Consider the following 140,278-nt stretch of genomic DNA (forward strand, 5'->3'; position numbering starts at 1 on the left):
AAAGAGTTGAGGAAATACTATATATAACTCTGACTTTGATAAAAAAAGACCAAGATTAGTTAGAGAGAAACTAAAACAAAACGTAAAGCCTAATTGAGGCATGCAGTATTCATGATTCCGATCTCATGTCCAGTATGAATTTCGCCGATCCAAACCAACCAGGCCCATTGCAATGTTAAGCAAATTGTTAAACAAGTATATAAATTAGTACACATAATTTGTTTTGGAAATGATTGATTAATAGTGACATTTGATATTGTTGCCTAGTTGGTAGTGTTGGTATAACGTAATGATAATTTGATAAAAACACTAATTGTTAATTGGCAGGCAACGATTTGGTAATTAAATTTTGAATTTCAGTTGGATGGTATACTTGTATTACTTGAAGGAAAATGAGGCAATTATTTTCAAACAATATGTTTTGAATGTCTGAATAATGTCTTATATATATGGAAATAATATTAATAATTAAAAAAAAAATTACATTACATTTGAGGTATACTAATTTCTCAAGGTAAAGTTACAAAAACAGTTGTATATGACATGAATAAGGGAAACGAAACTCAACTAGAGGCAATACATACACAAAAGTACATGTATAAAACATAGGAGTGTCCACAATCAATGGTTCCTAAGTTGCCGAAGGTTCATGGGAGAGATGTAATTGGTGCCTCCATCAAGTAGTTGTTTAGCTAACAATACATTAGCCGCCTCGCTTGGGTGGTAAGGATCCCAAAACACATGCTTATCGCGGTCAGTACACAAACTTGAGGTCGGTCCACATGGAATTATCCCCGCGAATTGCCCTCCATTTCCACAACATGCTCTGCTTGCTGTGCTAAACCCTATACGTACAATAATCAAGAAAAGAGTACATAGTTATTAACTAGACTTGTTACGAAAAATACTAAGACCTTGTTCTCTTTATCAAATTTTAATTAGACCAAGTTTGTTATAACGGACTACTAATAAGTGTGACACATACCATATTTCTTGTAATTAGTGATAAGTTCCAAGACAAGATCATAGACATTCGCGTAAACAAAGGTGGATCCAGGAAGAGTTTCTCCCAACTGAACAAGAAGATCCTTTAATTTGGCATTGTATTGGCGTGCTAGCTTATCCGCCAAATCCACACATTCGTTTTCGTTCAACTGATTAATTGTCTTCTGGTAAGGAATACACCCAATCGGTCCAACATTCGCCACCACAAATTTCCTAGCATCCAACCGATATAACCTCTGCCATATAGTAATCAAATGCATCATCAGCTTGTTTAATTAAGATTCCGCGATAATTACAAGAGATTAACTATGTATTAAAGAAGTACAACTCACTGTAAGCTGGTCTCTTAGATGATTAATCATGTCATCAGTAAATGAGTCAGCAGTTTGAGAAATTCTGGCTCCAATAGAAATAACTGGAAGTAAGTAATTATTAAGGAAATCATTAGATCCAACTGTAACTGAGAATATTGATTTTTTCTGTATGTAATCTCTTGCACTGGATGCTCCCAACAATTGGTCAATTTGTTTTCTTGTAATGTTGAAGTAGTCAACTTGAACATCCATTCCAAGCCTATTTACCTGCAATTCCAAGATAACCAAATGTTTCATTAAAATCTTACGTAAAAAGTAGCACATTTCGTGTCAAAAACTTAAAATAGGTGATAACTCGGACTTTAGATTAGATTGAAGCACTATATTGGCAAGCGTTAAATGCCAACCACTATAAAATCGTCCACACGTTAATTGTATTCCGTATTAGATTATTTTTTAAAAATTCGGATTTTAGATTAGATAAAAGGATTCGGTGAGCTTACAAAAATTCTTCCAGTAGCATTCAAAATTCCACCACCACCTGAGGCATAGTTAACTCCAGATAGTATGGCTTTTCCGGTAGCATTTGGGGCCAAAAAGGGAGTAGCATAAGTTGGGATGCCCATCATTTCTCCTGTTAGGCCCAAAAAGAAATTTCACATAAACTATATTGGGCCTAAAACTCAGACCAAGCCCAGTAAATACAAGCGGGGCTTGAAAATGTACAAAATTGATTAAAAATGAGAGGCAAATTTGTCAAAAAAAATCTTTTAAAAGCATCCTTTTGCGAAAAAAAACCTTTTAAAAGCTTTTTGGTTTAAAAAAACCACCAAATTTATTTTTTTTTTTGCGAGAGGAAACCTATTTCCTTAATTATCCTCTTATTAACTTAATAAAACTCTAATTTTCTCCCATTTCTTCTAATTAACCACTAACCCACCCCAAATCAATTGCAAATAAGATGCACAAATAAAAAAAAAACCCCCCAAATCAATTTTCTAGGGTTTTCAAAATCAAGAGATGGTTGTTGTGATTAGGGGAAAAGGGAGGGTCGTCTGGCGGTAGAGGAGGTCGCCGAAGTTGGGGGGATCCGGGCAGCGGGTCCGGTGGGGAGGGGTTGACTCCATGGGAGGAGGAAGGAGTAAGGGGATGGAGGAAGGAAGAAGGAAGGAGGGGGTGGTGTTTTTTTTGTATATATTAATTAAATCTAATTATTTAGTAATTTAGTGGGTTAGAGGTTAATTAGAAGAATTTAGAAATTAATTAAGTTAATTAGAGGGTGATTAGGGGAATAGGTTTCCTCTCGCAAAAAAAATCAATGTGGTGGTTTTTTTTAACCAAAAAGCTTTTAAAAGGTTTTTTTTCGCAAAATAGTGCTTTTAAAAGGTTTTTTTTGATAAATTTGCCAAAATGAGAAGAAAATTTACCTACTATATCTCCAATAGTTCTACCATTAGTAAAACGTCCGGTTGGAGTACCACCAGAAGCCTTAAAATCAATACCATTTGGAGGCGAATTAGCTTTAGACAATGTGCTTAAGTAGTTATTATTCCCTGCATCAACCAAAGAGTCTCCAAATATAAAGGAAGCTCCTAGCGCTTTGTCATTATCATCCGCGTTACCAATTGGAATTAAGCATAACAAACTCGTTACCATCATCAAAGTCGTAATGAAATTCATTCTTCGACGATTAACACCAAAATAAGAATACGAAAATGCCATTTCGAGCTTGCTTAAACTTAAACAAAAGCTCTCGGCTATCTCGTTTAGAGAGCAAGCTGAGAGAGAAATGATAATTAGTTTGATGTATGTGTATTTATGTGAGGGTATTAAGAAAACTTGTAACGTTGAGCAAATTGATAAATTTGGTTTGACCCAAGTTTATAATAGTAAAATGGATGGTTTGAGAAGAATATGGAATGGTGTATATGATATTCATATATATGAATAAATTCAAGGAGGTAGTTTAGCAACAATTGGTGTATCAATGGACTAATTTGAACATGCGTATAATAGTAACTAACCTAAATATAAGTTTTACTCTTGGAAAAAGTGAGAGCGTTGCATGTAAGTAGAGAAATGGTTTTATTGGTGAAGCTTAGGTGTTGTTAGGTTGACGGTTTATAATTGCTTGTTCTAATTTGGTCTTACGCATGGAGGACTTTATTGTTAGAATGGAAAGTGATTTAAGTTAATTAATTACAATACTTTTAGTTGAGATGGGGAACGAAACTTTAGAAGGTGCCCAAGATGTGGTGCTACAATTGTACGTGTTTTAGGAGATGGAAGAGTTCTTGTTCATTGGGAATCAATTAACTTTGTATTTTTGTAATTCCAATTGAATGTTGATAACACAAATTGTTGAGTCATTTTGTTGTGTGTTTTTAAATTAATATAAGTATTGTGTGTTATAAGTTTGATGCATGTGTATATAAGTAAAGGTACGAAGAAAACACTGTACAAATACAATAATAACAATCCGAGACATCGTACGGATCACACACTAGTTTTAGTATTATATAATAATAAAAATCTTCCAACTAAGTCCATTACAATAAGCATTCGTATCTTTACCATCAAAGAGAAATGGAAACAAAATCACTAAAACAAATTTGCACAGATACAAACTAAAATTTAGTTAAACCCAACATTAACGGATACAAACTAAAATATAATTAGTTAAACCCAACATTAGTAAAATCAATAGTTGTATGATTGTATCATACGTCTCTAAGGGCCTGTTCACATTTACTGAACTAAGTTGAACTAAACTGAACTGAACTGATTGGAGCTGAAATGAATATTTTATGAGAGAGGGAAATTAGGAGCTGAACTGAACTGAACTGAACTGATTAGAGCTGAACTGAACTGAACTGAACTGATTGGTGCTGAACTGAACTGATTGGAGCTGAACTGAAATTAAGTAAATATGAACAGACCCTAAATCATTGCCAATTTAAGAAATGCATCAATGCCAATTAACCTTATGCATATATCATTATCTAATAATTTAGCTTTCTTGGTATGAATTTTCCCTCGTAAAATCTTTTTTGATGCATATAATGTACTGAATCACTATTTTATCTTATTACAAAATCAAATTGCAAATTAGAAATAAAACAATTTCTTACCCCATATTTATTACTCCGTATAATAAATTTAATAACCTTCCATGTATGTTAGGAATATCAAATATACCAATCAACAATAATTCACTCATAATCGTAATCATTCTCTTACCCTACATGGCTACATCATTGTCCATATTAGGATACAAATTGTTTACAAAATACAATCACATTTCCATCACAATTGGGCCATATATGTATCCATTATCCATTTAAGCCCATTTTATTATAGTACAAAATTACCTTCAATGAAATACGAGTACATAAAATAATCACTGTTCAAAAAATATTCAACCTCATTCTTGAGTTCTAAAAACCCCTCTCTTTCCCCCCTTCGACCGTTGGGGTTTATCTCCTGTTACCAACAATGGCGATTACACGGAGGTCCGCCGTTGCCAAACACCAACTTCAGGCAACTCCTTCACCTCTTCCGCCAGTTCCTCCGCTGCATCCTGTTGCTGAAATCACTCCCAAATCAAACAACATCAACAACGAACAACCCCAGCAACAGCAGCAACACGAACAACCCCAGAAAGAACAGCGACCTGCTGTTGTCGCTGTTGCTGATTCAGTTTCGAATTATGAGCAAACGAGGGAGCAACGGATTAAAGAGAACCGAGAACGTTTACAGAAACTTGGCATTGTCGATCTCTCTCTTCAACTTAAGTCCATTGTTGCTACTAAACGAACACCGAGAAGAACTCAGTTTGACCGAAATACCCCTCTCAAGTCTCCGTCTTCGGTCCCCTCTGAACGCCGCCGTTCTTCCAGGTCTATTGCCTTCTTCATTCTATTTGATTTTGCCTTGATTTCACAATTAATTTTCTGGGATTTCTTATATTGGTATTTTTTTTTTTAACTGGGTTTTTGAGATTTGATCAGATGCTGTTAATAATTTAAAGTAGGTTTTTTTAATAGATATTGTATTGTGAATTTTTTTGTGGGTTGTCACAAATTTTAAGAAGTTGTTCAGGGTTTGCTACTAAATTTGTTAATTGTGATGTTCAAATGTGTTGCATGAATTATTTAATCGGTTATGCTAGCAATTTATGTTTTTATATTATTAGTTTAGTGGGATTGTGAATCTAATGTCGTTTTGATGGGGTTTAGGCTGCAAAATGCGCCACCAGTAACCTACACTGAGCCAAAGGAGGAGAAACCAAAAAGAGGGAGGGACATTGTGTTGGAAGAGGGGGCAAAGCCTGAGATTTATACTGAAGAGCATGAGAAACTGTTGGGGAGTACGGAGATGCCCTGGACATTTTTCGTCGATGGGTATAGAGCGGATGGAACTCGGATTTATGACCCGGTCAGTGGGAAGACTTGCCATCAGTGCCGGTGAGGGTTTTGTTGTCATTTGCTATCCCATTATGCATTTTGTGTGCGTGTATGTGTATGTTTATGCGTGTGGAGGTGTGTGTATCGAGAACTTGTTGATAGATATGGGTGGAAGTTTATTTTACATCCGACAAACGGAAGTGCCTTAATGTTTAACTTTAACCTTTTGGTTAAGCATTGTTGTTTATAGTTTTTATAGAAGTTAAAAGGTCCTTTGAGCCGGAATAACCGGTTGCACGAATTCATTTGGAAATTTTATATTATCCTGTGATGTGAAGCAATTTAATTAACTCTTTTATATTGTCAAAGCTAAACGATGGATTTTGTAGTGCCTATCTGATTTGGTAATTTCTGTTGCAGGATATTATACTTTGTTTTGGCTGGCCATTTGCTTGCCTAATGGGATCAACTTCTTATTTTGAGCTACCAAGTTTCTTTGTCTTGAATGTGGGATTTTTTGTTGTCATTGTTGAAAGTAGAACTTAGGACTTTAGGAGAGATCAAAGTCTTAGGCATTTGTATTGGCATTCACTGTAATCAATATGCATTTGGAAATCTCTTCTTCTATGTGCGTAATAGCAAGCTGTCAAGCCTTTTGTCAGAATTTGAGGGTGACATTAGAGTACAAGTCTTAATACTAAGGGTTTAAGAGATAATTTTGTCATTGCAGTGAGAAATCCTTTCCTTGTATGTTTGGATCCGAAGTGACATCTTGTATGTATTCCTCTTCATGGTTTCTGCCTTGTTCTGATATTTGTACATAAAAGCATGGATCTACACTTCTAACTTTCTAAGAATGGCCTAACTTACCTATTTAACTTCCTTAAAAAGTTCATTTTTGCTAAATATCTGACTAGTCAACAGGTATTGAGAACTAGTGATACTTAGGGTATCTCTATATGGTGGATTGTAGACCAAGATACCGCCAGAATCATTTGAGTAGTTTCCATAAAACTTCCATCTGAGCTGACAGATTATGCTGGTATTAAATCTAGTTTTTATTTATTTTATTTTTAGTTAAATGTGTGTGTGTGTGTGTGTGTGTTTTTTCCTTCCCTAATCATCGAATAAGAAAGTTATTCATAGGAAGTAGCCTTCATGTGGAGCTGGAGGTATAGTTATCGTGTAATATGGAGCTTAGATTAGCTACTTCTAAATTAATCTATCATACTTTATGACATCACTCTTTTGACATCACTCTTTTGCAGATGGAATCTCTCCCATATCAGGACAAAGCAAAGAAACTTTACAACTTAATTTTTAGAATTAACATAAATTTTTTGTGTAGTGGAGCAAATGTTATACTTTTCCCAAGTTCTGAGTATGTTATGATTCACAGTCTCTTATATTATATCTGATGCAGTGGCTTGTATGTTTTCATGGACCTTGTGTCTTTTGAATTTCGACTCTTAGATATCTACTAAAATGCATCTGTTTCACAGGCAGAAGACTCTTGGACAGCGCACTCGCTGCAGCCAATGCAATCTTGTCCAAGGACAGTTTTGTGGGGATTGTCTTATGATGAGGTATGCATGATATTCTTTTTCCTCGTCCATATTATTCAGATAAACTGGAGTTTACTGAAAGAAAGTGAAAAAATCATCTACTGTATGAATCAAGGTAGTTCTTTAGGGGAAGCCAATAGAAAAAAAAAAAAGTGTGTTATGAATCATGCTCACATCATTACTCAGCATGTCTCCCCCCCCCCCCAGACATCTTAGTCCCCTCTCGAGTTAGAAAATTCTAAAGGCGCTAGACTCATACGTCAAGGATAATTCACTCAAGTGGCTGAGAACCTTTTAAACAAACAACTATGAAAAGGCTTTAACTTTGTTGTTGGACCTAAGATTCCAAATTTGCGGCCATAGGAAAAGCTGATATGTGTGGAAATTTATGATACATGATCTAGCAAAGTTATAGTACATAGACTACATTCTACATCTTACCACACCCTCTTATTTTGGAAATCAAAGAAAGCTGAGGACTCCAGCTCAATCTACAAATTTGTTGAAGTGCACGAAAAATCCAAGCTAAATCTCTTTTTGAGTAATTACTCAGGGTTTTCTGCTTCTGGTAGTAATCTTTCTTTTGATCAGTGTTACCATATTCTCTGTCTAATTTGGTATGGGAATATAATTCCGTACCTAAATTGTTAAATTACTTAAATAAGGCCAAATATGCACAACTTACAGATATTAATTTGCCTTTTTTTGGATTGCACTCACTGCAGTTCGCAAGGGGGTTTGGTAACACTGGTTTGATCCTTTGAAGTCATGGAGTAAATTTCAACATATCTTTATATATTTTTATGCTCCTTATCTCTGTACTTTGGTCAACAACTTCATACTTTCAACTTAATAAAACGAAGTGAGTCTTTGGGCACATAAGGTTCACACTTGTCCCCTCAATTGTTGCAATTGTATGTCTTCTCTAATCACTTGAAACCAGGTGAGAAAATAAGTGTAAACTACTGCACCTTGCACCAGCAATGTACTTGTATGTTATACTTTGTATAATTCTATTAGTTAATTGAACTGAGATGGGGTTTGTCCGACTATGACCACTGCAGATCTGATTATTTGTATAACAATCTTTATTCTTCACCATCAATTCTGATACTATAGTTTCTGTAATGGTTGTCAATGACAGATATGGGGAGCATGTTGTAGAAGCCAATCAAAACCCAGATTGGATTTGCCCTCCTTGTCGTGGGATTTGCAACTGCAGTTTGTGTCGCCAAGCTAGAGGATGGTGTCCAACTGGGGCTCTGTACAAAAGGGTAGATTTTCTTGGTCATGTAACTAAGTAGTTTTTGCAGAGTTTTGGATCTTGTATATTGTATTAGTTTATTTTCCTTTCCTTCTCCAGATCAGCAACTTGGGATACAAATCAGTGGCACATTATCTTATTACAACAAAACGTGCTCCTCCAGATGCAGAGAATAGCTCTGATGCTCCACAACCTGTGAAAAGGTCTCTTCCTTTTGAGGGTATGGAGCTACCCAATGATACTGGTTCTGATGACAAAGCAGTTGTTGAGAGTACTGAACTCAACCCACAATCTGAAAATAAGGCTGCGACTCTTGGTGAATCAGATCCAAAGTCAAAGGGTGTTGGGAGACCAAGGAAAAAATCTAAGAAAGAAAATACCGATGCTGGCAAGGAATTAGTGACAGTAAGTGAAGACTCAGTAAATACGCCTGTTCCTAACATGAACGGTCCAAAATCTTCAACTCCCTCTGTTGATGAGTTGAATTCAAAACTCTCTGTCAGGAGATCAGGGAGGAGGTCCATTCAAGAAAATGTTGGCGTTGGTGAAATGTCTGTGGAAACAAATGAAATTCCAGGGGAAGAACCTGTTTCTGCTATGAAAAATCCAAACAATTCCGAAACCAAGGTTGATAGCATTGCTCGAAGGCTAAGGTCGAGGAACAAAACTTGAATTGCTGCAGTACTGCAGTTTGCTCATTGGTTTAGGTACCTAATTGTAGGGTATAATCTATCTTTTGGGAATCATGAAACATATCTACTGTATTGTGATAGCAAGCTCATTGGTTTAGGTACCATTTTGTGGGTAGTATGGTGTATCTTTTGGGATAGCAAGTTCATTGGTTTGGGTACCTGATTGTATAATCTATCTTTTGGGAACATATCAAACTTATTAAGCAGAAGGGTTTTGCTCTTTTTGGAAGGATCAATTATGATTCATCCTTGTAATTGTACTAAATTATGCAGGTTGTAGATCTAATAGAAGGGTAACTAATTGTTATTGTTCTTGGAAAAGTATTTTGCATATGCCTCTATCGCCATATTGAGAATTGGCTATAAGTATCTTAGAGCCCAGCATTTCTGTAGATGGTGCATGCATACTATGCTCTTATACAAGGGTGCCTCATCCACAAGGTGTTACCTAGGGGTGTTCAAATCCGGGTACCCGGGATTTCGGGTACCCGAAAATGCGGGTACCCGGTTTCTCGGGTAGTTAAAAAGTCGGCCCATGTCCCGACCCGAATAACTCGGGTACCCGGTTGTCGGGTACCCGTTTTCTCGGGTCGGGTCTTAGGGTACCCGAATTTAAAACCTGAAAAAAAATAAATCAAAAAACTTCACTGAGTTATTTTTTTTATATTAACCTATTTCCCATACATCGATTGAAGCTATACCAAGTCCAAATACATAAGAGTAATTTTCCACAACATAAACAATTTAAATACAGAAGCAATTATAATTTCCATTAGTATAAAATACTTGAGCAATAGAAGTTTAGAACAAAAGATGCTTGAAAGCATTTGACAAGTATAATATAAATGGTATACAAAAGAAAGATGATGACTTAGAGTTTGCAAATCAGCTTAGCAGCAACCTTGGGAGCTCCGTCTACGAGTAATAATGATTGTAAATCGATGGATATGGCCTGCTTGGATGAGTCTTTTTGCTTATCAAGAAGGTTACTCCATTTATTTTGTTTCAAATTTTGTCTCATAGTCATAGAATAAGCATGAGACAAGGAGGAAAGAGAAAATTATTAGGATGAAGATGGATTTAAGATATTTCAAAACAAGAAAAAAGAAAATAAAAAGTGTCTGAAGTGAGAGTGGCTGCGGCAAGCATGAAGGAGTATTTAAATGAAGAGCTAAAATTGAAACCCTAACATTTAGGGCCTAAACTATGGAATAGTTGTACAGAAGCCCATAATATTTCAGAATTTTTTTAAAGTTTCAGGTACTAGCGGGTAGTCGGGTACCCGTTTGAGTTAACAAGCGGCCCATGTCTCGACCCGTGACCCGAGAATTTTAGCGGGTCGGGTACCCGGCCCAGAAAATTGGATAAAAAAACTCTAATTACCCGTCGGGTATTTTGCGGGTCGTCGGGTCATCGGGACGGGACAAGCGGGTCGGGTTTTTTTGAACACCCCTAGTGTTACCTGTGAGTCAAGTTTCTGTTTTATGCTATGTACACAAAAAATATTTTTGGACATTAGACATTGAGACCTAGTATAAAGACAGCTATTTTGAGTTTTCGACTCAGAGTGATACCCGTAGTTGAACTATTGGTTGAATTTAGAAGTGGCAATTCGGGTCAGCGGGTCGGGTTTGGGTCAGATTTCGGGTTGTGCTTAGAAACTATCAAAAATAGTTTAAACTTAATATTATAACAAATTAACAATAGATAAAATTTTGGTCAAATAGGGTCGAATTCGGGTTGTTCGGGTTTCTCTAAGTAACTTCGGGTCGAGTCAGAGATTGCCAGCCCTAGTTGAACTCCCTATAGTTTCACTACTCTGATTTTGCTAGCAAATTACTCTGTTTATAGCCATATAATATGAGCACCTTTGATTATTCCCTTGTTTATATATCAATATATGGAGTACTCCAAAGCTAAGGTTCCGTTGTATTTACTTTTAGAAGAGAAACAAAGTAGTCAAGTGATGAGAATCGATACCAAGATCTTTAGAATTAGAGATTGTGGATTCTATTCTTGGAGAACATTTCTCCTTTTTTTTTTTTATTTAATATTAAATGATAAGTGGAGGTGACATGGCGTAGTAAAGAGGGTTTACATAACACGTGATGTTCTTAGGAACGCGTAAATATCTTTTACCCCAAATTGCATAAACCCTTCCAAAACCCTTCATTTAACCATGAACCTCAAAACAAAATCAAACTCCCAATTTCAGCATTTTCACTCTCAATGAAACAATTTCTTCAAACATCTCTTCTCACCCATCATCTTCAACCTTCGAAACAAACCTCTCTGTACTCATTTCTCCGACATGCTCACCGGAAATCCCAGAAAAAACAGCCCCCAAAACCACCGCCTCCACCAACACCACCTAAACCGCCGAAAAAGGCGGAGAAGATGACGGCGCCACATGGCGAAACATGGGAGGATAACTACAGTTGGATGTCGAAGCTTGACGACAAGGTGGCTATGCGACACATGGATGTTTACATGGAACAAGAAGAGAAGTACACTGAAGCTGTCTTGTCTGAAACACAACAACTTCAGAACAAACTTCAGTCTGAGATTGCTTCTCGTTTGCCTTATGATCTTTCCTCTCCCCCATTTCGTTGGGGTCCCTGGTCTCTTTCTCTCTCCTTCCTTATTAATTTTTGGGAATTATTGTTAAATTTTAATGATGGGTTGGTTTTTATTTGATGAAATTATAATGGGTTTTGATGGAATTTATGTTTCTGTTGTTAAATTTGATGTCTTTTTGAATTCAATTGATCATATTGTTTGGTTTAATTGGGAGTATAAGATTGTAGGAATATAAATTGTGTTATAGAATATAGAAACACTTTTCTTGGCCATTGTGAAGGTGACTTACAGAAGAACTTCAATACTTAAATCCATCTTATGATTGATTTATATGATTGTCAGTAATTAATTTTATGAAAAGAAGTCACTGAGTTCTGTTGATTGGCATTGTACATAGTATTTATTGGAATTGGGGGGAGAAATGTGTTGCAGGAATCTGAACCTGACTAATTATTTGTTTCAACTTAATTAAGGGCACATACAGGCTGTATTACAGAAGGGTTGAAGAAGGAAAGCAATTTCCAGTGTTATGTCGTCGATTGGCAAGTTTGAATGAAGAGTTTATTTCCAATAAGTCTCCATTTTCCGGGTTTGATTTCATTTCTGGTAAAAGGATTGAACAGAAGTTGATTGATTACAATCAGGAAGCTGAAAGATTTGGAGGTTTCTATATTTTGATTTTATGTTTTATACTTTATCTAATTACTTGGCATTTTGTTTTTGACATGTAGCTTTCTCATTGTAGGTTATGCTTTTGAGGAACTGTGTGAGGTGTCACCTGATCACCGCCATATTGCCTATACTATGTATGACAAAGACAATGATTTTTTCAAGTTATCTGTGAGGGACTTGATTACTGGTGCTTTGTGTGATAAGCCACAGGCTGATTGGGTTTCGAACGTGGCATGGACCAAGAATGGGCAGTCACTGTTTTACATTGTCACCGATCACTATAAACGCCCTTGCAAGTTCGTACTTCTTGCTTACATCTGAAGTGTATTTGTGCTGCTGTACTTGTATGGCTTAACATAGTCCATAATCTTTTTGTTTCTTTGCTGTTAGGTTGTATTGTAGCATTCTTGGATCAAATGATGATGATGTCTTGCTTCTTGAAGAACCAAAGGAGAATGTCTATGTTAGCATTCGACACACTAAAGATTTTCAGTTTGTGACTGTATATATATTCTCAACTACGGCTTCAAAGGTAACACTTTCAGACTTTCAGCTCATGTAGCCATCTTCCAGGATTATTTTTATTATCGATTTGGTCTGAAGCAATATTACCCATTGGCCTCCAGGTGTTTTTGATAGATTCTGCCAGCCCTTTGTCAGGGATGACATTAGTTTGGGAAGGTGAGCCATTTGTCCATTGTGTTGTTGAGCATCATCGAGAATACCTATATTTGTTCACAGATGCCGCAAGGGAAGGACAGCCAGTTGATAATCATTATCTTCTCCGCTCACCTGTTGATGTTGCTCCTGATAATAGAGTGTGGGAGGTATGTGAGGTTTCTGATTGATGCTAACTTTATGTTTTCTGCCTCCACACTTCCACAGGCATCATGTGTCTCTTTGTTAATTCCATCTCTTTGTCCTCCAGTTTTTAAACCAAAAAAAAAAATTCTCCAGTTTAATTTGACAGCATTGAGTTAAATTTTCTCAAATATCAAGGGCTATTATCTCACACTCCATCTTTTAACTTTTACTATACCTTATTGTGGCCTCTTTTGTGTGGTTAGATTTTTTTTTTTTTTGAAACATTGTGTGGTTAGATTTTAGTCATTCAGCTACATGTGCCTCTTTTTAGGTACTTATTCTAAGGCTCTAATTCTAAATTCAATCAAATAGAAGTCTCTTGCATTGGCTGGAAGATAATGCGGCGTTTGGTCTTAATGGATATCATGTTTTATTGTTACTAATAATGATATATGTTAAGAATAATGTTGATATTCTGTTCTCAAAAGTAAAAACTTATGATTGACAGCCTTGTTATTGACCATTTAATGCAGAGTGTATTTGTTGATGACCCTAATATGGTCATCATGGATGTTGATTTCAATGACACACACTTGGTACTTATTTTGAGGGAAGGTCAGACTTTAAGGCTATGTACGGTTCCTCTACCTTTGCCTACTCATAAGGTAAGCTTGAGTTCAGCAATTCATTCATATAGTGTCTTTTTGTCGATGAATTATTTTTACCTAAGAAACAGGTAGAAAATTAAAATTGTATTTTAGCTTTTAAGAGGGGTTAACTGTTATCTGTGCCATGATAGAAGGCATATAACAACCTTGTCCAGTACTTAAATAAAGGGAAGTGGAGCTTCAATTCCTCCACATCTTGTATCTTTTTTATAACAAACTATAGCGTTTTTCTATCTTCACTTGAGGTAATTTTGGTGTACGCTTATGGTGGCTTTTAAACTTTCCAGTTCTCTCACAATTCATATTGACATTTCATTGCTGCTTTGTTTAGCAATTACTCAGGTATCTTTGGCTATTTTTCAATGTTTTTTTATTTCTTTATATTTTGCTCCTCTTTAATCTTTTAGGCAGCAGTTCGTTTGGTGGAGCATAGTCCACGTTTCCTTCCTTTGCCGAAGCATATTTGTGAAATTTTACCCGGATCAAATTATGATTTCAATTCAGCCACAGTTCGCTTTACAGTTTCATCTCCACTGGTATGTAATTGTCTAATCCATGCATGGTATGATGGGACTTTTTTTTCTTCTTAAATTCTGGGACTTGCCTGTCTTGCATGCCATGCAATTAGTTTCCATGTAGGCTGATAGGCATACCAGTATAGCACTTGTGTCCATTTCCAGTCTAATACAATATATTTTGACTTTTGGATTATAGTGAACTGAATTATAAGTCTTAGCTTCCCCTTTGTTTGTTATTATTTTTTTTCTTTTATTTTTTTTTCATAATATCTCTGCCCATGTTGATATTGCATAGGCGTAGAGCACTTTTTTTTAGGAATCTTAGGATCTTTTCAACTGTATTACAATTTTGTGTCCTCTCTTCTCCCTGTGCTTGCTATTTGCTTATTCTCAGTTGTAAAGTTTTAATACTTCTTTACCTTTGTGCGAAGTACTTACTTGCAAGCTAGCTATTTCTAATAACCTTTGGCAACCTCTTCTATCACGCAGATGCCTGATGCGGTGGTTGATTATGATCTTATGAGTGACAAATGGAACATTATTCAGCAACAAAATCTGCTTCATGAGAGGACAAGAATTCTATATGGAAAATCCTCTACTTCACTAAATGATAGATCACCAAGTTCTCTTCGTTTTGATCCTGAGGAAAATAAGCATAAGGATGAGGAAAATCTTTGGAATGACCTTTCTGAGTTTTATGCTTGTGAACAACATAATGTTTGCTCACATGACGGGGTCATGGTACCATTGACTGTCGTTTATTCACCCAGAAACAAGAAAGGAAATCAGAACCCTGCATTACTTCATGGGCATGGAGCTTATGGTGAACTGTTAGACAAACGCTGGCGCAGTGAACTAAAAAGTCTTCTTGATCGTGGCTGGCTTATTGCATATGCAAATGTCAGGTATTTTGAGACTTGTTAAACAGCTTAAATTCTTCCTTTATTTTTTATTTTACTGACTGCTTACTGTAATCGTAAATTTTGCTCTTTTAAGAGGTGGAGGTGGCAGAGGTAAGAAGTGGCACCATGATGGGAGACGCACTATGAAATTAAATTCCATTCAGGACTTTCTTTGTTGTGGCAAATTCCTGGTTGAGGAAAAATTTGTGGATGAAAACAAGCTTGCTGCCTGGGGTTATAGTGCTGGAGGGCTATTAGTTGCTTCAGCTATTAACGCTTGTCCAGAGTTATTCCGTGCTGCTGTGTTGAAGGTCATTTTTGTTCTTTTATTTCGAATTCTTCCCCCTCTCGTCTCTTTTATCCTGCTGTGTTGGTTTATTTAGGGGGTGGGAAAATGAAGAATGTATGCATTCCAGCATTTGTGCTTGTAGAGGTCAAATAGGTGAATGTGACTACTGACTAGAATAACGTAAGCTGGCATCTTACTATCCTCCTGCTAGGACCTTGATCAGTTTCATTTCTTATTTATCGTAATAGTTTATGCTTTGTGGAGCAAACTGCAGTATGGAAGGGGTCACCTTTGCCAAACACCATGTTGCTTACTGTTTATTATCTAATTCTCTTCAGGTTCCGTTCTTGGATCCAACAACCACCCTTCTGCATCCTATATTACCTTTGACTCCTGTTGATTATGAGGAATTTGGGTATCCATTTGATATTGAAGACTTTCAAGTAATGCAGAAGTACTCTCCTTACAATAATATTAGAGATGACGCAGTTTATCCAGCTGTCTTGATTACCTCATGTTTCAGCACAAGGTAATTTCTTTCCCGCCATTATTTTTGTTCATTTTCTGTCTGTCTGTCTGTATAAAAATTGATTCAGTTCGGCAAGCACAACTACACGAGTTTTTGGACAATGCTTAGTGTTCTGATGTTTTGTTCCATAAATTTTAATTAATTTAAATGAAGGTATATCTAGCCTAGAGAACTAAGTGCTGTCCACTTATATACATTATGGGGTAGAATTATGTTTGTGAATCAGTCAATCAGATGCATAATATTATACAATAACCCCTTACATGTTATGCCTCCAAAATCAGATTTGGTGTATGGGAAGCCGCAAAATGGGCTTCACGTGTCCGAGAACGTACAATATATGACCCAGCTCGGCCTATTCTGCTTAACTTAACAACTGAGATAGTTGAAGAGAACAGGTACATGAGAAGCAAAGAGTTGGCCTTGGAGACTGCATTTCTTATGAAGATGATGGAGTCCTAGCTGTCCATCATGCTTCAGCAGATTATTATTATAATTGGTATAGAGGCAAGCCAAACAAAGACGGTTTTCCTTAACCTGGTCCTGTTTTCTGGAAGATTGGTCGATGTCTGAACTACTGAAGTGTCACAGGATTTCCTGCACTATTTAGCTCGCTTGGTTTTTTCACGTCTTGTTTCACTGTACATATTTAAGTCCCAGTCGATCCCTAAGATTGGATTAAAAAATCCAAATCGCAGGTGTTCTAGTTACAAAACCACTCTCTTATACAAGTATATAGCTACGGAAAATTCAAACTGCCCCGTGTATGCAAGACATCAGAACAATTACTCCGGAATTGGACTAAGATCAAAACAGTCTGATCCCTGGAAGTGTTTTATCACTGCTCGGCCAAAATTATGCATACAAAGGGAAGATCGCGCACTCGTGGTCCCATTCTTTGGTCAAGTATTTATTATTGATGACTTGTGTGATTGACGTATAAGAGAGCTTTTGTAGTTCCATGTTTTGTAATTGATTGGACCAACAAAGTTTTGTAGCAACATAAGAAGTCTTTTTGGAAAGATATCATCAATCATTACAATACTCTTATATTATGTATCATGTTCAATTTATGAAAAGATGATCTTGTTGGTGGATTCGCTTTTTTATACATTTTTTGCAACTTTTAAAAAGAAGTGGGTCTTGTTGTTCATAATTGAAGTCCTTAATAGCAGTGGGATCCTTATCATTTTGCCTATTTCAGGAAGAATAATACCCTCTAAAAGCTCTTATTTAAGAGTTCACATTGTGCAAAAGGGTTAAGTACCATAAATATAATCATACCCTACATTTTTATTACAATCTCCATGGCAAACATTACTATGTGGGTGTATGGCCCTCGAATATTAATTCACTTTCATGATGTAATAGTCTCTTCAAAGTCCAAGATTTTTTTGTCCTTTCATTCGCAGTGTTATATACGTATCAAACTATTATCATTTATTTTTAAAGTTGGGAATTGAAAAAAGATTACTAATCTCAATCAATGTACAGGTATAATTATTCAAACTTATATAACCTGAATTTAAATGTAACATTTTTTAAGATAAAGTGATTACATTGAACCTTTTATCAATCCGGCATTTGAAGCTTTGAAAAATGTATATGGAGTAAAAAAAAAATTACTTTTTCTTTGCAACAAATGACAATATAGTATTTATTATTATTATTTTTTTCTAAACTTAGACTATTTTGTCAATGGGAGATATTTTTTAAACTTAATCTTGTGGATGAAGGTTATATTTTGAAACATCCAAAAAATGAATACGAAGTATATATGAATCCATCAATCTACAACCCTTGAAGTAACAAGCAAACAATGATTGCAGACAAGATTGACTTTAACAATCCATTCACTTATTTGAAGTTTCCAGCTTCCCTTTTATTGTCAAATAAGTAAGAAAAAGGGAAATTCATCTTTAATTAGTGTTTCAAATTTTAAAAGTAAATATTTTAACATGCTAATGATGATTTTGCTTATCAATTATCAGAACTCATATGGCTAATATAGGACAATTAGAACTGTGCCTACTTTAAAACTACATTTACTTGTTTTATTATTGATATGCTTTTAGCTTTTGTTCATTTAAATTATAAAAACCAAATAATTTAACATAACTAGGACGATTTTCCAAATTGTTACTTGGACGATCATTTTGAGACCGTGTAGAAAATTAGCAAACAATAGAAAAACTAATGAAAATAGATACACACAAAATATATACACTGACCTCAATACAAGTTAAATACGTAGTATATTTCAGTTTAAAATAGAAGCATAATTAAAATGTTTCTAGATGTGGTGTGTTTGTAGTGCATATAAGAGGGTATCACGTGACACACACAGCGATAACTAACATATGATAATAAACAATCAATAATATACTATATCGATAATTAAAAAACCTATGGTCAAGCAACCAACATAAACTACCAATACACTATATCAACTACTTCGTATTAGTTTTATATGTTTCATTGAACAAATTATTTGTAATAAATATTTGGATATATTTACTACAATTTATGCATTACAACAAATGAAGCTGAGATATCGCTCAAGTCACGAAGCCAATCACAAGTTCTTAAACAAAAACATGTCAACGACATAAACTTCGCACTTAGCTTTGTTTTGTGAATATCGATTATTTGTGCATGATTCCAAATTTCCAATTTCCATGCAAGAGTTACACCTTACTGTACTAAGTAGATAATTATATATCATTGACATAATACAAATATTAATTATAAAATATTAGCACTAGCTTAGTAGTTAGTAATGCTAGAAAATCAAGCTTAATTGCATTTGTATATTACTTAGGTCGAGACAAATTCACCTGTCAGCACTATTTCTGGTCAACCACGATCAATTTAGCGGATCTCATAATATATAAAATTAAATAAATGTTTACTCAATGTATAGCTAATAATTAATTAATAATATATATCGTGCAAATTAATTCATGCATAAATAATTGGACACCCTAATTTATTGATAAAAATACAATATTAGTCTGTAAATTTTGTAGCGAGGAATTGCATAAGTTTTAGCTAGAATAGATAATATAGCAGACAAACATGGTAAAAATTCTATAGATATTTAAAAAAAATTTGCTAGCAATTTGGAAAGAGCAAAATGTTAAAACATTTTTTATATGGTTATGTGCTTCTTTTTTGGCCTCTACAATGGCGACATTATCCTTGTTCCCCATATAATGTTGGCTGTTGCACTCTACAAGTTTTAAAATTTACTCCACTGTTGGCACTGTATTATTATTACGTTACGGACAAATTGTATTAGGATACCCTTCTCACAAGAGGACAACCTAACGAGTCACCGTGAAAAATAGTACTCTGTACTGCTAAACTTACAAGTTGTTAGCGTTATTGATTAGCATGATAAAATGAATAAGTTAAATGAATCAATGATAGACCTGGCAGGCCGGCATGGTTCCAAACTCGAATCCTTATGACAATCGTTCATTGATTATATATAGGTCTGTCACATGCTACGTTTATAGGTCTGTCACATACTACGTATATATAAATTCCAAAAATAAAGTGATTGATTAGTATTGTTGAGATCATGGATTGACCTAAAATTATTCAGACATCTTGACTAGCTATCTACCAGGCCAAGAATTCAAAATCTTGCAATTAGAAGACTTTCTTGTAGTTAGGAATCAATTAGGGTTTAGGACCATCCTTAGTCCTTACAATGCATTGATGCACGTGATTTGGACATTGAAATGCTGCATGTAAGAAAAATTGATAGTCAACATATTTTTTAGGCTTAGTTGGCGATTTTGCAAAGGGTGAGACACTAAGATTGTGATTAATATTGTTATTAACCTATAAAATTCAGTAACTAATAATTAATTAATCAGGACAAACCAGCTAATATTGATTACTCCTATACATGGTCGTTTAATTTTTTGACTTTATTATAGTATGATAACTTTTTTTTAATAGACCAAACACATAAAATGGCATCATCGAAAGGAAGATTTTTAGTAGTAGGGTCTAATTTAACTGATTTATAATATGCTCATATTATAGTTGACCTTTGGTTTGTGTGTGTTTTTAGATCCTTTTCTTGTTGACATTGCTAATTTAACAATCAACTTGTGACTTTACTTTATTAAAAATTTAAAACAACAATTTGTGTTGCTCTTTTCCTTCTGTTGTTATCTATAAGGACTAAAACCATTAGTAGTTGTAATAACACTTAAGCAACCTAATTGACTTCATGCCCGATTGACGTATATTTTCAAAAAAACATTTATTTAGTTTCAATAATTAAAGAGTCGCAGTTCTGACTTTTTGTCTCTATATATATATTCTCTCCTTTTATTAAACATCCTTATTTGCTTTAACTAAAAAGAAATATTTTCTAATTAAATAAAAGCATTAAATAAAAAGAGATAAAATCTAGATTTTTTTTTTTTTTTTTTATATATATGTGTTATTATTGTACTTGCAACGACGAGTATGAACTATGAAGCTATCCATTCTACGTGGTACATGCATCTTATCATGAAAACACATATACACATTATGTACAATTATATTATTAATCTGTATTAATTCATATTTCATGATAAAACTAGAAGTAGTCAAAGTTCAAAAGTTAAAGATAATTTATTAATTTGAATTCTTGAAAGTGAGGGAATTTTATACTCGTATGAAATTAGGATTGTCTTTTTAGCAACTTCCTTTATTTTTGTACACTTGGAATAGGTGTTTCCTGCAATAATGCAACAATCTTTCCACCATCAGCAGTAATCAGGTTATTCTGGTAATTAGTAAACATAAACAGGTTGAAAAGTTTCCAGAAGTGTTTTATAGCTCCCCGACTTTAGTCCAGATGGTACTTTTAAAGTATTTTAAAATTTTAAATAAGCTTTTCAATTAATTATTGCTTTTAAATTTTAACTTATTTAATTAAAGAAAAAAAATACTTTATTGTCACACCCATTAGGATAAATTATGCCAGAGAAAAAGAGAATATAAGTGTTATGCAATGATTTATAACCAATTACATAACCTTGAATAATGAAATTTAATTTTCTAACTATTTCACTTCAGTTCAGTTCAATTCACAACTCTTAATTTCCTTCTCTCATAAACAATTCATTTTAGTTCTATTTAGTTCAGTTCAGCTCCATTTTAGTTCTATTTAGTTCAGTTCAGCTCCAATCAGTTGATCAGTTCAGTAAAACAAAAAATGCCCTAACTACTGGATACGTCCGTTTCATGCGCATGCTACATTCTGATGAGGTGTACGTTTACCTGATTTGGACAAAACATGTCACTTAAGTTGCATCCAGATCACCATGTGACAACGTGTCTTCTTTAAGTGCGTTAGGTGTAATTTTCTTTTTACACTTATAAATTTGATTAAAAACTTTCTTTCTTGAAGATATTACAAACTAAACGAACATTGGTATATTGGAATTAATTTTGTGCGAGTGAGTAAAAATATGGAAATTGCTAAATTTTTGGGAATTTTGATGATTATAAATCATAAATGTGAAGTTGGGTTAGTTGAAGATCTTGGTTGTAAAATAAGGAGGCGTTGGAAGAAGTGGAAAGTTTGCAATTACTGAGATAGGATACGTTATGATGTGGTTGTCTCTGCGTATATATTGCATTGCATGCTGTCAGTATCAACTTTATTACTAGTATTGGTTTATTACTTTATTTTATTTTGCATGAATATGATATTCATAATATAAATACTCCTTCCGTTTTTAAATACTTGTTTCATTTCTTCATGCGCGGAATTTCTCCATGCGCGGAGTTTTAGGAGAAATTGGAAAAAGTAATAAAGTATGGAGGTAGTGGAGTCGGTAGAAGAATAAAAAATTGTAAAAAAACCAAAAGTAATGAAGAGAATTGAAGGAGAGAGAATATGTAATTAATATTGTTGGGTCCATTTGGTGAGAGAAATTAATTAAATATTGTAAAATCTTTCTAAATAAGGAAATAGAGCAAGTATTTGAAAACGGCCAGAAAAGGAAAGTGGAGCAAGTATTTAAAAACGAAGGGAGTATTTTAATATTAAAATGTAAAATTATTTGGGTGTTTTTTTTACCAGTAATAATAAATTAATTAAAACTATGAAAACAAATTTGTGTCCCCTCCACTCCCCTGTTTTTCTCTGTTTTTCCTTTGCAAAAGTAATATTAGACGAGAATGATGATTGACAAGAATTTGCTTTAAGAATTAACTTTTGATTTCTCTTCTTTTCAGAACACTCATATATGAAATTATTTACTTGACTTTGCATGCTTTGTTTTCTAGTTTAATTAGATTTTCCTCTATATACAACTATTCCAATTTTAATTCCACTATTTTTTGTCATTTACTACATGATTCAGTTTGTGACAATTACGTGTAATTTTACTCTGTATGTAGTTAGGAAACTAATAGAAGGCGATAATCTAGTATTCTTTTATCTATTCTTGTTCCTTAATCAAAAGTTTAGCTTATTAAGATACAAATGACATACTTTGTATTTGGTAAGTTTACTTATGTAATAAGACAAATAGTAGTAATCTAACTTGTTTGATAAATAATTTTTCTTCAACTACAAGTCATATCAAGTAGATAAGTCCCTTAATAAAACTTGTTACATGTATAATGTTAGGATTTCTTTTTATGTATGTTATGGTTTATATTCTTTATATTCTTTATGTTCTTTGTTTTTACTTTCTTTAATAAAGACATTTTAATGTATGATGGGTTTAGAGTTTGGTTGGAGAAATTTCCTCCTGCTCTTGCTGAGTATGTAATGACAGATTTATGCCCACCTTCTACTTCGTATTTAATAAAGTTTCGAGCTTCTCGTCAAAAAAAAAAATAAAAAAAATAAAAAAAAAATAATAATAAAGACATTTTAAGAATTTAGTTGGATGCAAATTGGCATTTCAAGGAAATATTGATGTTGTATTAAATGGTAAGAAATTAACGTGTAAAAATCACACATCATAAAGTTTGAAGTAGATTTCCTATCATTGTTATCATTTGATTAAACATATCTAGTTAAATCAAACATATCTCACTTTGACAAAGTTGTTTATTTTTCACTAATTATTTGATTAATTACTACTTCTTCAACTTCTAATAGTTTCCCCATTTGAATGACACAAGTCAAAATATAGGAAGTATGTCTGGAGACTAAGGGAGTAATTAATATACATTACGCATTTATATATTGAAATTCATACTATGTATTATAAAATTACAACCTAACGATTGGACATTGCTCAAACCATACACTAATATTGAAAGTAACAATCCTCGATAACACTCACTTTATTTCAAAATCAATGTCTTGGTTTGACTTATCATGTATGTAGATGCAAGCTTTGATTAGTAATATTTTAAATTATCAATAATCATACATAAGACGATATTAACAAGTAATTACGAAATATTTTTATATATGTATAAATCATTAATATTGATCGGACTAGATTATATAAATAACGTAAAAAATCAATATGGAAAACAGAGGGGGTACAAATGTACAATATTGTACTGTATGTATTACCCGAGTTTGTCAGTTACAACGATAAATAATTAAAAAAAACAGTAGTCCGTAATAATCTGAGATTTAGATTAACCGGATGCGTAACAGTCCATCAACGTCAAACTAGGAGAGAGAGTGAGAGACAGAGAGGTCAAACAATTAAACAAAAACAATAATTATAATAATTTAAATAATTAAAATTAAAAGGAAAATCAGTGAGTAGAAAATTAAAAAAGGAAGTTAGGTAAAACTTAAAAGTCATTGAATGAAACCCCACTTTCACCTCCTCTGCTCTTTGTTGACCTCAAACCTTCCTTATTTTTTTCCCTTTCTTCTTCTTCTTCTTCCTCTCACTCTCTCTTCCAACTTCCCCCAGATTTTCAATTTTTATAACCCTAATTTATATACAAACAACAAATCCTAGCTAATTTAATTTTTATTTATTTTCCATGAAGTTCTTCACTTAAAAAGTCAAAATGGGGAGTTCACTTTTTTCTTCCCAGTTTCTCTATTAAATTTCCCATGTTAGGGTTTCTGTGTTCTTCTTTTTTCTGTCATTTTGGGATCTCGGTTTTTGAATTTAGACTCTTTTGAGTAGTGGGTTTAGTTTAATTTAGCTTAATTTTATTTATTTATTTATTTTTCTTTTGTGTTTTATTTTTTTTTCTCCAAAAGTCAAATGCAAACACCCTTTTTTTTAGGGCCAAGATTGGTGTTTGAATTTGCCCCCTTCAAATTGTTAGTGTTAATAATTTGAATTCTTAATTACTACCAATTTCTGGGTTTGATCTTATTTAGAGATCAATTGGGGAATCCTTCTGTAGTGGTCCAATTTAGACTTTCCTTTTTATTTTATTTTTAATCAATTTTTGAATTATCTGGGCCTTTAATTCACCTTTGAATCTCTAAGATTCTCTGTGTTTTTTGAATGCTTTGCTAAAGCAGACTCTTTGATTTTGGAGAAAGCAATTTGGGTGGTTGATTCCCTCTTTGTAAGTTTGAATTTGAACTAAGCTTTCCCCTTTTTTTTTTTTTCTGGGTTTGTGTTCTTTGTTACAAGTGGAGGAAGTTGAAACCAGTTTGGGCTAAATTAAAATTAAAATTTGGGGGTTAGGTTTTTGTTCATAGTTCTGATGCATCTCTCACTATGGAAGCCTATTTCTCATTGTGTTCATTTGATAATTGATAAGAAGGGTAGAAGAAAAGATGGGTCTGAATTTGGGGAAGATAGTAAGAAAAACCCTTCAATATTGAGGAAATTGCAGGAGAGCAAGCTCAGAGAAGCTCTTGAAGAAGCATCTGAAGATGGGTCTTTACTGAAATCCACCTTAGACACTGATGCTGAGGCTAATTCCAACAAAGATGAGGGCCTCGGCCGGTCGAGATCCCTTGCAAGGCTTCAAGCTCTCAAGGAATTCCTCAGAGCTACTGCGTTGGCTGCGGAGCGTACATTCGAATCCGAAGACTCGATTCCTGCTCTTAATGAGGCGTTTTCCAAGTTCCTTACAATGTATCCCAAGTATCAGTCTTCTGAGAGGATTGATCAGCTGAGATTAGATGAGTATGGGCACCTCACTGGGCCAGCTGCTAAGGTATGTCTTGATTACTGTGGATTTGGGCTGTTTTCTCATCTTCAGACTCTTTATTATTGGGACACTTCAAGTTTTAGTTTGTCTGAGATGACTGCTAATTTGAGTAATCATGTCTTGTATGGTGGTGCTGAGAGAGGGACTGTTGAACATGATATTAAAACTAGAATTATGGATTATTTGAACATTCCTGAGAATGAATATGGGATTGTCTTTACTGTAAGTAGAGGTTCTGCTTTTAAATTGTTGGCTGAAGCATACCCTTTTCATACAAACAAGAAATTGTTAACCATGTTTGATCATGAGAGCCAATCTGTGAATTGGATGGCCCAAGCCGCGAAGGAGAAAGGGGCGAAAAGTTATAGTGCTTGGTTTAAGTGGCCTACTCTTAAACCGTGCTCTGCTGATCTTAGGAAGCAGATTTTGAATAAGAAGAAGAGGAAGAAGGATTCTGCAGTTGGCCTTTTTGCCTTTCCTGTTCAGTCCAGGGTGACGGGATCCAAGTACTCGTACCAATGGATGGCTCTGGCGCAACAAAACAATTGGCATGTTTTGCTAGATGCTGGTGCTTTGGGGCCGAAGGATATGGATTCACTAGGTTTGTCATTATTTCGTCCTGACTTCATAATCACATCATTTTACAGGGTGTTTGGGTTTGATCCCAGTGGGTTTGGATGTCTTCTCATCAAAAAATCTGTGCTAGGATGCCTACAAAACCAATCTGGAGTGACTGGAACTGGAATGGTGAAGATTACTCCGGTTTTTCCACAGTATCTGGGCGATTCGATGGATGGTCTTGATGGGCTTATTGGGGTTGAGGATGATGAAGTTGATGAGAATGGTGAATTCAAAGGTGACACCCAGAAGGGTTCCCAGATGCCTGCCTTTTCTGGTGCTTTTACTCATGCTCAGGTTAAGGATGTATTTGACACTGAGATGGAGCATGAAAACAGCTCTGACAGAGACGGTGCTAGCACGATCTTTGAAGAGACTGAGAGTATTTCTGTAGGGGAGGTGATGAAGAGTCCTATCTTTAGCGAGGATGAATCATCTGACAACTCATTCTGGATTGACTTAGGTCAAAGCCCCTTGAATTCCGAACATGCGGGACACCTTGAAAGACAGAGATCCACTCCTTCACCGCCTCTATGGTTTACTGGGAGGAAGGATGCAAAGAGGGTCCCCCCAAAGCCAGCAGCGAACAAGTCTAGGAGCCCAACATATGACGGGGGACATATGCTATCATTCGATGCTGCAGTTCAATCAGTTTCCCGAGGTGTCGATAATGTCCATGAGATCAATGAGGAGATACACACTGTTCATGAGATAGAGGAGGAGTATGAACATGAGATGGCAAACAACAAAGCATCCCTGCATTCTTCGTTAAATGGAGACCATTACAATGGTCATACTTCAACATCTCGTGGTATCACCTCTGAACTTTGTGCAGAGTCGAAAGAAAGTGCTATCAGAAGAGAAACAGAAGGTGAATTTAGGCTGTTGGGAAGGAGGGATGGCAATAAATTTGCTGGTGGCAGGGTTGTATGCTTTGAAGAAGATGATATTACTAGCAAAGGTAGGAGGGTATCTTTCAGTACAGAGGACAATCACAGAGGGCACTCTAGTCATACCTTGGAGGCAGGTGAGACATCTGCAAGAGACCTTGAAGACTATGACTATGCAAGTGATGGGGACTACGGTGATGACCCAGAATCTGATAGGAGAGAACCAGAGATAATTTGCCGGCATCTTGATCACATAAACATGTTGGGCCTCAATAAAACAACATCAAGATTACGATTCTTGATAAATTGGCTTGTCACCTCACTTTTGCAATTGAGATTCCCTGGTCCAGATGAAAAAAATGATGTGCCGTTAGTCCAAATATACGGCCCTAAAATTAAATATGAAAGAGGTGCAGCTGTTGCTTTCAATGTGAGAAACTGCAACCGGGGGCTAATAAATCCAGAGGTTGTCCAAAAGCTTGCTGAAGCACATGGCATTGGGCTTGGTGTTGGCATCCTTAGCCATATGAGAATCATGGATGGTCCCGGGAATTCAAATGGGGAATTGAACATTACAGATACAACATTGTGCAAGCCAATGGCAAATGGCCGTTTTGATGGGAAAAGCGGCTTCTTCAGGGTGGAGGTTGTGACAGCATCACTTAGCTTTCTGACTAACTTTGACGATGTGTACAAGCTGTGGGCTTTTGTTGCGAAGTTTCTTAATCCTGCCTTTACTAGAGAGATTGGACTTCCAACTGTTGAAGAAGAGTCAGAAACATGACATTGTGCCCCTCAAGCTCAAGCTACCTCTTTGTTCCATTCAAGCGCCAACAGATCATAGTGAAGATTTGGGATGTAATTTCATCCTGACATACTGAAGATTGTGAAGAATACATGCGGGCAGGATCATTTTCATATCTTCGGATTCCCCAACACCTTCGGTTACTTTCACTGCCCGTGGTAAATTTGTTTATTCATGTTTGCCCTCGGGCATTTTTTGTTTACAAATCTTCTGGGTGCTTGTTACTTTTGCTTGTCTTACTGCCCACCAGTGTTTTGGTATGTTCTCAAATGATTGGTTGCACAAAATGTTAACCATTTGGGTGTTATTCTTTTATCCCTGAAGTATGGTTCTCGAGTTTGTGTATAATATTTATGTCATTTTCATGCTAACCTTGATAGTTCAGTCATTTGACATCTTAAGGGAAAACAATACATTAAATTCGGGAGCTGGGTTCAGTGAAATTTGAGCATTGTCTTTTAAGATTCACATTTGCCTTATTCCTTTTTTTTTTGGTATGTTTAAATGCTGAATCACAGGATTTGATTTTTGCTGGTCAGTGATGTCTTTGATGTCAAAAGATGAACTGTATTATATTGTAGTCAATTTTTTTACAAGATTGTTGTTATTTTCAAATTTTCTTCTTTTTTTGAATTCTCTGTTAGATTAAATCTTTTGGTCATGAAATTAAATACTGTTAGTAGATGCTGTACTTGCTGAGATTATGAATCGTGATAGACATAATATACCTATTTCTGAGCTCATTCATTGTGCATCAAGCCTTCAATCTTTTTTCTGTTTGAGAACACTGAGTCCACTTGCAAGTTGAATCTGCATGTTTGAAGTTCAAAGTTGAGATGAACCGAAAATTGGTGTACTTTAGTTGTGTTTCACCAATGAACATGACAAGTGCCGTTGGTTAAACTCTTATTGAGGCTGGAACAGAGCTCTAGATTATAACAGTGCCTTATTTTTTGCTGCATGGTTTTCTGGCTGGTTTTTGGGTATTTAAAGCTTGTCACAATTCAAGCAAAGAATTGTTATGCCTGACTTGTGTAATAGAAGTGCCATACATTTTTTTGCTGTTATATTTCAAAAAGGAAAATAAACAATGCAATGTAGTATCTATAATTATTGCTGTAACACCTTAAATATATTACAGCAAGGGTTATATTGATGTCCCAGGACTATTTCCTTTATTATTTCTCTTTTTTCAGCTGGTGGCAGGTGTAATCAATTTGGTCACAGATTCTCAGATTGCTGTACTTTCTATAATGTTTTAATTTTCTTGTCTTGAAGCATTTTGTACAGGAGTTGAGAATTTGGAATCCTATTAGACTATTATGGAGTGAAGGGTATTCAGGGTATTTACTTTCAAGTAATATGATAAAAATCCAATGTAGATTTGATGGGGTTTACCCATTTCATATGTGATCTGTCTATGGATTGTTGTCACATAGTCTTAAAACTTGATGTATGGCTGTAGTTTTGTTGGTAAGAGTCTTAGTTCTTCTACGCCGAGCAATCTCTTTAGCTGCCAAAATCTCATTTTCTGTCGTCCTTGTTTGCTAGCCCTATGTGTTCATGCCTCTATGGTGGCCGTTGATAGCCCCGCTAACAGGCATTCAATAGTACGATTCATATCTCCTTCTCATCCCTTCATGTTCTCTTTCAATTACCATCCTCAATTTTGTAGTAGGGATAAGAACTAAGCGTGGTCTTGTTTGTGGAATAATAATGTAACAGCTACACATATAAGTTTTGTCTTTGTTTGGCTGTCCTCTACTCCAGCAGTCCTCCAACGGCTAGATTAAACTCTTTATTTTAGGGTGGGCACAGTATGCTGGATTCTCTCTGTGCCCCCCTGTTTTTTTTCCGGGAAATTCCGAAATTTCGACAATTACTTTTGATTACCCCTAAGAGTAGAGATGTCAAAATCTTACGTGATTGACACAATTTGACTTGAATATATCCAACTCAGATTTCGACTCACGTGGACACAAGCATGACTACCCGATATGACCTTATTGAGCCCTACCTGAGTATTTAAATTGACACCTTATCCTAAAAGTCTCTAAAGTCTATCAATGCCTTAGAGTTAAAATGCAACTGGTGTCTAGCTATAGTGAGTTTCGATTTCGGTCTCCTATGCACGCATAATTATGAATTTGCTCTCTTATGGACTCCTTCTTCCATTGATCAGCCTCTAGATTGAACTGTTTGCTCTTCTCTACCATATAATTTCAGTATTTAACATTAACTATGAGCCGAATAGAGATAAAAAATGAATAATACCATTGTTCTTATTGCTAATAAGTATAACTGACTACAAATTGCAAACCATGGTTTACATATTCTCTATCTATATCCTTCTATGTTTTTATTTTTGTTCAGACTACATTAAGTTAGATAAATTGTACAAATACACCAGGTAAATAGTTATAGATTTCCTCCATAAAAACAAGACTAAACACTTGTATCTAGATGCTGAAGGGTATATCAATGTCCAATTCCTCTGGAATCCAACCTTGCCTAGGGTTAACTGGTAACAGAGAAGCTATGAAGATGGCAGTCTCGAGGTACGAATCGTACTTGGCTGTTAGATTTTTATCATTAATATTTTTGCTTGTATCGGTATCTTTCACCACCTTAGCTCTTAGCTTCAAATCTTGCATGAAACTAGCTAATTTCACCTCATCTACAATGTTGTTTCTTGCATTATTAAGGATTTTGTCGAACGCCTTATTGTTGTAGGTCCAATCCCCATTTCTCCAGTTAAAATGGTATAATGTAAGAAATTGGTGTCCATAAGTTGCCACAAATTCCACTGCATCCAATACAAACTTAAATTCTTCTTTTGACATGTAATATGGGAAGCTAACTCTTGTCCATGCTGGTTTAACTCCCTCATAACCCTGTCAAGCAATAGATTTCATCAATTTTTCTTGTTTTAATATATGATTGACAATGATTTTGGAGCTCAATAATGTAACATACATTTGTTTGTTAGCCATTGTAATGGACAAGATTCTTAAAGGTTGTTCCTAGTTGTCGCGTTACCTTTGTGACGTAGTTGTATAGAGACTAATGATGGAAGGATGCATATACTAAGAAAGAATGTTCTAAATTGAGACTTTACCTGTTGGATTGATGCTCTTAAAGCCAAAGAGTAGTCTTTATCAACATTGAGCAAGTAGTGACCATATGGTCCTGCACAAGCACACCCTCCTCTAGCTTGGATACCAAACAAGTCATTTAGCAGTTTCGCGACAAAACGACCGTGCAGTGGCTTACGTTGTCCTGGGTCCTGCTTTTGAGTGGCTGGATATACAAGGAAGGATAAGATAGCCAGTCTCTTCACGCTAGTGTTTCCGAGAATTACAATGTTCTTGATGTTGCCTAGTTTGGCCACAGCTCTTGCCATATAGTTATGCTCTTGCTCTTCAATTGTTTTGACACCAATGTATTCTTTAACCCAGAATGCTAATGCTGCTCGAATCGTCTGGGTTATGGGAGGAGTCCCTGCATTTTCCCTTTCTTCAACATTGTTTGAGTACAAAGTGTCCTGTTTCATTCATCTAATTAGTCTGTAATTCTTCATATTGATTAAAATTGATTAATAATAATACCTGTTCACTGAAGCCATTGACATAGGAAACAGTTCCTCCTCCACAGGTTGAAGGTGTGGAAGAAGTGAGCAGATAAAGCTTCTTGCTCATAAGGAGGATTCCAGGGCTTCCTGCCCCACCAATAAACTTGTGTGGACTAACATAAACAGCATCATATCCATCTATTTCGCCCGCTTTCATGTTGATTTCGACATAAGGACCACTGTAAATAAGAAGAAAGCAACACATATTCGGTTAATATATACCACTGAAATTTACCACGGACAATACTTATGTCATGCATAGAATTGGTTATTATCGGACAAAGTTCCTAATAGGTGACGAGTCAATATATTATTATTGGGCTTTTATGCGCGTAAAATGCACATAAAAGCCCATCATACATCCTAAGATACAAGACACAACACTCTAAAGTTGAAAAAAATGTCACGTAACTAAGAGATGAGAATTGAGACGTACCTAGCAGCAAAATCAAAGCAAGCAAAAGCACCATATTGATGAAGCAACCTAGCAATGGCTCGAGTATCCGAGACAATGCCAGTGACATTGCTACAAGCAGAAAACGAACCCAACATAGGCCGGTTAGTAGACTCGTAATGCTCTAGCTTAACTCTTAGGGCTTCCATATCAATTGAGCCACCATCCTTTGTTAACGCGATTTCAACAACTTCTACAAGGCTGTTTCGCCAAGATAGGAGATTCGAGTGATGCTCGTAAGGCCCCAAGAAAACAACCCATCGCTCTCCTTTCCTTAGAGTCTCTAAAACTCTGCTCCTTAGAGTTGATGCAATAGCAACTCCCATAACTTCTTGAAGCCTTTTAATAGCAGCCGTAGTGCCTGAACCACAGAATAAAATGGCATCCTCTTCTCCACCACCTAAACATCTTTTGATATATCTTGCTGCTTCTTCCATTGTCTTTGTAGTTCGTTGCCCCACGTAGCTATCGGTCGTGTGAGTGTTTCCTAAACATTATTAGCACACACCAAATCAACAAACTACGTTTTCATGATAGAGTATAAAACATATGATTGAGATGATCCTTTAACATTTCATTTACAATGATATTTAGTAAGTTCATTAAGTAAAAAGTGTACTTGATCCATATCAAATTGTAGTAGTTACATATATATGAAGTATTTTTTTAGTATACTATACTATGATTATGTATTATTGTCAGGAGGCTCAGAGTTCAGACCATCATCAAACAAGTGTTTTTTCCCTAGTTTTTTTTATTCAACAGTGACATAACATCTTAAAATATTGTGAATTAAATTTTAAATGGATAATATTGAAAAAATTAAACTATTTAAAATGTCATGATTTATAAATTTTCCATAGACCCCGTACTGAAATTATCCAATCCAATTATAAACTACAATACGTAACTGTGAAATGTGTGATTATGTGCTCTTGTTAGAACGAAAATAGAGTTATAACGGAGTGAGTCATGTTTGACATTTTTTTTTAAAATACTTGTATTAATTTGGCGATATTGGTACTCCACAAAATAAAATATAACTAAAATGATGTGTACATTAGTACATATAATACTATAAAACAAAATGATGAGGATATCTAGTGTGAAATGGAGATTGGAATGAAGAAAGAACACGGAATACATCTTCCTAGCATAATGTCTACACAACTTATCAACAACCTCAATAGAGAAAGAAAAAGAGATAAATACTTGAAAATTAACGAACTAAAGTTGTAATCAAGCAAATAAGACGATAAATTAAAGATATAAAATTACCATAAAAAGGAAGAACATTAGTAACGATATAATCTTCAATAAAGTGAAGAGAACGGGCAGTTGCCGTAGTATCGGCATAGGTGATTCCACGTTTGCCAAACGGGGATTCGAATTCTGCACCACCACGACCACCACCACCGTCGCCTCCAATTATCTGTGATCTAACCCAACTCAGCTTATCACTCTTTTGTTTAGGGCAACCCTCCATTTTAATCATCTTCTTAATTACTTTCTTAGCTCGCTCTCCTATATGTCTAAGCTTTCTCGTTTAACTTGAAAAGATATTACTACAACGTACGTATATTTATAGTGTAATTAGTGCTACACTATTACTAAAATTTTTGCTAAGTATGGATTAATGTTGCACGGAAAAGAATATTTCAACAGAATGTTATTAAGAAATTAAAATTTTAGCGTAGGAAAAGCGTATATATAAGAAATTAAATAAAGTTTATACGAAATAGCGTAGGTGCCCGAATTTTCAAAGTCAAATAATTTGCATTTATTAATTTGATAATATTGTCATTTATTTATGATATAGTCTGTCTGCTAACGCAGCAGCCAGCCAGCCAATAGTGTTGGGCGATTATGCCTAGTCAGCTCATATACAAAGAATTAATTATATGTAGGCAGTAGGCTCCTCTTGTGGTGATTCATGAGTAGTGCAGCTCAATTATTATTATTACTTGGTATTACTTCTATTATTTAATGTATTATTCCCAACTTGATTTTTTAATAAGTAAGCTTATATTCTCTTACCAACTTGTACATTCATGTATCACTTTAAAATGCTACCAAAAAAAAAAAAACAATGTATTTTGTTAATTTGTTATGTATCTGAATATCGAATATTTGATATACTGTCAAAGGAAACAAAATGAACCGCGTTAAGAAAGCCCAAGCTTATACGCATTAAAAAATATCTATTATTGCCAACACTAATTTAGTATGTTACGAGGAGGATTGTAACATAATATATATGCATGAAACTTCAATTAGAATGAGTTTCGAGTGAATTTCCACAATAATAATCTTATCAAGACAAGCAAGCTAAAAATGACATTATAGCTAGATAAAAGTTTGTACTGTATTAGTTTTGAAAAGAAGCATATAAGGAGTTAAAAAAAAAAAAAAAAAGTGAACGATGAACAGATTTATTGTTTTATTTATTTAGTGTATAAATTTTTATGTTTTGATGTTAAGCAGTGGCGGAACCGGAAAAATTATATTAGGGAGGCCAAGTTTGATATTACTCCATAATTTTTTTCACAAAGGCCAAATTATTTTGGGTATAGAGGGCCAAGTTTGAAAATATTTTTTTTAATCTTTTTCTTATTACACTGCACAAAGAAGTTTCAAAGCTTTATGCTAAGAAAAATGAAAATTCATTTATAAATCTTATAGCCCATAAGCCCAATAAGTAAATTCTCTGGTGATTAATACATGTGGTCATGTGAAATGATTTGAGTTTAATTTGAGTAGTTAAATTAGCAATACAAGAAAGAAAAAAAATATACTAGAAAAAGTTAGTAGCAAGATTCGAACACCAATCTATAGTACTACCTCCGTTACAGGTTATGTGCAACGATTAGACATTTTCCCTCTCTGCTTTATGTCAAATTGTTGCACATAACCTGTAACGGAGGTAGTAATTGCAAGCTTCTCTTATCACCAAAAACCAACTGGGCTACAAAGAATAATTTATAATGATTTGCAAATTTGTATAAAAATTAAGCCAAGGGGGAGGCCATGGCCTACCCCAGCCCCCCCTTGGCTCCGCCCATGATGTTAAGGGAAAGATTAATTTGTCAATAATGTTTTGTACTTGGTATTAATTGAGAATTTATTTTGTCAATAATACATATGACAACAAAGAAAACAACTAATCCTAAATAGCAACATACAGGATATGAGGATAGCATAGTGATTTATTGAGCGCTCAGAATTAAATCGGCCATTGGGAATTCAAGAGGTAGAAGACAAGTGTTGCCCTAATTCCTCTTTCGTTCATGTTTGTATGTCCCAATCATAATCTTAAATTTGAGAATCAAACCTTCTTTAACAACCTTTCGTATGTAAGTGCAATTTCCCTAATTAATCTTTTTTGATAAGAACACATCCACCAACTTCCCTATTATTAAAATGAACTACAGTATTATTATAGGCAAAGGCAAGCATGTCCTACTACAATTTCACGTGACCCTTGTATGCAATTTAATGCACGTCTGCCGAAGACGAATTTGATGAATATCGTGAATATGCTGATATCAATTATTCATCCATACTGTTCTACAATTACTAATAACCGATACATATCTGATCTTCCGAATCTTCTCCATTTCCACATAAGCATGACTCTCTTCAATTCAAATTTATTGATATATATAATTATATATCCATTTCCACATAAGCATGACTATAGTTTTTAATAATGTACTCGTATTAAAAATAAAATAATATTATAAAACATGTTACATAGGTATTCAACTATTCATATACTTGTATATAACTATAAATCAATATAAAGTCATAAAATCAAATTTAATATTTAAGGTTTAATTAGTCCACTCGAATGTGTATTAAATTTATTCTGTGTTAATTATTTTGAGATAATGAATATATGATTTTAAGTTTCTAATCTACTTTCTGTATCATTGAAACAAATCGAAACTCAAATTATGACTATGATCCAATGTTTGTATATAGCAATGAAAATTATTGATCAATTAAAATTTTCAAAATTTGACTATCAAATTATCAATATAGAACCGAAAAGTAAATTATGAGGCGAAATAACGGATGGAGTAATGCGTACGGATATATACTCATTGATATGCCAACGAAAACGGTTGGCCAAAATTATGGCTAAAATCAAAAGGAGGTCACCGTTTAAGCGTTAATTTCATTTCCTCAACTACGCACCAACACCGCGGTCCATAGGCAATTAGGCACCACATACAGCACACAAGCATGATTAACTTTTTCATCTTTTCTCACATCATCGTTGACTTAATATAGCCTACTGTACTTGACAAGTTGACAGTTTTGAATAAGCTAGCTAAGAACTACGTACTCGTGTTAGATTTGATATCAATTTTCAATTTAAAATTTCATCTTAAAAAAAGCATATGAGTTGATATATTCATTCTCAATTTAATCCATCAAGAAATCGAACGAAGAAGAATGATTCAAAGAGATGATAGTTTGTATAACGATACTTATTTAGTGATCCGACAGTGATGTATATGGTTTTTCAAGGAAAAATGATGTATATCGTTTGGTACACAATATTTAGTATTTTGCAAATACGTGACATCCTTTATCTTATTATATACGGAGTAGTATGCAAAAATTATATTTGTATTATTATAAGATGTATTGACAAACGTCAAATAATGAAAAGTGTTGCTAATAAAAAGAAATAGAGCTGAGAGTGTACATTGTTGTATAACTCCTAGCTTCTATACATATACATATATATATATATATATATATATACATATATATATATATATATATATATATAAATAAATTATCATCATTATTATTTTTCCTTGGAAATAATTGGTGAAAATCTATTACATCTGTTTCAAATATTTTACGATTAGACATTTTCAACTCACATTATATGTCAAATCGTTGCAAATAATTTAAAATAGATGTAGTATGAATCAATAATTGACATTTTTTTAAAAATATTATTATTATTTATTATAGTATTTACTACGTATGCAAGAAATTCCCCTAAACATAAATATAAACGTAATACTTGTTTTAAATTTGTCATCAATACGACAATCATTTTCAAATTCCATCTTCAAAGAAAAAGTACGAGAATTAATTGATGCTTAATTTAAATCATCAAGAAACACGGTAAATGAATTATTCAAAATTAAAAAATGTAGTACTCGTAGTATTTAAAACAAAAACTTATTTCAACTACTTGTTTTGTTTTTGTTCATATTATTACATACGTCTACTTATAAAATTTATCACTGTTAAGGAGGGAGTCAAACAGAGAAACCAAACTCATAAGTTTGACTGTTTATTGCGCGTAGTTGACTGTTTACTCAATTTGGTGATCTTTGTTTACTCAATTTGGTAATCGTTGTTTACTCAATTTGGTAATCGATGTTCACTCAAGTACGTTACACGCTTGCACTGCACGGCCGTTCAAATTAGACTGATTGTAAAGTTATATTCCGCAACAATTTTTTCAAATGATTACATATATACCCTTTGAACGTCTTTTTTTCAAACCCATTTATACACTATACTAAAATAATTGATTGATGTTTCTAAGTAATTATTCCTTTCTTTTTCTTTTGGCAATTGAAAAATGTATACACCATTGATGATGTTTTGAAATGGAAATTATACAAGTCTCTCCATCCAAGCATATCAATCAATCAATCAATCAATAACTATATACTAAAAGACACACCAGCAATGATACGTGTCAATTTCTGGTGTGTCCTTAGTATTTTTTTTTATTTTTTTTAAAAAAACAATCCTTTTATAAAACTTTTATATTTAAGGAAATTATTATATTCAATAATAATTGTCATAATTAACAATATAAAGTAATTAAAGATCTTTTACATTCTATAGATGGGTTCACAACTATCATAGGTATGCGTTTTGGCAACATTACCATATAATTATTTTGAAAATGCAATCTTAGCTTTGTGAATTTTTTTTAGGAATATATAATCTTAAGAATATACTGGACAAGAATAATTACTAAATTAGGAAGAAAAAAAAACCTATATAATTTATACATACTTCTTTGATTAATTGTAAAAAAATAAAAAGGATACATCAATTTTGTCTTTGAAAAATTAAAATGACGGGCATCAAATTAGTCGATAAAATGAATGTTAGCAAATGATTATAAAAACGGTCGCTAATTACCGACCGTTTTTAAAATCAGTCATTCAACATATTTTTAATATACTCATTCGACTAAAGTAGTAAACAACTCTTTAACGTGGTATTAATACAAGTATTTAAATATTTTTTGTAAAGACATGATATAAGAAGAAAATAACTATTTTTTTGGTAAAAAATTGCTCACAATAATTTTAGAAATTTTTTAATTAAAAATAATGTTATTTAATGATGAAAATTACGATATACCGTGCATATAGTATATCAAGCCTTTGGGCACATTATGAGTATCAAATTTAAAATCTGTCAATTTTATGAGTTTCTTAAGACTTTGACCGAGCGAACATCATATGTTCCTAACACATCTAAAGAGTTGTATGGAGTATTTCTCAACCTTTGATTTATTAGAGTTTTCAATGTATTACGTACTTTGACTATCAAGATTTTAAATTATGCACTGATAAAAAGTATGACGAAAAATATATTGTTACGGTCCTTACGAAGAATTATGCACTGATATAGATTTAATAAAAATATCTCATACGGTATGATTGTGTGTTGTATCATGAACTCTGTATAAAGGTTTATTTTTTTATATTTATTAATATGTGACACTTGCATGTGTTACATAGTACTTCGTATTATATATACAAGCTTCAATGGTAAAGTGCATCTTAATTACTCAATTATACTTATATATACACTCTATCTATACTCTATTTTAATACAAATAAATATTCTATATAGAGTACCTAATTTAGTAATTATTAACAATTGTATGAAATGTTGAAGTATACGAGTCTATATATATATATCTTAAATCTAGACTGCGTTTCAATGCAAGACTCAATTATTTTCCCCCCTCTCACTCCCTTCAATTCCCTCGCAATAAAAACAACAGTAAAACAACCAGCTAACTTTCTTGCTTCTGTTAAATAAATGGAGGAAATAAACACAAATAACATACCAAGATGGACCCCAAGCCCAAGCCCAACAAGGCCCTTATCATCTAAAACTGTTTCTGAAGAAAAGAAAACAGGAAATAATAATGATGTTGAGAGTTTAAGGAGAAACTCTAGTAGCTTAAGGAGGTACTTCCCCTTTAGCTTAACTGGTAGTATTAGTGTTATTACTAACACAAACACTAATATGAATTCGTCGTCTTCTTTACCTCATCCTCCTCCTACTACTATATCATTACACGATCGTGATGTCAATGATCATGTGTCTTTGACATGGAAAGATTTGTGGGTGACAGTAAGTTATGGTAAAGAAGATGGCGGCGGCGGCGGTGTTGGTGGGCAAAGACGGCCTATCTTAGAAGGTGTATCGGGTTATGCTGAGCCTGGACAGGTCTTGGCTGTTATGGGTCCTTCTGGTTGTGGCAAGTCCACTCTTCTGGATGCTTTGGCTGGTATGTTTTACTATTGTTAATTAACTTTATTTATTTATGTATTTCTTTGTTCATTTGGTCATTTATTTTATTTCTTTGAAAGCCACCACAATGTATACTGTATATTGTTTTGATTGAAAATGAGGTGTGATTGTTTGGAATAAAATAAAATAAAATCATGAAGTTTATTTTAATAAATTAATCATGTTGTGAATCTGTGATAATTTAGTGAACCATTATGTGCTATCTAAGCTATGACGTTATTGACGTATTGATAAAAAAGACATGATTAGTCATAAAATGATATACCAAGTACTAAAAGTAAGACCTGCACATGAAGATTATGATTTAATCCGCCAATAATGTAACTATAATCGAATAAATATCTGGTGATCACATCCTATTTCTTGCAAGCAAACAACGATTAGGCTGTATAAATGATTTGGTATAAATAGAAACAATCCTTGTACTAATTAAATATTGTGCAACTTACCTAACTCCTTATTCTATTAACTATAACTTTTGTGTGTGGCTGCCCACGCCCTCATACCATGTAGCCAGGTAACACACGAGTAACCCCTGACCAGGTAACCGTTGACCAACCAAGTAACCCCTGACCAATTCAAGTAGTCCATCCTTGACTGACTAAGTGAGTAACCCTAACTGACCGAGTAACTCCTGATCAAGTAACCCAGCCTGACCATTCTTTCAAAAAAAAAAAATAATAAATATGTGGCTGTTATGAGACCTACTTACAAGTTACAAATTAAACTTACAACCTCCCAGGCATCCATATACTTTATGTAGGTTTTTTTTTCCATTATTTGTTATCAATATTGATCCGCAATATCTGATCTTCACACGTACAATAATGTTTACTTGTATACAATAATACAAGTAGAATTTAATAATAAAAAAATCAAGTAGTAGAGGATTTTTGTAAGGCATTCTGAATAGCTGCCAATCCGCCACATAAAAAGAATTATGGGAGATTTTTACCGTGTTATAATAAATCAACCCTAATTGAAAAGAGACATTGAATTTTTTTTTTTTTTTGAAACCACATAGAAAAAATTGGCTTAAAGTAATGATACGAAATACTTTGTATAATACTCCCTCCGTCCCTTAATACAATTTCTCTTTCTCTTTATTATGTGAGGAATAAATGCTCAAAAGAGGCATTGTATTAAGGGACGAAGGGAGTACTATTGTTCAATCTTGAGTTTAACTTTAACGTAGTTTTCCTTCAATTTATGCACCTTAATCTCTAGCTAGTACATTCAAACTAAAAAAAGTTTTGACACAAAATTTTAGGCCTTAATACTCATCGTGTTAGAGTTGTACACCACAGTACCATATGCTACCAACTGATTTAAAATTTTTTATTCAAGGGAAAAAAAAGGTCTTATTCCCTCCGTCTCCTTTTGATAGTCCCTTATGGACAATTTTCATGGGAATTAATAAACACAAATAGCAATAGTAAAAGTACATTGAAAAAGTAAATTGACATTGGGTATGCAAAAAAATAGAGAGAGAAAGTAATAAAAGTACATGGGAAAACAAAATTTACATGGAAAATTTAAATTTGCACAAATATTGTTGCAAATTTGAGAGAATTTTGGTAAAAAATTAATATTAATGGTTGTTGAAAAAGCAAATAGAATAAACATTTTGGGACCAAAATTTACTCATAAGGGCCTATCAAAAGAAGACGGAGGGAGTATTATTTTTCATGATGCCGCCAAATGCTTTTATTTTACCAAAATTGTCAAATATCTTTCCTTTTATTCAAGACGATTATCTTTTCTTGTCTACGAGTAAATTCGTCCTTTCTTTGTCTTTTTACTAATCTACAATTAGTTTTACTTGACAGTTGACACTTGTTTCAAGCAATTATTTTAACAACAATTACTTAGGCCCTATTTGATTCACCTTAATTTTGCTGAACTGAAATTATTTTTACTGAACTGAACTTATTTTTTACTGAACTGAACTGAAATTATTTTTACTGAAATTAAATTATTTTTACTGAATTGAAATTAATTTTACTGATTTTCTATTATAGTTCTTCTTTAAGAAAACTGAATTTTACTGAACTGAACTTATTTTTACTGAACTGAAATTATTTTTACTTAATATTGTTTTTTTAAGGTGAAAAGAACAGGACCTTAGTATGACAAGACATTTAATTTGGTTAAACAGCCCAAAAATCCTTCTTTTCATTTTTTATATACCACTTGTATGTTACACATTCTGATTGATCAAATTTAATTTAATTTTAAAATAAATTGTAGGGCATGGTGGCCCGTATTAAGAATATACAAACCACTAAAATAAAACGAGTCAAAAGATCAAAAGAAAAAGTCCCTATAATTTAATATTACGGTGTTAATTAATTAATTAAATAATTCTTAAGTGCATAAGTTTAAATCGGGGAATGACGCGTGCAAGATGATGGTGCTTCCGAAGGAGAAACCTTTATTTTGGTCGAAGAAATTTTTAGTACTATAAAACTACATTCTATCTCCTAATTTTGAAATAAGCCAAATGCAATATTCTCAATTAGCTACTCCATATCTTTTTACCATCAAAAATACAACCCCATCCCTCTAATTTGCCCTTACGCCTTATTTCTTCCTACGTGCACAACTAGTTCGTGTTAGATCAAAGCTTGTATTGATCAAGAGAAGAAAATGGGAGATACAAGGTTAATAGTACGCGATCATGATAATGTTATCATTAATGATAATGAACATAGAATTAGCAAAGGTCATGTATCGTTGACATGGAAAGATTTATGATAACAGTCACGGGTGGTGATGGTGGGCGACGACCTATCTTAGAAAGTGTTTCTGGTTATGCTCAACCTGGTCAAGTTTTAGCTGTTATGGGTCCTTTTGGTTGTGGCAAGTCTACTCTTTTGGATGCTTTGGCTGGTAAGATCATTAGAAATTTAATAATTACTATGTACATATATTGCACATTTCTTGCACATTTCTTGTCTTAGACTCTTAGTTGCTTTGGTTTAACTTAATTACATACATACTTAGCATTATCCTCCTTTTATCTTATACACAAATTACAAATTACTGATGTTAAGAATAGTACATTGTAAATCGAAGGTAGCTTAATCAATCAATCATTTTTACAAACCTTCTACATTTGAGTCCATTTGCTCAATAAATACTAATGTTTAATATATATGTTGGTATAGAGTTGTAACAGTTGTTGGTTTGCAATATTAATTAAGTATGTCTTAACATTTTAAAAATACAATTGTTATGGAAAGAGGAGACGTGCCACGTCTATTATTAGAGTTAGACACTACCCGGCACTATGCATGCATTGAGAACTCTAACTAAAATAATTTAATTAGTTACCAAAACAAAAAAGTTGATGTAGCTAATAAACAATTTGGGAATTGGGAGTTAATGTAACATACTAAACAAGTAACTTGTAATAATATCTTAATCAACCATAACATTAATTAATGGCCTGGCAACTGCTTGGCTGCTTGCTTTATATTCTCCAATTATGTATTAAAATATACTGACGCGATTTTTTAATGTAAATGTGATGTATAGCTGTGCTTAAAACATTATAGTGTCCTAATCGGTACATATATAATTTTTATAACCATTGTAAAGTTACTCATTTCGTTCTTCAAACATTATAAACGATTAAGACATTGAGAGTTGACTTCTGAATTTACTTTTGTTGACCCTTTTCCATGCACAGGCAGGTTAGGTTCAAACACAAGACAAACAGGGGAGATTTTGATTAATGGTCGTAAACAAACTCTTGCTTTTGGTACTTCGGTAAGATGATTTACTTGCACCTAAGCATAGCATGTAATTTGTATACACTTAATTAAACTTCATTAAATTCTAACTGAACTATCTAACTTGGCATAATGCATTATTATTAGGCATATGTGACTCAAGATGACACATTAATGACAACGCTAACTGTAAAAGAAGCCGTACACTACTCAGCTCAGCTTCAATTACCTGATTCAATGACGAAATCTGAGAAGATTGAACGAGCTAATGACGCGATTAGAGACATGGGATTGCAAGGTTGTGTTGACACAAGAATAGGAGGTTGGAGTGTAAAAGGTCTTAGTGGTGGACAAAAGAGAAGAGTCAGTATTTGCATTGAAATCTTGACTCGGCCAAGACTCCTATTCTTAGACGAGCCTACTAGTGGTCTTGATAGCGCGGCTTCTTACCATGTCATGAGCCGAATCATCAAGCTTGCGAAACAGGATCAAAGGACAGTTATTGCTTCTATTCATCAACCTAGTAGTGAAGTCTTTGAGCTCTTCCATAATCTATGTCTACTCTCTAGTGGAAAGGTTGTCTACTTTGGTTCGGCTTCAGCTGCTAATGAGGTAACGTTTAATAGTCTAAACCAAGTTTTGTGTAACCTACTCAAAGTCTTTTATCAAAGAAAAAACATCATAATTTTCGAGTTTTAAGTGAATTTTTGTATACACTCTTCATGCATTCAGATCAATTTTCATTCGGTTTTTTCTTAGTCAAGTCAAATTTTATGAGATTATTTTCTAACACAATTATTTTTCTAAGCAGTTTTTCACTTTAAGTGGATTTCCCTGCCCAACCATGCGAAACCCTTCTGATCACTACCTAAGAACCATCAACAAGGACTTTGAAACAGCTGTAAGTACTCCTCGAAATCTTTCTTTAATATGTACTGTATGTTATGGACTAGCTAGAAAAAAAATGCATATGTATGATTTATTTAAGTTGTAAGACTTGGTGCTCTCGTTTTAGGACATCGAACAAGGATTAAATGGGAAGCAGAGCACTGAAGAAGTTATAAACACTCTTGTGGATTCATACAAAACATCACAAATTTACCAAGAAGTTCAACAGCACATATCAGTCATATGCCAACAGGTAATAAGCTCAAATTTGGTTTAATTCACCTGATTAATAATGCTAATTATGCTTCATTATGATGTTTATATTGTAGAACTCTAAAAGATCGATATTATTGCAGGAGGGAAGTTCCACTGAATCGAAAAGGAAACATGCTAGTTTTATAACTCAGTCGATTGTTCTTACCAAGAGGTCTTTTGTGAACATGTACCGAGACTTGGGATACTATTGGCTTCGACTTGGAATCTACATTGCTCTTTGTTTATGTGTGGGGACTATATTTTATGATATTGGCCTCTCTTATGGCTCAATTCAGGTGATTATATCCGAAAACTCACATATGTTCATCTAAAATGAACCAAATCATCCATGTGAAAATAACACAGAATGTTGTGTAATTTACAGGCTAGAGGAGCAATGCTCATGTTTGTTGCAGCTTTCCTGACTTTTATGGCAATTGGAGGATTTCCTTCATTCGTCGAGGACATGAAGGTTAGAACATTGCTTGTACTCATATCTTGTACTGTTACATATATATGACAAACTTTTTTATTATAGAGTTTATTGAAAATGCTAATACCTTCATCTGTGTTTGTTGCTAGATATTCGAAAGAGAAAGACTCAACGGACACTACAGCGTTGCTGCCTACACAGTAGGGAACACAATATCATCCATCCCTTACTTGATTATCATATCTCTAATCCCGGGAGCAATAGCTTACTATCTAGTACACCTTCAAAGAGGATTTGGCCACTTTGTATACTTTGCATTAGTACTATTTATGTGCATGATGTTAGTCGAAAGCCTAATGATGATAGTTGCAAGCTTAGTCCCAGACTTTCTAATGGGTATAATAACCGGGGCAGGAATTCAAGGTGTGATGATGCTAAACGGAGGGTTTTTCCGACTGCCTAATGATCTCCCTAACCCCTTCTGGAAGTACCCCATGTACTACATTGCGTTCCACAAGTACGCGAATCAAGGGTTCTACAAGAATGAGTTTAAAGGACTGACATTCCCGAATGCTTTAGTTGGCGGTACAGCAACCATTACAGGAGAAGAGGTGCTGAAAAACTCATGGCAAGTTGAAATGGGATACTCAAAATGGGTAGACCTTGCAATCTTGTTTGGTATGGTTGTGGTTTACAGGCTAATGTTTTTGGGAATTATTAAGGCTACTGAAAAGTTGAAGCCCATGATTAGAGCTTTGATGTCAGGTCCTCCTCAATATTCCAAACAAATCCAGCAAAATTCTTAGCTTGATTCTAAGCATTTTTTTTTTTTGGTTGGTTTTTTTTTTGAATTTATTTATTTATTACCATATGTTTGATGTTTCCCTTTCAATACGATGCTATTATATTTGTTAGATATGTGAGTTTATTATTTTATTTTTTATGAATTTTGTGTATAACTATTCAATTTGGAATGGAAATAAAGTTTGAATTTTATTATTGTGCATGGATATACCGTATACGTATATCAGATATCTAGACGTGGTTCTCTGAATATACATAACCTAAGAACACTAATAATATTAATCGAAAAAGATGCACCAAATAAGTCAAAGCACTACCAAGGATTTAGGGAAGTTGACTTATAAAAAAAAATGGAGCAATTTATAGAGGCAATTCCAGACCTTTTACCTCGATTAGTTCTCGAATTGTTTGACAATTAACCAGAATTATTTAACCGACGTAGAACTATTTAAAAGAAGTAAAGAACCAACAAAGATTATTTATGCATGAACCTTTCTAGTGAGGAGATATGACAAACGTAAATATATCCAACTAGTTTGATAAAACTTTAATAGAGAAATTAGTAATGCAGTTCCTATGACACTCCAATCCAGGATCAAAACTTCCTGATTAACTGAAGGTATGTGGGAACTGAAATCAAGTGAAAGTAGGACAGGAAATACGTCTATCACAATTCACAAGTATTCAATTCGAAAGTATGTCATACATCTGAAGGGACTGGAAGGTGCACATAAGCAACAGTAACTAAATGTTTCTTCTATTAGTAAAAACTTAGTAGTACACAATGAATCCTACCATGCAGAACTGCAGATAGAGTTTCTTCTAGTAATACGGCATGTATCGGGTTGGTCTTCTGTATCTAGGAGCCTTCCTGCAGTATATCACAGCGAAGAATCGATCAGTAACAGTATAGTCAATAATTTATCACAAAACTAACAGAGCAACTTTTTTACAGCAACCATTTTAAAAAGTGATCAGTGTGCATGCAACATACAGACATGAATAAGCTCTACTGAGTTGGAAAGTATAACTCCATTCACAATAACAAGCCACTATTATACAGATGATAGAACAATACTACAATGTACTACAAAGAGCACAAGTAAACAAGGAATGTATTTCAAAATCCTTATTTTTATTAATGAATTCTATTCTTGCTTATATTCATTTCCCACAAATATCTGTGAGATGAACTTTAGACAACAAGCAGCTTAAAAAGCTATAGCAAAATCCTTGAACAACTATCAGCTTAAAAAGCTATAGCAAAATGCCCAGTCAGACTACAGCATTTTATAAGTAAAAAATAATGTGTTGTACCACCCCAAAAAGAATTTGTTACGTACCCATAGCCGCCGTAAGGGTTAAAGAAATAAGGCGGAGGAAACGGTCTTCGGGAACGGAAGGGCATATAAGGATTAAAACGTCTTCCTCTAAATTGTTTCATGCCTGGAACATTTGTTCTCTTGGGCAACACCTGCAAATAATTAAATAGACACACGGAAGTGATTAGCTAATAACAATGATACCTACCTTCCCAACCCCCCACCAGCAATGCATCAAATCCAGAAGTGACATACACAAAACACCTTTTTAAATTTACCTTCAATTGACGACCATGTAGTTCAGATTCATTTAACTGTAGCGCCTGTTGAACACCATCCTGTTCAACAAATTCCACATATGCAAAACCCTTAGGCTGACCAAACTTGTCTGTAAGAATGGTCACTCTATTCACTGTCCCGCAAGATTGGAAATGTTGCTGAACTTCTTCAGGGGTGCATGCATAATCAACCTGAGAAATATAACACAGACCAAATTGATCATCAGAGAATTAGTAAAATAGAGACGATTATACAATAAACAGAGAGAAAAACAGAGCTGTGGATTTAACATGCATCAAGAAAGTTATGTGATATGGTTCATCATGGGATATTCACTGTCCTCTTGGGCAGTAACCTAGGACATAAAGGGTAGGGACTCTAGGGAGGGGAGCCAAGGTAACCAAATTCAAGCATATTTCCTAGTAGACTAATTGAAAATTTGTCTTCAGGAAACAGGGTTCTGATAAATCACAAGACAAGGTGACAAAGAAGTAGCCTAAGATTCAAAAATGAGGTTAGAATTGAGAAGCAGCCAGAGAAAAAGACTTTAAAGCTTAACTAGCAACAGCAGAATTCTTCAAGGCAATACAATCAAAGTTCAAGGGCCATCATCAGTGACTCGGAATTTACCCGCGTGCCTTTAATCATAGATGTGTACCACCATACCTACATGACCACATGCCTTCCCATTATTCTCTCCCCCTTTAGATTTTGCAGCAGAGGTAAGCGCTGCAATCATATAAACTTGATAATCTACCCTTAACCAGACTCTTTACCCACAACCAGCACCATTAGAAATAGCATACATAGTTCTCACGTATGCCTATAAAATTCAAGCTCCAACTACCATAACAGAAATAACCCTCACGTAAACTACAGAGACTTTTCTTCTCCGAGATAAACACAGATAATTTTTTGTGAACTCTTGACTTGTGAAAGAGTTTTACTGTATCCCCTACACGTCAACAATAATAAACCAAGCAGTAAAAACTATACAGCGTTTCACCGTTTGCCCCTTTCTTTTTCTTTCAACAGAAAACCTAGACTTTTTTTCCACACTTAGTAGGTTACATAGCAACCCTTGCAACAATAAAGGACAAAAACAATTGAGAACTGCATGGCCAAAGGCACATGTTTTACAGCATCCATCATCACACCTGCAAGTGACGTTTTGATTTGGGAGCAACGCTCGCTACTGGGCACTTTCCCCACGCCTAGCTCCAGTTGAAGTGGCGCGCCTCTGCATTTCAAAGCAGGAGTCTTGCACGAATGGCTTTGACTAGAAGAATTTATATTGGACCACCACCAGATTCATTCCAGTTTACAATTATCCAACTTCAATTTCTCTACTCTACTTGGAAAGAAAAATGAAAAAAAAAAAAAAAAAGAGAGGAAAGATATTTGATCACCAAATGATTATTCAAGTTACTTTTGTAATCCCCTTCTGTTCTTTTTATAATAAGATTTTCTTTTCCTTCTTTCTGGGGGACTTAAATATATTAAACTTTTTCCACTTCTTTTTTTTTTCTTTTGCTATATTTCTTCTTCATTTTCTCTTTTTTTTTTCTTTTTTTCTTTTTTCTTCTCTTTTTTTTTTTTTAAACTTTCTTTTCCCTTTTTTCATCTTTATCCAACATATTAAATCACAGAACAAACAAATGACTTTCAATGCCCAACATAAATCTATTTCGAAAACTATGCCAACCAAGCTCCAATACCAAGTCCAGCATTAAGACACAATCACACAAGGAACTTGATGAAGAAGAAAAATCCTGCGATCATAGTGAGACATTTATGTCAAACCACGACATACTCAAAGCAAAATATGATGCTGTATATGACGGCTAACAGTACTGTGGACAGTACATAAAGAAAAAAAATGATGTAAGTTAAATACGCATTGAGATAGCCAGCAGAACAGAGGGAGGGGCAAAATAGCTTTAAGTCGATACAAGAATCCATAAAGGAGTATATTAGGGTACATGGAAGATTCATGGAACCACAAACAGCAAATGCATACAGCACACAAATGATAGGCTGGAAATATGCTATTAGAACAAACTGATTCAGGATTTGAGGAAACCTAACCCTATTTAATCATAACTTTTAGAGAAAATGGTTCTTAAGTCCTGCAGGTAAGCTCTTGTCATTGTTTTGTGAGATTTCCCAAAGGAATTTAACTAGAGCCAGACTCATCATAAGTACAACCATCTTTTTTCTAAGTACAGAAACTTGATATCAGTGATTAAAAGGATATAACACAGATTAACTGACACAACCAGCAAAGAAATAGAAAGTAAACATTTCCCATATAACACAAGGAAGTCAATATCACATCCAAAGCAACAAGAGTATGCTAGACTTCAACCCTATTGGGTAGAGTACTGAAGTAGTGGACTAGTGTAGGAATTACCTCAAGATTGAACAAGGGACCTCAGTTTTAATTAATATATAACATTGCAGTCAAGGAAGCTACCATGGTTTCCAAACGTAAATTCATCAAACATGGGCAGCCAGGGACTAATAGGTACAATATCCCAGTAAGCTGAAAAGATATCACTAAGATCTCCACTAACTTCTTTCAATATAAAATAGATTGAAATTTGGCATTTCATTATCTACTTCATAACCTAGACAACATTTGACTTTTATGGTCAATACTCAACAGCTGTCGAACTTAGATGCAAAGTATTTTATTAATTTATTTGATCGCTATTTTTTAACTCACTGTTAAGAATTTAAGATCATTAAGTGACTTTAACAAAATTATCTTTTAAAATAAACCTAGTTATTTCAACTATAATTCAATGCATATAGCAGACAAATCCTTTATCATGGTTACCAAACTTTGATTAACAAAGTTAAATATAGGCCAATATTTGGACAAAGACTTTTACAGAAAGGTCAAGTTATCAAGGATAAGAAGACGAGAAATCAACCGCAGAGGTTTAGCTCATCCAACACCAACAACAGAGGCACTTTGATAAAAGGGTGAAAAGGGATATGAAACAATTGTGTAAACAGGATCATATTGCATTGGATAAGAGTGGGAAGAGAAAGATCCATATGAACAGCTCATGAGGATTACATCTTTGCTCGTGTAGCCAATCCAATATTGTTCTTATTGTTGACAAAAAGAGTGATGAGAGCAGATACAAGAATTACTATAAGCCATAACATTAAAGCTTTGCAGAAGATACTGGTTCTTACATTGCCAACAAAAACAGACCGTCCATCCACCTCCTCCTTGTTTGCCAGTTCAGCAGCAGTAGCAGGATCTGTAGATAAGATGAGCACTGTCAGAGGAACTAATAGACGTAAAATTTTGGAAAGTAGAAAAGTTACATTAATCATAAATAAAGAGCAATCTATATTCAAAATCTTTTACTAGCAATAAAAATTACATCCTTATGTTCTCAGCTTGTTTATTACTGAAGTAATTACTTTGGAGACTGTTAACCATTAAATCAATGCAATTTCATACATCTAGCAATCAAAAACCCCCAAAATGTATATGATGGCATAATAAACAAGAAAAGGAAACTTTTTAGTAGATCAGGAGGGGAAGATAAGTTCATAACTCAGCTAACCACCTGAATAGCAACTTCCTACTCTTTGTGAAATTGTGAGCTCAAAAACATAAAGTTGGCTAAAAAAAGGAATGACCAAGAAGAGAGTGTTATACTCGACATTATCGATTTACATTTAAGATATAGTATCCTTAAAGCTATTATTCCAGATTATAAATTTGAACAAGATTATAGTAAAGCTTTAAAGATGACGAAATTTCATCCAACAAAGACGGGCCTCATATGCACCACACTCTAAATTCACAAGGCAAATATTGCCAGACACGAAATTCAGCGTATTCATTCATTTAGAACGCAATATATCCATTCATATTGAAGTTAAAAAAGCTGATCATTCCAATCACAAATTAGTCCATCAAATAATTTGGAAGAAACGTATTTTCTGAAATCAACTAATATATCAATCATATAATATAATAACTAATTCCAATACAAAATTTAATAAAGCTAAACGTAAATTAAAACGTATAATAAAAAATTGAAATAAAGTGATAAATCCAAACCTTGAGCAGAACCCATCTCCTTCTCAACTTTAGCTTGCATCTCACGAAGAGCAGCAGCTTCCTCCTCCATCTCCTTTAATCTCTTCTTCATCTCATCAAGCTCCTAAAACACAACATCAAACACCACAACAATAAGATTATACATCAATCGATTTCTAATCCTAGGGTTTCCGAAAACACTCAATAATCCAAAAACAAATTGATCAACAGAAATCACCAGAAACCATGAATAATAAGAACAAATTACACAGAAAATTGAAAAAATCAAAAAGAGAAGGAAAAGAAAACCTTGACGGCGGCGTCATCGTCGCCGGTGGACATGTCGACGTCGGCGTTGGCAGCATCCAAATCTCCCTCCAAATCTCCTTCGACAGGAATGTCTCCTCCGTAAACCTCATGCTCTTCTTCATCCATGGATTTTCTCTCTCTAGCTTTTGCTTTCTCTCTCCTCTGCTCGTGAAGGTGTCGCTGACGTTTGGGAGAGAAGTTGATGAATGAATGGATGGATGGGTTGAAAATTGCGGAATTTAATTGCCTCACAACATTACAAGTGTTTTAAAGAGTCCTTAACTCTTTATTACGGACTACGACTATTTCAGTGGGAATCATGGGCTTGGTACTTTCAAGTTTCGATGGGCTGTTTGACAAAACATGATCCGGGGTCAACCCGGGATGTCTATTATAAACTCGGATGTAAAAGTACGTTATGAGTTAGAATGTTCTTCTCACACGTGCTCGATGCTCATAAATTATGAATCAAATTTTATATTTTGACAATGTTTTGTGTTTAAACTTAATTTGCTTTTATATACATGGAAAAAAAACTCAATAAAATGTTCCAATTTATAACAATGAATTAATACGAACTATACACATATGTTCCCATCTATGTATTACTAGTATACGGAAACACAAGTACAGGGTACAAAAAAGGTATTGATGTATTTATGTTGCTCTCCATACATTGCTTTTTGCAATCCTTTAATCATTTTGTACTAATCATCTACTAATTTTGTATCAGTCAACCAATTCTAACTAACATCATTACATCATACCACGAAGCTATGAGGTAGTAAAAGTAAATATTAAATAATCAAATTCAACTACCTTTCACCTAGCTTTGCAATATTTAACCACCTAAAATGTATTAACTAATTTTACCTCTAAAAAACAATTTTAAATATATTTACCTAAGCACCATTGTTTCTCATAAGTGTTAGTCTAAACAATCTTTTAAACTCGACATTTCAACTTTTAAGTATAATACACGAAATCGGAGCGATTTAGGAGGTGTCGGGAGCTGATGTTGGAATTTCACTAACACTACGGGATGAATCCTGGGATCATATAATATTGTGTGGACCCATATGTGACTATTATCCGGAAACGTAAAGGTTCCGTGAGAGCTTATAGCCAATACAAGAGGCATGTACGAAAATGGGTAAAATGACCATTTAAAGGCAAATTGGATGGTTCCACCCACCCAATTAAACTCTCGGAGGGTATTAAGGGCCATGGTATAAATCACGACAATTATTTATTTTCGGACAAAAAAAGGTTAAAAATTACAAAATTGAGACTATATGATCCATTTAGGAATTTTTAAGGTTTCGGGGCTCGATGGCGAAAAGTATTGAGACCCTAAAGCTGTCAAAAACTGACCCGACCCGAGTACTGGACTTTAACCGACAATGATCCGAACCCAGCCTGTACTCGAACAATGGGGTGGATTATAGCCTTCAATTTTGCCACTTTTCGCCACCGGGCCCCAAAACCTAAAAATTTCCTTTAAAAGCGTGGATTACAACCTTCAATTTTGTAATTTTTGACATTTTTTCGCCCAGAATTAAAAATTGCCAAGATGTTAACTACGGTCTCTAATACCCTCCGGGAGTCCAATTAGGTCGGTGGAACCATCCAATATGCCCTTAAACGGTCATTTTACCCGTTCACAACTTGAAGTGATTTTGTTAAATCAAGATTACCACGGACATTTATGACAACATATAATAATCATATATGGTTTCAAATGACATTATAAGACCCCGAGATGTATCCCTTAGGTTTTCAAGGTTTTTCGCTTCCAGACTCCAGAACCTCAAATTTTCCTCAAAAAGCGTGGATTATAGCCTTCAATTTTGTAATTTTTTGACCTTTTTTCGCCCGTAAATAAAAATTGACGAGATGTTAACTATGGTCTCTGATACCCTCCAGGAGTCCAATTGGGTCGGTGGAACCATCCAATATGCCCTAAATCGATCATTTTACCCGTTCACAACTGGAAGTGATTTCGTAAACTGAAGCCTACCACGGACGTTTATGACAACATATAATTATCATATGTGGTTTCAAACGGAATTATATGACCCCGAGATGTATCGCTTAAGGCCTCAAGGCTTTTCGCCACCGGGCTCCGAAACCTCAAAATTCTTAAAAAAACGTGGACCATAGCCTTCAATTTTGTAATTTTTTTACTTTTTCGCCTAGAAATAAAAATTGCCGAGATTTTTACCATGGTCCTTAATATCCTCCGGGAGTCAAATTGGGTCGGTGGAACCATCCAATATGCCCTTAAACGGTCATTTTACCCGTTCACAATTTGCAGTGAATTCGTAAACTCAAACCTACCGCGGACGTTTATGACAACATATAATGATCATATATGGTTTCAAACGGAATTATATGACCCCGAGATGTATCCCTTAGAGTTTCAAGATTTTTCGCCACCGGGCCCCGAAATCTCAAATTTTCCTCAAAAAGCGTGGATTATATAGCCTTTAATTTTGTAATTTTTTGACCTTTTTTTGCCCGGAAATAAAAATTGCCGAGATGTTTACCATTGTCCCTAATATCCTCCGGGAATCCAATTGGGTCGGTGGAACCATCCAATATGCCCTTAAACGGTCATTTTACCCGTTCACAATTTGCAGTGAATTCGTAAACTCAAACCTACCACGGACGTTTATGACAACATATAATGATCATATATGGTTTCAAACGGAATTATATGACCCCGAGATGTATCCCTTAGAGTTTCAAGGTTTTTCGCCACCGGGCCCCGAAATCTCAAATTTTCCTCAAAAAGCGTGGATTATAGCCTTTAATTTTGTAATTTTTTGACCTTTTTTTGCCCGGAAATAAAAATTGCCGAGATGTTTACCATTGTCCCTAATATCCTCCGGGAATCCAATTGGGTCGGTGGAACCATCCAATATGCCCTTAAACAGTCATTTACCCGTTCGCAACTTGCACCGATTTCGTAAACTCAAGCCTTCCATGGACGTTTATGAAAATATATAATGATCATATATGGTTTCAAACGGCGTTATATAACCCTGATATGTATCTCTCAAGGTTTCTAGGCTTTTCGCCACCAGGCCCCGAAACCTCAAAATTTTCTAAAAAAACGTGAATTATAGCCTTCAATTTTGTAAATTTTTGACCTTTTTTCTACTAGAAATAAAAATTGTCGAGATGTTTACTATGGTCACTAATATCCTCCGGGAGTCTAATTGGGTCGGTGGAACTGTCCAGTACACCCTTAAACAGCACTTAAACGACCCGTTCACAACTTGAAGTGATTTCGTAAACTCAAGCGTATCACGTACGTTTATATAAACGTATAATGATCATATATGGTTTCAAACGACATTATATGACACCGAGATATATTCCCTAGGGTCTCAACACTTTTCGCCACCGGACCCCAAAACCTCAAAATTTCCTAAAAACCCGTATTATAACCTTCAACATTGTTATTTTTTGACCTTTTTTTGCCCCGAAATAAAAATTGCCGAGATGTTTATCATGGTCCCTTATATCCTCCGGGAGTCAAATTGAGTTGGTATAACCGTCCAATATGGCCTTAAACGGTCATTTTACCCGTTCACAACTTGCACTGATTTCGTAAACTCAAGCCTATCACGAACATTTATGAAAACATATAATGATCATATATGATTTCAAACGACATTATTTGACTCCGAGATATTTACCCTAGGGTCTCAACATTTTTCACCACTGGGCCTCGAAACCTCAAAATTTTCTCAAAAAACGTGGATTATTTATAACCTTCAATTTTGTAATTTTTTAACCATTTTTTGTCCGAAAATAGAAATTGTCGAGATGCTTGTTATGGTCTCTAATACCCTTCAGGAGTCCAATTGGGTCGGTGGAACCGTCCAATATGCTCTTAAACGGTCATTTTACCCTTTCACAACTTCACAATTTGTAGTGATTTCGTAAATTCAAGCCTACCACGGACGTTATGACAACATATGATGATCATATATGGTTTCAAACGACATTTTATGACCCCGAGTTGTACCCTTAAGGGTCTCAAGTCTTTTCGCCACCGGGCCCTGAAACCTCAAAATTTCCTTAAAAAGCGTGGATTATAGCCTTCGATTTTTTAACTTTTGACCTTTTTTTGCCCGAAATTAAAAATTGCCGAGATATTAATCATGGTCCCTAATACCCTCCGGGAGTTTAGTGGGGTCGGTGGAACCATCCAATCTGAAATGGTCATTTTACCCGTTCGCAACTTGCACTGATTTGGTAAACTCAAGCCTACCACGGATGTTTATGACAACATATAATGATCATATATAGTTTCAAACGGCATTATATGACCCTGAGATGTATCCCTTAGGGTCTCAAGGCTTTTCGCTATCGGGCCCCTAAAGCTCAAATTTTCCTCAAAAAGCTTGGATTCTAGCCTCTAATTTTGTAATTTTTTGACTTTTTTTCGCCCGAAAATAAAAATTTCCGAGATGTTTACCATAGTCCCTAATACCTTTTGGGTGTCCAATTTGGTCGGTGGAACTATCCAATATACCCTTAAACGGTCATTTTACCCGTTCACAACTTGCATTGATTTCGTAAACTCAAGCCTACCATGTACGTTTATGACAACATATAATGATCATATATGGTTTCAAACGACATTATATGACCCCGAGATATATCCCTTAGGGTTTCAACACTTTTTGCCACCGGGTCCCCAAAACCTCAAAATTTCCTCAAAAAGTGTAACCTATAGGTTTTAACCAATCATTCTAATAGGAAAATACAAATTAATAAGACTAATATTTTGTATGTACTAGTACAAATGTTGTATGTTAATGTCCACTTTGAAGGGAAAACACCATAAATAGTGATTTTCTCTTTAAATTTGTATATCAGCCATAGTAACTGGGGCTCACTCCTATTCCAAAGGTATTATACTCAAAAAATTATGCCTATAGTATCTCATCTACATGGCTACACTCTTTCAATTCTTAACCATCTTTCTCAAATTAATTTCACCGATTTTTTCAATTTTGGATTTTTTGTCATATAAGGTATTCCCTTTGTCACTAAGTTTTTGCCAATATTTGGGTCAAGTTTTAAAAACGTTGACAACAAAAGTCATTGATCTATTTTAGATAATACGTAGTATATTCAATTCATATGAGATATTGTTAGATTTTTTTTTTTTTGAAGGGAAGAGATCTTGTTAGATTCGACTCATTATATACAATAATTTATCATATTAAAAGTATAATTTTTATGCGTGTAAAACTAGAGATATATTCATTTTAATATGCGTCTTTAAAACCATAAAAAAATCAAATGGAATTAAAAAAAAAAAAAAAAAAATAATAGGAAATGAGGGTTACTCCATAAGGTAAATTCCAAACAAAAAACAGAGTAAATCGGAGGAGTTGACATTTGCAAAATTACATGTAATAAAATAAAAATTAAAATAAAAGGACAATTGGAAAAATACAATGGTAATTGACTAATTGGGCACAGCTCCTCAGTCCTCTTCTTCTTCCTCAACCGATGAACTTCAACTTCTCCGCCTAAATCCTACTACTAGAACTCCAACTAACCCTAACAATGATTAAACCCTGAAATTACAAAATCACAATCTCCAAATAAACCCTAGAAAAATTCACAAATCAACTGAAAAATCAGTGTAAAAAATGTCTCTAATTCTTCAAAATCCCTTATCCAATGTCACTTATCGAGTAAAATTCTACTCCCCCAAAAATACCACCCACTTCAATTCCACCAAAACCCTCAAATTCTCTCTCTTCCATAATCAATCCTTGCAAAATAACGCCTACCCATTTCAAAAGAACTTATCTTTGTTGCGAAATCGTCTCTCTCTCATCGGAGTTCATGATTCTTCCATTAATGCTTTTCAGGAAGAAGAGAATTCGATTCAATTGTTTAATTTGGATGGTTTTCTGTCTTTCTTGGAATCAATTTGCGTAATTGCTTCAGTGTTGATTTCAGTGGGAATTTGTGTTAATTGGGTTTTTTTCAAGCAGCATACTTCTGGGTTACTGGTGGTGGGAAACAAAATATTGGTGTGGCTTCTAGCTGCGGCTGTAGCTTTTGGTTCCGTGATCCGGAGACGGCAATGGAAGCGGGTGTGTGGGTCGCCCATGAACTCGAGACCGGGTTCCGAAAATGGAAATGTGATTGACAGGATTGAGAAATTGGAGGAGAGTATGAGGAGTGCTACTTCCATCATTAGGATGCTATCTAGGCAGCTTGAAAAATTAGGGGTTCGGTTTCGGGTTACTAGGAAATCCTTGAAGGATCCCATTTCTGAGGTAATCAATCTTTAACATTTTTTTGGTTAGAAGTAATTGATTCAATTTGCCTATTTAATAAGTTGAATGATTTGATTAACATTCTATATTCAATATGAATTATTTGTTTTTACCCTAAGAGATGATTGGTTGCTTACAAATTGTTTGGCAATTTCAATTAGATCCTAATCATTTGCATTCTGTTTGTTGGGATTTACCTTAGTGTTTTTACCCTAAGCGATGATTGATTGCTTACAAATTGTTTGGCAATTTCAATTAGATCCTAATCACATGCATTCTGTTTGTTGGGATTTACTTTAGTTTTTTTTTTTTTTTGCTGATACTCAAGCTCTTTGATGCATTGTATAAGAGTATTGTGCATAGTGAAAACTTACAAAACCCTCCAAAATAGAGGATAAAACCTATGTAGCATGGCAATGGCTCGGATTTTGAAAACAAGAAAACCTCAAGTCCCAACCATTTATGAGCTTCATTTGAAATGGGGAAAGTACAGGTCCCAAAAGTGCTTCCTTGGTCAACCCCACAAATATCGGTCAAAAGTTTTGGATATGTGAAAGTTATGAGGATAATTTTGTTTCATTGGTAGATATCTCAGCTGCTTGTTGCCCGGGCTCTTATATACCTATATATATTGAAGGTTTTGCAATGTTAATTATTGTGTGTTCTAAAACCTTTCTTGCATTTATGTATGCTCAATACACTTTAACTTGGACATGGTATATTGAAGACAAAAGGTCTTAAATTGAGGATACCAGGACATCGTTAACTGTCCAAACTCCAAACTCCAAAGTTACATTACAAATCTTGTTATGTCAAGGCAATATTAATAGATGCAACATCTATTATCACAAAATTTGATTGGCAATTCAATTGTTATTTGATTCCTACTTTATGAAATCGAGTGAACCATATGCAACTTGGGGTAGGATTGAAGACAGTGGAAGGGCATGCTGAAGCTAGTGTTGCATTGTCCATCATCTCTAAATTCTATGTAGGGTATGATCAAACCTCAATAGAATAACTAGAAGAAGTGCGAATTTTGGGTTGGTGTGCTTAAATCAGAAACCAGGACTAGATTATCATTTTTCTTTTTCTTTTTGCCCTACCTTCCCTCTTCCGTAATTTTTGTTATAAAGATTAAGGTTCCTATCAGGTTGTGGGGATGCAACTGTATCTCATAGCAGCTTTGTGTGTTAAGCCGAGTGGTGGTGGTAGAACTTCCCTTCCAGGGTAGAGTATAAATTGTGGAGATAATAATATCAGGCTGTTAGAACTGGAAAATTGGAAAATGGGTGCTTAGTTGCTGAGATAATGACAGAACCAGATATGTGAGTTCCTGAGGTGAACATGGCGACTATAAGCTTATACTCTCCCACACAAAGAAGGAAACAACATAGTTGCACACAGTCTGGTGATTTATAATTTCATTTCAAGGATGGATGGAGCCATAGAGGATTCATATAGCCATCCTCGATTCTGTGAAATTTTCCTATGAAAACTTATTTGCAACCACCAAATGCTTTATGCCATTGGTTTCCCATTCTTGCGTTCTATTTTTATCTTGTAATTGTTGTCAGCTTTTGAGAAACTAACAAACAAATTTTAGTGTGTGTTTGTGTGGGTATAGCCCCACCTAAATCTGCCCATCTTGGGCTTGGACTGGGCTATTTGTTGTGGCCGCCTCAACCTAGTTATGACTAAGGTCCAATGGTCACATCTCAAAAAAAAAAAAGGGTCAAACTAGTTGATACCTCTAACATCTCTCAACCACGAGGGAAAGAGGGGCCTGGGATCAAACCATGGACCTGCTCTTTGGCTGGAAATTCATCCTATATAGATTAAGACTGAAGGCAAATTTAGTTGGTTGAAGTTGTATAGAAATGTGAAAAGTAATACTTGTAGTTAGTCTGTTCCCTCAAAAAAAAAAATTGTTTAATCTGTTTATCTGCGTGTCAGCATCTGTGTCAGCCTTTCTATCTCACGTCTTTGTCTCTTCTTTGTCCCTTGGTACTGTGATTTTAACGTTGTGTCTGCTCAAAGACTGCAGCTCTGACTCAGAAGAATTCCGAAGCCACTCGTGCTTTAGCAGTTCAAGAAAGCATCCTAGAAAAGGAGCTTGGTGAAGTTCAAAAGGTTTTGCTTGCAATGCAGGTAAGAACATAGTAACTTTTCAGTTAATTTGAGTCGCCTTTACTGGGTTGATAACTATTACATAGAATTAGGGTCTATTCCGATTTACTGAAAACAACTGAATTGAACTGATTGGGGTTGAACTGAACTGAACTGAAATGAATTGTTAATGAGAGAAGGAAATTATGAACTGAACTGAACTGAAATTAAGCTGCACAGAATAGGCTCTTAGAAGCTTGTAATGGTCCTTTACTGCATGCACTCGTTGTTTTAGCTTCCTAGTAAAATCTATTTTATTCTATTAGAATTTTGCTGCTGTATACAAGGTCTACCATTTGGATCACATTGGGTAAATCGTTGTCCCTGCCCCCTCCATTCCTGCAAATTTCATAGTTGTCGGGGTTGTCAGATATCAGTAATATGGATCTCTCTCTTTGTCATGCAATTTTTGAAATGTCCTGACCAAAGTTTTAATGTGTGTGTAGGACCAGCAGCAAAAACAGCTAGAGTTGATTCTTGCAATTGCAAAGAGTGGAAATTTATTTGAAACCAAACAATCACCAAGTCAAAAGACGAGTGTGAATAAAACAGTTCCAGATAATGGTTTGAAACAAGTAGATGGGCAACAAATCCAGGCAACAGCAGTGCAAACAGGGGCAAGTAATGACAGAGCATCAGGATCATGAAGTCAAGAATTCTTGTCATTAACATCTAATTATTGTCAGGCTGTCTTAGGATGACTAAGCAAGTGAAAGCAATCTCAAATCCTTGAACAATTTTGTCGTGACACAATCATTCAGGGCTATCATTTGGAAGGAATTTAGGGCTGGTATTAAGTGGAAACGTCGCAGACTTGACAAATCGTTGGTGGTTGCCGCCTATAGTTTCCACTCATTTGTAATGTACCATTTGAGGCATTGTTGTGAGGGTAATGCTGACTGTATAATGTTGTGACCAATATTAAGTTCTATGTAGAGTCCGACTTAATTTCATTGTACTGAATAAAAGGAATGATGTAAGCACATTGTTTTGTTGAGATATCTCTGTTGAATTCTTTCTTTCTTTGAGCTTGTGAGTAAGAGGTTCCATGGCGCAACTATTCTCTACTGGCATAAATCTTTAAAGTTTATTACTCGTAGTTTAGAAGTTTAGATTGATGAGATGACATACTTATGAAATTTTGCAATGTTTAATAATTGTATCCGAGAGAGTGAGGGATAGCTCAAGTAGTTAGAGCTTTCCTTCTGATTTCAGAAGATCCCGAAATCGATTCTCACCTTCGCCCTTATATTTGGTTAATCTTATTTTGTTTGAAATTATTAACTAAAAATGGATAATATTAACCCATCAATAAATCAAACGAATAAGTTAAAATAAAATGAACCAAACATGCCGAAGTAATCAATTTTTGTCTTTTGAAGTACTCCTTAACATAGTATCCGTGAGACCATATCTAGGATTAGAGGTGTCAAAAGCACACCCGACCCGACCCGATCCGAAATCGATCCGAAAAATATCCGATTCAGATTTGGACTCGCGTGGACATAATAATTTAGTATAACTCAACTTTAAAAATTTACCCGACTCGACCATATCAGACCCGATCCGATTATCTGAACTACCACCTCTACCTAGGATTTAGTTCCTTTTGTGTCATTGCCAATTTGTCACTCACTTTGCTAAATTTTTTGGGGCCAACTTTGCACTAGGGTTGATATATATATACGCAAAAATCACCTATATCGAACTTTCACACTTAAATTTCTACTTCGTACTTGATTCCAAACAAGCAGCAGAAAATGGAAGAACTGAAGAAACTGGAAGAAATACAGAAGATGCTGATGTTCATGGATTCCCAGCACTTCATTTCTCCAACACCCACTTCTTCTCACTCTGATTCCCACCGTTTTCTCGCTCAATTTCTCCTCTTTCTGGTAACTCACTCTCTCTTTCTTACCAAGTTTTTTTTTTTTTTTTTTTTTTTTTTTTTTTTTTTTTTTTTTTTTTTTTTGGGCAATCTGCTTTCTTAATTTACATTACTAATGAACAATAATTCGTGAAATTCCATGTATTTTTTTTATGAATTAGATTGAACCCAGTGGAAAACTGAGTATTGACGACAAATGTAGCTTAATTTCCCAACAATTACCTAAGGTGATCAATCCATGTTTAGTCTGTTAATTATGTATTTATCCATTTTTAATTTGTGATACATATTGTTACCTTAGTTGTAATTTTGTATTTATTGCGTAGATTTCGCCGTCATTTCTTGAGAATGCATTGGTAGTTTTGCCTGGTGAGAATACTCAAAACCCTGCTGATTACCATTTTAGTGGGTTGAGATGACCCTATTGGGTTTTACCAAATACCCACCATTGTAGTTGGAGAGTGTTTATGGTTACGCTGTACCTCGTGGCTATTGCAGGCAGACGGACCGGTGGTTTGGGAGATTCACTGTCTGTTGACTTGGTTAAGGAGGAAATTGGTGATGGCAGCCGTGTTTCAGGGTCGAATGCAGCCTGTAAAGATATGGCTTTAATTGGGTTGGATGCAATGCAACGAGCTAATTCCACTCTTGAAGACTTTGTGAGTGATTCTATATGCCTCAAAAGCATGTTACTTGATCACAGTGTGACTCAGCAATGGTCTATTATGTTTCAAGATACATAATTGGTTGTGGATGTTGCATAACTGTTTATGTAGTTTAATATGTATTTTGATGAGCCCTACTTACCATTGTCTTTGAGGTTACTAAAACTTATCATGCCGTTCTACATGCTATTTGACACGGGTTTTCATTTCATCCTAAGTTCCTATTGGATATTCAACCGTCAACATAGCTATGGACACTAGTACATTCCAATTTATAAGAAACATGCATAATCTTCAGAAAAGCTTCTTATTCCTACACTTGGATCCATATTATAGCTAAATGTTTCTAGCCTGGTTAGTTTACATAGGTCGTTTTTACTTAAAAGTGAATCTTGTGTGTTATATTCCGGTGGATGTTCTTGTTTATCTTATCTAGTAACAGAAGACTCTGTCAATCTGTCAAACTCTCATGATGGTAACATTCATTTCTTTTTTTTCTTTTATTCTTTTTGGCAGTGTAGATCTTACTTTATGTTCCATGGGATGGATGTGAACAGGCCGGAATCCATATTCAAATATTTACCTGTGCTTTCTTTCGTTGAAAGCTATATCTACCAGGTATGGAGATGTCTTGTAACTAGCTTTTAAAGGAATTATATTGAACTAGTTAGGGGGCCATTTGCTTCGCTTCTAGGGTGTTTGAGAAAAAAAAAAAAAAATCTTATCCTACTAAATAAAGGGGAATTTTTTTTTGCAAAAGCCATTCATCAGTATGTAGTTGTAGATTAGGCGACTATGGGTGCTTAGATATTAAGTATGATGATTACTATCTTGTCTGGATTTTAGCGTTTAAGACATCTTTTATTGAACAGTTGGACACTTTGAATGAGAAGATGGTTAATGTAACTGTAAGCAAAGTGTCTGTTCAAGATGGAAGATCCGATGAAGTAAGCTGAAGATTTCTTGCTATTACAGATTCTTCTTGGACATGATTATATGAGCCTGAAGAATTTTTCTGAGCCTTGTTTGTATCCAGGACGCATATTCTACTTTGGCATGGAGGCTCAATAAAGAATTTGAGTCAGATCCATTTCGGCCACTTACGGCTCTACTTCAGTGTAATGGGCTGCTGACAAAGAGGTTTGACTTTTGAAGTTGTTACTTGTCAACGTTGTTGTTTTTTTTTTTTTTGGATTGTTTTTGAATCATCCTAAACAACTTTCTACTTTTTCAAGCATGCAGAATCAGAGAAGAACTGAAATATGGAGAGGAATACTGGGCTTTAGAAAGGAGGCTTTGTGGTGTTTCTGAACAAGATGAGGTTTAAAAATATTATATCCTATATATTGCTTCCAGATCTTCACCTTGTAAAAATAATAAACTTTTAATGCACTTGTCGATTGTTTTCTGCTCCTATTCAAGTTCCTCATTGTTGATAAATCTTTAAAATCATATATAAGGCTGTGTGTTTCTGTATGATTGATTGAAGATGAGAGTGTCTTGTTTATTGAAGCAAATTTGCTTATTAGGCTTTTCCCCTTGTGTACTGACTGTGGATGTATTTCTCACTCATATATCCATCGGGATGAAAATTTATTAGTGCAATTCTCTTACTGACACTGCTTTTAAGTCTTTAGAAGTTCGTAAATATGTAATTTGCCAATTATATGTGTTGTTATTTACTCAAAAATCTATTACAGATTTCAATTGAAGATGCACTGAGGGCTATTCATCTCAAATCTTTTGATTATCGGGTTTTGAATCTTCTTTTGTATCAGCTGCGGGGAGAAGAGGTATTTCCTTCCTTTGCTTCTGTAGGTGTGTGACTATCGCATATTCATCCTTGCACTTCAATTAGTGGAGTATCTTTCTAGGGGAAGGAAATCGAACATTGTGTGATTTGATTCAATGAAGTTGTCTTTGCCTTTCTTTGACTTTGCGGGGTTAAGGATTCTTGCGAATATTCTAGCTAAATTTTGAGTGCCGCCAAGCTCATTTTGAGTTTTAGTTGTTTCGCTAATTTGGGTGCCTCTCTCCTCTTCATCGTCGACTGCTTGTTTTCGATCTTTTATTTCATGGTTTTCTGTGCTGTGGCTTACTTTTAATTTCATTTTAAAACGTATTTGGTTTCAACTTAATACAATATTAGTCTTGTTGTATGAAGAGTGGAAGAGTGGGATCATGAAGAGGTTAAACAAGGTAGAGGGAGACAAAAATTGACGTGGTTGGAAGGAGTTAGGAAGGATATGAAGCATATGGATTTGCTTGAGAATAAGGTATTTGGTCATAAAGGATGGAGGAAAATATTTGTGGATGACTATACGGAATAATCACTTTTGGTTCATCTAGCCGATCCCACTTATGGGATTAAGGCTTTGATAAATTGATTGATTCTACATCTTAAATAATTAAATGTCTCTTGGATGTTCTTTCACACTTAGATATCTACTATCTTGCCCTGTTCAAACTTATGCTATCAGAGGGATCCTTACTGAATTCTAAAGAGGAATCGTTGTGATTATTACGTGGTTTCTCTTTATCCTTTCATGGATCTGAACTTCTGATTTCTCTCCAAGGTCAGGACATAATAAGTAGTCTCCATACTCTAGAGTCTAGACCATTTTTGCGTGCTGATAACTGCTTTTGTGACGTGAACTTTGCATGCTTGCTGGAAACTGCTTGTGAACGGTGCACTATAATATATTCTTATTGGAGGTCCAAAACAATGTGCTTCTGCAAACTACTGATTTCTTGTTTATTGTGTATTTTCCCTCCCTGCTTAATGGAGAGTAGATTCTCCAAAGATGTGTCACCCAATGTGTCTTGTTTCACTTTTCTTTTTGAAGTGTACTAACAATGGGTCTTCACTGCACCGAGGCTGATAATTTCTATTTTAAGTTTCAATGAAGGTTAATGATCTTCATATGGAATTCTTGACTATCTCTGAATATCTAGTGGAGGTATCCGATGATCTGTAAGTAACTTACCTTTTATATTTTTGATACATCTATGATGATGTCTGTAATGAAAAAACCTTTACATGATGTTTGATTACCATTCTCTGCTGATGGATTTGGAAATTATGATGCATCAGGTTCGATTATGAGGTCAGCTTATATGCAAAATCTTTTGAAATTATAAATTCTGCTTCAAGGTGTCCTGTGTTTAACATGTGGTCTCGTCCAGGAGGATGTGCTGGAGAATAATTTCAATATATTACGCATGTTTGTCAGAATATATGGCGTTTCTGCAGCCCCAACCATGCTGGTGAGTTGTGCCATAATGTTGCCTCACATATAAGAGTCAAGGCTTTGTTCTTTCTACTTAATATAGTTTCAATGCACCAAAAACATTAGATAAGATCTAATTATTTCATGTAAGTTCAAATAATGGTTTGTGTGGTGAAAAAAACAAAGCCCAAGTCCTGCTGCTTGTGCTGATACCATAATTAAATAAAAAATTATGTAAAATTTGATAAAAGTCTAGTGATTTTCAAGGATTGCAGTGTCTTCACTGTCATATGGCTCATCTAGATATATTTCATAGGTTCTTGTGAATTCAATATTAAATTATTATTTGTTTTGTTTGTTACGGGTGTCTGGTTGTTTCAGCACAAGTTAATGCTTAAATTACTGTACATTCCTGTTTTCCTTAAATGATTAAATTAGTTTGCGCTCTGATGCTTATCCGCGATCATCTGTTTGGAAATATGGATATCTGACTTCGTAGGCTAAAAGTATTGCTGAGGCTGAAGAGAAGTACGAGAAGCTGTCTAAAGCTTTGGATCCCAAGCTTTTTGCGAGCTACCAAAAAAGATGTGAAGAAGCCACCAGAGAAGGTAGAATTGTTTTCTGGGTGTTTCTATTATCTCAGGATGACAAATTTATTTACTTTTCTTCCTGCCAAATTTTTTTTGTCGTTTGTCTGATGATTCAGGTGGGAAGATTTCTGGATATTCTCTTGGATCATGGACTATACCACCTCTTATAGTGGATGAGGAGCTATATAGATCTAGCATGCAAGATTCTTCATGATTACTGCTCTTGGATGCTACTGATTGACAGTAACCCCAGCTGTTTTGGAGATTGACGCATAGCTTCCCTGGGAATGTTGTTGTGTCTGTATTTCCCATGGCTGAAATGATGTTGCTGCTTTCAAAAAAAAAAAAAATAAAAAATAAAAAAAAATGATGTTGCTGATGAGAATGCTGTACTTCTGCATTTGTTGCTTGCTTGAGGATGGTAGGCTGAACACTGTTATGAAGTTGCTTGGTTGAGGTAACCATCAACATTCCTTTTATACAATCCTATCAGCCATTTGGGAGATCATCTCGTCGTGTAATCAGTAGCTTAACTTTTTGTAACGTCAGTGTAGATTTTGCAGTGTATTAGGTAAGATTCGTGGCGCAATATTTATAGTGTAAATCATATGTAACATGATTTATGTATCACACAAATTAGTGTGTGGGACATCATGATAATTGACTATTACATGAAGTACTATGACTGACTATATTGTGTAAATATAGGAGTTAGTAGTTACTGTGATAATATGCCGAGTTTGGCCTCTGACTAATAAATTTTGGCCTGGTAAGTCTCCCGGAAGTCACAAGTTTGTTTACAGTGATTATACGGTGTTGTGTTTATCAAAAATTTGTTTACTTAATGGAGTTTTTTCTAGTGTTTAATTTGATGTTGTTGGGATACTATAGTGTTGCAATGTATCACTTTTATAATATTTCTTCTACTTCTAAAGATCCATATAAGGCAAGCTTTCAAGTCATTTATAGGCGAGCTCTAATGATTCAAGTCGAGTTTAAGTTGAGGTAACTTCAGACAAATTACAAGCCTGATGTCCTTCAAAATGTGATGAATCTGAATATGAGGTATCAGGTTATAACATTCATCAAAAGAAAAAAAAAAAAAAAAAAAGGCAACAACCTAAGACACATTTCATTCATTGCCAAATACCAATACCATTACCTGCATAAAAGAAGCTTTAGCTAGAGCTAGAGTTCATTCTGAACTGTAGTACTACGTCGAAGAGGTCTAGATCAAATCTACATTCCATCTGGTAAACTAGGCAGCCAACTAATCAACTTAAAAATACATCTCAACATTCTCAAATGGATGTAGGAATAAGAAAATCCATATCGTACTTCGAGAGACCAAATGCTCGCGTAGCCTCTCATCTTCGTGGAAAATGAAACGCATACATGAAAAAAATACTGCAGACTCCATTAGGTTTAATTTTAGTAATAGCCATACGCATCGTCGTAGGACACCAACCCTAAGTCCTCCATCTCATGCACATCATCCCAGTTGGGAGCAAAAGACATATTACACGCAGCATCCTGATCACCATCATCATCATACTCATCCATCTCGCCAAAACCCCAGGCCCAGAAGCTGGAAGAACCAGGGTAAAAATCAACACTCTCCTTCACCTTACCACTGCCATCCACAACAAGAGGTCCTACTACCTGCAACTTTGAGCGATCCTTAAGATACTTTTCATTAATTTTCACGCTCCAACAACCTCTAATATCAAGCAACTCAAGCTCACGGCAGCTTTTGAGGATCCGAACAGCACCATCTGTTGTGATATTCAGGTAGGCCAGCTCTAGGTGCTTAAGCTGTGGCATAGTAGCAGATATAGCATATGCTTCGTCATCTTTCATTGCGGCTACATCCCAAGGATGCATGTTCCGCTGCAAACAAGTAAGGAGTTTGCAGTTCTTTCCAAATGCCTCTAGAGCTGGAGCTCCAATTTTGGTGCAATAGCTCAAGTCTAAGCAAGTGAGGCTAAAAAGCTTCACAGCAACTTGTTCCACCATTGAGCGACTCATTTCACTTCCTGGAAGCCGAAGAATCTGAAGGCCCTTGGCACTTGCAATACATTAAAATTGAGATTAGAAAGCGGAAAACATGCAAGTAGTACTAGTTATCTAGTATTCAGATCATTCAATTTTGTTGAACTTCATAACTCACATTTCACTTTAAATATAGGACATATAGTACCAATAATTTAGTACTTATCAAGCTTTATTTATCTCAATAAAGTTGAAAACTATGAAGAATCCAAAAGAGAGAACAAAATATAACCCCCCCCCCCCCCCCCCTCCCTTTCTAATTGAGATTAATTTCAAGTTTTAGCAGGATAAAAGCTAGATCCAAACAAGCAAAGGACCACGTATAATTCGGATATCAAAAGTTCTCACACTTTCTAACCACACAGCACAAACAGACCATAATTGGGAAAAAAATCAATAGAAATGACCTAGTAATACCACCACAACCATCAAATGTACATCGAAAATCATGTGCCAACCACGTACAAGTCTTCAAAGTACTACCTCACACGTCCAACATACCACCAAAATACGAGATTGACAATTTAAATTATAGTAGATCAACAAGGAATTCTTCATCACTTCTCATGCATCTAAGCTAAAATTTCCTCATTGCATATGTGTAAGTGTACAAAATCCATCATATTTCCAAGCAACAAATGATCAAAATCGCTTATCACAATCTTTGTCCTCTATAAAACATGGGAATAGGCTAATCTACTCCAATTCAATTTCATACCAATCAAATAAAAATAAACTAAACCTTTGCTAAAAACATAAAAATAGAACTTAGATCAGTAATTCAGTAAAATGAATATAGAAAGTTATGTCCTCTTACTTATCAGCAATTAAGGATAAACTCATTTCGGATGCCAAACCATAAACACAAAGCTTACGCAACGAGCCACAGCTCCTTCCAATGAGCAACAAAAGGATCCGATCAAGGCTATCAGGCCTTCGATATCGACTCCAATCCTCGATATCAATCTCTTGCCAACAATAAGGGCCTCGTATCGCCTTTGCCCATGATTTGCACACCCTTGGGACTACATTCAGTATCTCATCAAGTGGCAGCCTTTGGAATATCAAACCTAATGTGTCTGGCATTAGTTCATCCCATGGCCTAACATTAGGGTCATCATCTTCCATTTAATCCTGCCATCAAATAAATTGAAATCCTTAAAACATATATATAGGAAAACAATTACTTGAAGAATTTAATGGGATTTATTACAGTATCACAAAATCAATCTTTTATTACAGTATATCTAGGACATTTATTCACCTCATCAAAATATTTATTATCATGATATGATCAGAAAAAATTCAATGCAATTTATTCATTTGATTTGATGAATCACTTTATTACATGAAGAGCAAATTTCAGTTGACCCCTTTACAAGTTATTGAAATGGGTATGTTCAATAGAAAGCAAAGATCAGAACTTTAACAAACATGGAATTAATTCAGAAGATTTCCCTAATATTAAAAATACAAAACAGAATAAAAGATCAATAATTTGTGAATTTTAGTTATTACAGATATAAAAATGGGATGTTTTCTTCTAAATAGATACAAATCAGGGAAAAAAAGATAATGGAATTTAGAAATGATAACAATAAAAAAAATCATAAAATAGGCAATAAAAATAAAAATAAGAAGGCAAAGTATGATTGAATTATTTAGTTTTTTTTTTATAAAGTGCATGTAATAAGATTGAATCAAATGAAAGGATTGAAATATACCTGAATTATGAAGTTGATGATCAAATTTGTAAATTGGGTATGATGAAATAAGAGAGAGAGAGAAAACAGAGAAGGGGATCACTCGTTAGAGGTAGTTAAAAATTACCGAAAATATTGGGAATTGCAGAAAAAAAAAAAAAAAAGAGAAAAAAAAGAGCGGTATAAGTTAAGTTGGCCTATGAAAAAATGAAAGGGGGTTTGTGATTGTGTTGCGTAACCCAATTGAGAAGCCCGGGCCCGATGATAAATGTGTGCATGTTATCCACTTGTAGCTCTCTAGTTGTCTACTATCACCTCTTAAAGTAGTCCATTCACAATTTAATAAGTCTAAACTAATTCATTGTTTTGGATGATTACAATTTACAAAGTGGTGTTAGTGTACAATTTACTAAGGTTAGTTAATCTTATTATTTTGTCTAAACCTATTTTGAAACTGAAATTATCTAAACTTATTTGTTTAAGGATGTATTCTATTCACCCGATTTTACTTATTTAAACTTATTAGACCTTGTTAAAATTTAGTGTAAGTATAAGGGTCTGTTCTCATACGTTGAATTCAGTTCAGCTCCTAATTTCCTTCTCTTATAAAATATTCAGTTTAGTTCAGTTCAGTTCAGCTCATTTCAGCTCAGTTCAGTTCAGTTCAGCAGTGTTCAGTCAATGAGAACATACCCTAATTTGAACTTGTGTTATCTTTATAAGAACTTATTTTTCTTGAATTTATCTTGTACGAAGTATGATTTTATATAAACTATGAGACGTAAAATAAGTGAAAAATAAGGTGAACAAAAGATAATCTGAATTTATTTCAAACTATTTGAACTTATTTTGCCTGAAACAAGTCAAAATTGATAAATTAAACATATTATAAGGCTCTTATATTATTCATCTTATTTTTCACTTAAGTTGAATATATTAATTAAAATAGTTTGGATCAGAATTTACAAACCTACAGTACCAACTAACAACTAAAGAAGAAATAAAGATTGTTGTAAGTTGCATCTTGTGTAGGTTCATTAGCCTAGATTCTGGTTAGGCTTGACCCATAGCCAAGCCCATTAACTATGTGTTGTGTTAAAAATGTAAAAAGGGTAGCCCAAACCCATGTGTCACTTATTGTGTCTTAGTAAAATTTTACTTTTTTTTAAGGGGAAGTAAAAGTATACTAAATTAACATGTTTTGTCGTATTGGGTCATGTTCGGTTATAATTTCAAAAATAACGTGGTCCAAAACCAAAAAATATAGTAATGTATTGTGTCGTGTTATTTTGTTACAGGGTCATAATACGGGATGACTAGACACAAAGACATCTCTATTGTTGACCATCACTAGCCACCTCCCAACCAACGCCCAAAAAATCACAAATTGGTTAGGCAAAAGCTAAGTGATTATTGTATCTTAAGTTTATTTTGTTTGGTAGGTGAGGGATGACTGGTCCCAGGTGATTATTGCAAAAAACACTTGAGATAAACCTAATCCAAACTCTATCATAATTCATAACCACTTGGCAAATACATGTATTAGAGACATAACCAATGTAAACATCAATCATGCATTAATATTGACAAAGAACATAAATGATAGGTTGTTCGTCGTACTAGTTTCAAGACCCAAAATTGTCATTGCATCAAGTGAAATCATTCATTTTAAACAGTCCCACTCAAGCCTCTTATATTCTGTTTCATAAAATCTTCTATAAAAACATACAAACAAAGAGATAGATAGTGTATGTGATTGTTGTTGTTACTTGTTAGTGTTGTTTCAATAAATACGAGATGTTTAAGAACTTTAGTTATTTTTGGCTGTTTCTTATTTCAGTTTCTACTTTTTTCGGTTTCCTTGGGCAATTGTACACCTTTCCTTTTTTTTTTTTTTTTTTTTTTTGGGGTTGTGTGTGCGAATTGTTCATATAAATGTACAAAATAGCTATTACTCCGTACCGTTCAAAAAACAAAAAAAAAGCGCTATTACTCCGTACAAGTTTATAATAGACGAACACCTTATACTACCTCCGCTTCTTATTACTCACAACAAAGTACAAGATTGCGGAGGCCGAGGCAAAAGATTGAAGGGGGATTAATTAAGAGGAGGGGTAAAGTATTAGGGGAGTTAAAAGGGTGGGAAAGAAAAGTGGTCATGTGAAGGAGAGAGAAAGTGAGGGAGGGAATCTTTTTTAGTGGGGATTAGGAGTAGTAATGTTGTGAGTTATAAAATAAGTAAGGGTAAAATTGTCAATTTATAAGAAAAAACCTACCATAAAAGGAAAGAAAGTAAGTTGTTGCGAGTAATGTGAACCTTCCAAAAAAGGAATTTGTTGCGAGTAATAAGAAGCGGAGGTAGTAAATTCTTTTGGCTTTCTAACTATATCACTAAAGTGTTGATTGATTGACAAATAAAAATATGGGAAGTTGAAATTCCTAGGTATTGAAATTATTTGGAGTTGTTTGGTTGACTAATTTATGGGAAGTAGAATTTCTCATGAATTCCCACTTCCCACAAAATGGAGGAAGTAAAGGCATGTTCATATTTACTGAACTGAGGTGAACTTAACTGAACTAAATTGATTGGAGCTGAACTGAACTGAATGGAGCTGAACTTAACTGAATAGAGCTGAAATGAATATTTTACAAGAGAAGGAAATTAGGAGTTGAACTGAACTGATTAAAGCTGAACTAATCTGAGCTTATTAGAGCTGAATTGAACTGAATTGAAATTGAGCTGAAGTGAACAGACTCTAAATTACCTAGGGGGACCTAGGTAAGTGGAACTTCCCATGAGAATTTCCATTTCCCTTGGTTAACCAAACACTTTTTAGAATTCTCTAGAAAGTTCAATTTGACTCTAGAAAGTTCAATTTCATTGGAAATCAAATTTCCAAAGAATTTGCAATTCCTACGTCCAACCAAACAAAATTTAGACAAAGTTGTTCCTTTCTCTACCAGACTTTAAACTAGCATGTTGCATAATTAATTGGTTATGGACTTATGGTACAACCTCACTAATTATTGAGCAACATCAACTTTTAAATATTACACAAATTTACATGTTACTTGTACTATTTTCATTACATTTAAATCTCCACATTTATTTTTAATCATAATTTATTACGTATTCTTTTCATGAAAATACAAATACACATACTCCGTATTTAATATAGAACCGCATGTATCGCTTAACTCTTTAAGTACATCTACATGTAATCATAAGTTTTATATCCTTTTATTCGAACCGCGTTTTCTTTCGAATATGATGATATGAATTATGCTCTCACACAAATGCAGTTCCTACACTTAGTACACTATAATTTTGTTTCTACGATAATCAAACCACTTATCATCTATCACGCTTGCAAACGCACAACTTTAAGTGTTTCACTTCCAAAATCTTTCCCCTGCCCAAAAACAAAATTAAGAAAACCTTTAAAATGACACAATGAAAGGCCCCAAACCCCTCAGAGGATTCCCTGTGATATTTTTTCCCTACACTCGTCTTGTTCCTTTCATTCTCTCTCTTCTCCCCACATTCAGTAGTCCTCATTAAGGCCAGACCATTCCTTTCAACCCCCATTCTTTTTCATTTCTTCTTTCCCATTCCTTTTTTCCTTCATTCATTATTACTACCTCCATCATTACCCCAATTTAAACACTACTACCCCCTTTTATTTCATCTTCTTCCTTTTTTTTACTACCATCAAATTGTTCATATTTTAACTGGGTTTAATAATTTTATTTTTTTCTGTTTCATGGTGAATTCTTCAAAACCCAGATTCTTTAATGGCCTTCAATTATTCATTCTTCCTCTACCATTATTACATCCTCTTAATTTTCACTATTCCCCTGTTTTCTTCCCCTGTTTCTGCCTCTGATCAAACAAGGGTAATTTTGTAATTCCACATTCTCCCTTTTTATTATATCATATGGTTTTTATGTGTATAATCTAATATATGTGACATGATTGAATAATGAGCAGGGGGTATTATGTGAAGAGAAAACAAGATTAGGTTCAACACCACCAAGTTGTTACAACAAATGTAATCAGTGCCACCCTTGTAAGGCGGTTCAAGTACCTACATTGCCGAGTCTTGACCAAGTCGAGCCGCCTCGAACGAGCCAACCGCCGAGTTCGGAGTTTGAGACGTCTAATTGGGATAACAACAGGTACTCCAATTACAAGCCTTTGGGTTGGAAGTGCCGTTGTAGAAATAATTTTTATAACCCTTAATTTTAATTAATTACTAGTACATGCAAAATGCAATGATTAGATGATTAGTACATAAAATCACAACATTAACACCAATGATTAGCTTTTGTACGAGTAATTTTTTTGTACTAATTTTGGTCAGTAACACTTTTTTTGTTACACTCTTTTAGGGTATGCATGATTTTTGTACAAAAATGAGACTTTGGTTTTGATTGTATATATATCATCCGGTTTAATCATGTTGTTGATTCGGAATTTGGGATGCATGCTTCCTTCTAATTAAATGGTTATTTTCTAATGTTCTTGATTTTCATTGAAATAATACGAAGTACAGTATTAGGTATAACATTAGTTTCATAATGATTGACACGTTTAATTTTTGTATCGGTCAATACTGTAACTTTGTACTTAAGCTAGCCTATTATCTAACTCTTCAATCAGCATGATCCTGCTGATCAAGGAGTAAATCAGATTTTGAGAGAACATTCATTTGTGGATTTGTGTTACGAGTATGTACACACTTTTGTATAATACTACGAAGTAAGAAAGAAAGCAATAACATGGTAAAAGAATAGTTTTGGAGACGCTAGAAACTCAAAAAAAAACGTTATCTAATTTATTTTGGAAAGTAGAATGTAATTTATCCTTTCAATCTTCATGTGTTTGTTTAACCTAATACTTCATGTTACTTGTTCATTATTATACTTCACGTTACTCGTTCATTATTATACTTCATGTTTATCAAAAGAGTTAATCAAACATAAAATATTACTCTTAAACTATACGGAGTATAAAATTAAGCAATTCACTACATGTAATTTCGCTAAAGTATCAATGTATGTACATAAGTGGAGATATAACTGGAAATCCAATCATGAATTAACATTTTCAGAAAATAAAAATGTGACTTTAATTGCGGACGGCGAGAACATAGCTTAAATAGATAATTTAAAATGGAGTAGGATTCTTTATAACATTTCTTCCCATTTTATATTCTTGCATGTTTAGTATAGACAACTTCTTGTCAATTTCAAGTCATAATCTCTTGTAGCATCAAATAAACAAAACAAGTACTGAAGTAGAAGTTAGAGAGTCTAGCAGTTGAAAATCAAAGCTTTTGCTTAGATTCCTTCAGTAAAGAAAATGAAAGAAAAATAAATTCACTTGAAGAGTGCCAAAAAAATCACTGTTCCTACATATATTTATATATACAAGTGTAAAAATTCTTTCAAAAAAAGTTAAAAATGTGAGTTTCTTGATTAAGTAAAAGTCATATAGTAGTCAGGATTCAGGAGGACGACAAACATCAAACATGGTTAATTTTTGTACGTAGTATTCACGCCCTTGGGATTTGCAGAATCGGAGCTTTTGGTAGCATGTGAGGATGAATGTGTCATCACCATCACCACTTCAGCATTTGCACTTCCTCCTCGGTTCTTCCTTCCTGCATCATGCCCACTCACTGTTCCTAATTTGACTAGTATAATGTGTAAACGTAACTAGAGTTGATCATTAATGGTCCGACCTAGCCAAATGTTTGCGTTGGCCTGGGTACACATTTGGATTGACACAATTGATATGAGGGGCTACATATAGATTGAGTTTTTTTATACTAATGACTTTTCTAGTCTAGTATGCACTCTAATTTGAAATGTACTACCCGAGAAGATCTTCATTGAGGTTCATAATAAGGCTTTCCTCCATTCAGTTAGTGTTTTTGAGATATTAGATATAAAGATTTGATTGTCCTTATTATGAATATAAAAAGGCATGTTATAGTGGTTAAATATTCATTTTTCTAATAAATAGATACTGAAGGTTCGAATTTCACTTTTTGGTCTAATATAAGACTAAGATCAGTCATCTTAAGGGTCACTAAAATCAACATCTCCTATATGTTATGAGGAGGAGTGAATTCAATTTAATTCAAGATACTCATTTAATTAACAGATTAGACCAGGTCACACGTTATGGGGTCATACATATATTATACTAATTGTCTTTCACGTACTACATATGATCCATAATGAATACTACAAGCATATACTACGTACTTTTTTTTTTTAAAACAAAATATATACGGAGTATTATGTGTAACACGTTTGAAAAACAAACAAGTGGTGGCAGCCAAAAATTATTACCAGAAATATCCTAATATGACAAAGAATGAAATAAAAGAAGCATGATGAATAAAATTCATAGTTGTAGTACTTTATTATGACTACATATAACTTATTTTTACTGTATAATGGTACTCTGAATCAATATTACAACCATATAATAGAATGACTTATATATATGAGAAGTGTATTCATTCATTCGTAATTTAGAAGACTTGGTGAGCCCAGCAATAATATTATTGCAGGCATGAATGCTGATTCATCTGCAAAAATTAATCAGTTGAAGAAGTTATTGATATGATTGTGATACTTCAAACAATTGCATCAAAGTTCTTGTTTTTATTTGACTCTGGTAGTTGACATGCATTTATGACTTTTTTCAACATACATAAACGTTGTGATTTGTGTTCAACACTCAAGTTCTCCGAGTAGCTTTTGGTCCAATCTTTTTTGCCACACTTGAATTGGTACCTACGCACTATATTTCATCGAAATTCATGTATGTACTTTATTTTCAAAAATTAAATTCATTAGCATATATTGCTTTCATGTTAAGATATGTGACTTTTAGTTTATTTGTGAGGTTTTGTGTATGCTTGTGATAATTAGTCAACAACTCTAGACACCAAAAAAGGAGTGAACTTAATGGCTTAATGCATAATAGACTCATCTCATAAATAAGTGGTGCACATGATATAAAGTTTTTTAAGGATATATAAATTCATAATTCACATATAAATTCAATGAATGATTAGCATAATAAAGGATATATATCCTAGTATCCTACACATGAACAAAGGTCATCCAAATTTAGTTATGGCAGGTTCCTCTTAAAATACTCCGTTTTTATCTATTGTTTATGTTTTTTAAGAAGTAATTTCTCTGTCGTTACAAAAGATTTCTAATTTTTGTGGAGTATCTATAAAACTATAAATTCGGCATACATTAGAATACTGTTTTATTCTCCAAAAACTTCCATGAATGAAAGTTGTGTTCTTGTTAGGATTCTATGCATATTCCTCTAAGCACTATTATTTCTCCTTCTCGTCCCCTCCTCCTCTAGGCATTATTAAATTAAATTTTGATGGTTCCGTTTGATATGGCTTAGGTTTTGCTATTTTTAGGGATCATAAAAACAATTTATATAGTCGTTATTTTAATTTTGGTATTAACACCCCTCTTATTGTAGTGAATTAGTGGACCAGATCCCATAATATTTCTCATATTTTTCATTGAAGGAGACAATTTACTGATTACTACGGAGTAATATCTTGTTGGAATTACTAGTTAGTTTTTTTTTTTAATTCATTATGATGAGTTAAGATGTATTCTTAAGAGAAGAATCTCCTAACTTTTTGCGTACCTTTCTTTTGAAAAAGGAAAAAAAAAAACTAACTATAATTTGAATTGGATCATCTATCAAGGTGGCATAAAGGCCAATTAGTTCAAGATGAAATTGGTTCAACTAGGAATGAGGTCAACGCAAGGCTAACATGACATTTGAGGCACGCAAGTGAGTCATCATAGGCCAGGCATACACATCCTTTAAGAAAAAAGGTGTCAATTATTCTGAAACAAAGAAAGGGTGATAAAGAGAAATGAACAAAATTGAAAACAAGTCCAAAAGGACAGGTATACACTCACTCGCTACCTCAATAGTTATTACGTGCTACTCGACTACTAAAAGTTACGGAGTTTCCGCTACTGCTATTTTTGCCGGACAGGACCATAGTGAGAAAAATCCGCGGCAACAAAAAAAAATAAAAAACCCCTTATCCAATACACTCCCTCCATTTTGGGTGTGGAATTGAAAAAACGGATTAGGATGGCATTGAGCGCTTCATCTTCAATGGCGGCCCAACTTCACACACTTCCACACTCACACCACCACCGCCTTCTTCTCTCCTCTCCGCCGCTCTCCTCCGCCGCCTTCACCTCTCGCTCTAATGGCTTCCGACTCTCACTTCCACTTCGCCCTACAAACCCTAAAAACCGCAAAATTTCAACATCATCATCATCAGTTGTTAAAGCATCTGCAAATTCTATGGTTGCATTGATTTTTGATTGCGATGGCGTAATCTTAGAGTCTGAGGACTTGCATCGTCAAGCTTATAATGATGCTTTCGCTTTCTTCAATGTTCGTTGCCCTTCTTCTTCTTTGGATGGACCTCTTGATTGGGATATCGAGTTTTATGATGTTCTTCAGAATCAAATTGGTGGTGGTAAACCTAAGATGCGTTGGTATTTTCCTATTTTTATATTCTTCAATCTTTTATTTTCTGAATTGTAATCATACGAATTATATAATCTGTGCAATTGACTGATAGTTGAAAGTTTTAAACTACTCTACTGATTAATGATAGTGCGGGCGAATGTTCCCGTTGTTCGGAATTAATAGTCAGGTTGATAGCGTAAATTGAATTAGTAATGTGACAACTAAATTAAGAATTAGAGAGTAGAAGAAAGTATTGGGGTATTGTTTAGGCTTTAGAGTTGATTCCCATATTTGTTGAACTATACAACTGATTAATGATAATCTAGCTGTCTAGGTACATAATCCCTCGGTCCGGAATCGTGTTTTAATAAAGTAGTAATGCGACAACTAAATTATACATTTTGACACTTACTGTATTTATTGGCACGCTTATGAAAGATGATGGTAAGAGAAGAGCTTTAAGGTGAAAGTTTTATTTGACAGATTGGTAGCTAAGTGAATTGAAAAAGTGTGGAAGTTGATTAATATAGCTGCTAATAGCTAATATTGTTAGTGCTGTTTCTCAAAGCTGAACTACATTAAAAATTTGGTTCTTTATTTTAGTTCTCTCTTTTTAATTATTTATTCTGTTAGTTTGTATGATCATATGATTTCTATCTAAGCATGCCCCCTATCCTTTATACAGTGGTCAACCAGTATGATGAGTAAATTTTCATTTGAAGGTATATGTTGTCCTGCATGTCATGTAGGACAGTAAGTTGTTTTCATGTTGCTTCACTGATTGTTCAGAAATCAACTGCAAGGTACTTCAAGGAGCACGGGTGGCCAACTTCGACGATTTTTGAGACACCTCCAGATAATGATACTGATAGATCAAAATTGATAGATATCATTCAGGTTCCTGTATTATCTATACCAAGTGTTGCTCCTTTTTGTAGAGTGATTTTCTCAATTACTAGCTGGTACAGTAGGTCATCTATATCAATATCATGTACTCGTATTATCATGTTGACCTGTTTGGATTTTACTGATTAGGATTACTAAGACCAGGGAGCCTTGCTGATTCTGCTTATAGTTTTGTAGGATTGGAAAACGGAAAGGTACCAAGAAATTATCAAGTCTGGTTCTGTAAGTCTTTTTCTTCTTATAACTAATTATCTGTGCTATCATTTTCTCCATTTCATTGAAGACTAGATTATTGCCCTCAAATAAAACTACTATTTTCTATAAGGTGCAACCGAGACCTGGAGTTTTGAGATTGATGGATGAAGCTAAGGCTGCTGTAAGTTGAAATTTTATAATACTCTACTAATACAGCAATCTATGTACATGGGTGTACTGCATTTCTTGAATTGTGACTTAATTCATGTTACCAGTCCTTACCACTAGATGTATCTGATTCATTTATTTTTCTTACGACATAATGCCTATTTTCTTGGAATGACTATGCAATTGTGTCTTCATGGATGTGCTGGGCCATTTGGCTTCATGTTTGCAGGGTAAGAAGCTAGCTGTGTGCTCTGCTGCAACCAAAAGTTCAGTTGTACTCACTCTTGAGAGTCTAATAGGACTAGTAAGTTCATTCTCTCATTTAAAAAGAAGCTCTCAGTACCTGTCCAATCTGCTTAACTTACCTTTCTCTTTTCACAGGATCGCTTCCATGGTCTTGATTGTTTTCTTGCAGGTTTGTTGAATATATGTTACATTTTTTAATAGCGAGATCATATTACAAACTGATAATTTTGAGTTGTAGGGTTAAAAACTGGCAGTCGTGTTAAATCTCTACATTCTTAGGGTCTGATAGGGTCTGATATTTCAGTTTTCTGTATTGCAGGTGATGATGTCAAAGAAAAGAAACCTGATCCATCAATTTATCTTGCTGCTGCTAAGGTAAATCAATTTAGCACACTTGCATTCGTTGCATGCTTTGTAGCTTTTATCCTCTGCGGCTCAAGCAATAATATGATATGTTTGGGTCCTAAATGTTGCAGAAGCTAGGTGTGTCAGCGGACGACTGTTTGGTAGTGGAAGATAGTGTCATTGGTCTCAAGGTACACCACATTATTATTGAAAACAAACAAATATTAGAAACCGGGAGATTTCATATCTGTGAATTTGACACTTCCTGTTTAAAATTTGACAGTGTAGCCTCTTCTTTTTAATTTTACTAGATTTAAGAAGTCCTGATCCATAATAGCCTAGACAGGGGAGAATAAAATATGAGTAAAATTATGGTGAAATACCTGGAAGCTATTGGACGGAGCTTGGAATCACAAATATAGAAGTCATGCTCAATGCTCTTAATATGCAAAATTACAATTTAGCTATGGATGCTTACTGTTAACCAAAATTTCCTCAGCAATGCAATGAAAATCAACAGTACTTTAAATATTATGAATAGAGATCAATAGACTCTAAGAGCTATACATGGTTACTATTATTTGCATGAAAATTGAATTTTTTTGCGAACTGATCAGTCTTAATATGCTTTCCTTTAAAGGAGTTCAAAATTGCAAACTATTTGAGATCTGGATAGTAGACCAAATGATCTTAGGAAAGAGTGATACTTACATCACTCTGTTTTGATATACATCTGGCTGTTCAAATGTAATAGACAGGGATTTGTGCGTGAATGTAAAGAACTTGATATGCTGTTTCTCAACACTCAAAATTTTCTGGCTATTAGCATTTTGAAAATTTTATAGTCTATACATTAGAATGTTAGAGCTCCTGAATTTTCACTGCTGACTGTGGTACGCAAAAATTTAACTTACGATAAACCTACCTTTACTTGTAGGCTGCGACAAAGGCTGGAATGCCCTGTGTAATAACCTACACACCATCCACATCTACCCAGGTCAGTTAATTGCTTTAGTTAAAAGTAATTAATATGGAACCCTCATATATGAAAGTCTTAGATTTTCTGTACTGATGAGCTTACAGGAGAATATCAGTCTTTCTGATTAACTACAAGTACAAAATGATTTAACTTCGTATTAAATGATTACCCCCATTGCAGGATTTTACAGATGCAATTGCAACTTACCCTGACTTGAGTTCTGTAAGGTAGGGTGTGCATATGAAATCTAATTAAATCGAGTATGTAACAAGTTTCTTCGACACTGATCAATATTACGTGTCCCATACTTACAGATTGAGTGACTTGGAGGCACTGCTGCAAAATGTAGTTGCCGCTGGCTAGTTAAGTAAAGAAGGGGCTTGGAAACTGTACATAATGTGCAGGACTGCAGGGTTATCACCTTACAGAATTTGATGTTGAAATTCCAATTCATTATACACCGCAATTTCCTCATCCTTATATCAATTTTTATCACTCCTATTTGATTGTGTAAGATGTAAAAAACAGTGATGTAATTATTGTTTTAATCCAAATGTTGCTCATTTTACTGGTATGCTGCTGCTACCAGCTTTTTTCTTATACTGTATTATTTTACCTTTTAATTTTCGACTCTTTTCGATGATTCCCTTAGATCTGCAGGTACCATATATGCTGGGTAGTATTACTGTCATGTGAGATTTTATTTCATTTTTTCTCTGGAGAGAGAGAGGTGGCAGCAGTATAACTTATGCCGTAGTCCGTAGTCCATGGGCACATGAGACGCCTTACATTTATGATATGAAAGGTTGACCATCATCAAATGCAGGGTATATTACTATCAAGGCAAAAGATTTCTAATTTCTAAACCACATTTGTTGTCTTTCCTTGTGCATGAAAGGAATGTACAAGTGTTCATCGCTCTATGGCGACTCCTAACTTCAATTGAGGGTACCTTCTTAACTTGTTGCATTTATAAAAAAAATAAAAATAAAAAGATAGTATTACAGTATAGAAGTAGTGGATGTTACTCTTTCCACATAAATACTTAATTCAATTGAGGGTACCTTCTTAATCAGTGTCTCTCTTGCTATTGTTGTTGAACCAGTACTCGACTATATGCTCTTCAGGTTTCTTCGTGACTCATAAACATATGCCTGCATGTGTATAAAAAATGGTTTTAATTTTAGACAAAAGGTTAGTTGTTGCATTATTATTATGCTAAATGTTTTGACAAATGTTGAGTTAAGCGAATTTCAAGTTAATTAGAACACTATGAAATCATGCATGTATATGCATGGACCTTTTGAAAGTAAAGCTACATGTTATGAATTTTGTAGTAATAATGTTAAAGTAAAGAGTCCTTAGCTTGCGCATTTTCAGTGGAAAATTAAAAATATCATGACTCATGTGAGCCATAGCAATGTGAATAAAATTCCATAGGTGGTTGCAAAGTTTGTTTTTATTTTACCACCTCCGATTTATATTATTTGCAACGATTAGACATTTTTTACTCACTGTACACTTTATGTCCAATTGTTGTAAATAATATGAAATGGAGATAGTAATATGTTTTATAATTAATTTTGTTTAATATTATGGGCGGTTATGAGTTTATGACTTATGAGTATGTGCAAGGCGAGTGACAGAATAGGGCGTTTGAATGAAAGAGCTCCAAAATTTGATATTTTGTTATATATATATATATATATATATATATATATATTCGCATTTTCCACTTATGTAACAAGAAAACTTGATCAATAATGTTGTAAAGTAAATTTTGTTAATAAAAGAGGTGTATCTATTAATTAAGAGCCTAAATTTATAAAATTTGTTACATCGAATTATTGTTATAGTTAACATTTACAGTCACACCCCTATTTAATATAAGGGCGTGTTCCGATTTACTGAACCGAGCTGAACTAAAATGAATTAGGCTGAACTGCACTGAATTGAGCTGAAATGATTTGTCTATGAGAGAAGAACATTATGAACTGAACTGAACTGAAATTAAGCTGAAGAGTGACTAATAAATACAAATTTTTCTTTGCCTACTTTTGTAGAAAAATCTCGTCAAAAAACAAAATTATATGCTCAAATGTAAAGCTAAGGGTTCGTTTGGCATCGTTGTGGTTTTCTGTTTTTTGGTTTTTTGTTTTTTAAAAGTATATTATATATGTCACATAATGAATTAAAAATTATTTAGACTTATTAAAATCATGATAATTTTGAAAACTGACAACAGAAAAGTGGAAACACCTTTTTCTTGTTTTCTGTTTTTGGTTTTTAGTTTTCAAAAAAACAGGATACTGAAAACCGATAATGATGCCAAACAAGCCCTAAGTAACCTAATATTGTTTTCCTTGATTGAGCTCAAGGCCATGCCTAAAGTAATTAATCAAATCAGGTAGCGAACGATGCATGCATGCATGGGAGAATTTATTCCCAAGGAAGGGTTGACTTGAGCTTCATTACTTGGATAAAATGCATGCAATCAATCAGATTTTATTAAAACCAACACATTGAACATAATTAAGTACGTATAATGTTGAGAACTTAAGACTTGGTTCCCTTCATTATTAATGCATAAAGACTACTGTATGTGAAAGATCGATCGACTAGCTTGAATTGCATGCATAATAATTTTCACTCACTATAAATAGCTCACTCCTCTACACTCTTGTATCTCAATTCCAAACCCTTAGCCTTTTCCTAGCTAGCTTCTTCCTTCTTCTTATTAGATTTTCTTAGCCATTTGAATTGCCAATTACAATGGCTTTAAAAACTTCCTCTTTGTTCATATGCTTCCTTCTTGTATCCACCAAGGTATCGTTTTCTATAATGATTAATACACAAACACTTTATTTATCCTCTCGTGATGATGACTTTCTAATGTTTATTTATCTTACCTTTAAAAAATATACACTTTTACCTCTAGCTCATGATACGTAATAAAAATATATTTCGTATTAAAAACTTTTTTGGTACATTCATCTTTCTATATATGTAGTTTAATTTAGACGTATACAGTTTATTATATACCCTGTATCCTAAGATGTATTATACGCTAGTGCTTACATCAGATATATACAATGAATAAAAAAAAAAATAGGGGTAATCTAATTGTGCATGCATGTTTGGTTATAGTATATTGCGAAACACATTTTTTACTTAAGTGGCACATATATATTGTCACTAAATTCCAAGAGTAAGATTGTTGACTTAAAATGAAGTGCATAAGTACTTTTTTGTTGCATCACATATTGTATTGGTAATTTCTTATCTCATGTATCCTCATGCATATAAACATAATTGAGGTGTCCTATTTCTTAGCCTTTCTCATGCATATAAACATAATTGAGGTGTCCTATTTCTTAGCTTTCAAGGATAAGTTCATATATATTTTTTCTTAACTTTACAATTTTCTACTTGCAGGTGTACGCTAATTGTCCTCCACCAGAAGGTAGCACCACTTTCCCGGTCTACACCCCACAAATATCTCCAATCACACCGCCAATTCTTGCCACTCCACCAATTGCCACTCTTCCACCAACCGCAACTCCACCAGTGTCCACTTGTACACCACCAATAGCTCTAACCACTCCCCCAACTCCCGCAACTCCACCAATTGCCACACTCCCACCTTCCGTAACTCCACCAGTTTCCACTTGTACCCCACCAATACCTCCAAGCATTCCCCCAACAACTGCCACTCCTCCATTATACAATCCTCCCACGACTCCTCTAACTCCAGCCACTCCCCCAGTCAATACTCCACCCACAACTCCCCCAACCTCAGGCACTGCTCCATCCACCGCAACTCCCCCGATTTTCACTCCAATTACTCCTCCTACAACTCCCCCAATGTCCAATCCTCCTTGCTCGACTCCAACTACTCCCCCAACGACCACAACTCCCCCAATGTCCACCCCTCCCTCCTCGACTCCATCCATTCCTCCAACCACCGCAACTCCCCCAGCCTACACTCCTCCAGTAACTCCAATCACCCCTCCAATCATTGCCACTCCCCCAGTCTACACTTCACCTACAACTCCCCCAGTTTCATCCACCGCTACTCCCTCGATTTTCACTCCAATTGCTCCTCCTACAACTCCCCCAATGTCCAATCCTCCCTGCTCAACTCCAATCACTCCCCCAATGTCCACCCCACCTTCCTCGACTCCAACCATTCCTCCAACCACTGCAACTCCCCCAACCACAACTACTCCCCCAATGTCCACCCCTCCGTCCACGACTCATCCTATTCCGCCAACCACCGCCACTCCTCCATCCACTATAACTCCCCCAATGTCCACCCCTCCCTCTTCGACTCCATCTGTTCCTCCAACCATTGCAACTCCCCCAACGACCACCCCTCCTTCCTCGACTCCATCTATCTCGCCAACCACCGCAACTCCTCCGACCACTACCAATCCCCCAATGTCCACCCCTCCTTGCTCAACTCCAGTCACTCCTCCAACTACCACCACTCCTCCAACTCCAACCACTCCCCCAACCTCCACAACTCCTCCAACTTTCGCTACTCCCCCAACAACCACATCATCTCCACCACAAATTCCTGTCACTCCCCCCACTACTGCTACTCCCCCAACTTACACTCCACCACAATCTCCTTTTCCTCCTCCTTCAACCTGCCCACCCACCTCGGAAATTCCTTCCGTACCTTACAATCACGGTATGTTACCACTACAAAAAAATTATCTTTTCATAGCGATTTTTCTGTAGAAATTATACATCTGCTACAATATGCAACTTATATTCGTAAAATGGTATTGAAAATTGTATCATTTACGATCACCATAGTAAACCCATATATAGTTGATACAAAAACAAAATTATATTCACCATTTTTTACAATTACCATATCAAATCTAAAAATTGATACAAAAAGCCTTTTCTTTATTGTAATAATCTTCATTTTGATATTTTGTTTGGAACAATGAACTTAATATAGGACATTGTTTAGTGCTAAAACATCTAATATTAGAACTTGATTGAGTTTGCATGTTTGAGTCTTTTATAGACTTACTTAAACTTACGTTCCTACTTTCATATATGCAGTTTATATTGAAGTTGGATTCAACATTTTTAGTGATTATAATCGCTACAATAATCATCACAATTGGATGTAGCTAATTTTTTATATCGTTTATTAAGAGCAACCCAAGCAAATACAAAACACTACCTAATGCTTTGGTAACAGTGGATTTTGTATAAAATTGTCATTTGTTGGGAGGAAATTATGACATTTTGTAGTGATGCAATCAATACTAAAGTTTTATATCTTTGGCAGAGCTTGATTTAATAAATTAATCACCGTGTTTGTCTTTAAAAATATATTTTTTAAAAAATGAAATATTCTTATAGTGTTATATAAAAACTCTTTAATCGAATTTGATTATATGTGATCTCTACCTCATATTGAAATATACTTATATATAGTTGTTAGGAAGAACTTAATTTGACTTCTAATTAATGTTTCAAAAGTGATATGTTATGACTATATAACTTAATTGTTAGTGTTTCAATTGGACTAATTTAACATAAGGTAATATGGTTATGTGACTCATGTATGTATAATGTGTGGAACATGTTAGGGTTTTGCCCGACGGAGTGCATGAAGAGGTGTGAAGCTTCCCCTGCGTACGTCGGAAGGACAAGGATGTGTGTGAGGATATGCAGTCAATGTTGTATAGCCAACTCTAAATGTGTTCCCAGTGCTACTGTCACTTGCCCCTCCTGGAACGACATTGTCTACCACGGTGTTACCGTCAAGTGCCCTTAAATTCAACATGATTTCATCCATTACCACTTGTTTCATCTATCATAAAACTACAAGTCCAAATTAAAATTACTCGTATGATGCACTCCGTACTATGTTAGCAACATATTTAAGCTCTTGAACTTCATTTTAGGTACTTCCATTTGTAATCCTTAGTACGTCAATGTATTCTCGAATCTCGATCATATCAATTAGGGTGGTAATATGCACTAATTAATTGGAGAATAGTTCAATTAGTTATCCTATAGCTAGACATAGTGTTGTTACTCCCTAGTTAATTAAATTAGTCTGTTGTACTAGCCCTTGCATTAAATTAAACAATAATGGAATGAAGTGAAGTAGTCTTTCCTTAAATACGTTTATGGTATATATGGTCCAATTCTACCTGATGATTATTGTAAACCTAACATAATTTAACCTAACTATAGTTTTTAATATTATTGATATTTAATTACTTAATTATGAAATATGTATATAGAATTGTACGTCATTGGTTGGGAGGATTTTTTTGTAGCGAATACAATCCATACTAAAAGTTATAAAATTCACAATTTAAAAACTATTCAATAAAATTTGATTATATATCGATATCGCTATCTCATATTGAAATTTACTTATACATAGTATTTAGTTATTATGCGGAGAATGTAATTTGAGTTGTAACACAATAGTCATATTGAAAAACTCTCCCTATTGTGTTGCATAATATTGTAACAACAACACAATACTTTAGTACATGGTTCGTATTATTTTGATTGGAGATCAAAGTGTACAGATAACCCAATTAAAAAACAACAATTGGGGTGGTGGCGCAGTTGGCTAGCGCGTAGGTCTCATAGCTTCTGAGTAATCCTGAGGTCGAGAGTTCGAGCCTCTCTCACCCCAATCTTTTTACAGTAAAATTCATTTTGCTTTTCAACATAAATTCTGAACAGATAGCTTTGGAATTGCAAAAATACCTGAGTATACTCCGGTAATATTGCAATTGCATTTCTTTATTGCAAAGCCATGTGAGAGTTGCAGCATGAGAAATGGTAACCTAGATCTACCTCACATTTATATTAGCAGTTCAAAGGTGTATATTGATGAAATTGGAGTTGATTCTTAAATATTGTGGACTTTTATTATTGTACTTAATTTACTTCTATAGCTAATAATATCAAGAGTATGTAACTATAATAGCTAGCATCACTTATCGGATTTTAGATGACAACTAATCATTGATCCGACATTTACAAGCTATTCAAAAGTTAAAATGATAACATAGCAATCAAATCGCATAAAATAACAACAGAAAAAGTGATACATATATACACCCTTTCTTGTTTTTTTTTTTTTTTTTTTTTCACATAAGCTTAATCAACCATTACAAACTAAGAGGGTTCAACAAAGAACTACAATGAGCTTAACTAGCTCTTACAACAACACAAAAACAAACATAAGCTCTTGAAACTTTCTTTCTTGCTTGATCAATGTGGCTTGGATTACTTTTTCTTCTAGAAGTACAAAACTATTATCTTAGGAATTAATAGATTAATGTATGTATAGTTCATAATTCAAAAAAAAAAAAAAAAAAAAAAAAAAAAAAAAAAAAAAAAAAGTGGACAAGTTGATGATATTCTTATAAGAGTTATAACTATATAGTCATGGTCACTATACCGTGTAAAATGGACTATAACCAGCTCATCTTAGAGATGTGCGACAAACCGATGAAAACAAATTATCTTTATTAACATACTTGTAATTTTTTAAAAACTTTAGCTTATATTTCAAGAAATGAAGCTGATTAAGTTATACCCTTTGTTCCTTTTGGTTGGTTAATTACACTTTGATATTCTTTTCTCTCACAAAAAGATTACAAACATAACCAACAAATAGAAATGAAATTAAAACTTGAAACCTTAGACAGAAGAGTCTTTTTCATTATTGTAGCCATGAAATACTCGACCCAAGCAATTCACAAATAAGAACGGAAGGAATAATTTCTAAATATGCTTAAGGTAAGCTATCAACAAGTTAGTTGTAGCATAACCTAGTTTGTAGCCACGTGGATATGAGCCTTTTATTCGGTGCAAATGATCGCATCGCATGAAATCCAAGAAAACTGAATTTAATGATTGTCTTTAATGCCGCACGCACCCTTAACATGATCCTGTTATGACGGATGAAAGTGGGTTTAATTACAACTATTAACACAAAATACTCAATACAAGTTAACTAGCTAGATTTAAATTAAAGTATGCATTGAGATTTAACAATAATCACCATTTTTGACTATTTCCGTCACTTACGTGAATGGATTCAACTTTCCTTTAGTTTGAATACTTGTTGGAGTGTCACCCGTACCCTCTCACATGCAACTATTCGGATCTGATATATCACTATATATTAGTATTTACAATGTAGTTGAAATATAAATTCATTTACTACATTACAAAAAATCAAATAGTGTGCAAGAATAATGTAAAATAATAACATTACGATTAGGAAAAATGGATGAAGTATAGGAACAAAAGATTTATATTGATTGATTTTTCGTAAGAAACCGTACCTTAATACCAAATCATCAAAACAAGAAAATTTAAAATTTACCTATATAGCTAGAGTGTAAGAATAGTTGAATTAGTTTTGATATTTAGAGCACGTACATATAATACATAACTAATATTTTTTTTTTTTGGTATTATATCCAATTCACCCTTTGGGCTAATCCGGATTCGGGGATCAGTTCTGAGTGGTTAGGTTCCAGTCCCCTCTGAATAGTTATATGACATAACTAACATTCACACTTCAATCATTTGTATCTCTTAAATTTTAGAAAATTTTAATTGATTCAATGACATAACTAATACAAAGTATATGTCAGCGCTTTCTAGCTAGTTGAGGTTAAATTGTTAATTAAATTATATAGGTCTACATGCCTACTTTGTTTCGAGTTTTGTATCAAGGGCCATGGCTCGTTATCAAGTTATTATCATGTGATTTGATTGTGTATATACTTCAAGATGTTCGCCTAGATTTGCACAAAAATAACAATATTTAAGCACTATGCCACAACATTTTATTTGTAATTATTAGACATCATATTACTTATATTCAACAACTCAATTTTGCTTAAGGGGGGCCGGGCCCTTACCCGCACTAACCAAGATCCTCTCTTGCTAGGGATGAAGATGTATCCTAAAGTAATTAATTAATCAAATTGGTAGTAATTAAAATCAGGTTGCGAGCGAGCGATGCATGATAGATGCATCATGCATGGGAGAAATTTCTCCCTTAATATTGTGGAAGCCAAGGAAGGGTTGACTTGAGCTTCATTACTTAATGAATGAAACTTACGACTTGGTTCCCTTAATTAATCTTTTAAGTAAAATTAGAAAGAAAAATTCCCTTCATTAATGCACAACTGTACGTGAAAGATCGGTTTATTCGATGTTCACTCTCTATAAATAGCTCACTCATTTACATTCTTACATATCTCAATTCCAAATCCTTAGCCTTTACCAAGCTTCTTCATTATTCCTTCTAATTAGTTTTTCTTAGCCATTTGAGTTGCCAATTACAATGGCTTTGAAAACTTCCTTTTTGTTCGCTTGTTTCCTTCTAGTATCTACCCAGGTACTGTATAAATGCGTAATTATATTTCTTATAATGCATAAATAAAATACACTACAAACTTTTTTTTTTGATATGATCATCTTTCTATATATTAATCTACGCATAGCTTTTATACACCATATACCACTTAAAATGTATAATATAATGATGCATATATCATATTTATGCAATGAAAGTGATCAATAATAGAGGCAAACCAATTATGCATGTTGGGTTTTATAGTAGTGCAAAACACATATTTGTACTTAAGTACTACTTATACAGTCATTGACTTTAAAGAACAATATTGTACTATGTTCATTTAAAATGATGGGCATAACAATTTTTGTTACATACGTAAATTTCTCTTCTCATGCATATGCATATATATATATATATATATATATATATATATATATATATATATATATATATATAAATTAAATGAGTTAACCTAGCTTAGTTTCTTTGCTACCTTGAATTGATGTATATTTTTTTCTCAAATCTATAAACTTTTGCATGCAGGTGTACGCTAATTGTCCACCACCTGAGGTTCACACTTCTCCCCCAGTTTACACTCCACCAATGGCTCCTACCACTCCCCCAACTCCTGCCACTCCACCAACCGCCACTCTTCCAACTCCCGCAACTCCACCAGTCTCCACCCCACCAATGGCTCCAACCACTCCCCCAACTTACACTCCAACCACTCCTCCTACAACTCCCCCAACCCCAGCCACCCCCCCAACAACCGCCACTCCCCCAACCTACACTCCAACCACTCCTCCCACAACTCCCCCAACCTCTGCCACTCCTCCCACAACTCCTTCAACCCCCGCCACCCCCCCAACTACAGCCACACCCCCAACCACTGCCACCCCCCCAACCTACACTCCAACTACTCCTACAGCTCCAGCCACTCCCCCAACAACCGCAACTCCCCCGACCACTTCCACTCCCCCTGCCACTCCCCCAACCACCGCTACCCCACCAACCTACACTCCAGCTACTCCCCCTACCACTGCAACTCCCCCAACTACTGCCACTCCCCCAACCACCACCTCTCCCCCACCACAAACTCCATCCTCTCCTCCAACTACCTCTACTCCCCCATCTTACACTCCTACCCCGGCAACTCCTTACAAGCATGGTATGTAACGCTACAAACTCTTTAAATTGATGAGTTTTATTATATATGTCATATTGAAACATTTTTTGTTAATTTAGAGAACATATTTGACTTCTAACTAATGTTTCAAAAGAAGTATTCAAGGAGAGTAAAGAAAAAAAATTGAACAAATTGTTTGTAATTTTAACTCTATTATTTAACTTGCATTTCTATAACTATATAACTTTATTGTTTGTAATATGTTAGGGTTCTGCCCAACGGAGTGCTTTAAGAGGTGTCAAGCTTCCCCTGCTTACATCGGAAGGACAAGGATGTGTGTGAGGATATGCAGTCAATGTTGTATAGCCAACTCTAAATGTGTTCCCGGCCCTGCCGTCACTTGCCCCTCATGGAACGACATCGTCTACCACGGTGTTACCGTCAAGTGCCCTTAAATTCAACATATCCATCACCACTTTGTTTCAACGTAAAACTACAATTTTACAGTTATGTACTCCACGCGTACTATGTTAGCAACATGATTAAGTTCTTGGAACTTCATTTTAGTTACTTCCATTTGTAATCCTTTCATATAATTAGTACGTCAAAATATATATACTTGTCAATCAGGGTGGTAATATGCACTAATTAATTGGAGATTATCTCAATTAATTATCCTACTATAGCAGTGCTCTTACTTCCTAGTTAGTCTGTTGTACTAGCTCTTGCTTTAAATTAAACAATAATTGAATCAAGTGTAGTTTTTCCTTACGTTCATGATATGGTCCAATTCCTATATACTTTATTTCATTTTTTTTTCCTACTTGATTAACTTAAAATCCTAAACTAATTTGAGCTCAATTTTATCTCAAGGGTTATGGCTGATTTTTAATCTCTATAAAAATTGTGAAAATGTAGACGGATTTTTTACACATGAAAATGGCTCAAGAGATTTTTTTTTACATAGGGGACCAAGCAATAATACCTTAACCACATTTAAAAATCTGTTTCCAAAAAAAAAAAAAAAAAAACACTTATAAATCAACTAAAGTTTCATACAATGAAGAACACCAATCATATAATATGTACCTTCGTGTCAAACTTGTCTTCCAACTATTGATGTCACTTTTGGACCATATGATGAACAAAAGATATACAAGTACTAGTAGTTACTTTTTTAAAGTCTCTGTTAATGACAATTTTTATTATACAACCGGTTATAATCTGCTTGATTAGATGGGTTTGATTCAACCCGATTTTAATATATATATCCATATAATATCATTTCGGGTTTGAATTAATTTGGAACTACCCTAAATCGTATCCGAGTAGGCGGCTGATGTCTATCAACATCAAAGTCATGTGGCAATGGCAATGATTTGTGTCAATCGTCAACACTCGACAACAATTACACTAATAAATAAAACAATGGTGTTAAAGAAATTAAAACTAGCCAATTATAATTTAGATGACTACATAGAGACAAGGAGATTCAAATAGACTTTAACAACACCGTGATTAAGATGAAATTATATTAAATTAGAGTAAAAACGACCTTAATTATTTTTATCATACTCCATTATTGAGGTCTAACATTCTATCTTTGATATATATACATAAATAGTGACTATATCTAAGCTAAAGAACCCTCAAATTAAAACTTTAACAACCATAAAATTGTTAGTAAAAATGAATAACAAGCCTCATGCAATATGTGTAGCTTTTCCAGCACAAGGTCATTTAATTCCTATGATGCAATTAGCCAAACTTCTTCATTCTAGAGGCTTCTACATAACCTTTGTCAACACCCACTTCAATCACAACCGTCTGATCAAGGCCAACAAGGGTTCATCACCGTCGGATGATGATGAGTGGGTCAACTGTTTTCCTGATTTCAAGTTTGAAAGTATGGATGATGGATTACCACCGTCCGATCGTGATGCAACCCAAGACCCTCCTACTCTATGTTATGCTCTACGTGATAATTGTTTGCCTGCTTCTCGTGAGCTCTTGGCGAGGGTACGAGCCAAGACTGGTGCTCCTCCGATGACATGTGTCATTGCTGATGGGTTGTTGGGTGGTGTTGTTGAAGCTGCTAGAGAGATTGGTCTTCCGGGTGTCCAACTATGGACTGCCTCCGCTTGTGGTTTAATGGGTTATCTTTGCTATCCTCAACTTCTTGAAAGGGGAATTATTCCCTTTAAAGGTTAGTCTATTTAATTACTACCTCAGTTACATTTTTTTGTTACGAATAGCATTTTCCCTCTCTACTTTATGTCAGATCGTTGCAAATAATGTGTAACGAAGTTAGTAATTGACTATCGTGATTATTGCATGATGATCTAGAATCAGCGTATTTATCTATATATTAGTAATTAACAATTTGTGATTCTGACCAACAATAATTAGTGAGTAATTAACGATTTGGGATTCCAACAAACAATAACTAGCAATGATGTTTTAATAATTTGTTAGGACTATATAGTAATAGACTAACAGTACTATAGATAATGTGTATGTGGTGGTGAATTGGTGATAACCTTGTATTTTGTTGTATAGTGCACAAGTCATTACATATCACAATCATGATAAGATGCAAAATGGTATTGAAAAACATCTTTGAAATATTTAATTATATTACACGTAAGATGACAAGAATTTTCAATACAACCTTAATTTGTTACTTTTGTTTACATGGAGGTCAAAGAGCTAATCTAAATTAAATATTAGGTTATGTTTGATAACACATTTTATATAATTACAAACAATTGATTTTATGGTTTTCAAAGTACTCTACGCATTTCAACAACTTATCACTTTCACAATTATATAATATTAAAGTTTTTAATTACTCAACCTCTAAGAACTAAATCTGGATCAGTATATATAGAGTGGAATAAATCGGTCTAATTTTAATTTTATAATGGTCATAGATGAAAGCTACAAGCACGACGGAACCTTGAACACACCAATAAATTGGATACCAGGCATGGAGAATATGCGCCTTGGAGATCTTCCTTCTCTTATGAGAATTACAAATGAAGATGAAATTCTTTTCACATTTCAAAAAGAACAAGTTCAAAGTTGTCTCAAAGCATCTGCCCTAATATTCAACACATTCGATTCATTCGAAAAACGAGTTATAGAGGCCATTAAATCCAATATCTCCCCTCAAATCTACACAATTGGCCCACTTCCAATACTAGAGCAAAAACATGTACCTGAAAGCCCATTAAAGTCATTTCGGCCCACTTTATGGAAAGACGATATCCAATGTCTTGAGTGGTTGGCCCAAAGAAAGCCCAAATCAGTTGTGTATGTAAACTATGGTAGTGTTACTACAATGTCTAAGGAAAATCTTATGGAATTTGCATGGGGTTTAGCCAATAGCAAGCACCCATTCTTGTGGGTCCTACGTCCGGATGTTGTTAGCATGGAGGAATCAGAGTTGTTGCCTAAGGAATTTATGGATGAGATTAGGGATAGAGGATTGGTGGTGAGTTGGTGTCCACAAGAGCAAGTGTTGGTTCATCCCGCGGTTGGTGTTTTCTTGACGCATTGTGGGTGGAATTCTTTGCTCGAGGCTGTGTGTAGAGGTGGTTTGCCTGTTATTTGTTGGCCGTTCTTTTTTGAGCAATCCACGAATTGTAGGTACGCGTGTTTGGATGATGAGTGGGGGGTTGGGCTTGAGGTGAATCAAGAGGTTAAAAGAAAGGAGATTGAGGATTTGGTTAGAGAAGTGATGGATGGAGAGAAAGGGGAGAAATTAAGAAAAAATGCTTTGGATTGGCAAGAGAAAGCTGAGGAGGCTACCAATATTGGAGGTTCATCCTTTGAAAATTTTGAGAGGCTTATCAAAGAGGCTCTTCATTGTGATGCATCGATTAGCTAAAAAAATGTATGTTTAGCCTAGTTCAACACTGAACTAATGAGATTGTATTCATAATTTGAAAAGTCACACTATAAGACCGGTTTGTTATGTAATATGAGTACGAAATATGCACCGCGATTTTTTCTATTATTGATATTTATATGGTATTGTACAAGATTGTGTAATACTACGTATTAGTATCTTATATCAAATGTTTATCTTGCATAGATACTCAATAAAAATTTAAAATTATTGAAACATGCAAAATCAAAGCATTAGATATGTTGCAGTATTAAAATCTGCAAGTGGGACTAAAAGGGGTGGTGGCGCAGTTGGTTAGCGCGTAGGTCTCATAGCTTCTGAGAAATCCTGAGGTCGAGAGTTCGAGCCTCTCTCACCCCACTTTTTTTTTATTAAATTCATTTTGCTTTTCAGCAGAATTCTTGAACTGATGAGCTTTGCTCGGCAAATCGGCAATGTTGCGAGTGGTCTTTAATGTGCAACATGTGAAGAATAAATTGCGACAAAGAACCTAAATCTGCCTGACTGCCTCCCATTTACTAGGAATTATCAGTGTACCACCAAATACAAGTAGTTTTAAATGATTAATGATCAAGTTTGCATAAATGCTTCAACCATCTAGTAATACGGTAATACCTAGAAAAATTAACAATTGATAGAATACTTAAGATATTAATTCAAAATTAATATTGAAAATATATTGCCACTTTTTTGGTTGTTCGGTTGTTAGTTTTATTGATTAAGTTTTTAATCTTCCGTATATGCTAACTTAGCATATAAACTGAACAACTAAAAAAATGGAAATTTTGTATAAATCAACAACTTTATCTAACCAGCATACCATTTTCACAATAAAATCAACAATTATGATGTTTACGTATAATGAGATGTTAATTTCAACAACTTTATTTAGCCAGCATGTCATTTTCATAATAAACAATTATGATGAAAAGTTGTTGATTTATTCACACAATTAGAGCCTAATCTGATTGACTGAATTGAGCTGAACTCGACTTAACTGAACTAAGTATTTTATGAGAGAAGGAAATTAAGAACTAAAACTAAACTAAACTTATTGGAGCTAAATTTAACTGAAGTGAAGTGAAAATAATCTAAAGAGAACAGACACTTAATCATAGCATAACTTGGATTTCTCGAAATAGAAGTCGAAGTAATAGAAGTCACAAATCATAAATTCATAGTGAGTCATTATGTGAATCGCTATTCGTCGCTCCCATTTTATATAGTAACGCTCCCATTTTGACTTGAATGGACAAGTATGCCCTTCATCGAAATTGTAATATAAAAAAGAGGACTTTGTTCCCTTCATGCACATTTTACCCACTATCGGTCCCCTCAAAGTAGTACACTGTAAATCCCGAGCACATCGGTCCCCACAACTTCAAACCAAATCGGTCCCCTCGACCACCTTAAATATTTTTTTAAAAAAACATTTAAATCATCAAGTTTTTTCCGACGGATCTAGGATAATGGACGCCTGGGACGACTGGGAAGTTCGTACGCCGGAGAATGCGTCGCAACATTCTGTAATTTTTTTTTTTATTTTCTGAAAATGGGACATCCGCCCAAAATTTCCGGATGTCCCATGGAGGATCCGCCTAAAATTTCCGGATCCTCCATGGTACTTCCGGAAATTTTAGGCGGAAGTAATGATCCGCCCTTGAGATCTAAAAAACAAAGTAATAATAAGCAGTTCAAACAAGTAATAAAGCAGTTCAAATGACTAAACAACAATCTACATCCCCATTTTTGACTTCCAATCAAATAAAAGTTGCTCAGTCAATGCCTTGGTCTCATGCGACATGTGAGGATACTCCGTCAATGCTCTTTGGTGAATCTCCATGGACCGACTCATCCACTGCAAATCAAACAACAATATATTAAATAAAAAACAATTATTATTCGTCAATTTTAATAGTACAATAACCATAAAAACTTACATAATCAGTGTTAGTCCGCTCTGGAAGGTTGCTTGTAACTCCTGAACCTGGAGATATCCGAGGGTGAGAAAACCTATACAGCCACTGCATGTAACCTGGAAAAACTGTAGGAGCTCCAGCAACGAGTCTGGTGAGGGCACCAAATACTAAATTGTGGGACGCGCCAGGGACAAACCTCTTCCACATCACATCTGTCATCTCGGTCGGAAAGTCTACTCGGTACATCTTCAAGTTAGTCGGCCTCTTGGCCTTCTCTGGCCTGATAATGTCACGTGGAATCCCTTGCACGAATCCAAGTTGTCGAACAACTCTGTCGGGCATGTACGGCTCAATTATGTTACGGTACCGGATGCAGCCATTGAATAAAGTGGAGGGGACTCGTTCCCCAGGATCAACTCCGTACGGTAGCCAGTTCACCTCCCGCTCAGTCAGTGCATCAATTCTAGTACGAAATGCTAATAGGCGCTCCAAGTTCTTGCTGGGACATCCCGCGCCAACATCTCAAACAGACGCACGAGGGATATTAAGGTCCCTCGTCAAGGTACCCTGCTGAGGCCGAAAGCACGGAAAGTACTCGTAAATCCACGCTTGCAGCAGCGTCAGACATCCAGCGATCGAATCAGCACCTTTCCGTGATGCCGTGCCCAATTGCCGATACAAATAAGCTAGTGCAGCTATGCCCCATGCGTACTCGTTAATAGGGACATCTTCATAACATAGCTCGTGGAGGAAGGAAGGATGTGTACGGTTACCACTCTTGTCTACAAACAATGTACCTCCAAGCACTAACCACACGTACGCATTATACTGATCACCCCACTCTCTCTCAACCTCCAATGTCGACTCCAAAATCTTATCAGTCAACACCCCACTACCCTGCCAAATCGTCTTCGTGCCGCAAATCTCAGACAAATCATCCGGAGTCATATCCATGGTAACCGAGCAAGCGTCTCGTAGCACGTCCGTGCTAGGTGTAGTGGTGACCATCTGCCCATGAACACGTAGCCCGAGAATGTTGTACACATCGTGCAACATGATCGTGATCTCCCCAAATGGCATATGAAATGTGTTTGTATCTGGCTGCCATCTCTCAACAAATGCAGAAATCAACGGCCAATCAAGTCTTTTGAACATAAGCCCGGGTAAGTGAGACAGCCAACTGGCATCAATCGACTGTTGGCTCTCCGCTGATTGACGACCTCGCCACCTAACCAGATCAGCACACAACTTTGTCCTACTCAAACACCGCAAAACACTACGCTCCTGCTCCGCCCATATATATCAGGCCACGTGACCGCCAAAACTAGGGATAACAGTCCCATCCTCGGGACCACCCGGCATCGGCTCCTGCACTAACCATGTCTCTGCAGAGCTAGTAGTAGGCTGACTCGATCCACTACCAACAAATCTCCCATACTGACCCCTATATACCATATGATAATCCTGAGGGCCCGATTCTTCATCCTGGTCATCAGCATGACTACCCAAGTCTTCGTCGTCTTCGTCAAATGATATTGGTGCTCTACCAGCCGAATACACAGGCCGACTACTACCCGACTGTTGGTCTCCCGACCAACCACTAGTAGACCTGTATTGCTGCTCGGGCTGTGACGGTGCTGAACGAGAAGACTGTCTCCTAACTGACGCATTCAAATGTCGTGATATTGCATGACGAGCACCAAAATCCTCGATCTACAATAAACAAGTACACACCATTAAAAATATAGTTAAAAATAAAAATAACAACAACAATAATAATCAGAATAATAATAATAAAAATAAGAACAACAACAATAGTAATGATAATCATAATAAGAACATAAGTAACAACAACAACAATAATAATGACAACAACAACAACAACAACAACAACAACAACAACAACAACAACAACAACAACAACAACAACAACAATAATAATAATAATAATTTTGCAATGTACTTTTAATAAAATACATATAACAATACTAATCATAACGTTTTTTTTTAAAAAAAAAAAACAAGAATACTAATAATAACAACAATAACAATAATCACAACAACAACACCAATAATCATACAATAATCATAATAATAATAATATTAATGATAAAAATAATAATAATATTAATGATAAAAATAATAATAATAATAAAAAAAACATAATAATAAAAAAATAAAATAATAATAATAATAAAAATAATAACAACAACAACAAAAAAAAAAAAAATTAACAACAACAACAATAATATTAACAACAATAATACTAATCCTAATCATAATAACAACAATTCAATAATCACGCAAAAAATAATAATAATAAAAACAAAAGGAATACAACAACAATATTATTATTGTCCATTACAATTTAATTAGTGAATCTACAATTTTATTGTTTATCACGCAAAAAATTTCCAGCACTGATGTTTTTGTAATAATAATAACAACAATTCAATAATCACGCAAAAAAAAAAAAAAAAAAAAAAAAACGAATTTCAGAGGCTTCCGCCTGAAATTTCCGGAAGAGCCTAGGAAGATCCGCCTGAAATTTCCTGATCCTCCTAGGTACTTCCGGAAAAATCAGGCGGATCCTGACTTCCGCCCAGATTTTCCGGATGTACCTAGGAGGATCCAGAAATTCCAGGCGGATCCTCCCTGGTTCTTCCGGAAATTTCAGGCGGAAGTCCCAATTTAAATTTTTATTTTTTTCGTAAGCTTACCTGGTCGCCGCCGCCGACTCTTCCGCCGCCGTTCCCTCCACCGTCGCCGAAGCCCCTTCCTCCGTGTGTGATCCTAATTCGCCGCGAATCACCCATCTTTTTTTGTGTATGTTCTTGTTGTTTTTTGGTTGATGATTGTTGAATTTTTTTTTTTTTAAAACAATTTAAATTTCAGATTTTGAATTTTAAGTTTTTAAGAGAGTTTGGAGTAAGAGAGATGGTGAATGTGGTGAGGGAGTGAGCATGTGATGTGTTGAGTGAAAAAACCGTGTTTATATATTAAGGGTAAAATTGGAATTTCATTCCAAAAATGGGAGCGTTACCCTGTAAATTGGGAGCGACGAATAACAACACCCGTCATTATATACAACTCCTGTTGTTATAAACACTAGTGTAGCGACTGCCGACTTTTCATAAGAGCGCGACCATTGCACCGTCCCTCACTTCTTTAACGTCTTTTTGAAACTACAGGTTTCTTCTTCATCCTTCTTAATTGTCGTCTATATTTCAATAGTAACTTTCAGATCTTGTTAACCAACACCATACTAATTCAATCACTGCAACTTCACTTTTGTTCATTTAATATTTTATACTTTGATCTGCTTAAATTCTTCCCTTATATGATTTGATCCAACTTCTATAAATGTCAATTGTTGAATTGTTTACTTCTACTTGTTGCTAATTTGCTTTTGTTTTTGGAGTAAGACGATTCAAATTCTATATGATTAGCTTGTTAGAATCAAAATCCAACAAATTCCCATTTTTTAGAGTAAGATGATTCATTACTTGGTATTAACAAGTTCAGATTTTGAATTGTTAGTTATTTAGACGATTTAGGGTTTATATGATGCTAGTTTAATAGTTGGTTATTCAAATTATATGAACTGGATCAATTGAGCTATCAGATCAGTGCTGAATCACAGGACAGTTTGCTTTTTTCAGCTTTTGGTAGGATTATCAGAACTGGAGAGTAACAGATTAGTACCCTAGGTGAATTACTACTGATCAATGGTAGGTCCACACAATCGAGCCGGATCTAGTGGTCGATTACGGGAGGCTGACCTTGCTGTTAGTGATTTAGAGAATGATATAGCAAGGAAGAAAGACAAAGAGAAAGGTGATTCGTGTAAGGCGAGCATTTCTGACTATGTATGTAATGTAGTTGATGATCATTGTTTTGGAGTAGAAAAAGTTGGTGGTGGGAATGGAAAAGGAAAATTGCAGCATAATTTATGTAGTTTTGTTCTTAAGCTAGTTGTAGCTATAATAGCATTCTTTGTGCTTCTTACATCTATTAGACGGATGGTTTCTATCACGAATAAACCATTACGCGTAGATAAATTTGCTGGTGGTTACTGGTGGCTACAGCTCCAAGAACAGCTCATATCTGACTTTTCAGATATCCAAGAGCTTTCTCTTGGTTCCTCAAGGGTCAAAGAAGTCGAGTTTTGCTCTCAGGATTATGAAAATTATGTGCCTTGCTTTAACACTTCTGAAAATTTCTACTTGGAACGTCAGTGTGAAAGGGGTTCGAGAATGAATTGTGTGGTTCTTCCACCGAGGAATTATAGGTTGCCTCTTAGGTGGCCTTCTGGCAGGGATGTGATTTGGTATGCTAATGTGAAGATTTCTGCTCAAGAGGTTTTGACTTCTGGAGCTGTGACAAAGAGGTTAGTGCGGACAGGGGTATCTTTTTGTGTTTCGAGTCTACATAGCTTACAAATCACTCTTTAGTTAAGCGTATTTATGTCCTATACCATGTGTTGCAGGTTGATGATGTTGGAAGACGACCAGATATCATTTCGTTCAGACTCTCTCATGTTTGATGGAGTTGATGACTACTCACATCAAATTGCAGACATGATTGGTCTCAGAAGTGTGTCTGACTTTAATCAAGCAGGAGTAAGTTCCAACCCCCATTCCCCAGTTCCCCACAATACCATAGCTATCAAAATGTCAGCTGTATTTTAGTAATACTTCTTCTCAAGTCAAATCGTATAAGACTTGCTTAAATTTTAGAAGGAAAAACTCCTCTGTCTACAATAATAAGAAGTTGAATAATGTGATTAGTCATTTTTCTATGATCCAGCACGTAACTTTGGTTTTTTCTATTGCTGGAATTTAATTTCAAACAATATCGCTTATATGCTGGAGAGGATGTACACCTCAATATTGTGGCCGACACTGATCAATGATAACATCTTGAATGTATCTTGCAGTATCATATTTTCTGTCAAACTTTCACAGTTGAGGTGTTCGATTGAATTTAAATTTAAATTAATGATTGACTAAATCGGTATATGAAAGATTGTTAAACTGCATTACTGATGCCAATACCTTTCTAGCTAATGTTATTACTTATCTTTCTCTGTGTAGTTGAGGAGATAATATGAACTGCCCTATAATTTAAACTATTTTCTGTTTATCTTTTGTCTTTCAGATAAGATCTGTTTTGGACATTGGGTGTGGCTATGGTAGTTTTGGCGCACATCTCTTCTCACGAAATTTGTTGACAATGTGTATTGCAAATTATGAACCTTCTGGTAGTCAAGTTCAGTTAACACTTGAAAGAGGTCTCCCTGCAATGATTGCTTCCTTCAGTTCAAAGCGGCTGCCTTTCTCATCACTTTCCTTTGACATGTTGCATTGTGCTAGATGTGGTATTGACTGGGATGAAAAAGGTAATATTTACCCCCTTCCCAAAAAAAAAGAAGAAAGAAAAATAGACTCCTTGGATGAAAAAAAGTACCTAATATGCCTTGTTACGCAGATGGGATTTTTCTAGTTGAAGCTGACCGACTTCTGAAGCCTGGAGGGTATTTTGTCTGGACTTCACCTGTTGCTGGTATGCATGGATCACATGAAACCAATGAAAACCAAAAGAAATGGCAATTTGTCCTTCAATTTGCGGAAAGTCTGTGCTGGGATATGCTATCACAGCAAGATGATACTGTTATTTGGAGAAAGACCACTCACAGAAATTGTTATGCTAACAAGTAATTTCTCTGTTTCTAAGAATGGTGTTTCACAATAAAGTTGCCGCAAGTAATTAAATGGGAAAACATGACTTCTACCGTGTAAAATTTCCATGCTTTAGTTGATCTTTCTATGTTATTGTTTTGTGTTTCATCCAGGAAGCATAGTTCAAACCCTCCTATCTGTAAGAAGAACTATGATGTTGAATCTCCGTACTATCTACCCCTCCATCTATGCATAGGTGGAACTCGTAGTGAAAGATGGATTCCAATTGAACAGCGCACAGCTTGGCCCTCTAGAGCAAGTCTAAATTCTAGTGAAATTAGGATGTATGGTATGTTTTCAAACTCTTTCTTTTGTTAATTTATAAACCTTAAATTGATGCAGTATTGTTTCATCAGAATCATCCCTGAGCATTTCTTTATATGTGATAATAGGTGTCCTTCCTGAAGTGTTTTCTGCGGATTCCCTGAAGTGGAAGTCAGCAATTCAGGAATATTGGTCTTTGTTGTCACCCCAGATATACTCTGATCATCCAAAGAGACCTGGTGATGAGGATCCTTCCCCACCTTTTAACATGCTTAGGAATGTATTGGATATGAATGCTCAGTTTGGTGGATTCAGTCATGCTTTGCTGGAAGCAGGGAAAAATCTGTGGGTCATGAATGTGGTTCCTACAACGGCAGCTAACTCACTCCCTTTAATTCATGACAGAGGATTTATAGGCACGTCCCATAATTGGTAGGTCTTTGTTGTGATGATAACTTCTTTGTTGATATGCAATAGGGGATCTCTTCTCTTTAGATACCATATACTAGTACATGATTCACATGTGACAGTATACCCTTTATGACTGATTATTGCCGAGACTGATTTGTTCCTCTGTGCAAAATTGATTTTGGCGTTCTATTTTGACAATTCTGACTGCATTCTTTTTCTGATTCAAGGTGTGAAGCTTTTCCATCGTACCCAAGAACTTATGATATGATCCATGCTGATGGACTGCTGTCACTTGAGACACATCAGCATCAGAAGTGCATAATGCTTGATCTCTTCTTAGACATAGACAGACTCCTTCGTCCAGAGGTATGCTGAATGTACAGTTTTAATTTTGAGTTGTGGTGATGATTATATTTTTTTTCTTGCTATTACCTCAACTTAAAAGTTTTGGCCATTGTCCACTGTTACTGAAAATTTTCCCCTCCCAGGGTTGGGTTATATTCCGTGACACACCTTCAATGATTGAACTAGCTAGAACACTTGCGACAAGATTTAGATGGGATGCCCGGACTGTAGACGTGGAAGCAAACATTGATGAGAGAGTACTCATATGCCGTAAGCCCTTTCCAGGGGACAAAGTATGAGCATATGATGTTGCTCCTCTTTCAAAGCCTGATAGTGTTTGGTTTGATAATGTTGTTGTGGTCACCAAGGACTATATGGGAAGACAGAGATATATTTCTGTGCCTCTGTTGGATTCCTAACTAATGTATAGACTATAGAGATACTAAACTTGTATTCTTTTTGGTGATAGGAGGAGATGGGAAATTACTGATAGAGTGATAGCTAATTTATTACATTACATTTTACCGCGTTGAGTGCGGGCGGGAAAGTTAAACATGTTTCTTGAGATATGAAGTTAGATATTTGCTGTTGAATAAGTAAACTATGTATGTTGTATACGAACTATGTATCATTTCAAAGTATATAGAAACAGATTGAACATTCTTTAGCTCTGTCTTTTCTTTTCCTGTGTCACCAGTTTTTTTTTTCACAGTTTGGTCATATATGATGTCATCAGTTCTAGATGATGCTACCCTTGACCCTTGTTGCTGTACTGCATTTTTGTAGATAATATACTTAATAAAGACTGAAAATCAAGTAAATGTCAGCAAGCTTAAATCAAATATCTGATTATACATCCGTCTGTACCTAAAATAAGTTCCATCTGGAGTTTTTCTAGGCGACGTATGCATGAACGCAACCTGTCTAGAGAGGCCCCACAAACAAGGTGCTAATAAACAGTTAAATGGCATCTTATCCCTAATTTAAGTCCATCTCTATCAATCCTTCAAAAACAAGTCCATCTCTATCAAAGAAGTTGACATTTGCACCAAAAAATAAAGCAGAGGGAATAAAACAAATGGCAAAAATGAAACAAAAAGTATTGAAATTGTCTTCTGAATTGAAGCCAAGCACACTTCAATACTCATGCAGTGGAGATTAGAGAATATATTTCGCAAACATCATTTCTCCAAAAAAGAACTACCTTTAAAGTCTCAATCAAATTCAGTAATCACCTCCCCACAAGATTAGGACTCACATCAATTTGCCCTTATTTTATAGGTCCAATTTCAACATAAATGACCCCTGATACCTCTAAAAGACAAATTATGATTGAGTTCATTTTTAAACTCATATAAATAAAAACAAAAAAGTGTTCTTTCTCAAAAACAAATCAGATGGAACCCCAAATTCATCAGCAACTTTCAGAAAATTTAAACCATCAAATCCATGAAAACCCAACTCCAGACCCAATTCACCACAAATTTCCCTACAATTTCTGGGGTACCCTTAAAGAAAACCTCAGTTTCAGGTCAAAATGGGGGGAATTGAATGGTGCAATGGGAGATTTGGGCACTTATATCCCAATAGTATTGGCCTTAACATTGTCAAGAAATCTTGATTTGGGTACTACCCTTATCTTTACAGGTATTTACAACATTGTTACTGGTGCAATCTACGGTATACCGATGCCGGTTCAACCCATGAAATCAATTGCAGCAGTTGCAATTGCTAATCCAAATTTTGGAATTCCAGAGGTTATGGCAGCAGGGATTTGTACAGCAGGAATTTTATTTTTATTGGGTGTTACACAATTGATGCAACTTGTTTATCTGTTAATTCCTTTCTGTTGTTAGAGGAATTCAGGTTTCACAAGGGTTAAAATTTGCAATGGCTGCTGTTAAGTATATAACAAAAGAGCAGGATTTTGCTAAGTCTAAGAGTGTAGGTGACAGGCCTTGGTTGGGTTTGGATGGTTTGTTGTTGGCTATTGTTTGTGCATGTTTTATTATTCTTGTGAATGGGGCTGGGGAGGATAGACAGAATGGTGGGTGTGACTTGGAATCGAGTGGCGAACGCGGGGCCGGTGCTAGTGGTGGTGATGAGATGGAGAGGAGGAGGGGTTTGGGTAGTAAGGGTTTTAGGAGGGTTTTGTATTCACTTCCTAGTGCTGTTATGATCTTCTTGTTAGGGGTAATTTTGGCATTTGTTAGTGGACCTAAAGAAGTGTTCAAGGGTTTTAAATTTGGACCTTCTCCTATTCATGTTATAAACATTTCTAAGGAGTCTTGGAAACAAGGGTTCATCCAAGGTACAATTCCACAATTGCCTTTATCTGTGTTAAACTCAGTCATTGCGGTGTGTAAGTTGTCATCAGACCTTTTTCCAGGGAAGGATTTCTCGGCGACATCACTTTCTGTGACTGTTGGAATGATGAATTTAGTTGGGTGCTGGTTTGGTGCCATACCAACTTGCCACGGAGCTGGAGGTCTCGCGGGGCAATATAAGTTCGGGGGGAGAAGTGGCGGGTGTGTAGCCCTTTTGGGCATGGGAAAATTGGTTATTGGTGTAGTTTTGGGGAGTTCAATTGTCAAAATATTAGACCAATTTCCTGTAGGAGTCTTGGGGGTGTTACTTTTATTTGCTGGCCTTGAGCTCGCTATGGCTTGTAGGGATATGAACACGAAAGCCGAGGCGTTTGTGATGCTTTTGGTGACTGCTGTAACCCTTGTAGGATCAGGGGCGTCACTTGGGTTCTTATGTGGGATGATCGCTCATTTTCTCCTTAAGCTGAGGATCTTGGACAGGCCACAATCTTTTCCTAGATTATGGATGGAAAGAAACTCATACTAGAAAACTGGTGAAAGTAGTGAATTGGAGGCTCTTGTTTTCTTGTTGGATAGCCATCGGTTGAATTTTGGGTCGTCTTTTAAGCTAACAATTTAATCTTTTCCTATCGTATGGTAATCTCAAATTTAACAAGAAATTAATATTTGACTGAGTGCTAGAAAGCATAATGTAAGATACAATTTTATTTGTGGGTTATATTATCTTTATGTATGAGATCAATGTATGTTGATTGATGAATTTATTTGATTATTGATTTCTGTTTTAATGATCCGCTTCGATCCATAGCTTTCTGGTACTGATGTGCCAAGGTCCATATGTAAAAAAAATGAGAGATTGTACTGATTTGCTTTTGTTGTGATGACCAAATAGACTATTAGAATAACCTTAGCTTGATTATGATGTGTAAATTATTAAATTGTGATATAGCTAATGCTGATCTAACTCAATAAATATACATACATAAATTTTATTAGAGTAAACATTTATTAATGCATGTAATTTATACATAGGTACATAAAATCATCATATGATTTGTGTTACACTAATCATGACTAAATATTATATTTTTACGTTCAATAAGCTGACATAAGCAACATTACATTTCTATCTTAAGTTTGGTTCTCCTAACAAAGAATAAAATTGGGAAATCGAATCTTCTTTGCTGTCAATTGTGTTTTATATAATAAAATAAGTGAGCTAAAGTACAACATCCGACCTTAGCTCAGTTGGTAGAGCGGAGGACTGTAGTGGGTAAACCCTGTCAGATAATCCTTAGGTCGCTGGTTCGACTCCGGCAGGTCGGATTTTTTCAATTAAAATTAAATTCATTTTTTCCATTTTTCTCTCTTTTTTTTCAGCAGGATTTGATTAGAACTATAATTTCAGAACTTTGTTGTGTGCTTGATAAGGTCTCAAGATTGTGTGAAGCGCAATTTTGGCAAATGGCAATAACTAGGTTTACCTATCCTATCCTAATGCCAATCATAAACATGTTTGATAAATCATAAGTCTAGATTATAATAAAACCCGATCAATTTATAGATGTATATAAGATTCATACCTACACAATTTTTGTGTATAATAAACACTCTAATACTATGTTGTACACAATCCATATTTCTTCATTCTTCCATCAATGGAAAGATTGTACAATACATGATCATCGGCATGGCCTCCAACTCTCCAAATGCATTATTATTTACTAATGCCGTTATTTTCAGAATTTGGAACTGAAAAGAGAAATTTCTTCATGGTCTTGTATAGTACTTTGGGCTTCTCTATGTTGATTGCATGCCCTGCTTTCTCAACTATGACTAGTTCCGCGCTTTCACCTATATGCCTACACATATAAACAGACCATAAGAGAGACCAGATAAGTAAATCAAACATGTTAAAAATTTGACATTGATGTTACAAACTAATAATGCATACCTCTTCAGTCTATAAGCAAGCTCTATTGGAAACACCTGATCGTGTTTTCCCCATATGATCAATGTGGTCTGCACCAACACGAGTAACAATGACATGATCAGCTTCTTGGATGAGTACAACAACGAAAGATAAACAGTAGTGCATTTTGTTACCTTATTAATCTTAGGAAGATTAGCGAGTTTTCTATCCTTATGCAAGGCTTCTATCAACTGTTTCCTTTGCTCCCGGTTTTCAGTGCACATCACCTGATGAAGCGTGCAAAGAAGTTTTGTTTAAGTAAGTTTTCAAGCTTTACTCCAAACTTGAATAATACAAGGTCAAAGCCAATAGAAAAACGGTGGCAATCTTCAAATTTGTATCACAATTCACAAGTGAAGAGAAATCATGTTTCGGGACAATAAAATCACTACTTCCTACCCAATATATCAACCAAAATGCACAAACTTACTTATATTTTTAATCAAAATCTTTCTTTTTCAAGAATTGTGAAATCTAAAGAGGCCATAAAGGGATTTCACATGTGCAATGACACCCTGATCCCTTCCACATTCCCCGCGCCTTCCCAATTTGTTTCCAATGGCCTAGGGACCAAACTTGGACCCTTGGGAGTGTGAACTCTTGAAATCGTCATGCTATATACTACCTTGGGACTTATTGTCAAAAAAAATTAGCCGACCAATTGCCTTGTAACTAAACATATTCTTCGTATTAGTTTAATTAATGTTTTGCAACATTGTCATTTTGATCCAAGTTTATATACTTTTCTACCAAATATTTGATGAAAAAAGTTACTCCATACAAGTTTATACACTCCCTCCGTCCTAAAAAGAAAGACCCATTTGGGTTGATTACGTGCGTATTAAAGAAGTTAATAAAAAGAAGTAAAAGTATATTGGAAAGATAAATTTACATGGGGTTTGTAAAAAAATAGAGAGAGAAAGTAATAAAATAACATGGAAAATCAAATTTTTATATGGGAAGCTAATTTTGAACAAATATTGTAGCAAATTGGTAGGTGTTTCAATGCAAATGGGTCATTCTTTTTGGGACAAAGTTTTGACCAAATGGGTCGTTCTTTTTGGGACGGAGGAAGTACTTTTCTAACAAATATTTGATGAAAAAAGTAACTCCATACAAGTTACATGGAAATTGATTTTGGCACACCCTACATTGATTTTGGCACACCTCTATGTGAGAAGAGCATAAAAAACTGCGCTCTCACATAGGGATGTGCCAAAATAAATTTAGGTTATGCCAAAATCATTTCCCAAGTTACATGTATGCCCATATCTCACGTGTGGCACGATCTACTACGGAGTATCTTACAGCCAATCAAGAATATTTGGAAGACAATTCATGAACAAGTTGCAATCCAATTCCCCAAAATTTTCCGTAGCTAGTTTTCTTGAGTAGTGTGGTTGGACACAATCAATCATGTTGAGTTGGACACAATTGTCAATCATGTAGCGTTCATCAATAATCGAATACACACAAAATTGCACAGCTATGTTAAATTGCATAAACGTTTGCAGCCACTCACATGTATCACTTCTAATCTCACCAAAAGTTAAAGATAATCAATCCTCCTTTAGTCCTCACTAATAAACATGAAAAAGTAGCTAAAGCTGATCAATAAACAAACCTATGTAAAGCAAGATCTATTTTTTAAAAAATCCATCTTTTTAAAAAAAAAAATGAAGAAGTAAAAGAGTAACATATAAACATTTAATACATTTTCTAAATTGATATTCGAAAGAACTAAGGACATCAGATAGGATCGACATGAGTATCATTTCGATCAAAATTTTAGATTCTTTAGCCGAGATATTCTAGACTAATTAGAGCATCATATATTCACATAGGAAACAGAGGGAGTACGTGTATAATCAATTTTCAAACATAAAATAAAATACAAGTGGAAAAATGAAGAAAAAGAACTTACTTGAATAAAATCAGACAAGAAGCAATTAGGAATACGAGTTTGAGGCTTGTAAAAAGAAAGCTTCATCAACTCCTTCAATTTTTGAGGAGTTTGAGGTAACAAAATAGAGGCAGCATCATCAACACTTTTAACCTTAAACATCCCTTCATCCATATCTTTAGCTTCCAAACAAACACCCGAACAAACTAGCACCAACTTTTCAATAGCATCAGGAAATTGAGCAGCCATACTATACGCTACAAACCCACCATAACTAACCCCACAAACACTCATTTTTTTCACTCCTAAATCCTCCATCATTTTCATCACACACTGAGCTTGAAACGACTCGGTCCGCTCGGACCGAGTCGTGTAAGACTCACCAAAGAAGACAAGATCAGGGACATAAACATTAAATTTAGGGATTAAAGGAGATATGAAGTAATCCCATTGCCACATAGCATTAGCACCTAAACCATGTAACAAAACAAGGTTTGGTTTGTTTTGTTTGTGCTTTCTTGGTGCCCAACAATGCATTGTTGTACCTTCTCCTAGATCTTTTGTCGTCGATTTTAATCCCGCGTTTTCGAATGAATATTTGTAACATGTGTCTCTTGTTGATGTGAAGCTGAAACACTTTGCCATTTTTTTTTTTTTTTTTTTTTTTTTTTGGGAATGCAGGATTATTGATTCTGATTATTAACCAATTACAGGTTAATTATGACTGATTGATGATATAAAGGAAAGAAGAGATTATTAGAGAATATATTGATGTTATTAAGGTAAAAGTTGGATAGTTTGGGGCAAGTAAAGAATGTACTAAAATTATTACTTGGGTGATGAGAATCACGTTTAGAGAGAGGAAGGTAGAGGCGTTGAGCGAGAGGAGAGAGAAATGGGAAAACATACCAATTACCAAGAAATCTTGGGCTTTATATTGACCAATTATAACACGACATATATGTCCTTTTTTTATGTTTAGAAAATTAGAATAAAATATGTGCCGATGCCATATTAAAAATGCCGGTTCTCTGAGAGTGAGGGATAACTCAAGTGGTTAGAGCTTCCCTTCCGATTTCAGGGGACCTTGGGATCGATTCTCACCCTTGCCCTTGTGACTCTCTAAACACCAAAAAAAAAAAAAATGCCGGTTCTCTTTGTAGTTAGAGAAATTTTTGTATCATAATCATAGTACAGTGATACTGTAGTATAATGTCATAAATACTTGTTAATGCTCGTGAAAGTAAATTAAAAATGAAAAAGACTTGTGCCTAACAAGATAGGCAACAAATATGAAGAAAAATTGTGAATGTGTTTTTAATGAACCAACCTAAAATTAGCTTTTGGTTAAATGAAGAAATGAAAAATATTGTACGTATTCCTTTTGACTCTCAACCGTTAAGATATTCTCTAAATTTATTCTGTTCACCTTATTTTAACTCATTGTAGGTCAGATAAGTTTAATTCAAGAAAAATAAGTTTCGATAAAGATTATTCAAGTTCAAATTACAATTAAAATAAGTTCTAATAAGTGAAAATCAGGTGAATTGAACACACCTTTATTATATATCGATAATTTCAAACCGATGGTCAATGTAGGATTTTATTCTTATGTGGCATTGGGTTCAAATCCTATCAATTAATCATCATTATGCAGTATGTAATTCAATATCTCGCCTTTCATGAATTTAAGAAATTTTATATAATTTTTGGAATATGATTATGTAGAGAATATGGAAGAAAATGGAAAGTGATTGTCAATTATATTCATGACATAAGGAAAAAAAAAAGGTCTATATATATATATGGAATTATGAAAGGTAAATGAATACAATTTCAATGATTCACTTAAAAATATACATGAATCAAAAGATATTTAAGACAAGACCATTTAATATTTAAGATAATTATGCATATTATTGTACACTCAAAATATCGAAGATACTATAGCATAACTAAATATATCTCAGATTAAAGTATTAAACTAATATTATAATGGTAAACAAAAACAAGGCAAAGGCCATGAAGCTTGCCAACATGCCAAAATGGTAAATTTTTACAATAACAAGGTTTTGGAATGAAAGCGACCAAATATTGACTAATACTTGGACTTGTTAGAATTGTATAATTGCAAGTTTTGTAAGATTTGTTGCAATATAGATACACTTGTAAAAGTATAAGAATATTTTTTCTTCTATTATTGATAGCATGGGACCCAATTTGAGTGAGCAGTTAGGAGGGCCAACTACCACATAAAATAAAATTATAAAGGAAGATTAGGACACCTAACATTAAATGGTTTATTAGTGCGAACTAATTGAAATTCATTGCAATTGAGGCCCAATAATGTTAAAAAGTCCAGTTGAATTGGGCCATTGTCTTAATTTTGGTATGATCTTGTACCAGCCCATATGATATGACTAAATCCATTATGCAATATGATTTCGTCTTAATATGATCTTGTACAAGCCAATATGATATGACTTGGTAGCATTTGGGTTTATGGTATATTTCTGTATAAAGTATAAACCATGTATTTGCGTATGGTATGTTAAAAAAAAGTATTTGCGTATGGAATTAGCTTTAGGAGAGATTAATTTGGGGAGCATAGCAATTCCACAATTAGTAGTGATGTAGTGCAATTCTTGTAATGATGTATATATCTCTGTTCGGCTGAGTGAAAATTTTATTGGCGAAAAAATAATTTTGAATTTTCAATACATATTATGACGTGTGTCATGTATAATTATTTATCACTAATTAAACTTATTTTATAACTACCAAGTTAGGCTTGACATATAATCATTATTTATCACTAATAAAAAGGAGAATACATTCTAATCAAGAGATTGAAGGTTCAATTCTCACTCAAGCCAATTTGGGGGAAGGGGTTTCCTTACCTTTTCCTTCACTATCCCAAATTGTCTAGCTAGCCTACGTTAACCTAAGTTGGATTGATCTATAAGGGACTCTAGTTTGGTAAGATCCTTATTCTTAACATTTGAATTTTTTTTTTTTTTTAAAAAAAAACAATATAATTTAAGGGCACAAATGTCGATGATCTTACAAGATCTCATACAGATATTATAATTTATAATGCCTGATTTTCACATCAATCACATTGGTATGAACCTAATGAACAATCTAATACGAGTAAAAAAAAAGGGACGCAGTACTCCGTAGTAATTAAATACTCGGCGGTGGCCATGCATTGTATCGTTGACTAATCTTTCTAATATTTGTGGCTGGACTAAAGACAATGGTGGCTTCTTGCCTATCTTTAGGCATGCTGGCCACACAACACTCATCAGTATTAGAGAGTGCCAATTTGTCAATTTTTGACTGCTTTTTTTAAACTTTTGAGAGTTAATCATTGATTATACAAGTAATTTTGCTTCCTTAAGTCATCTGTCATAGGCATAGCAAGTTAGCATTCTTAATAATCAACGTGCTTTTGAATGTTAGTATTTTTATATCCACCTATTTGACTTATTTTAGATAAGACAAGTCAATATAAATAAATTTGAATAAATACAAGCTTCATACATGATTACAAGTTTATATAAACCATGGGAGTCTATTTGGGTGGGTAAAACCATCCAATATGTCTTCAAACGGTTAATTTACCCGTTTACAACTTGAACTGATTTCATAAACTTAAGCCTACCACGGACATATATGACAACATACAATGATTATATATGGTTCCAAACGACATTATATGACCCCGGGATGTATCCCCTAGTATCTCAAGACTTTTCGACACCGGGTCCTCAAAGCTCCAAAATTGCTCAAAAAGCGTGGATTATTTCCTTTAATTTCGGAAATTTTTAACTTTTTTTGGCCCGGAAACAAAAATTGCCAGGATGCTTACCATGGACCCTAATACTCCCCGGGAGTCTATTTGGGTGGGTAAAACCATTCAATATGCCTTCAAACGGTCAATTTACCCGTTTACAACTTGCACCGATTTTAGAAACTTAAGCCTACCACGGACATTATGACAACATACAATGATCATATATGGTTTCAAACGACATTATATGACCCTCGGATGTATCCCCTATTATCTCAAGACTTTTCAACACTGGTTCCCAAAACCTCCAAAATTGCTCAAAAAGCGTGGATAATAGGCTTCAATTTCGGAAATTTTTGCCTTTTTTTAGCCTGAAAACAAAAATTGCCGAGATGCTTACCATGGACCCTAATACACCCCGGGAGTCTATTTGGGTGGGTAAAACCATTCAATATGCCTTCAAACGGTCAATTTACCCATTTACAACATGCACCGATTTTAGAAACTTAAGTCTACCACGGACAATATGACAACATACAATGATCATATATGGTTCCAAACGACATTATATGACCCCGGGATGTATCCCCTATTATCCCAAGACTTTTCAACACCGGGTCCCAAAACCTCCAAAATTGCTCAAAAAGCGTGGATAATAGCCTTCAATTTCGGAATTTTTTGCCTTTTTTTTTAGCCCGAAACAAAAATTGCCAAAATGCTTACCATGGACTCTAATACTCCCCGGGAGTCTATTTGGGTTGGTAAAACTATCCAATATGCTTTCAAACGGTCAATTTACCCGTTTACAACTTGCACCGATTTTAAAATCTTAAGCCTACCACGGATATTTATGACAACATACAATGATCATATACGGTTACAAACGACATTATATGACCCCGGGATGTATCCCCTAGTATCTCAATACTTTTCGACACCGGGTCCCGAAACCTCCAAAATTGCTCAAAAACGTGGATTATTACCTTCGATTTCGGAAATTTTTTCCTTTTTTTGGCCCGGAAACAAAAATTGCCGAGATGCTAGCCGGAAATTTTTCCATAAGGTAATACTGTAAATTCAATACTATAATTCTATACAAGCTTTTATTTTACGATTTTTCAAAGGTACCTTAGTGATTTGATCTTCTTGTTGTTGTTGTTGTTCTTCTTCTTCTTCTTCTTTTTAAAGGGATGATTTAATCATATTATATAGGAGAGTTGCTAAATTGTGTGTGCGAATTGAGTCATTTTGAATTTGAGTAGTCATGATATAGATAATTGTACCCTATATATATTGAACTATGGATCGGATTAATGTGATGTTGTTAGTTGATCGAGTTGTTGTTGTGCCAGATTTTTTTTCGACATCTCCACATCTATAATCAATGGCTACATGTGTATGTAGACTAGCAGTAGAGTAGTGAGATCGTAGGCACGTGTAGAATGACAAGAATGAGTTCATCACGTTGAGTCATTGAACCATTTCAAACGTACATCGATGCTGCAACGACAAAACATAGGTAGGAGATCCAGCGTGGAAGATGTTTGAGAGTTCATGGTTTTACCCAACAAGTCAACAATAGTCACTATTTGCAACGTTTTCCGAAATCTCGCATACTCCCGTGAAACATCACTCTTTGGAGATAGACAACACTAGTATTTCTACGGAATCCAACAAATTATTATATATACTTTAATGTGCATTTTATTAATTAAGTATGACGAGCGGACTAGATTTTAAATTGTATGATGCGAAAATGATACATACTCGTAATCAAATGAAAATCACAGTTAGTTATACTATATCTATTACTCATAAGTCCAACCTAAAATCCGTCGCTTGATTTACCTCCCAAAAACAATGCATGAGAGACAACTTGCATTACAATACTCCCTCCGTCCCTAAATTACATTCCTCTTTGGAAATTTACACCGGAATTAAGGAGGGAAGAATAAGACAAATAACAATAATTAGATAATGCAATGGGAAGTACAAAGATAGATTAGTTATTACTCATGACAAGTCATCAATCCTTTGCAAAAAAAAAGCACCAATCACATGCTCCTAATTAAAAAATTTTAACCAATCATATTCATTGTAATTTGGCACAAGGATTATGAGTGAGATTAGGTATGGATGAGTGAGAAAGCATTAAATATAAAACAAAAAAAGAGAGTTGATTTACTTAAAAAAAACTTACTAAAAATAGAAATGAGGAATGTAATTTTGAAATACCAAAAATAGAAAGGAAAAATGTAATTTAGGGACGGAGGGAGTAGTAATTTTTCCACTCTTAGAAAAAAATAGAGCGACAAAGGATACTACAAGCCCTTCACTCTCTCTCTCCTTGCCGAAGATTGAGACTTTGAGAGTGGAAAGCGCAATAATTACAAAGTGTTGGCCTAATCCCATTTTAAACAGCACCCTAATTATATAATTACAGACAAGTAGACAACATCATATGCCCTAATCCTGTTTTGCCAGAAAATATTTGCCAGTCAGACATCAGAAGTAGCAGAACATTCTCTTCTTCTTACCACCCTCCATCCCAAATCAAAAAATCGGATCTTTTTTTAGTTCTTCTTTCTTTTGGGTCAAAATGAAATCAACCCTTTTCTTTATAGTCCAACTAGCATAATTCATCTTATCTGTACTCAGGTAATTACTAAATAATTTCTCCTTTCTTTTGTTTGTTTGTTCTGGGTAATTCTGCAGATGTCTACTTATTTTCTTTTGCTTAATTTCATAAACTTGATCTTATCAATTTTCCAATTATTGTTTACATGATCTCAATTTGTGTTTCATTTAATTTGTGGTAAGCGGTTTCAAACTTGAAGTGGTTACTAGTGGGGTTTCTGGGAAATGTTTGTTTTTCTGCTTAAATTTCTGATGTTTGAGTTGGAATTCTAAAGTTTTGATTTGGATCAAAGCATCTTGAATTTTAAAATAATTGGTTTGAGTTAGTTGTGTGATTGGTGCTAAAAAGATGTAAACTTTACGGATTTGGGTGGTTTAATTTTTGAATTAATTGGAAATTAAGTTTGGTAGGTCAAAGATGCGGGAATTCGGTCAATGGTGGGTGAAGCCTTGGTAGTTGAACTTTACTTAGACTGTTTGTTGAATGATTTGATAGGAACTGGGGATAAATTCTTGAATCTTAAACTTTTGATAGCTATGAAACTTGGTAACTGAGTTCCTAAGAGAGTGAGAGAGATTGATGGAAGAAATTAGATTGTAGAGAATCAAGGCAAATATGCAAAAATTCTGAAAAAAAGGGTAAAACTTAAATCTACTAGATAAGGAATGTATGTCATATGTTAAATTTGTTTGCTCCTGGTTGATAAAAGAAGCTACCAATTATCTTCGGCACTGGATCTTTTTAACGATTCGATTTAGTATTGTCACAGGAATGCTGTTCCATTGGATTCATGTGTGATTGACTTTTAGAGGATTAGTAGCTGGAGCTGGTGGCATCAGTGATGGAGCACCTTTTCGCTGTTCTGGCATTCGTTTGTTTGCTTCCTTGCAGTTTAGCCGATTTTCAAGGTATTAGCCTCTTGAGTCTTGACTGTTACTCCGATTGGTTAATATCAATTTTAGAGGCATTAGGGGTAGATTTGATTCTGATATTGTAATTAATGCAGTCAGTATGTTGCATAGCGTTCTTAATTTTGTGATCAATCAAACGTTGATCATTACTGATGCAGTTTTCTGTTTCAAGGTGAGGCGCTATATGCAGTGAAACAAGCATTGCAAGCTTCAAACAATCAGCTGCGTGATTGGAACCCCAATATGGTTAATCCTTGCACTTGGTCAAATGTTATGTGCGACCCTAGTAACAATGTTATTTCTGTGTAAGTAATTTTGATGCATCTTCTACATTATTACCCTATGCATGCACGTCGATCATAATAGAAGGCTCATTTTGTTATTTGGTCACAGGACATTGTCTTCCATGGGATTATCTGGATCATTGTCACCTAAAGTCGGCACTCTGAAGACTCTTTCAACACTGTAGGTGTAACTTTTCATTATATTCTTTTCTATACATACCTACCCACTAATGAGGCTTTTGTTTTATGGAAAATACATCTCATATCTCTGTACATTTGTGAAGGTATCTTATTAGAAAATTTCTAAATTGACATTAATTATGTAATCTTGTTCCCTTCAAAAAATAATGTGTAATCTTGTCATATAACTTATGTCTGTTCAGTTAGCACGTGATACGTAGTCACCTAGGAAAAAATTGTCAAACTTCATTTTTTTTTTTTTTTTTATAAATTTTATTTTATTTTTTATTTTTTAAATGTGTGTGTGTGTGTGTGTGTGTGTGTGTGTGTTACTGATAAGATACTAATTTAGATGTATGTTGAAGTTCTGGATTTGATATCAAATTAGAAAGTATGTTACTCATTGTTTTCTAATGTTCAATTTATATTTCTTAGCATTTAAGCTACCTGTTTGCCTTGGATGCATTGATTATGCAGGTCTCTGCAAGGGAATGCTATTACCGGCAAAATTCCTAAGGAACTTGGAAATTTGTCAAGTCTAACAAGCCTGGATTTAGAGAATAATCGTTTGACTGGTGAAATACCATCCTCCCTCGGTAATCTTAAAAATCTTAAATATTTGTGAGTAGTACCATCTTTGCTGTTTTGTCTTAAGATAATGCTACATCTGTATTGAATATGATGAATTTGCCTTAATTTTTTATTTAAATTACCTTTCTTGATGCAGGACTTTGAGCTATAACAATCTGTCTGGGACTATCCCTGACTCGCTGGCTTCCCTTGATAACTTAATTAGCCTGTATGTGGAAAAATTTAATAATCTGTAGTATATATTAATACCGATTTATATTCTCATTTCAACCCCTTCCCAAATTTTTTGGGAGTTGGAATAAAGGATATAAGTTTTGAGTTATTGCTAGAAATAGCTACCTTTTGTGTTTGACAAACATGTAAATGTTGTAACAGCCAGCTCTCTTCAAATCAACTCAGTGGCCCAATACCTCAGAAGCTCTTTCAAATCTCTCAATTCAAGTATGATCTCTAATTCTTTCTTTTGAATGAATGACTGGATACTTTTTTACTTGTTCACTGTTTGACTAATGCGGAAAAAGTACCAATGTTACACAAATAAGGAATGGATGGATATGCAGCATAGATGTATGCTCTTTTGTAGTTATCATCTTTTGTTTCCCTGATTGCAGTTTCTCAGGGAATCAATTGAGCTGTGGTAGAGATCTTCGCCATCCTTGTGTAGCTGAAGCTAATAGTGCAGGTATAATGGTTCTTGTGCATTTGGTGTAATTTGATGATTGTGTGTTATTTATTTTTCAAATTTGCGAACTCCTGAATTATAGTTTAGAAGCTATTGCCTTAAACTGATTCTGTTTTGTGTTGACAGGTTCTTCGAATAAAACGAAAGTTGGAGTTATTGTTGGAGTAGTTGGAGGGCTTATCGGTATAATACTGGTTGGGTGTGTGCTGTTTTTCATTTGCAAGAGTAGAATTACAAGATACAGGCGTGAAGTCTATGTCGATGTTGCAGGTTTCATAAATCTCCCTTTTAGTTGCTCACTTTTTTTTTTTTAATTCATAACGTTTCTTTAAAAGGTGTGTTAATTTGTCTTATAGGCATTTCTCATAGTTAAATTATTTTAAAGTAGTACTATGTATATTTGACATCTGCCAACCTTATCATCAGTTTAATTGGTATTCAGTGGTAGTTGTTGTATACTCGTACATCATTGGGCTGATCCACATTGATATACATAGTTTTCAACCTCCCACAATCACATAGATCTTCACCAAGCAATCACATAGATATGAAAATGAGGATCTCATGAGAACCACTCCTTAAGTGAAAGTTGAGAACCTATCATAACCATTAGATTTGTAAAAGAAAGTTAGGAGTTCCAAGCTATTAATTTCTACGTTGTTGGATATAGACATACAGTTGGTTAGTTTTACACTAAGAAAGTTATGTTTCATTTTTATCAATCATTTTGTCAGTCAAATTGAGGATTGAGTGATGAATTTAATCTATAGCTTGAATATTATGCTTTAAAGAACCACGTTTTTGAAAAGTTTGAATATGTCTGTTGTTACATCTAAAGCCTCATTATACATAACGATGCAGATTATTTATCTGTATGAAAAATTGGCAATAGAACTGATGCGCTCATGAACTTATCTAATTTTTTGTGTTTGTTATTATATTCAGGTGAAGTTGATCGTACAATTGCATTTGGGCAGCTGAAACGATTCGCTTATAGGGAGCTGCAGATAGCAACAGACAATTTCTGTGAGAAAAATGTTCTTGGTCAAGGAGGTTTTGGCAAGGTTTACAAAGGTGTTCTAGGAGACAATACAAAGGTTGCAGTGAAACGATTAACTGACTATGAGAGCCCTGGAGGAGATGCAGCTTTTCAGCGTGAAGTTGAGATGATAAGTGTTGCTGTACATAGGAATCTATTGCGTTTAATAGGGTTCTGCACTACACCAACAGAGAGACTATTGGTGTATCCATTCATGCAAAACCTGAGTGTAGCTTATCGTTTGCGGGGTAATATTCCCTTCCATTGTGATATAACTATAAGTGATACTTTCTCAAATCTTAATTAAACTTTGTGTTAAAGAAACTTGAACACCTTCAGTAACAAATTCACCTCTATTTTCCCCCCTTCCATTCTTTACTCTCTCTCTCTCTCTTTTTTTTTATTTTTTATTTAATTAATGCGTATTATATTTCATTTTTTGGGGGTTTTGGCATGATTAATATTAAGTTTATTTATCTTCTTAGAGTAATTCTACGGTTAACTTGTTTTAAAGTTGTCCCGAGTTTTACAGGGACAATTTTAAAAATAATGGCAAGTATATATGCCTTTTGGTGCATAGTATCTTGGAAAAACAAATTTTGAACTATTTTTAGAAAGTACCTCCAACCTCGAGATTATTCTTTGAAACTTAGCTGCAGCTTCCTATGCATTTTTCTAATAATATTGATAGCTTTCAATATACCAGTAGGGTTAGAAGTAAGAAGTCACGAGTGTTAACTTATTTGATACTAATTACACTGCTGGCCTTATTTTCCATATTGGAGCTACTTTCAATTGTTGCACAAAATTACACTGAAATGGCCTTCTTAAAATGTCATCTCTTGCCTTGTTAATGGGATTAAAAAAATGCTTTTCTGTATTTGTATGTTGTCTTAATGTGCTATTTGTATACCTTATATGGTCTGTAACATGCTATTATCTGGCCTAATTTTCTACAGAGTTTAAACCTGGAGAGTCTATTGTAGATTGGCCTACACGAAAAAGAATAGCTTTGGGCACTGCACGTGGACTAGAGTATCTGCATGAACACTGCAACCCTAAGATCATCCATCGTGACGTTAAGGCTGCTAATGTGTTGCTGGATGAAGACTTTGAAGCAGTAGTGGGTGATTTTGGCTTAGCAAAACTGGTAGATGTTAGGAAAACTAATGTGACCACTCAGGTGCGTGGGACAATGGGTCACATAGCACCTGAGTACTTGTCCACTGGGAAGTCCTCAGAGAGGACAGATGTCTTTGGTTATGGAATTATGCTGCTAGAGCTTGTGACAGGTCAACGGGCCATCGATTTTTCACGCTTGGAAGAAGAAGATGACGTCTTATTGCTTGATCATGTAAGATTTACTGAAACGTTCATCTCTTAGGTGATGTCCATTAATGTAGTTCAATTAATAGTATAAGTATTAAAAAAATTTTAATTTACATATTGTAACATTAATTTTGGCATATATAAACATGACAATTATATTAATCCATGTGATGAGCTAGTGTTTGTAGTTTTGTACCCTTCAATGAGGATCTTACATGTGATTACTTCCACATGCTTTTGATTTCCTTTCCTTTTTCTTTTTTTTTTTTTTTTTTTTTTTTTTTTTTTTTTTTGTGGATTCAGAATTTCAGATTACTGTAATTTTAATTCTTGTGCTCTTGAACGATCACAGGTTAAGAAATTGCAGAGAGAAAAAAGATTAGATGCAATTGTTGATAAAAATCTGAATAAGAACTATGACATTCAAGAAGTGGAGATGATGATCCAAGTTGCATTGTTGTGTACTCAAGCTTCACCAGAAGAACGCCCCGCTATGTCAGAGGTGGTGCGGATGCTTGAAGGAGAGGGGCTTGCTGCAAGATGGGAGGAATGGCAGACTGTGGAAGTCACTCGCAGGCAAGAACATGAAAGAATGCATAGAAGATTCGACTGGGGTGATGATTCTATTCATAACCAGGATGCTATTGAGTTGTCCGGTGGAAGATAGGACTAATGGTGGAGGTATCCCTGGATCCCTATTGTAGTATTATTAAAAACGCTTGCTTTTGTCTTTACCTCCTTGATAGAAGTAGTATAGCCTGCTATAGATTTTCTTCTTTGCCTCGTTGAAAGAAATTATGTGCAGATTTTGAATTGTTACATTGGCATTCCTGATTTATATTCTACTGCGTGTATATAGCCAATAGCACCTCTTCTTAGTAATGCGTGAGAATGTCAGGGAAAACTTTGAGTGATGTATGCTTTCGGAATCATAAAGCAACTATTAGAACGCTGTCTTGGGCAAGATTACTGAGGAGAAATACAATTATTGAATGGTTTCAGCTTTCATTTATGCTTCATTGATGCCTCCTTTTTGAAGGTATGAGAAATGGAGCAACGATATAGAACTTCCAGGGATCAGGCTTCTTATTCCTGTCCCAGGGCAATTTCTTGATATGTTTTCTACATGAAGCAATATCCTAGGATTTTTCTGACTGAATAGGAGGCTAGTTTTGGGCATCAGAACCTCAGATTTTATATTCCCAATCCAATCTCTGTATAAACTAGGTTTTTCTCGAACAGATTGCTTAATGATCAACAGTTCAACACTTCTAGGGATCGGGCTTCTTAGTCAGTCCCAGGGCATTTTTTTTTTTTGGATATGCTTGTTATATGTAGCAGTATTCTGGATTTTTGTGACTGAGTAGGAGGTAAGTTTTGGACAACAGCACCTATGAATTTTCTTCCCCTTTTCAATCCAATCCCAAGATCAACTAGGTTTTTCTCTGAGAGATTGCTTTATGTTGCACGAACTCTTAAGTGGTAATCATTTTGCGAATCCTTTTTGAATAAGCTTTACTAGATATTCTACCATTTTAGCCAAGTACTTCGTATCATTCATATATGGTGCCCCATACGTGTCGTGTATGACCTGGGTATGGAAATTGGCAAGGCAAATGGAGAGTCTGGATACTCTGGAATAACATAAATTGCTATCTGATGACTGCTTCTCTTATGATTATGATTGCTGATGTTGCTGATGAAACTTTTTATTTAATTTTTTTTTTTAGTGCTTGAAAATTTGATTACTCTTTACACAATTGAAAATGGATGAGTGTTTAGGATGGGTATGTCTTCTAGGAATTAATTGATCATATTTTCACATTTCTGCAAGATTAAGTTACACAATTACATGGAAGAGTTATGAAAAACAAAATAGAAAAATCAGATTATTTTAGACTTATAGTTATTAGTTAACTAATACTATGTACTCTGCATCTTGTTAGGCCTCCACTCTACCGCCCCTCCCCTTTGTCTTAGGGTTTAAGAAGGGCTATAGATCTTAGGTTCTTCATCCAGAGTTTCTACTAGTTGATGCCTTTCTCCAAGGTTGAATTTTCGCATTATTTTGCTTTCTGTCTGGTTGAAGCTTAGATGCCACTACATGCTTCTTCTCGTCTTTCTTGTTACTGAACTCATTGTCTGCTAGAAGATATTTTGGTATGGATTCCATGTCTCTAAACTCCATCTCTCTAAAGCTGATGCCACTTTCATTGTAATCTACACCTGCCATGGCTAATGCATCAATCGACATGACTAAACCTCGGAACCTCTCTTGCCCTAGCTCTTTCTATCTGTTTTTTGCTTTGTATTCTTTGAAGATATTTTTTGATCACTGATATCCTAGAATGCAAGATTGTTGGATATATTTATAAGGAGGAAGAAAGATAATGGGGGTAAATGGTGAATGTATGCATTCATTGCACTAAGGTAATTGAAAAACCACTTTGTAAAAAGTTGTTTTCATTTTTGCACTTAGTAGTTACACCTTTTCTGGTTTTTATTATAAGATATTTCATGTAACTATATACCCGTGAACCTAACATTAGACATTACTCACATTAGACATATTTATACGTATAAACCATTTTTGTGACTAAATATAGGCAATTAAGCTTACTATTCTTCCACATTTAGAAGGTTATCCTTGGCTATTTTTTAGCTTATATGGCTATACCAATTGTGTCAACTTGTGTTGCTAACAACCGAAATCGAAATTGAAAGTGATACCTATGTCGATGGGAGTTGAATGTAGGTTATCCAAAGCAAAAAGATACAAACATTACTATAATTATGAAGAATCCGAGTCGTATTCTTAATTACAAGTGGTTTGAATAACAGACTAATATCTCTAAATTGAGTAACCTTATCAAATGAGAAATATATATCTCAAATTGTCCCAAAATACTCCGTAATCCTTTTTCTTGGTTTAGTAAGTTAATATATGAACTTTCTTGTACCACTCTAAATGACACATTATTATTTTTATGAATTGTGCAAAATAAGTACTTCCTCCGTTTTTTTTAGTTGTTACACTTTTATTTTCACGGTCTCCTGTATAGTTTAGTTGCTGCCACTACCATAAATTTCTTACCAAATTACTGCTGGATGAGCCATGCCCCAATTATTGAGAACAGCAGCTTTATCCTTCCCATTTTTCCATGTATTTTGGCAGAAAATTAAAAACTTTTGGAAGCATACATTATCCATTTATTATCCAATAGAGACTCAGAGAAATGGATTTATGTTTTATCCCTTTTTTCCCATCTCCTGTCTTGTAATTAATACTAAACTCTAGTATGAGTGTATGACTATGTATTGCCTATTTTCGGGTCACCATCTTTTACAAACTAACTTGTAGGCCCATTATTAATTTTTATTCATTTTGTTTCAAATTTTCTATGCCTAGCTTTTCTATTTCAAGGAGTGACTCCTTATTTATTTGAAGGATTGTGTACTACGTATAAATATTTTTTTTTTTGCAATATTTTCTCATAAGATTTTGTTGATAAAGAAAATACCGAGTAAAAAAAATTCTATTCTTCTGAAGTTTGTAGTTTTAGTAATTTAATGTAAATAAATCTTAATTTTTTGGTTTTGCAAGTGAAACCATTATTATTATTTTTTTTTTTTGTAAAAAAAAAGCTAAGGAAAAAAAAAATTGAAAATCTCAAATTATAAATTGCAAAAAGTCTATAAAATAAGTTATAATCTTATTTGGCTTTAAAAGAGTGTAATTAACTAATTATCAAATAAGTTTTGAACCTCCAACCTCTAATTGAGGAATCTTGCCACCCTAGAGAATCTAGACATCTTTTAACCAAAACATATACTTTTAAACTTGAATTATATACTTATTACGTACTATCTTTGTTATGCATCTAGATTGATTTGGAAATAAGACCGTGGTTTTTAAACTGTTGGTGCCGCTGGTTTTTGGCAATCACAAGTATAATGTTGAAGGCAGGAGCTAGGCTAGGCAGCTAGCATCATAATAAAGGTGATGTACAACTAATTACAACTTTAAAAACAAATAAAAGAATCAATAAAAATCTATGCATGTGATATTTAGACAAAGGTTAAGTTAATTAGGGTAAATTCAAGGAATTACCTTCCTCTAACTTCATTTATCTATGAAAGCAAGCTTCCCGTGGCCCTTAAGGAACCCTAGGAAGCACCTTGATGCATAATCCTGTCGAGTCAAAAAATGTTCTTTAGAAGCCAAATTTAAAGGTTACAATACATGAATTTGGACCAATTTCAAAGGTTATAAGACCCGATGTCGAAAATGTATGGAATCGTAAGGGACGCCTCTGGGGTCATAAAATGTTATCCCCAAGGACCCCACGAAATTAGAATTTTTTGGAAAATTAAAGACCTAGTGCTGAAAACTTAAGTAAAAGTAAGGGATGCACCGTGCAAAGGCCCAACGAATAACAACTAGTCGGTCACACAAAGTGTCGGGATAGCATTCAGTTAACGATGAGAATCACATTCATAACTAGCTAAATTGATACTGTTTTAATAGGAAAAATAGATGATTTTAACCACCTAAGTGGCGTTCTGGGGTCTCATGACTTCATGACATCCATGGAAATCATCTCATCCTCTATCATTCTAGATCTAAGAAAGTATATAATTCTCAACAATTAAAAGTATAATACACTATTTTAATCACATGGGATTGATCTTGTTAGTAGTTTTATAATATCAATTTTATATACTCCGTAATTTATTACATTGCTTAGGTGAAGATATTGATTGATGTTCAAAAAATATAACGAATAAAAAGGCAAATGGGACAAACAAAAATGAATGAATGAGTGGTGTAAAAATCAAGAAATGCTTTATTAATTCACAATAAGTTATATTAACAAGCAAAATTTAGGCCAGCTTGAGTTGCAAATCTTGCAATACTTAACTCAGTCTAGCTTATCTTGAGTTCTAACTCTTGCAAAACATGGAGGAATGCATTATAGTGATGTTTATCTCACAAGATGTTGTCCACTCTTATGAGCATCGTTAGCCTAATAATAGCTGTAATCATCATTATTAACACTCTTAGCTTCAAGTTGCCTCTCAATACTTGAAATTTCTCCTTATCATTAGTGTTATTGTAATTAATGAAACTGCAACATTGTTGCTCATCTTCATCAGCAGCCAGGAGGTGGGCTGGTGTTTCCTCTAAGTCGGCGCGCTCCCATTCTCCAGTTTCTAAGCCAAAGCTAGCATAATCTTCTCCTGCCATTGCCAATGCTTCTAAGGAAATCGACATATTATGTTCTTTCGGTTGAGTTTTTGACTAAGGTTAAATCTGATTGATAAATTTGCTATGAAGTTGTAATTGAAGGATGAGTATATGCATGTGTTCGTACATGTGTGTATATATATGCATGTTTACAGAGAAAATCAGGTTGAATTTTCTCTATGAAATTCACGGGTTATGCAAAGAATCAAATTAGTTGAATTGAAAATCAGATTTTCTGAAATTTTATGCAATAACATTCTCGTGATAAGCAATAATAGTATATCATTCATTCACTCCTTCCTGAAATCATTGAATTTTACAAGTCAGCATTTCAAATGTTGCTGTGTGTTTATTTGATGTGCTTGACCAGAGTAACTAGGCGTACGTGCACATTGGATGAATGTCAAAAAGTAGTCCCTGGTCATTTGGTCAAGAAAATATACGAGTATTACAAAGTATATGCAAGTTTTACTTGATCGAAATTATATTCCAAAATTACAAGGTTGCATCGGACATTTGGACACATACTTATGTCGTAGAGTGTATGTATTGGAGTACCAGATTTTTCTCGCAGAATTACAGGAGTGATTTACCAGTAGAACGGGCAGTTTAACACCAATGAATTTTATTTCCAACTGAAACAGGGGAGGTCTTGCAGTAAGAGTAGCTAAATTCTAAACATTACAGCAGTAATTATGAATTGAAGATTTAACAAAAGTAAACATGAATTCAATAAATTCAAAGCTAAAAAAGTAGGATAATATGAGTAAATTATTGAGTACCAAGAAAACCAGCTGGCATGAATGAAGATGAAAAGTGAAGAAAATGTGAGGTTGACTTAGGTGGTTGTTTGGGAAACATTATCACTTGTTCATTCAAATGAAAGGCACTATACTTGAATATTTTTCCCGTGAGCAAACTGAATGCATTAACAATGGCGTCAGCTAATACGACCCCGGGCTGATGCCATATATGACGAGCTTGATCATTATATTGTGTAAAAGTCTTAGCAGGAGCAGGCTTAGTTTCAAAAACCCTAGTGTATAACATGAAGCCCTCCTTTTCAATAGAAATATCTCCAAACTCTTAAGTTCGAGTCAAAGTGTCAATTGAAACAACCGTACATTTCATTGAAAGGGGTAATTGACCAACCTTCCATGTATTAGTTAGATAAGAAAAGTCCATATCAATAAAAAAAACAGGGTAAATTAATTGCGGAAGGTCAAATATGGAGATCATAAAATTAACTTCAACCCCATTCATTATAGAATGGAAAGAGGGAAAATAAGTATATAACTATAATTTGAATAACAATCATAAAAACAGAACAAAAGTACAAAACAGAGTAAAAAATAGAAGAACACAAGAAAATCATGAAAAATGGAGCAAACCCTCCTCCTCAAAAGAAGACCACAAACAATCCATCTCTTGCAAACATTGATCATCCTCAATCAATCCGAATCCGAATCCGAAACCATCCTGTTCTTCTTCCTCTACAACATTAAAGTTATTACTATCTTCCGCAACTGGCATATGCCCTTCAAACGATGACATATGCTCAAACAACTCATCTTTCCTCGAAAACATCCTCCCAAATGAACACTTACAACTCTCCTCCACCATCACCGCTGTCGCCGCAGCACAATTTTTCATATGACACTTCAAATCCGCCAACACGGAAAACCGCTTCTTCTTACACCCAAGACACGGAAACTTCTTGGGACAATGACTCCTCTTAAAATGATTCTTCACACAAATAACCGATTTCAACGGTCTAAACTCCTTGTGTCTTTTGTTCCTGATACACCCAGCATAAGGACATGAGAATCTCATTTTCCGACCATAATTGTCGGAGTATTTGTGTTTATCTGGCTTCGATAAAGACTCGATGGTCTTATACTCGTCACCGTGAGCTCGCATATGCATCCGTAGGTTGGCGTCTCGCTTGAATCCTTTCCCGCAAATTTGACACGTGTGGGAGTGTTCAGCCGTTAATTCCATCACGTCTAGCTCAACGATCTCAAGATCGTCGCCGTCCACGTGGATCGGGGAGGATGAGGTGGCGGTGGTGGTGAGGAGGGCGGCTCCGTTGACGACGATGGAGTGGATGGCGGAGGTCAGCTCGGCGGAGATTGTGTCTGATTGAGTTTTTGAGATCGGGGCGGTGCCGTTGACCGAGTTGGATAGGATGTGACTCAGTGAGTCGACTCGGTTGCGGATCGCTGAGAGGTTGGTTAGTGGATCGCTCGAGGCGGTGTATTCCGGTGGTGGAAGGTGGAGGGGGTGGATGGGATCTGTCATTTTCTAAATTTGTGGTGAGCTTGAAAATATTTGTGATTGGAAATGTTGGGAAGGTTGAAAAGGTGGGGTTTATGGTGTTTTGATGTTTACTCGTTCTTTTTTACTCTATTACTCGTAGTGAATCGCATTTTTTATGTCAACCAAACAAACAATTATTCCGTATGTCAAAAAGAGAATTTTAAAAGTTGAGCTATGGTGCCAATTTAAGACATTTTAGTTCAACAAAATTCAAGAAAGTTGAGTTGAAGCTTTATGGAGTTATCTTAGGTTGTCAACAATCGTGTGTCCGTGCTTCCACTTGACAATGTATAGAAGATAACAAACACATACTCCGGAATAATGGGAATCATTACATCATCGACATAATGACAAGGAAAGTTTTAGCATTTGGAAAAGAATATTGGACAATGACATGCCTGATGATTAAGAATTTAAGTACACAAAATGGATCCATGTTTACATCCAACTCCATAAATTCAAAGAATTGAAATTTTAATCACTAACTGTAGCCTACAAACATGTAATTCTGTTAATTCTGCGAAACAGGGGCTCTGGGACGTAACAACAAAATGGAGTAATATTGCTACCTGATTTTCCACAAGTGAATAACTCATGATGGTAACTGGTTTGTCACAATGAGAGATAATCGCAACCCAACTTATTACATTTCTTTTGTTTCTTTCGTGGACAACACAGGACAAAGGGAGACAACTAACTCCCGTTCTCTAGTCATAATCACTCGACTGAGCTTGTTGATTCATCAGCCATAACAACTTATTACTTTTGAGCAGCAGAAACAACCAGAAGAATATGCAAGTCTTCCAACTCTGTCCTCAGCTTTTGGGTGTAATTTGATTTGAGTGCTCTTATTGCTTCCTACGAGTTGGTTCGAACTACCACTTCTCTTATTAAACCTGCACCAACTTTCATTCTTTTTAAGATTGCCTTTATTTCAGTCTGTATTCCCTTCAAAAGTTCAAGTTTGCTTCCCTTTTCTTCATCCACCCAGCCAATATTTTTCCAGCCTCTCCCTTTTACTTTTTCCTTTTCCAAGCATCCACTTCAACGCTCAAAATCTCACATTTACCAGAATAATGTCCAGATCCTCTTTTTTGGTGCTACAATTGTCAAAACTATCACTCGTGAAAACAAAACAGAAGCTACGGAACACTTTGCCAAATCTATTGCCTAACAAGAAGCCTAGAACATATTTGAACCCTGTTGTTAAACCAATGTGTCTAGAACTTTCCAGACTTCCATAAATAATATTAAAAGCTATGCAAAACTGAGAAACTACAAAAATACCTGTTTATCTCATGTGCATTTGGCCAAATATGCATTCCATCCTTGACGTCGATATTCACGAGCAGCCTCTCTGGGATTCGCTGCTTTAATGATCCCACGACCAACAATTATTATGTCACTACCTCTATCATGGATAACCTGCAACAATGTAACCAGTTTAATATCAAACACATGGTCTCACATATAAAGCAGCTGGACATACATAGGAATCCTTTTAGCACAACAGGAAACCACTTCAGTCAACTAAATTTGCAAGTACTTAATCTAACTTAGAAGCTAATACTCTCTCAGCATTTATGAGTTCCATTTGAAAAATCTGTACCCAAATTTGAGAAATTAGGGGGAAAAAAAGCAACATACTGAATAGGGAGTGTTGTACTGCTGTCCAAGGGCATCACCACCAATCACCATTTGAACTCCAGGTGTAGCATGAATAAGGGCTGGGTTGACAGGTCCACATTTCCAAGATGCTGGATTAACCGAGATGAAACCTATGACAAAATTAGAGTGATCCTCAGCAATCTTTGCCGCTGCTGCTGTGTAATCTCCTGTAGCAAGGTTACCAGCAGAGCTCATTTCAGCCAACAGCAAGAGCCCCCTGCCACGAGGCAAGCCCTAAAATTCAAGATTGGAAGGATTCTATCAGTTTAAAAACAAGACATTCTAAATATTCATGTTCGAGAAAGCAAACCTTCAATTTTAGACCATCCACAATCCCAGGGCCAGATATAATGTGAGCATTGACAATGTCAGCCCAATCCAAAATGTGATAAACACCTCTGAAACAAGAAAATTGATAAGCTCGGAGGAGACAGTGAAAGAAAACTGAAAAAATTCATTTTAAAACACAGTAAAAGTTAGGTCCATTACCCTTCATATTGCATAGTTACAGTGTTGCCAATGTCAGCAAACTTACGATCTTCAAAAATAAGAAAATTGTGCTTGTCTGCAACCTGTCAAGTTCATTTACCAAAGTGACGAAACAGTTGCATGAGAAACAAGAAGTGGCACACATAATGCGAAAATAGCGATGATAAAAATTTAAGCACCAAAATGTGGAAACAGAAATAGACATTTTGAAGTCAATTCCATGGCAAAAGGGCAAAAACTAATGCAGCTGATCCTGTTAACTGAAGACTTCTTCATGAGCTTCAATGTGTGTATTGTGTATCTCATGAAGTCCAAATAAACATGGATCACATAGTCATAATAGCTTGGATATGTGGGAACAGGTTACTGAGTGATGATGGTATGTGGCAACAAATCTGGGAGATAAAATGTACTCCCTCCGTCCCAAAAGGAACGACCCATTTGGCCAAAACTTTGTCCCAAAAAGAATGACCCATTTGCATTAAAACACCCACCAATTTGCTACAATATTTGTGCAAAATTAGCTTCCCCATATAAAAATTTGATTTTCCATGTTATTTTATTACTTTCTCTCTCTATTTTTTTACAAACCCCATGTAAATTTATCTTTCCAATATACTTTTACTTCTTTTTACTTAACTTCCTTAATACCCGCGTAATCAACCCAAATGGGTCGTTCTTTTTGGGACGGAGGGAGTATAAAACTAGGATAAACAATGAAGATAGATCAAAACATACCGATCGAAGTTTTGTACCAAAGTCTGGGGTGAAATCAGGCAATATATCAACATGAGTTTTCAGTAAGCAGATCTCTGGTCCTACCTACAACACAGTGAGCAAACAGGTCAAGTGAAATGACTATAAGCATGGCCTTAGAGATTGCTAAATGGCCTAAGTATGATAAATTCTTTACTATTAAGATTAAAATACAGCTACTGGCATTAATTTATGACTTAACATTTAATCCACCCTAGACTGCATAAGAAAAATGTACTAATGTAGGGTGTTAGCTTTAGAGTTCAAACATATGCAAAAGCTAGAAATTATCACCTTATCAGCCAGGTCTAGTAACTCAGCAGCTGTACCAACATCAGCAGCCAAGCACAAATTCGTCTTCTTGTTTACCATTATCTCAAACAATCTTCTACCAGTTTCATTTTTAGCTAACTTGGCCCTCTCCCCGTAGGCCATTTTTGATCCCACAACTCTCTCTATCCCCACATTTGGCACAGAAACCTTATTTTCTCTGATAAACTTCAACACCATATTCTCTGTTTCTTTTTCCACCTTACCCAACCTCCTCAAAACTCCAACCATCTCACTCAGCTTCAATAAGGAGTGCAATCTTATCCCATTTTCTGCCAAATTCTCTCTTCCTCCCTGTTCCCTAATATGCCAATATCCACGTACATTAGCCATTAACAAAATTTATAGTCTAGTGTGCCCCCAACGAATTTCATAACATAACTAAAGAAAATATACAAAGTACACCCTCCATCCCAATTTAGTTGTCACAAATGTTATTGGCACAAATTAGAAAAACCGATGTTGCAGCTAAATTGGGATGGTCCAAAAACGTACATGACAACTAATATCCACATGAAGATAAGAAATCTTCTAATCCCATTTTGTTTTTATTTCTTTAAAAAGAGCTCACCTATCAATCAAAACAACAGCGTCAGTAACCTTGAGGCCAAAATCTCTCAATGGAGCAGCCGTCTCAAGAACAGATGCACCACTAGTAACAAGGTCTTCAATAATGAGGCAAGTTTGGGAGGGACGAAAAACACCTTCAATGGCTTTGCCAGTTCCATATGACTTAACCTCTTTACGGCGCATGAGCATGGGAATGTTGTTAGCAACCGAAACTCCAGTGGCAATAGGAAGGGCAGTGTAAGGAACACCACAGATGACATCAAAGGATGCAGGGGGCGAGGCAGAGCCAACGGCAGAAATGAGGGTTTGAGAGATTTGTGAGAGGAGTTTAGGGTAGGACACAATTAAACGGAGGTCTATATAGACTGGAGAGGCTATACCAGATTTCAGCTTGAAATTGTCAAATTTAACAGCGGATATGTCGTGAAGTTGAAGGATTAGGGACTCCATTGAAGACGTTGTGACAGCCATTGATGATAACAAACTGTTATTGCAATTATGCATGAAATATTAACCAAAAGTTACCATTAAAGATAGTCATTAAAATACACGAACAATATCTAAATAACATGCTACCATGAACAACAATCATTCATTAATCAACAATTACAAAATCATGTATTAATATATATCACTTATAATCATACCAAAGTATGTATTCATGAGAAACAAGTAATCAATAGTCAATTAATGTCACAATTTCCTCGATTATTCAAGGGTTCTTCAATTATACACTACCTTGAACAACAATTGATTAAAAATCAACAAGAGATAAATTGTAACTGCGCGTAATAATGTTTACAAATACAAGATGCTGATAAAATTTTGTGGATTATCCAATTTATAAACAAATTGCTGCCACAAATTTGTTGATTATGCTATAGTTTGTTGTTCATTAATCGTAAGAGTCAAACACAAAGGCAAAATTCCAGTGAAGTCACAAATGAAAGAATATAAACAAAACAAAAAAAAAAAAAAAAAAAAAAACGCAATGACAGAGCAGATAAACGAGACTTACCAGGAAAGCGACGTAGACGGTGGTGCCGGCGAAGATTATGCCGGCAGCAGTGAGATAGCGTTGAGAGCGAGGGTCGATCGGCTTATCGTTCGTCTTTTTTCAGTTGTGTTTTTTAGGGCCTTGGATGTTGGGCCTTACAACTTTGCTATAGACCACAATGTTACTTGGCCTCCATGTTTTTTTTGACCCGATATTATTATACTCCCTCCGTCCTCTTTTGTTTGATTATGAGTAAAATGTATTTAATCAAGGTGATAAACTTGTATTTCGTATTTTCTCTTTTGAATATCTTGTTTAATTTCACTTTTATGAATGTATGAAATTGGAGTAAATGGAGCAACTTTCAAAGGATGACTCAAAATGAAATATTATGCAAACAAATATACCATCTACATTTCCTTTACGGGATAGATAATTATTTTTGACCGGATAGTCAAAATAAAGATTCAAACATGATACTTCCCTGCATTCTGCATGCACGAAATGTGAATTTCCATTAAAATAAAAGACCTTAATTATATTTGCAGTACATAATTATTCATAACAACTTAATTAATCACTTACTCCAATAGCAGTTTACTCATAAATTATACTCGTACGTAGATTAATTGATCAAGTATGGCACGACACTAGGTAGTCTTCTGACTGTTGGGCCTGTATTATAATACGACCCATTACATTTAGGGCATCAATCCGAGACCAATGGTTCAGCAAAAATGAGCAAAACGGCTTGATTAGAGTAAACAAGGAAAGCAGCATCATTCATATCAATCAAGAAGATACTTGCCAAAGATACACCTACAGAACAGGGAAGAAGATAAATCAAGAAGATCTTCCTCATTTTGAATATATTCTGAAGATATTTGTAAACCCTAGAGATCCCTAGGTATAAATAAGTGTAATTAGACATTTTCAGGATTCATATACACACGCATACTCTAAATATAATAGAATTACTCTACTTTTACCTACAGAGCTTCATCCCTACTGAAGAAGGAGGCTTGTCCTTGCTCAGTATTGTATTTCTGAACTTATTCTCTTTACATAGTTGAATTCTCATTGTTTATTTATTGCTTATTTATTGTTTATCTATTGCTTTATCAATCGTTCATAGTAGATTAATATGCTTTTGGTAGTATGATTGTTATTACCCCTCAAACCTAGCAGACTCTCATATATCCTTGTTGAGATTTGCCTAAACACTGACTTTCTCATTCGGAGAAAGATACTAAAATTGGAAATGAGACATGCTGGTTTTCATAACTAATTTATTTGGAGTCAATCTCTTGTCAGAATAAATAAGGAAAACGACTGTAATTGCACCTACTGTTGGAATTGAAATATATAGATTAGCTAGGCAAACACAGATTGATGCTTCATTCTCGGCATCCTCGAATTCAAAATTGCTTTTTGTACACATTTATGGCGTAATGACCACATCTACGTGTATCTACTACTCCCTCCGTCCTTTTTAATTTGCTATATGTCACAAAAGTGTCTAGGAACATCACTAAGCTTATTAGTGAGGAGTCTGTGGACTTCTTTGCATTAAGAGTACCTTGATCGACATTTTTATATATTTGCAGGTTCATGATGATTGATGACTATCAAATAAAACAGAGATAGACAAAAGAGATGTGCTTAATTAGTAACTTGAATTTAAATGCCCTAGAATAAAAAATAGGAAAAATTGTCCGGAATAATCCCACCTTTGGGCCGTCCGCTAAAAATAATCCCACCTTTGGATTATTTTTTAATAATCCGACCTTTAATGCCAATCTTCTTTAAATGGTCCCAAGTGACTTGTAACCGGCTGCATAGGTTTTTTGTTATTTTTTTTTTCAAAAAAAAAATTAATTTACACTTGTTGCCTCTTGATTGGTCTAAAAAAAATTTTAAAAAAGAAAAATTAATTAAAAAAAAAAAAGAAAAACAACAAGCACCACCACTTCAGCCACATCACCATCCCCACCACCACCACCAACCAAACCCAAATCCAAAACCATCCAACCACCATCCCACCCAAACCCGAAACCACCGCCACCTGACCACGCCTCGATATCCCACGCCAGCCAACCCAACCTCAATCAAAACCCCCTTTGAAAATACCCCATTAACCCAAGACTGTTCGAAAACCACCAAACCAAATCTCAAGAAACAATTGGGCAGTTTGATGCGAACGGAATCAGGGGCAGGGGAGGTCAGCGCAGCCGGATTTGGAGGACGGAAGCTATCGGCGCGGATGGAATTAGGGGAGGTCAACGCGTCTGAAATCGAGAGCAGGGGTGGTTAGCGAGGCCGGCATCGGGAGACGGGGGAGGTCAGCGCGTCCGATTCGAGGTATTACAGAGGTCGGCATAGCCGGCTATGGTGGCTAGGGTGGTCGACGGGGTGGAATCGGGGAACGAGTTCGGTGGCTCGCTGGGTTTTCGCGGGGGAAGGAGTGAGGGAGAGGGTGGTCAGGTGGCGGTGGTTCCGGGGAAGGGGTAAGCCGCGCCCCGGAGCTGGGTTTTCGTGGATGGCTAGAGCCACGTGGCTGGCCGGAGCCGCGTGGCTGGCCGGAGCTGCGTGAAAGGGGTTGGGGTTGGCTTGGGTGGTTGATGGTTTTAAATATTAATTATTTATTTTACTTCTTTAAAAAAAAGATTTGTTTTATTTTTATTTATTTTTTTTGACCAATTACAGGCTGCCACGTGTATGGTAACTTGTTATAACAAGTTAAATGACCGGTTGGGACCATTTATAGCGGAGTGGGTATAAAGGTGGGATTATTTAAAAATAATCCAAAGGTGGGATTATTTTTAGCGGACGGCCTAAAGGTGGGATTATTCTGGGCAATTTTTCCTAAAAAATATGCTAATAAAGATATGGTTGCATTGCAAATAACGACCAAATTATGTTTTCAAGGCTACACAAACAAACCTAACTAAGCAAGGAATAGTGTGTGTGGCCAAGGTATTAATCTTATTCATGGGGTTAAGCTTGACTTAACTCAAATTCAACAAATGGACTTTTGGGGATGAGATTCCAAAGCAACATAATTTTATGCTCAATTAGGAAAAGACAAGTAGATGGTATATTTGTCATTTGTAGTTGCATATATGTATAAATCAACTCAAGTACACGGATAAAATTGAGGAGGAAGGGGGATTAAGTGTAACGACGTACAATAAAAAATAAGTAATGGATCGGAGATCAAATCAATTGCCTTCATTAAAGACACGAAAAGAATCATATACAACTTTTTCCCCATTAATAAAGTAATGAATTACATTTTTATTCAACAACACTCATAAATTAAAGGTTACCATGCAATGAATAATAATGCGAAAATCACCAGCTATTTAACATATATTATGAAATCTAATACTAATGTACTATGTCTATGTGTCCACCTTTTGGTGACTCTTTACGAGTTTTAAATTGTGACGACTGAGCTTTTAAATATATATTACCATGATTATGATATTGTTATACGACGTTATTAATTAGTAAATTCGCTAGGTCACATAACAGACTTGACACCTAAGAATTATAGAAAAGAAAAGGTTACGTTTAAGAGCATTTAAAAGTGCTTTTTGATCCAATAGGTCTTTTCTTTAATGTAAATAACTACTTCATAATACTCATTATAAGTGTATGATTATTCTAGTTGTTCAGTGGTGTTGCAGTTAATTTAATTTGACTTTGCTTAGGTGACAAAAGTCAAACACAAAAAAGATCCGAAATTGTTGATTGTTGCAAATTATTGCGGTTTAACTTGATGCAAAATCATTTAGTCCGTACGAATAAAAGTTTTCAAATCATAGATAGTGGCCTTTTCAACGTAACGCATATTCACAAGATATTGATTTAATATATTATCAACATATTATAGGCTTCCAAAATCCAAATTGTGGTCTTCATTTTTGGCTAGCTGGTACTAGTTGACTCCCCTCATTGGACTATTTTTCTTCCCCTATTCATGTATGCAATGAAGATTTATAGCCAACCTTAATCATAAATCATAATACTTAATCAGTTAATCCCATCGTTTATTTTTTAGATGTATCAAGACAAATTTATCAAATGATATGATTATATTATTATAAAACAAGTCTTTTTTTTTTTTTTTGGTATCAATAATGAGTTGCGAGAACATTATAAATTACTCCGTACAAAGTAGGGGAGAGAAAATTCAAACCTGCTACAACTATATACGAGTATGACACAGAATTCTTATTTTAGCTGATAGGCCATGATCTCGTTTCATTATTAAGTAAGGTATGTGAATAGTATACAAACTGTTAGGGCCTATTATTGTGTATAGTGTATAGTTATCGGGCCTATTTCATGAGCCCGATTCTATTTGCTAGGTTATATATATACGCTCGCTATACTCTAATGAAAACCACGGAAAATTAATTCCTGATACAAATGTAAAGGTAATTAATCGTATATTTTATATTGTGAATTAAAATTGTATATTCCTAACTACTTTGGGCCTCATTTCAGATCATTAGTAGATCCTTGTACGTCACTTTTTTGACTTTAAAGCAAGAGTCAACTTTCTCTCCCTCTATGATACGATGATAGTAGTAGGGAGAAGAAACGGAGCAAAGCCATAGAAATATATACGTGGGTTTGTGTTTCACCTCTTGATGAGGTTTATTGCGAGCTTATAGTAGCTTCTACAGTTCTACTCCCATATATAGTTGTTGGCTTTTGACCTTGTTTATCGCTCAAGTTTCCATTAAATATCATTTGTAGAACTGGTATTAAGACCACTCTCACTCATGGTCAAAAAAATAAAATGTCATTCTCTCTCTACCCACTTTCTCACTCCTCTTTTTCACTTTTTTTCATGGGCGTTTTTTTTATACAAGTCCTCACACACTCATGGGTTAAAATAAACCCACAACAAAAGTAAAGTTTTTAATAATTACGAATTAAGTAGAAAATTGTGATTTTTCGAAGTGTACAAAAATATAACAAAATGGGTGTCTACTTATAGATAAAAATAAATTATGAACATTGATTTTTGTTTTTAAATATGTTAAATTGGTCAAAATAGCTATTTTTAGATTTAATTAGTGGGTACACAAGTTATTGTAGCATTACAAAAATGCTATGGCCTTGGACATTTTTGATTTTCCTCATGGGCATTTATTTTTTTGCCCATGAGGGATACATGTTTTTGGGTTTTTACATTGAAATTCTCCTCATGGGCATATTTTTGACCATGAGTGAGAGTGCTCTAAATATGGTCTTCATTTAGATTAGGTTTTTATTTTTAAGTTAAAAACCACCAATTACTATAAAGTAAAAGGTGTATACGAGTGTTCCGAGTCATAAGCTAGTAGCTTACTCCGTATAAAAATTTATACGATAATTAAATGAATCTTCATCAATGAAAAATGATGATCTTTGCGGCTTTTTCCATCTTACCAGCAACTGAAGAAACATATCGTGGTTGGTGACTATTTTCGGAAGCTATTCAGGAAATTTATACTATACGTGGTATGTAACACTTACTACACACTTCCTACTAGCATTAACATAAACAAAATTCATACAGAGGTTTTTCAGTGCGGCAAGCCACATGGTGTAGCAAGGGTTACTTGTAGGGTGTTACTGGTTTTGTCAAGGGTTAAATGTGGGTGTTACTTGAATTCTGGAGTTACTTGTAGGTGTTACTTGTA

At 34.9% G+C, this 140,278-nt stretch overlaps 17 protein-coding genes, 3 non-coding genes and 1 pseudogene across 26 annotated transcripts; 14 read left to right on the forward strand and 7 right to left on the reverse strand.

Annotated features, from left to right (window-relative positions):
- Positions 1-546: 546 nt before the first annotated feature.
- Positions 547-3,134, reverse strand: LOC145602859 (GDSL esterase/lipase At2g23540-like). The gene is made up of 5 exons (XM_081659011.1): positions 2,747-3,134; positions 1,823-1,953; positions 1,338-1,586; positions 986-1,241; positions 547-845 (listed from the first exon to the last, which is right to left on the reverse strand). Exons 1-5 carry the CDS (start codon positions 3,039-3,041, stop codon positions 622-624), a joined length of 1,155 nt encoding a protein of 384 aa, XP_081515137.1. The 5' UTR covers positions 3,042-3,134; the 3' UTR covers positions 547-621.
- Positions 3,135-4,760: 1,626 nt separating this feature from the next.
- LOC145602938 (uncharacterized) lies at positions 4,761-9,465 on the forward strand. The gene is made up of 5 exons (XM_081659080.1): positions 4,761-5,218; positions 5,558-5,785; positions 7,228-7,311; positions 8,435-8,564; positions 8,654-9,465. The coding sequence occupies exons 1-5, from the start codon at positions 4,815-4,817 to the stop codon at positions 9,224-9,226; spliced, it is 1,419 nt and encodes a 472-aa protein (XP_081515206.1). The 5' UTR covers positions 4,761-4,814; the 3' UTR covers positions 9,227-9,465.
- Positions 9,466-11,450: 1,985 nt separating this feature from the next.
- LOC145602636 (uncharacterized) lies at positions 11,451-17,311 on the forward strand. Its single transcript, XM_081658808.1, has 11 exons — positions 11,451-11,867; positions 12,311-12,489; positions 12,572-12,794; positions 12,889-13,030; positions 13,125-13,325; positions 13,836-13,967; positions 14,378-14,506; positions 14,978-15,393; positions 15,485-15,701; positions 16,018-16,208; positions 16,493-17,311. Exons 1-11 carry the CDS (start codon positions 11,476-11,478, stop codon positions 16,668-16,670), a joined length of 2,400 nt encoding a protein of 799 aa, XP_081514934.1. The 5' UTR covers positions 11,451-11,475; the 3' UTR covers positions 16,671-17,311.
- Positions 17,312-24,022: 6,711 nt separating this feature from the next.
- LOC145601552 (uncharacterized) lies at positions 24,023-27,959 on the forward strand. 2 transcript variants are annotated; one of them, XM_081657590.1, is made up of 2 exons: positions 24,023-25,932; positions 26,038-27,959. In XM_081657590.1, the coding sequence occupies exons 1-2, from the start codon at positions 24,879-24,881 to the stop codon at positions 27,621-27,623; spliced, it is 2,640 nt and encodes an 879-aa protein (XP_081513716.1). In that variant the 5' UTR covers positions 24,023-24,878; the 3' UTR covers positions 27,624-27,959. The 2 variants fall into 2 exon arrangements, with proteins under 2 accessions (XP_081513716.1, XP_081513715.1); XM_081657589.1 differs by having other exon boundaries at positions 24,023-27,959.
- A 2,034-nt stretch (positions 27,960-29,993) lies between these two features.
- On the reverse strand, positions 29,994-33,375 carry LOC145602135 (uncharacterized). The gene is made up of 5 exons (XM_081658302.1): positions 33,008-33,375; positions 31,712-32,216; positions 31,253-31,454; positions 30,763-31,188; positions 29,994-30,538 (listed from the first exon to the last, which is right to left on the reverse strand). The coding sequence occupies exons 1-5, from the start codon at positions 33,222-33,224 to the stop codon at positions 30,104-30,106; spliced, it is 1,785 nt and encodes a 594-aa protein (XP_081514428.1). The 5' UTR covers positions 33,225-33,375; the 3' UTR covers positions 29,994-30,103.
- Positions 33,376-38,794: 5,419 nt separating this feature from the next.
- On the forward strand, positions 38,795-45,551 carry LOC145602189 (ABC transporter G family member 1-like). Its single transcript, XM_081658361.1, has 8 exons — positions 38,795-39,311; positions 43,029-43,108; positions 43,219-43,683; positions 43,883-43,972; positions 44,087-44,212; positions 44,316-44,510; positions 44,600-44,686; positions 44,797-45,551. The coding sequence occupies exons 1-8, from the start codon at positions 38,837-38,839 to the stop codon at positions 45,451-45,453; spliced, it is 2,175 nt and encodes a 724-aa protein (XP_081514487.1). The 5' UTR covers positions 38,795-38,836; the 3' UTR covers positions 45,454-45,551.
- A 375-nt stretch (positions 45,552-45,926) lies between these two features.
- Positions 45,927-51,672, reverse strand: LOC145601225 (polyadenylate-binding protein 2-like). The gene is made up of 6 exons (XM_081657197.1): positions 51,434-51,672; positions 51,146-51,248; positions 50,263-50,330; positions 47,052-47,243; positions 46,795-46,925; positions 45,927-46,322 (listed from the first exon to the last, which is right to left on the reverse strand). Exons 1-6 carry the CDS (start codon positions 51,557-51,559, stop codon positions 46,274-46,276), a joined length of 669 nt encoding a protein of 222 aa, XP_081513323.1. The 5' UTR covers positions 51,560-51,672; the 3' UTR covers positions 45,927-46,273.
- A 5,304-nt stretch (positions 51,673-56,976) lies between these two features.
- LOC145602176 (uncharacterized) lies at positions 56,977-60,950 on the forward strand. The gene is made up of 3 exons (XM_081658344.1): positions 56,977-57,753; positions 59,794-59,904; positions 60,369-60,950. Exons 1-3 carry the CDS (start codon positions 57,115-57,117, stop codon positions 60,567-60,569), a joined length of 951 nt encoding a protein of 316 aa, XP_081514470.1. The 5' UTR covers positions 56,977-57,114; the 3' UTR covers positions 60,570-60,950.
- Positions 60,951-61,663: 713 nt separating this feature from the next.
- On the forward strand, positions 61,664-67,080 carry LOC145601711 (uncharacterized). The gene is made up of 14 exons (XM_081657773.1): positions 61,664-61,817; positions 61,972-62,037; positions 62,137-62,179; positions 62,309-62,469; positions 62,992-63,093; positions 63,348-63,422; positions 63,512-63,615; positions 63,718-63,796; positions 64,176-64,268; positions 65,385-65,449; positions 65,570-65,582; positions 65,662-65,742; positions 66,205-66,313; positions 66,412-67,080. Exons 1-14 carry the CDS (start codon positions 61,683-61,685, stop codon positions 66,507-66,509), a joined length of 1,224 nt encoding a protein of 407 aa, XP_081513899.1. The 5' UTR covers positions 61,664-61,682; the 3' UTR covers positions 66,510-67,080.
- A 327-nt stretch (positions 67,081-67,407) lies between these two features.
- On the reverse strand, positions 67,408-70,228 carry LOC145601543 (F-box protein FBW2-like). The gene is made up of 3 exons (XM_081657581.1): positions 70,072-70,228; positions 69,165-69,481; positions 67,408-68,363 (listed from the first exon to the last, which is right to left on the reverse strand). The coding sequence occupies exons 2-3, from the start codon at positions 69,473-69,475 to the stop codon at positions 67,727-67,729; spliced, it is 948 nt and encodes a 315-aa protein (XP_081513707.1). The 5' UTR covers positions 69,476-69,481; positions 70,072-70,228; the 3' UTR covers positions 67,408-67,726.
- A 7,874-nt stretch (positions 70,229-78,102) lies between these two features.
- Positions 78,103-82,046, forward strand: LOC145601212 (haloacid dehalogenase-like hydrolase domain-containing protein At4g39970). The gene is made up of 11 exons (XM_081657170.1): positions 78,103-78,633; positions 79,411-79,504; positions 79,691-79,735; positions 79,839-79,889; positions 80,106-80,180; positions 80,258-80,291; positions 80,442-80,497; positions 80,599-80,658; positions 81,405-81,464; positions 81,627-81,673; positions 81,761-82,046. The coding sequence occupies exons 1-11, from the start codon at positions 78,218-78,220 to the stop codon at positions 81,807-81,809; spliced, it is 987 nt and encodes a 328-aa protein (XP_081513296.1). The 5' UTR covers positions 78,103-78,217; the 3' UTR covers positions 81,810-82,046.
- A 6,003-nt stretch (positions 82,047-88,049) lies between these two features.
- TRNAM-CAU (transfer RNA methionine (anticodon CAU)) lies at positions 88,050-88,134 on the forward strand. The gene is given in 2 exon segments: positions 88,050-88,087; positions 88,099-88,134. It is a non-coding gene; the product is annotated as a tRNA-Met (tRNA).
- Positions 88,135-93,636: 5,502 nt separating this feature from the next.
- LOC145602174 (linamarin synthase 2-like) lies at positions 93,637-95,972 on the forward strand. The gene is made up of 2 exons (XM_081658341.1): positions 93,637-94,160; positions 94,888-95,972. Exons 1-2 carry the CDS (start codon positions 93,644-93,646, stop codon positions 95,844-95,846), a joined length of 1,476 nt encoding a protein of 491 aa, XP_081514467.1. The 5' UTR covers positions 93,637-93,643; the 3' UTR covers positions 95,847-95,972.
- A 170-nt stretch (positions 95,973-96,142) lies between these two features.
- On the forward strand, positions 96,143-96,227 carry TRNAM-CAU (transfer RNA methionine (anticodon CAU)). Its single transcript is given in 2 exon segments — positions 96,143-96,180; positions 96,192-96,227. It is a non-coding gene; the product is annotated as a tRNA-Met (tRNA).
- A 4,174-nt stretch (positions 96,228-100,401) lies between these two features.
- LOC145601945 (putative pectin methyltransferase QUA2) lies at positions 100,402-105,214 on the forward strand. The gene is made up of 9 exons (XM_081658035.1): positions 100,402-100,977; positions 101,435-102,176; positions 102,276-102,408; positions 102,947-103,187; positions 103,277-103,502; positions 103,641-103,816; positions 103,920-104,223; positions 104,430-104,568; positions 104,691-105,214. The coding sequence occupies exons 2-9, from the start codon at positions 101,515-101,517 to the stop codon at positions 104,844-104,846; spliced, it is 2,037 nt and encodes a 678-aa protein (XP_081514161.1). The 5' UTR covers positions 100,402-100,977; positions 101,435-101,514; the 3' UTR covers positions 104,847-105,214.
- A 716-nt stretch (positions 105,215-105,930) lies between these two features.
- On the forward strand, positions 105,931-107,582 carry LOC145602464 (molybdate transporter 1 pseudogene; annotated as a pseudogene).
- A 525-nt stretch (positions 107,583-108,107) lies between these two features.
- TRNAY-GUA (transfer RNA tyrosine (anticodon GUA)) lies at positions 108,108-108,200 on the forward strand. Its single transcript has 2 exons — positions 108,108-108,144; positions 108,165-108,200. It is a non-coding gene; the product is annotated as a tRNA-Tyr (tRNA).
- A 228-nt stretch (positions 108,201-108,428) lies between these two features.
- On the reverse strand, positions 108,429-111,724 carry LOC145602200 (uncharacterized). Its single transcript, XM_081658376.1, has 4 exons — positions 110,771-111,724; positions 108,981-109,073; positions 108,829-108,896; positions 108,429-108,736 (listed from the first exon to the last, which is right to left on the reverse strand). The coding sequence occupies exons 1-4, from the start codon at positions 111,392-111,394 to the stop codon at positions 108,592-108,594; spliced, it is 930 nt and encodes a 309-aa protein (XP_081514502.1). The 5' UTR covers positions 111,395-111,724; the 3' UTR covers positions 108,429-108,591.
- A 5,175-nt stretch (positions 111,725-116,899) lies between these two features.
- Positions 116,900-123,081, forward strand: LOC145600114 (putative LRR receptor-like serine/threonine-protein kinase At5g10290). 2 transcript variants are annotated; one of them, XM_081656000.1, is made up of 12 exons: positions 116,900-117,203; positions 117,942-118,091; positions 118,267-118,399; positions 118,488-118,559; positions 119,036-119,179; positions 119,286-119,357; positions 119,525-119,590; positions 119,761-119,831; positions 119,958-120,101; positions 120,777-121,118; positions 121,830-122,224; positions 122,552-123,081. In XM_081656000.1, exons 2-12 carry the CDS (start codon positions 118,025-118,027, stop codon positions 122,864-122,866), a joined length of 1,821 nt encoding a protein of 606 aa, XP_081512126.1. In that variant the 5' UTR covers positions 116,900-117,203; positions 117,942-118,024; the 3' UTR covers positions 122,867-123,081. The 2 variants fall into 2 exon arrangements, with proteins under 2 accessions (XP_081512126.1, XP_081512125.1); XM_081655999.1 differs by having other exon boundaries at positions 117,953-118,091.
- Positions 123,082-128,664: 5,583 nt separating this feature from the next.
- Positions 128,665-129,955, reverse strand: LOC145602638 (protein SENSITIVE TO PROTON RHIZOTOXICITY 2-like). The gene has a single exon (XM_081658809.1). The coding sequence runs from the start codon at positions 129,746-129,748 to the stop codon at positions 128,819-128,821; it is 930 nt and encodes a 309-aa protein (XP_081514935.1). The 5' UTR covers positions 129,749-129,955; the 3' UTR covers positions 128,665-128,818.
- Positions 129,956-130,148: 193 nt separating this feature from the next.
- Positions 130,149-134,747, reverse strand: LOC145601265 (uridine 5'-monophosphate synthase-like). Of its 5 annotated transcripts, none has more exons than XM_081657246.1 (9): positions 134,598-134,747; positions 133,581-134,063; positions 132,974-133,310; positions 132,662-132,745; positions 131,924-132,006; positions 131,745-131,832; positions 131,414-131,668; positions 131,054-131,191; positions 130,149-130,662 (listed from the first exon to the last, which is right to left on the reverse strand). In XM_081657246.1, exons 2-8 carry the CDS (start codon positions 134,048-134,050, stop codon positions 131,063-131,065), a joined length of 1,446 nt encoding a protein of 481 aa, XP_081513372.1. In that variant the 5' UTR covers positions 134,051-134,063; positions 134,598-134,747; the 3' UTR covers positions 130,149-130,662; positions 131,054-131,062. The 5 variants fall into 5 exon arrangements, with proteins under 5 accessions (XP_081513372.1, XP_081513373.1, XP_081513368.1 ...); XM_081657247.1 differs by having other exon boundaries at positions 130,149-130,671; XM_081657242.1 differs by having other exon boundaries at positions 130,149-130,866.
- Positions 134,748-140,278: the final 5,531 nt, after the last annotated feature.

Source organism: Chenopodium album, chromosome 21 (genome assembly GCF_948465745.1).
Source record: "Chenopodium album chromosome 21, dcCheAlbu1.1, whole genome shotgun sequence".
Taxonomy (NCBI): Eukaryota; Viridiplantae; Streptophyta; class Magnoliopsida; order Caryophyllales; family Amaranthaceae; genus Chenopodium; species Chenopodium album.

Coding starts and splice junctions, on each gene's coding strand:
- LOC145601552 (XM_081657589.1), top strand. CDS start 24,879: ATGCATCTCTCACTATGGAAGCCTATTTCTCATTGTGTTCATTTGATA.
- LOC145602189 (XM_081658361.1), top strand. CDS start 38,837: ATGGAGGAAATAAACACAAATAACATACCAAGATGGACCCCAAGCCCA. Junction 39,312..43,028: donor TCTTCTGGATGCTTTGGCTG/GTATGTTTTACT, acceptor TTCCATGCACAG/GCAGGTTAGGTTCAAACACA. Junction 44,213..44,315: donor TATCAGTCATATGCCAACAG/GTAATAAGCTCA, acceptor ATATTATTGCAG/GAGGGAAGTTCCACTGAATC.
- LOC145602176 (XM_081658344.1), top strand. CDS start 57,115: ATGTCTCTAATTCTTCAAAATCCCTTATCCAATGTCACTTATCGAGTA. Junction 57,754..59,793: donor TGAAGGATCCCATTTCTGAG/GTAATCAATCTT, acceptor GTCTGCTCAAAG/ACTGCAGCTCTGACTCAGAA. Junction 59,905..60,368: donor AGGTTTTGCTTGCAATGCAG/GTAAGAACATAG, acceptor ATGTGTGTGTAG/GACCAGCAGCAAAAACAGCT.
- LOC145602938 (XM_081659080.1), top strand. CDS start 4,815: ATGGCGATTACACGGAGGTCCGCCGTTGCCAAACACCAACTTCAGGCA. Junction 5,219..5,557: donor GAACGCCGCCGTTCTTCCAG/GTCTATTGCCTT, acceptor GATGGGGTTTAG/GCTGCAAAATGCGCCACCAG. Junction 7,312..8,434: donor GGGGATTGTCTTATGATGAG/GTATGCATGATA, acceptor TGTCAATGACAG/ATATGGGGAGCATGTTGTAG.
- LOC145602200 (XM_081658376.1), bottom strand. CDS start 111,394: ATGGCAAAGTGTTTCAGCTTCACATCAACAAGAGACACATGTTACAAA. Junction 109,074..110,770: donor TCTTGTCTGATTTTATTCAA/GTAAGTTCTTTT, acceptor ACGCTTCATCAG/GTGATGTGCACTGAAAACCG. Junction 108,737..108,828: donor CTTGCTTATAGACTGAAGAG/GTATGCATTATT, acceptor TTATATGTGTAG/GCATATAGGTGAAAGCGCGG.
- LOC145602636 (XM_081658808.1), top strand. CDS start 11,476: ATGAAACAATTTCTTCAAACATCTCTTCTCACCCATCATCTTCAACCT. Junction 11,868..12,310: donor CCATTTCGTTGGGGTCCCTG/GTCTCTTTCTCT, acceptor GGGCACATACAG/GCTGTATTACAGAAGGGTTG. Junction 14,507..14,977: donor TTACAGTTTCATCTCCACTG/GTATGTAATTGT, acceptor TCTATCACGCAG/ATGCCTGATGCGGTGGTTGA.
- LOC145601225 (XM_081657197.1), bottom strand. CDS start 51,559: ATGGATGAAGAAGAGCATGAGGTTTACGGAGGAGACATTCCTGTCGAA. Junction 51,249..51,433: donor ACGATGACGCCGCCGTCAAG/GTTTTCTTTTCC, acceptor GTTGTGTTTTAG/GAGCTTGATGAGATGAAGAA. Junction 50,331..51,145: donor GGAGATGGGTTCTGCTCAAG/GTTTGGATTTAT, acceptor TCTTATCTACAG/ATCCTGCTACTGCTGCTGAA.
- LOC145602174 (XM_081658341.1), top strand. CDS start 93,644: ATGAATAACAAGCCTCATGCAATATGTGTAGCTTTTCCAGCACAAGGT. Junction 94,161..94,887: donor GGGAATTATTCCCTTTAAAG/GTTAGTCTATTT, acceptor TAATGGTCATAG/ATGAAAGCTACAAGCACGAC.
- LOC145601212 (XM_081657170.1), top strand. CDS start 78,218: ATGGCATTGAGCGCTTCATCTTCAATGGCGGCCCAACTTCACACACTT. Junction 79,505..79,690: donor AATTGATAGATATCATTCAG/GTTCCTGTATTA, acceptor ATAGTTTTGTAG/GATTGGAAAACGGAAAGGTA. Junction 81,674..81,760: donor CCTGACTTGAGTTCTGTAAG/GTAGGGTGTGCA, acceptor CCATACTTACAG/ATTGAGTGACTTGGAGGCAC.
- LOC145601265 (XM_081657246.1), bottom strand. CDS start 134,050: ATGGCTGTCACAACGTCTTCAATGGAGTCCCTAATCCTTCAACTTCAC. Junction 132,007..132,661: donor TTGGTACAAAACTTCGATCG/GTATGTTTTGAT, acceptor TGAACTTGACAG/GTTGCAGACAAGCACAATTT. Junction 131,669..131,744: donor TGGATGGTCTAAAATTGAAG/GTTTGCTTTCTC, acceptor CTTGAATTTTAG/GGCTTGCCTCGTGGCAGGGG.
- LOC145601945 (XM_081658035.1), top strand. CDS start 101,515: ATGGTAGGTCCACACAATCGAGCCGGATCTAGTGGTCGATTACGGGAG. Junction 103,188..103,276: donor TATTGACTGGGATGAAAAAG/GTAATATTTACC, acceptor CTTGTTACGCAG/ATGGGATTTTTCTAGTTGAA. Junction 104,224..104,429: donor ATAGGCACGTCCCATAATTG/GTAGGTCTTTGT, acceptor TTCTGATTCAAG/GTGTGAAGCTTTTCCATCGT.
- LOC145602638 (XM_081658809.1), bottom strand. CDS start 129,748: ATGACAGATCCCATCCACCCCCTCCACCTTCCACCACCGGAATACACC.
- LOC145602859 (XM_081659011.1), bottom strand. CDS start 3,041: ATGGCATTTTCGTATTCTTATTTTGGTGTTAATCGTCGAAGAATGAAT. Junction 1,954..2,746: donor AACTATTGGAGATATAGTAG/GTAAATTTTCTT, acceptor TGGGCCTAACAG/GAGAAATGATGGGCATCCCA. Junction 1,587..1,822: donor ATGCTACTGGAAGAATTTTT/GTAAGCTCACCG, acceptor TTGGAATTGCAG/GTAAATAGGCTTGGAATGGA.
- LOC145602135 (XM_081658302.1), bottom strand. CDS start 33,224: ATGATTAAAATGGAGGGTTGCCCTAAACAAAAGAGTGATAAGCTGAGT. Junction 31,189..31,252: donor TCAATGGCTTCAGTGAACAG/GTATTATTATTA, acceptor TGAATGAAACAG/GACACTTTGTACTCAAACAA. Junction 30,539..30,762: donor TAAGAGCATCAATCCAACAG/GTAAAGTCTCAA, acceptor ATTGCTTGACAG/GGTTATGAGGGAGTTAAACC.
- LOC145601543 (XM_081657581.1), bottom strand. CDS start 69,475: ATGGAAGATGATGACCCTAATGTTAGGCCATGGGATGAACTAATGCCA. Junction 68,364..69,164: donor TTATCCTTAATTGCTGATAA/GTAAGAGGACAT, acceptor ATGTATTGCAAG/TGCCAAGGGCCTTCAGATTC.
- LOC145601711 (XM_081657773.1), top strand. CDS start 61,683: ATGGAAGAACTGAAGAAACTGGAAGAAATACAGAAGATGCTGATGTTC. Junction 63,797..64,175: donor GTGTTTCTGAACAAGATGAG/GTTTAAAAATAT, acceptor AATCTATTACAG/ATTTCAATTGAAGATGCACT. Junction 65,743..66,204: donor CTGCAGCCCCAACCATGCTG/GTGAGTTGTGCC, acceptor CTGACTTCGTAG/GCTAAAAGTATTGCTGAGGC.
- LOC145600114 (XM_081656000.1), top strand. CDS start 118,025: ATGGAGCACCTTTTCGCTGTTCTGGCATTCGTTTGTTTGCTTCCTTGC. Junction 119,180..119,285: donor CTTAAAAATCTTAAATATTT/GTGAGTAGTACC, acceptor TTCTTGATGCAG/GACTTTGAGCTATAACAATC. Junction 119,358..119,524: donor CTTGATAACTTAATTAGCCT/GTATGTGGAAAA, acceptor ATGTTGTAACAG/CCAGCTCTCTTCAAATCAAC.